At 47.7% G+C, this 130,666-nt stretch overlaps 1 protein-coding gene across 8 annotated transcripts; it reads left to right on the top strand.

Moving 5' to 3' along the window:
• Nucleotides 1-33,074: 33,074 nt before the first annotated feature.
• Nucleotides 33,075-129,734, top strand: PAX7 (paired box 7). 8 transcript variants are annotated; one of them, XM_065038098.1, is made up of 11 exons: nt 33,075-33,212; nt 33,336-33,584; nt 35,450-35,685; nt 36,335-36,461; nt 37,451-37,579; nt 80,117-80,316; nt 93,598-93,763; nt 94,331-94,530; nt 118,433-118,498; nt 125,344-125,590; nt 129,100-129,734. In XM_065038098.1, the coding sequence occupies exons 2-11, from the start codon at nt 33,500-33,502 to the stop codon at nt 129,213-129,215; spliced, it is 1,572 nt and encodes a 523-aa protein (XP_064894170.1). In that variant the 5' UTR covers nt 33,075-33,212; nt 33,336-33,499; the 3' UTR covers nt 129,216-129,734. The 8 variants fall into 8 exon arrangements, with proteins under 8 accessions (XP_064894170.1, XP_064894173.1, XP_064894171.1 ...); XM_065038101.1 differs by lacking the exon at nt 118,433-118,498; XM_065038099.1 differs by lacking the exon at nt 118,433-118,498 and having other exon boundaries at nt 37,445-37,579.
• Nucleotides 129,735-130,666: the final 932 nt, after the last annotated feature.

Raw genomic sequence — 130,666 nt, 5'->3', positions numbered from 1 at the left:
ATGCTGCAACACATTTCCGCTTCTCCCCCAGCAAAACCCAGGTACCGGCTGCCTCACCGGAGCAGCTCAGCCCCTTTTACAACCTGCAAAAAAGCCTCTTGTCCCTGCCAGCATCTCAGTTTCGTGCCCTTCGGCATCCCCACCATGGCCAGCTGGCTGCTGGGGAGCAGAGGACGTGCTGGCCGGCTGTGAACCGGGCAGCTGGAGCCCTTCCAGGTACCAGTTTTATTTCTCTATTTCTTCCCCAGAAAAGCTTTCCTGCCGTCCTGCCCTTCCCACGGCGCCTCTTTGCTTCCACTTCATATTCCACCTTTAACTCCTCGCTGCCAGGCTGCAAAACTCCAAACCCAGCAGCTTTTCCTCATTCCCCCAGCGTGATGGCGAGCGATGAATAACAAGGACGGCGGGTGGGCAGCTCTCCCCGCCGCTCCTGCACTCTCCAATATTAACAGCAATTCGCCTGGGGAGGCAATTTTGGAGATTAAAAGCACCAGGGACATCCCGTGCTGGAGCACGGCTTGTTCTGCAGGGAAGGACAAGCAGGTTTGGAGCAAAAAGCTTGTGGTGATCCCGTGGTTGACGGCAAAATGACTTTTGGCTGCAGTGAAAGAAAAACAAAGAGGAAAGGACAAATGCAAACTGATACTCAGACCTGGATGATTTTTTTTTGCTTCCAAATACCATCACATAGGAGGAGCTTTGGGAGGGCTGGCAGGCACGGTGGCAACGGCCAACTCCTGCCATCACCACCAGATCCCAACCACTTATTCCCATCACCAGATCCCAAACACCAATTGCCAGCATTGCCAGATACCCACCTCTGTGTTTCTGCTGATGGGCAGCACCAAACCATGGGCTTGCAGCTCTCGGGATAACCGTAAAACCATTGAGCAGTTTCAGTGGAGCTTGTGGCATTTGCTGATCAGATCGGCAAAGCTGCCACAGTTTACAGGGAAATGGGTTGGGAGGCGCAGCGCATCCTAATAAAACTCCATTGTGTGCCTTATGGAGCTACAAACCACCCCAAGCAAGTTTCAATAATGATAAATATCAACAAACCCAGGGGGTTACCTGGAAGGTCCTGCTCTTGGAAGCCCCTTCCCTTCCTGCAAGACCTTTGCTGGCTCAGGGACCACCAGGACTGGGTGCTGGAAGAGAAAATACAACCACCATTAGGCTCGGGAGAGCTGGGAAACCAGTTTCCACCATCCGCTAGCAGTTTTTCCATCCCTCAAGGGTACCACCAAGGATGCTCTCCAGCTCCTTCATCACCAGCACCTGGACCCATCGCTGCCCCCTGAGCCCCCTGCCTGGTCCACCCCCCCATAAGAAAGGTGCAGACCTCTAAACCACTCTGCTTTGCAACCAAGTCTACCCTTTGCATTAAAGTCTGTATTTTTTTTTTTCTAATCAGGAAGACCCATTATCTACCCCCGACACGTTTATTTAGGCAATTACATAGTTTAATGTACATTGATTCAGATTCTTAATTTTTACATTTTTGATTATGGTAAAAAAAGGGCGAGTGACGCATTTCTTATTTGCTGGGTGCTCGTTTTTCCTTCACGATGTACCAGGCTGCATGCGAATGGAAATTGGAAGTCAATTAAAGAAGTGCAAAACCAGCATTTTAAAAATCTGTTTTATTAGTTAAACACAGCTACCTTCAATGTGTCAGCTACAGCAGGATGGGAAAAAAAAGGCAAAAAAAGTGAGCTTATCCAAGACATGTTTTGCATTTAAAACCGACGCGATACATGAAAGAAATATTAAGCGTAGCGAACTGACAAATTAAGTATCTTGTTCCTGACAAACGGGAGCAAAGTCGTGTCAGTGGTTGAGCTGCCGGCTGGGAATTTAAAGCCAGGGGAAGGGCAAGACCCATCGCAGCAGCTCTGGGGTGGAACAGCTAGACTTCCAGCTGTGGTTTCCCCTAAACCCTATGGGGAGTTGCCTATAATAACATCTAGGCTACTATGGGCTGTGTTGCCATCGGAAGAGCCTCCCTGAGATGTTTAAAGGCAAGGAGAGAGCTCCTGTCTGCTTCCACTCATTTCTTCAGCTCTCTGCACCCAGTCATGGAATAGTTTGTGTTGAAGGGACCTTTCCAGCTCCCCCAGTGCCCCCCCTGCCATGAGCAGGGACATCTTCACCAGCTCAGGTTGCTCAGAGCCCCGTCCAGCCTGGCCTGGGATGTCTCCAGGGATGGTTCATCCACCACCTCTCTGGCCAACCTGGGCCAGGCTCTCACCACCCTCAGGGCCAACAATTTCTTCCTCATGTCCAGCCTGAATCTCCTTCCTTTAGTTTAAAACCATCACCCCTTGTCCTACCACAACAGGCCCTTCTGTAAAGTCTGTCCCCATCTTTCTTATGGGCCCTTTTAAGTCCAGAAAGGCCGCACTAAGGTCTCCCCGGAGCTTCTCTTCTCCAGCTGAACACCCCAACTCCCTCAGCCTGTCCCCCAGCAGAGCTGTTCCAGCCTCGGATCCTTTCCGTGGCTCCTCTGGCCCCTCTCCAGCAGGTCCATGTCTTTACTTTCCAAGCCAACCACCCACACACAACCACCAGCAACCCCTTGGTAGAACAAATCCTGGAGGCACCTACCTCAGCTTCGCTTTGCAACCAGGACCAACCCAGTTGCGTAGACAGGGAGCGGCACCCAAGCTTCATAACCTCATTTGCAAGCAGATTCTAACGAACACCAACACGACCCCATCGCTTACAAGACCCAGACCCACTTGCACAGGACCAAAGGGACACTTCTTGGTGACAACCACCAGGCACCGCTCCGGGAACGTCAGCCAGCTCCTTGCAAGCACCGAGAGGTCAGCGCTAATGAAAGATCCTATCGGAGAGCCGGCAGCCGGCCAGACGAACGTAATTAGCGGTATTTGCGGAAGACGAACTTTGGCGAGGACGAGGGGGATGGGAACACATCCCCTTGTGATAGTTTTGGGGGAAAAACAGGGCCATTTGGAGGCCTTCCAAGCTAGAATAACAGCCTTGCCAATGACTATTTAATTAAAACCCGCACGGCGTTCGAAGGGAGAAGGGCTGCGAGTGAATAAGCACAGTGATAAAATATGCATCAACTCCAGCATAAGTTCTCCCTCCCCGGCACAAGCCTTTGCTTAAACCCTTGATGCTTTTTGATTCACAAGCTCCAGCGAGGAAGGAACATTTGCCAGCCACTATTTCGATCCCGCCGGGAGTTTTTCCGGAGGTTATAGCCGTGCGGTAGTTTAGGATGTGTCAGCGCTGGCATCGTAAACACAGATCAGAAACACTATAAAAAAAGGAGACAAAAAAAAGCCAAACCCACGCTGGATGGAGTTTAGCATCCTGTGAGCTCGGGCCAAAGGCGAATTATTTTTCCGTTACTGAAATAAAATCAATAAAGCTCATTTTTATTTACAGAAGAGCCCAAGAGGGGGAGAAGGGAAAACTCCTCAAGTCGCAGAAGGAGGATTGGGGTGTTTATGGTTTTCAGCTGATTTTCAACCAAAACCACAAGGCGCTGGGCAGTGATTTCAAGGAAAAAACAACAGTAATTGGGTTCTTCTCAGCTGCTTTTCATGGACCTCGTTGAAAATATCCCCAAGTCCCCTAGAGGTACCAACCCTGGGGTGAAAGCCCTTGCCCCAACCTCTCGAGAAGCTGCCATCTAGCCAAATAAAACCTCATTTATTGTTATATCAGCTATTTTGGTTCATCTCCTTAACCCACCACCAGCCAGCCCGTAGAAGCCAGATCCACAATGTGGCTGCCATTGCTGCAGATGCTGGGTTTAATCCCAGCTTAAGGGTTTTGCAGACGTTGTCACTAGTTAGGAAGCACCAGCAGCAAGAAACCCTCCCTCTAAGCTGCACCAACAGCCCCTAAATACAGCTCATGCACAAATACGATGCGGGAAAATTTGCTGGTGAGCTGTGCGAGGTCACTGCGATGTTTGCAACAGAAAAGCTCCCAGTCCTGTGCTTCTAGGTCCTGCTCAGACCCAGTTTAAAGCCCAGGGATCACAGTTGGAGCCCCTTTGGCTCCAACTTCTCCACCTCCCGTGGAGATTTTGGACCTTTCCATGCTGTACCTGCTGTTTAAACCCTCAGCTCTGGGCACAGGAGGATTTTTCACCCCTTTTCATCCCATTCTCATGCTTTATTTATAGGCAGGAGGTGACAAAGCAGCCAGTGACACAGCCCAGTTTAAAGGCGACCGGACCGCCCACAGCTGATAAAGGGCTTAGGGCCAGTGCCAAGAGCCAGCGAGGCCCTGGGAAGGGTCCCAGGAGGGGGACTCTGGCTCCATCCCATGGAAAAGCCAAGTCTAGAGCAGCTCAGGACCAACAGTGAGGACTTAGGGACCTCCTCTTCCTCGCCTTGGGGTAAGAAGATGATGCTGGAGGATGAAGATGCTGGAGGATGCAGCAGCAGAGTTCCACTTATCACAAGAGCATCAGTCCCCACATCAATCTTACCAATACCCAACAGCTGCCAAGAAAGCTGCTGGAAAGCCAAAAAAATATAAAATGTGTATAATTATTAATTGGTAGAGATGCTTCCCATGTTGGGAAGGAACTGAGCGACTGGATGCTGCGGGGAATTAACACCCCAGTGCGGCTCGAGAGCTAAAAGCCAACAGAGGTGGATGCAGGAGCATTTCAGGAGCTGCATTTTGGGGGCGAGGGGGTTAATTTGCCACGGCAATGGATTTTCGGTGCTGCCGTCGATAAACAGGGCAGCAATTATGTTACATTTCTCTGATGGCTGCGGATCTTTAGAAAAATCAACACGAGAGCAGTTTGCTGCGTCTCGGTGACACACAAATTCGATCCATCACGTTGCTCACGGCTGAGGCGTCTCAGCTCCGCTGCCAGTTTGGGTTTGTTGGGGGTTTTTAAACCTTCAATAAAAAGGTTTACATCGGTTTCACGCCACCGCCACCTCCTCAGTTTCAGTGGGAGGTATCCAGGTTTACACCCCCCTCTCTAAGGATAAAATACCTGCAACGTGGCTTTTTTTACAGCACGCAGTAAATCAAAATCAAAATATTCACAGGGAGAATTAAAAAGCGCAGACTGGAAACAGGTTTGCACTTGGTTTGGTAACAATAAAGACTCTTCTCTTCTTTTTTTCCCTCCCCAAAACTTTAGCAAAAGACCTTTTCCGTCACAAAGCAGCACTGTTTTCACTCATAATGGGCACTGTTACCATTGCAAACAGTCCTAAAACATCCACAGGTCTAACTTTGCATCAAACCAGGTGAAAAAATAATTCTCCTTTTTTCCTCTTTTCAAGTTCCCAGACAGCAAATCAACCCAAAATCCAAGAAGTCTGCAAGGTATAAGGGAAACCCTCCTGATTTTCCATCGGTTGCGTTTGCAGTGGATTAATCCCATTTCATTTGAAGCTGAAACTTTCTGTCAGCCCCAGCTATTGATTTGCAGCTGCAAAGCTTCTGGCCCAGCCTTTCCAGATGCAGAGCATCTTGAAGGATTTATTATACGTGGATAATAAATACACTAAGGGTGGAGGATGCTTGGGATGACCAGCACCACCACAGCTGCCTCCATCCCTGCCAGTGTGGTACCCAGTGCCCCCATCCCTGCATCCCCAGTAGCCATCACACACAATGCTTACCCTTCGTTTCCCTTCGCCTGCACTGCAAACTCACTAATTGGCACACCCTCATTAAAAATAGTTTCAGACACAGGCAAGAAGCACACATAGAGAGTATCCTGGATGCCCAGAACATCAAACCAGAGCTGCCAGCTCCATCTAGAAACCAGATTTGTGCAAATAACAGTTAAATTTTAGGGGGTTTGACTCCCTGCTACTCTAGATTGCAATATTTTTTGGCGGGATCTAAAAATCCAGGCTTGCCCAGAGTGGAAAGGGCACATTTGCATGCTCTGTCTTGGGAAAATCATTGAATAGTTTGGGTTGAAGGGACCTTCAAAGGTCACCCAGTACATGAGCAGGGACATCTTCAGCAGCTCAGGTTGCTCAGAGCCCCGTCCAGCCTGGCCTGGGATGTCTCCAGGGATGGTTCATCCACCACCTCTCTGGGAAACCTGGGCCAGGCTCTCACCACCCTGAGGGCCAACAATTCCTTCCTCACGTCCAGCCTGAATCTCCCCTCCTTTAGTTTAAAACTGATACAAGCCCCAGCTCTACAGGAGCATCCCACCTGTTGCACCCAGTTTTGGTACCCAGAACTAGAAGGATGCAGCTTTCCCAGCACAGCAGCATCTCTCCAACACCCAGCCACTCACATCACTTGATTTTCATTGCACAGGGTGAATCCCACTGCCCCACCAGGGGCTCGGCCCCAGGAGCAAGGGAGATGCAGCTGGGGTTCAGACCCCCAAGCTCCCACTAAAGCATTAGCTTTAACCCCTTAATTTGCACCCCCAGAGCCCCCAGCCTGACATCCAGCCGAGGATACGGCCACGCCAGCACCAGATGTGCTGCGAGGAGATCTCCCGGGTTGCTGCACAGCTGCTCTCACCCCTTGTTCTTCGCGATCGAATAAACAGAGATGAAGCCGTAACAGCCATTTGCACAAAGAAAAGCATCTGCACCAAGCCAAGCATCCGAAATTTTTTATTTCTGCATGATAGGCCTATTTGGAGAGCTTTTTATTTGTAATTAAAATGCAGCCATTACAAGTATTTTGTTTCCAGCTAATTGTTTTCTTTTTTTCCCCCTCCTTCCCTTGTTTGGGATGATAGACGAGGGCTGAAATAGCAGGTCGGGATGGCTGGGAAAAAGCACCCATAACAAAACCAACTCTTAATAAAAAAGAATCATGTCTTGATGATGCATGGCTGTGCTTTCTGACATGTTTTTTTTCCTCTCTCCTCTTTCCCCAGCCTGTAAACACAAGCTCGTTAGGGCAGGGTGGCTCATTAGCGAGGGCCTGTCTGCCTTGATGTTTCCATCAGCAACACGAGGGCACCGGGCTGTTTCAGCCAGTCTATCATCACCAGGCGCTGCAAATACCTTAATCCACATCAGGCAAGAAACGCAGCTCTCCAGAGCATTGGCTTTAAAGATAATAAACAGGAGTAACTTTGGAACCAGCCGCCCAACAGCCCAGCTCCCCGCAAGCTGTTTGTGGCCATCCTGAGCCCTTCGAGCCACCAGCCCTTTGGTCCCTATGGAGCAGGGGACGTTTTCCACTTTCCCCACATTTTTCCCCAAAATATCCAGCTCGGAAAAGGGGAGAGCGAGCTAAAAAAATGATGCATTGCAGCATCCAGCTGCTAGCAAGGGTGATTTGGATGGGTAAAGCATGGCAGCAGACGGGTAATTCACCACCAGGATGGGCAGGGAGAAGCTTGCAGCCAGCAGCCACTTCCATAAACAGAGATTTTGGGCCAAGATTTGGGGTGAGCATATGCAGGGAAATGAGATACAGGAGAATTCGGAGCAAGTCAGGCAGATGGCAAAGAGCAATGGGCCCTGTTTTCTTCCAGCATCCTCAGTAAATCCCGGCACCTCACTGTGGTTTATCAGCCAGTCGGGGAGCAAAGCCCAGGTTGGGATCAGGACAACGGAGCCATGAGGTCACTGCCCTTTTTGCTTAAATATGTCACTGCAGACTCGCGACGCCAACCCCGGCGCTGACTGGATTAACTGACTGTGTAACTGCATCACCTGGGGATATAGTCCTTGTTTTTTTGTGGCTCAGCAGCATCAGAACAAAGCTACTGCAGGGGATGGAAAAATAGAGACTTGGCACTTTCAAGGAGTGCCCCTGCTCCAGAGAAAGCCCATCCAAATTCAGGCCACTGCGTCCCAAAGGAAAACGCCAGAAACAGCCACTGAGATGCAGGAGAGCAAAAGGTATGAGGCTTAGCATCTCAGGAGCCCCAAAAGATGGAGAATGTCCCATACATTAAATAGGAGCTGGAAACCTCATCTCATCCTCCAGGGGCTCACGGGCTGCTCCCTAACCCTTTGCCTGCTGGGCTGGGGGAGGCTGCTAGACTTCCAAAAGCTGGGAATGCCAGGAATTGCCTGCATTCCCCAGTGGAGTTAGCGCTGGGACCAAGAGAAGTCAATTTTGGCCGAGGCAGAGCCCTGTCCGAACGCATTACGTGCTTCTACCCCTTAAACAGCAGCAAGACGCGCTCAGAGCCACCTCAGCACTCCAGTCACTTCTGCTTTACAGACTTTTTTGTTTCCATTTTGCTTTCTCGGCACCAACCCTTCCGCTTTATTTTTCCCTTGCTCTGCTGTGAGGAAGGGGCAAAGCTGCCTCTTGGGGAATTGTCAGCAGAACCGAAACCCGAGGAGCGGAAGAAAAGCTGAGCTGGCTCCAGGTTTGCCTGGAAAGTTTTGCAGGGGAAGGAAGCAGCTCTGCATCCTCACTGCTTGGGAAAAAGGTCTGGGTGGATGCTCAGGAGTTTTTGGGGTACCTGGTCGCTGCTACATCCCCGTCTCATCCATTGCTGGCTCCAAAGCAGCAGTTTGCAGCAAGAGCCAGCCTTGGAGGGTCATTATCTTTCTTTGTAAACAAGCTACTGGAATCAGAAGGGAAAGGTGAATAGGTGAGATATTTCCAGGATGTAAGACACAAATTCTCATCTCTACCCTAACAGGCAAACATGTATCCCCTGGAAATCTACCAAGTGCTGAAAGAGCTTTGCAAGGGGAGCTGGACACGGGCAAAACCACCTCTGACACTTTCTCCCACCACTAAGGCACTGTGGAATGGCCATGTCTCTATATGAAGGACCAAGTCTGGAGATATTTATTCATTTCCTATTCTGAGATGTGGCCTTCAGGGTTTCACTTATTCAAAAAGAAGGAAAACTCCTTCTGTGCTGCTGCCAACCATCACACACGAGCCCAGCTCAAGGACGGATGCCACAGCAGGATGACGCTTGCTCCAAACCAGCCCCAGGTTCTGTGCCTGAGCCCCATGAAAGGGACTCAGACTGAGCTCCTAAACATCAGCCCCTTGCACAAACACCCAGCAAGGGCAAGAGGAGCATGCGGAGCAGCAAATCCCAGGGGTGTTTTATCAACAGAGGCTGCAAACACCTGATCTGCATCTTCCCAGAGGCATCGTCCGTTTGTTCGCACACACACCCCCATCCCCATCATCTGCTGCAGCCTCCTGCTCTCAGCACAGTTCACTGATTAATTACAAATTAGCAACTGGTTTGTGTCACTTCCCTGCCCTCGTCAGCCAGCACCGGTGCGAAGGTCTGGCATGGTCCAAGCCATCTGTTCAGGCCCTAAACCCAGAATCACTGCATCCCATTTCTAAAAAGAAAGATTTTGTGCTTTTGTGCCTTTGTGCTCAACCTTTGCAGAAGGACAGACAGACTGCAGACAGATGGGAGACCTCTGTCTGTCTCTCCCAGCCCTCTCCTTCTCTGGCTCCTGGATGCTCTGGTGTTGGAGATTTGCATCCTAAAGCCATTCAAAACTTGCTAGAGCTTGGCAGGGGGGAGCACGCATCCAGGGCAGGCAGCACCACAAGGAGATTCATCTAGGGCAGCTGATTCCCCAGTAATTAGTAATTAACAGTGCCAGTGTCACAGCCACAACCCTAGAAAGCAGTGATGTTTTGAAACCTATACAATAAGTAGTATGGCAGTAATATCTGCCAGCAGCAGAGCATCCTTATCATCAACCTACCCCACACCACCTCTGCTATTAATTAACATCTTTGCCCATCATTGAATTATTTCATCACAGTGACAAAGGGATGCGGGATCTTCCCAGGGAAAGCTGATATTCCTTGTCTTAACCATCCTAACAGGTACCAGTGTGGTCCCCAAGGCCACTGCCCCGTGTTTTGCACTGCTGAGGTTGGTACAAGCGATGCTCTGATGCTCCGTGGTCCTTCTCCTGGTCCCTCGCCCGGGCATCCCTCACCTGCTCCCCTCCCAATCCTTGGGCTGTGCTGACCCCTCCTGGGCTGCATCCTGCACAAGCACCATCTCTTGCTCCTTCCCACTCTTAGAAACTGGAGAATGAGTCCCAGCCCGTTCCCAAAAATACTTCCCTTTGCTGCAGAGAGCATCCCAGAGCTGCCTTCAGCCAAAGCACCCATGACACTCAGCCCTGATGCTCCCAGCTTGCTGATGGCATCCCAGGGGTGGATGGAACACCCTTTGCCCACCAAAAGACCACAAAATGGGTGAGATCAAGATTTCCAGTTCCCCCTTCCCAAAGCAATGATAAAATGAATAGGGAAATAGCATCCATTCATAACAGCCCAGGACCACATCCTGTAGAAGCCACCCACAGGCGCTGGGCAGTCTGGGGTGAATAAGGACCCTTTTGGTTGGAAGAGACCCTTAAGGTCATCAAGTCCAACCCATAACCTAAGTCTAGCACTAAGCCATGTCCCTAAAAGCCTTCTATACATCTGTCCAACCCGCCAGGGATGGTGACTCCACCACTGCCCTGGGCAGCCTGTTCCAATGCCCCACAGCCCTTTGGGGAAGAAATTGCTCCCAAGATCAAACCTGAGCATCAATTCGAGGGGGACTGTGACCTCAACAGCATGAAGCAGACAACTTCAACATCCTCATACCATCTAACAGGCACACACAGAGTTTCCACGCCCCCAGACCCCCCACTGCTGACTCCCTCATCTCAGTCAGTGCCCCTGAGGGAGATAATGAACTCCTGAGAGTAGCGCTGAGAGAAGCAGAGACTCCAACGAGAGCTTTAACAGTGGCTGCCGAAGAAATCATTAAAAAGCAAGTACAGGACTTCAGAGCTCAGCTGCAGAAGTCTAGATCCATACCTGCAGCTTTTCTGCGCTCGGCAGTGAGCCGCAGCTTGCAGAGGTAATTTAGCATCAGTTGGATGCCCAGCAGCTAAGCATCAGGGTGGAAAACCCCTGATGGATGAATGCCAGATGAGGGCAGATCTCTCACACATTGCACAGGGATTCCCAAAGCCCCAGGTCGCTCACCATGGGTACCACAACCCCCCTCTCAGCTCCAGAGCCCCCCAAATTATTTTGCTTCCCTCCTCCCAACCCTGGTGAACTCCCACAAGTTCTGCAATGTCCTTGTTTCTTTCTCTTGCAGAGGACACAGGATTGCAAAGCAGTTCAGCAGCACAGATTTTGTCACCTCCATGCAGAGCAACTTGTTTCCTTCTCCACATGCCCCCAATTCAAGTTCCAGCCCTCAGAGGTGACTCCCAGTTGCCATTTATTAACATTTGACCAAAGTCACTTTAAGCCAACACCTGTATTTCCGTTGCTTGGAAATGCAGAAAAAGCCACAGACCAAAAGTCGGTGAAAAACGTGTTTTAAGGGTTGTAAAAGGGAACGGCCACCTGTCCGCTTATGGTGCAATAAAGTATTGCAGTAGCAGGAATTTATGGCCAATAAAAAGCATGGAGGACTGATGGGAGATGTCTTCAGTAGTTTATAAATACATAAACCTGTACCATCCCCTTCCACGCACCAGCGCTTGCCCTCGGTGGAAAATAAATGCGCCTTGAAGAGGAGAAGCCTCAAAATTCAATTGCTCTCACCAGTCCTGGGAAGGAAGAGCAAACTGAGCATCCCTGTGTTTCCCTGGGGACATAAAGGGATGCAGAAGAGGGACACAACTTGGGGTGCACCCTCAGGACAGGCTGCTGAGCACCCCCTGCAAGGGATATTAAGAAAAATGAAGCCACAGAGGGAAGCAGATATGGTTCACTATATGCTTGAGATCCTGTCCTCAGAGTAACAGAGGTCCTGGATTAAAAAAATAAAGGCCTGAGGTCAAGGTATCTTTATGAAGTCCTAGATAAAAAGAATACCAAGGCCAAGGTATCTTTTAACCAAACTTCAGGTACTTTTGTACCTCTCAGCCCTGGGTTGAAGCTTTTGGAGCCAGCAGACGAGGCTGGAAGACCTGGAATGATGTTGTTTTCCTCCTCTCAGGGGAATTAGACCTTATCAACAGGGTACAGAGCTGGAAAATCCAGCTCAGTCAGGAGGTTTCCTGCAGATGGTCAGGACTCTGGAGGTGTTTAAACTGAGACTGGACATGGCACTTAGTGCCATGATCTAGTCAATGGACTGGAGTTGGACCAAGGGTTGGACTGGATGATCTCTGAGGTCTTTTCCAACCCAGTCCATTCTGTGATTCTGTGACCCTAAAGCAGAGCTGGGCATTTCTTTGACCTATATCTTGTCCCAGATGTTCCTAAAGCCATTATCAGGGCTTTATCAGATCCATTAGCAGTATGGTATCTGCAATTTAAATGGAGAATCTTCCCCAAAACAGAAAAAACAGGGAAAGGAAGAAAGAAGAAATAAACAGGCAGCCCAAGAATACGCACAAAAAGAGCTCCTGATGAGATGAAGATTTCTCCCTACCCAGGTAAATATTATTTGATTGAGCAGAGAAGTTAAAAAGCTGCTTTGCCCCAGCCCTCCCATGCACATGGTACAGACCCTAAAATACAACAGCTCTAAGGTGAATGTTGCAGCAAAATGCTGGAGGGGAAGAGGCGTCCAAACAGCAAATGTGGCTCAGGATGCCCCAAAAATAAATTAAAAAGAAAATAAAATCATAGTCACCATCCTAAGCATCCTCACATTGCAGCCAGGTGCCAAATCCTGGCAGGGTGCTCTTGCCATCTAGTGGCTACTTGCTTGAGTGCAAACATATATACATATATATTTCATCCCCCCGTTTCCATCTTTAAGCAACACAAAAACATAGGACATCCAGCTGTTTCTTTGCTCTTCCATCCATATTTTCTCCCATTTTATTTACATCTTGCATCCTTCAGAGAGTTTCTTCTTTCACTCTCACTATAGTCAATGTGTATTTCTGAGGTTTCTTACAGCCCCAGCAAAGGATTGTGTGTTTCTGCAGGAAAACGCTTGAAGGTACAAAGGGACACCCTTGAGGCTCAGTCTGGGCAATAAAACTACAATGTCAAAAACATCTTTTAAGCCACACAGTAATTTTTGTGACACACCACAGCTCCCAAAGCCCTTGGTCACACCGAGACCCTTATTCCCTCTTCCACTCTATGATGGAGAAGGACACTGATTTATTAACATTATTCAGCCCGTATGCAAAGGAAAGGACAGAGTACAGCTATAATATATATATATATGTGTGTGTGTGTGTCATATATATATGTGTATATATATATATATATAACATTAGGGGATTTTGGCCAATTTCTGATCTCACCCTTGGCTCTAGCATGGTAAGGCTGATTTAGAGGACCATGAGACACCCCATACATACTGTGTTATAGGATTTCATCCCTCCCAAGAGCCCCATTCAGCCCAGAAGTTGTCAGAAAGATCACTTTGCAGCATCCTAATAACCCTTTTCACAGGCAATAGCTCACCGTCATGTCCCATCCCGTAGCTTGTATTGGAAATCACTATCTGACAAGGCTCAGCGCTTACTCAGTGACATATTCTTCCTATCAACCCACTCAAAAACCTGCATTTAGGAATGAGATAATACTTGCTGCTAAGTGAGCATGCAGAATACTCCTCCTCAGTGTGATGTATCTCACTGCTAATTTCTTGATGTATGTTCATTTTTAAGGAAGCAGAAAAAAGTTAACTCCTCATATCTTCCAAAGCTGTTGTATGAGGGGGTGGAAATCGGGTGCATTTTTGCTACAGATGTTCGATGGAAGGAAGAGCACTAAAATAAATAGGAAAGATGGAGTCTTAGAGAAAAATGCAGGTTAGCGAATTGATGAGATGCAACCAGATAGATGAGAATATCAAAGGGCAACATGAGAGGTGGTGTCACCTGGGGTAGCCTGGGAAGGAATAAAAATGAAAGTTACACAGTATTCTAGGGAAGGCAAGAGCAGGAATAATCCCTCCAGCCAGTCTTGTCTGGAGATTTCTAAAGGCCATCTCTCTCCACATGTTTTCTCTTTTTAATTGCCAGGGCTCAGAATTGGCCCAAATATCAAGTTATTGAGCATCTCAAAAGCAGTGGTCACGTTGGCTCTTCTTTCCTGGCTTGATGGGAACTTCCAGTGGAAATGAAGCCTTGAAAGAGCCCCCGGCCCAGCAGCAGGTCAGGGCAGGTACGTGACATTCTCTGGCATTTCTCTGTGCTCATAGTCTCCAGTGCAGAGGAGATCACCAAGGAGAAGCAGAAAACTTTCCAACGCAGCCAAGAGACCTCAAATAAGCCATGACAGACAAGATCAAGCCAAGGCCAGGTAGGCCTGTCGACCCCAGCTAGGACGCACTGATAGAAAAAGCATCTTGGTTTGCTGCAGGAGGAACAGTGACTGTAACTTAAAGAGGACCAGGAGACAGAAGCCTGTAAGCCCCATTTACACTCCCTTTCTGTGTCTATGCAACATACTTGACTCCTAGTTTCAGAAGAAACCCTGGAGAAGGCAATAGCTCTTCTCAAAACTGCAATAACACGGTTTATTTAAATCAAGCCAAGTCAATGCTTTTGAAAGCAAAGAATTCATCAAATCACAGATGATTTGTGTTGAAGAGCCCTTCCCAGCTCCCCCAGTGCCCCCCCTGCCATGAGCAGGGACATCTTCAGCAGCTCAGGTTGCTCAGAGCCCCGTCCAGCCTGGCCTGGGATGTCTCCAGGGACGGTTCATCCACCACCTCTCTGGCCAACCTGGGCCAGGCTCTCACCACCCTCAGCACAAACAATTTCTTCCTCACGTCCAGCCTGAACCTCCCTCCTTTAGTTTAAAACCATCACCCCTTGTCCTATCACAACAGGCCCTGCTAAAAAGTCTCTCCCCATGGGCCTGTGCCCCAAGTGACATGGTCTGTGTCACCCCTCCACATCCCATCATGTGCATCCCTACACACGTCAGTCTAATAACCCACCTCAACACCCAAAGCCCCCTGTGTTTGTATTTTGTTTCTTTTTTTCTACTACACTATTTTATCTAATGACCGGGCGTCTTTCTAATTTCTCTTGCCCATTTAAGGCTTCCCTGCTGCTGACCCAAATTTATTTTAAGCCAGCCCAAAGGGTGCAGACAAGGGTTCCCTGTGACAAGGCAGCTTTGATGGCATCCCTCACATCTTTCCATCACACATCAGCAGCATCTGCCGTGACCAAGGCACTACAAGAACAAGTCTATCCAACACAGAGCCGGGGTCACATGAGTGGCTGCAGGGAGAGGAGATGAAGATCAAAGTCATTATAAATATCTTCAGATTGCCAATTATTCCTTTTCCTTCCACTATGGACATGCAAGCTCCATTTAGTCAAGCCAGGCACCAGACCAGAGGCTACATGCGACGAAAAACCTGGGTCAGGGCAATTTTAATAGCTTTAACCTTCTCCTGCAGAGCTATTTCTCCCGATCACGTGGTGACTCCTCATGACATTAATGATCCGTAACCCGTAAGTGGCATGAAGTTTTTGTCACCAGCTGGCCCATGCAAGTCTGTCCCATGGGACATGCAGCAATACAAGATTATTTTCTTCAGAATCTGACTGCTGAAACACACATAGCAACAAGCACTTATGCAAAGAACAAATCTTGTGACACTAATAAGACTATGTGAATATAAATATCTACACCACAGGCTTTGAGTATTGGTCTTGTGTTTGTTGTCAGCTAGTGACAAAGTGCCCAAGCACAAATCACCATTGTCACATTATTGCAGTGGGTTTTAGACACGTTTTCTACTCCAAACCTGCAAATACTTTGTTACACACACAAGCAGGGCTGCTTACTCAGAGCTAAGCACATGTTGTCTGTTACCGAATCATGGCTTGAAGAAATTGGAGTCGGACAATGACTCAAGTTATTCTCATTTGTGTGTATGACTAACACAGATAAATCAGCTTATTTCCACAGCGCAACTGCAGAGCAGATATGAACACAGCTACTGCTCCTCCTCTTCGTGCTACTGGTGTTCATGGGCGCGAAATAAATTCACACACAATCCCAGAGGCCCTCGTTGACAGTTTTCAAGTGACATCGACGCTTCGCTGTGATGGACTGCTCCATTTCAACATCCTTGTGCCTGCCAAGCATCCCTGGCCATGACTTGGAGCCCATCACAGTGACCTCCAAGACTGAAATCAAAATCATTTCATTGGGTAGGTGTTCATCTCGCACACCCTGAGCCCGACCCCCCTGGCTCCAAGCTCCTTTCAGGCAGTTCAGAGATCAGAAGGTCTCCCCTCAGCTCCTGTTCTCCAGCTGAACCCCCCAGGTCCCTCAGCCGCTCCATCACACTTGTGCTCCAGCCCCTTCCCCAGTTTCACCACCCTTCTAATCACAACCAAAAACTCAAATCACAGCCCAGCACTCAGCGTTCATAAGCTGCCGTGGAGCCGCTCCAAACCTTCTGCAAACAGACAGCGTGACAGTGCCTATTCCTTATGTCTGCACCTTATTTTTCTCCCCCCTCCTTGTGTTTCCCAGCTCAATATCCATTCACACTGATCTCTACGCCTTGACACTAACATGACATAGCAGGTGAGACATTTGTCTTCCAAATTCGCCTGCTCCCCTGCCTCCCTTTTGACATAATCTTGGCATGGGAGACCTACCAAAAAAAAAAATCCTATTGGAGAAACAAATGACTCTACCCAGGAACAGGAGCTACGAGGAGGAATGAAGGGCATTTCTCACAGCAGCTGACAAACCCCCCCAGCCCTTCTTTTCGTGGGCTGGAGGTGTTGCAGGTGCTAAGCAGAGGATTGAGTGGAGAAATGCGTGTGGTGAGCAGGGGGCGACGTGTTCGGTGGGATTTCACTTGTCATTACTCACTCCTGTCTCACAGCTACTGAGCAGGGCTGTCAGCTGGCTTTGCCCATCTCCCACGCGGTGATAAATGGGATGGGAGTGCTCTTACCAGCATCGCTATTTCATGCCCCTAACCAAATCCACATGAACCTCCCAGCGACACGTCCTCAGAGACCCCCGTGCTGCGCTTTGCTGCCTCTGTGCATTTCTGACAGCAAGAACCAGAGATGATGAACACAGCTCCCCATCCTGCACCCAGTGCCACTCTCTGCAAGTCCTTTTTCCTCCATCACCCCCCTGAGGATTTTTATTTTACCTATTTAGACCACCAGCACTTACATTGAATCATTTTGGTTGGAAAAGCCCCTCAAGATTGAGTCCAACCATAACCCAGCCCTGACACTGCCCCATGTCCCTGAGAACTTCATCCCCATGTGTTCAACCCTCCAGGGATGGTGGCTCCACCACTACCCTGGGCCCAAAACTGAACACTTCCAAATATGCAACCTAGAGATTTTTTTCTCCATTTTAAGCCCTTGGATGCTGCTAACAGCAACAAACATGGATCAGTTGAGTGAAGAACGCCAACACTGACTCATATGATTGAAGTTCTGTGTGCGTCTCGTTGGCAGTAAACATCCCCAGGCTGGCTATAAATACACTTGCAGTTATTCAGAAGGACCACAAAGGACTTTGCCAGCTCCCCTGTGGGATCTGAGCTGCAGACAGGAACCCTCTGCCCTGCAGCAGAAACACAACTGCCCTGGCAGCTCCGTGTTTCCCCTACTCCATCCTGCAGAGATGCTTCAAGGAGGATGCAACAAACAGCAGGAGCAACACAAGGAGGACCATTCCCGTCCCAGCAGATAAAGTCCTTGCAGATGTTTTTCCCTGACAGCACAGAAGCTCACAAAGCACCCACCCCACACAAAAGCCCAGCTCTGGAGGTGGCCAGCTTCCCACCGCCTGCTGGTGCTTTGATGCTGCTGAGCATCGCAGCAGATCCAAGCCCACGAGGACTTTGTGTGTTGCAGTGATTTGGGGCCACCTAGTATGAAGACACAAGACTCTCTGGGTTTCCTCCAAAGCCAGCAGCACCTTGATACGTGCTGTTTCATGGAGCTGCCCAAGGTGACAAGTTCTGCATCTCCAGCAACATCTATCCCAGAAGTCTCTCTCTCTGCAGTTGGTTGATGGTAAGTGGTGGAAGTAACGCACCTGTGAGACATCTCCTGGTCCACGGCAAAGGGAGCTCATCCCAGGACAGGTGGATCACTCCTAGTCACTCCAGTCTTGGCTCAAAGCCCTCAATCCTTGTCTTGCCTGGCAGAGGAGCTGCCCCTTCTCCAACCCTTTTACTTCAGATCCACCATCACCCATGCCCTCATATCTCCTCCCTCCTTTACTCCTTCCTTTACCTGTATATCCACACGCATGGTTTATGACAAGATTTGAAGGGCTTTTTCCACCTCAAGACCTTTTCAATTTCTTCACTGCACACAGGGCCACCCATCTGAAAAAGCAACAGAAACACACTGAAGGACACAGCTCCCAAATGCATGAGGTCAAACATCTCAAATGCAAAGTTGCTGAAATTCAGCCTTTTAGAAAGCAAAATGCACACAATTTCCTGCACTAGAGCACTTGTGTTGGTTCACAAGCATGTCATAGGGACTCATGCTTTGGCTTTTGCTGAAAGGTCAAGTGGGAGTGAAGGGTTTAAAATCAATTATCATCTTGTGACCGTCAATGAGCAGTGTTTGAAGCCAGTCTGGGGAAGGGCTGTAGGGTGAAACTTCAGCCTTTGCCATCTCTCTCCAGGACCTGAAAAGCCAAAAATCATAATTCAAATGCACAGCACCAACTCTGAAGGGGGTTTTCTAGCAATACCAGGTAGAAGAGACGCACATACAGACATCATTGGAAAGGGGGTTTTGCCCTTTGAAGTCAGTCCCATTTCATTACTATTTCTTACCTTTTTTTCCCCAAACTGCTCCCTTGAGCAGAGCACTCACACAAACCAGCCTTCAGAGAAGTGCCCAGATTATAGCTTTTAGCCCACAGTGCAAGTGGTAAATGGACATTTATTCCATTTCCATTCTTAACATTTACCCACCATGAGAGACTTTCCACTCTGCCAATAACACTGGGAGCTTAGGCAAAAGATTTTACTCCTTTAATTCTTTTTCTTATACCTTAATACAAGAAATAGTCTGCCCAGCTGAGGTAGATTCCCCTTTTTCTATGTAGTATGAAATAATATACCTCTAAAATAACTGGAAATCCTTAAGGGGCATTTTCTCTGCCTTTTCATGTCCCAAGACCTTCCGAAGTCAGGCGACAGTCCCCAGAACTTGGATGATGGAGATGCAGTAGGTATGACTTGCTGTCATAGCACCAGAATCTTGCAGAGACTTTAAAGCCATTTCCAAAGATTTCTTTCCCTTTCCTGAGAGCACTGAAAAAAAATCACTATCAATAGCAGAAAAAAAAAAAAAAAAAATCTATATATATATCACCCCCTTTTCATTCTCCAAAATTAACACGAGCTGCTCTAAATGCTCATTGTACTGTTCTGATTTTTCACACACCCTGGAGTCTCACCACAACAAGGGGAGACACAGCAGCGGTTACGACCCAACTTTCTGGCTAATTAAGAAGCTCGTCAAAGAGCAGCTTCTCTTCCCCAGAGGAGCCCAGGGCAGAAAATAAGTGACTTCCCACAGCACGTGAGCCAAAATTGTGGTTTATCTGTGGATTTATTACTCTCCCAGCTCCTGATTTACAAGCTAAGGCAGAGGGAGAGGCAACCACAACAACCACAGAGAGCCCCCCTAAGGTGCTTTTTGGGGTGTCTGGAGAAGCATCAGGACCAGGGGAAGGTCCTGGCCCTGCCACCCCCTCTTCTGAACCACAGTGCTTAGTTTGTCTCATCAAACTGCCAGAAGCGGAAAAAGCACCAATATTTTCTTCTGTCAAATACAAGTCAAAATGTAATTTAGCAACACATAAGCACCTACTTCAAAAGCAAAACTAGGAGCCAACACGTGCTGAATTACCCCCCCAAAAAACACCATAGAAATGGACTCAAACCAAAACCCTACAATCCACAGGTAGTCAGCTTGAATTCCCTTTCCTTCAAAATTGCTTGTGGGGGCAGTTGACCCTGTTGCCCCCCAAGGACCCTGTTAAATACATGGAAAGACCCCAGACTGCAAGTGGAGGAGACAAACCAGAGATAGAAGGAAAAGCTTAGATACTCAAAAAACCCAGCACAGCCCAGAGCTCTATGGCCCAGGGATGGTCCATAGTTAAGCCAGGTCCAGCCTGGAGCTGCCCAGGAGGGCGAGGATGGCTGGGATGAAGGCAGGAAGGCTCAGGGATGGTCCATAATTGAGCCAGGTCCAGGCTGGAGCTGCCCAGGAGGATGAGGATGGCTGGGAGGAAGGTAGGAGGGGTGAGGAATGGCCCATCATTGAGCCAGGTCCAGCTTGAAACTGCCCAGGAGGATGAGGATGACTGGGATGAAGGCAGCAGGAACCATCGCTCCCCGAAACTTCTCGGAGGAGACCACAGGGTGGCAGCAGGGATCTGCTGATGTAGAGGTGGGCACCCAGGGACCGGCCCATAGACTCGTTTCGGTTGGAAGAGACCCTTAAGGTCATCGAGTCCAACCACAACCTAAACTGAGCCCTAAAAATTAAAATATTCGCAACATAAGATTTGTGAAGTGAAAGAAAATGAAACAGTCGAGAAAATTACTGTGTTCTAACAGCTTCCAAGTGTCTGAAAAACTAAACTCCTCTGAGTTAAGCATTTTCCTGTAAGACACTTTTACTCTTAATGCTACAGAGGGACTCATACTGGAGCCCCATCTTCACTACTCAATGACCAGTGGCAAGAACATAGCAGCCTACAGTCATGTCAGGCTCTGCAAGGCCTGGCCTTGGGGGCAGGAGGCTCAAGGAGGCTCTGAAACCCTCCTCCATCCCTTGATAGAATGTTGTCCAAGGGCACAGCTCTTGGACCGCGTGTTGGTCGTACACGAGCTGCAGCTCCAGGGTTGCATCCCTCAGGTCCTGCATGAGCTGCAGCTCCAGGTATGTGCACCCCTCAAGTAGCAATACAGCATGTCACAAGGACATCGTGCTGGAGATGTGTGCAGTTACATTAAATAGCAAGCAGTATGGTTCAGTGATGCATCATGTCTCATATGCATGTTGTTTTCCATAACAGTTTTAATGAATGGTTGGACTTGATGATCTTAAAGGTCTTTTCCAACCAAAATGATTCCACAGTGAGGAGCTACAAACCTTTGACAAGTTCAGTGGGTGTACTCAGAGCCATCAGCAGTTGGGTTGGCACAGAGGTGGATGGATCAACAAATTCCATCCCAGGCCCCACATGGCTCATCCCACTCCCCTTCTTCTCCAGGATACTGGTGAGGTTGGGACCCCAGAACCCAGCAGCGGGAGGGGAGCTGCCAGTCCTTCCCCTCCACACGCTTCCCAGCAGGACCACGCCAGTCCCGCCTGCCCGCACCAGCGAGCCTGCTGCTCGCCACAATGCCGGGTTTGTTGCACAACAGAGACCTTTAAACATCAAGGCAACATGACATTTTGGAAAGGAGAGATCTTAATAAGACATCTGAGCTTAATCATTCCACCCCTGTCAGAAATGCACTGTGATTTATCACCCAGAGCAAGTGTGGGGACAACACGGTGCAACGCCATTGAAGTCAATAAAAACGGATGCCAGGCTCTATTTCCATTCCCATTCACCCAGCATCTCCTAGAGTTTTTATTAGCAATTTATTTCTATTCCACTCACAATGCTTTGGTTATAGCAATGTCTTTCGGCTTCACTGAAGCTGGACAACTGCTGCTGTGGGGGAAAGGAGCATCACAGCAACTCCCGTGCTGATACCAGCTCTATCCCAAGAACTCTTCGCAATTACAATATGCTAAATATATTTCCAATTTACAGGGAGCAACTGCCCCAATCTGCCTATATGGCTGTCTCCTCCCAGCAACACCCTTTTATTCACACCCCACAGCCACAAAACACTCAAATACCTCCTCAAAATTGTTTTAAGCACAGCTTAAATCCCCCTGAATTTCAGAGGAGACCCTGGAGACATCCACAACTGCTGACCAAGCCGGGATGGAGAAACCAGCACCCCTGGCAGAGGTCTCTAGTGCCCATGCAAGGTCTCACCAAAGTCCAGGAGCCAGTTTTAGAAGGCTGAGCTTAAAGCTGTGCTATGTTTTCAGCTCTACCAGCTTCCAAGACAAATGCAGCAAGGTGCTGGGTGCTTTTTGCATTGACATGGCCCAACAAGGGCAGCCCAAAGACACGTTCCAAAGCAGCCGGGGGTTGGGATAGAGTTTTGCATCATATTGCCCTTCTCACCTCCAAGTTTCCAGGGCCTGATCAATCAGATCTACTGCACAAAACCTTTATGTCTTTGGGCAGAAAAAAATTGGCCAACCTCAGGCTTCCAACTCCCCAGGAACAGAGCAAGACCGAGCACGAGCCTGATTTTAATTCCATATGGATCCCAAACCCCCCTGCTCCTCTGAGAATTTCCACCCTTTAGAAGTTAATTCCCCAGCAACTTTATTTTAGAGCAATTTCCAGTTTCCATTACGCCCGCTGCGCTGGGCGATAAGTGTGCGGCTCGGCTCCTATCTAAGCCTCTCCAGCCTGGGAAGATAGCTCTACCTCTCCCCAGAAAAGCAGAGGTGATGTTAGGAAAGTGGGTTTATGGATTATGATAAGGGAACGGGTGGTTTTATATGCAGACTTGCTAACTTCCCTCTCTTTACCTGGCCTTGCGCAGGCTATTTTCCATGCTGCTCTATCTCCTATCAATAGGAAACAGTCAAGTGCAGCCGGCGCGTTAGAGCAAAAGACCCTTCTTTGACAGATACTGCATCATCCAAGGCTAATGGAACCATGGGCTTAAAAAATTATATAGGTAATGGCTTTAAAAAAAAATCCAAAAACCAAAAAAAATGCATTTTGAAGACAGAAAGATTTTAGTTTTAAGGGATGAGGGGAAAAAAGGCAATTTTACTGTTCTAGGAGAAGGAATCCTTTTGGAAACTCATTCATTTGTTTTTCCTAATGCTGAGAAGTAACTTGCAAATGTTAAATATCTGCTTTTAGGGGAGGGCCCCCAACCCTGCTCTCCATTAACCGGGCATCCCTCTAGCCGGAGGAACTGCACTGGAGTCAATGGGTTACATGGGATTTTGGCCAGAATAATTCAGATCAAAATCTCCTCCCATGTTTGTGTTATGGGGACCAGATTCTGCACCACCAAAGTCCAAGAAATCAGGTATTACCACGTCCTGTATGATTTCTCCCAGCGCAGGGATGGACATCTCCATGGTGCCAAAAAATAGGAGGTCACTCTGCAAAGATTTCAGTATATCAAAAGGAAAACAATTAAATTGCCTGCTGTCAACAGTTTGTCACTTATGTCAAATATTAAAGCAAAACAATTGATTATGGAGAGGAACTGAGGGGAACGAAGAAAACCTCTCCTCCCCTTTCTAATGAAAATTCAGGAAATTAGAATTGACTCTTGGAAAAAACACCCTCCTGCCTTATTTACTGGGGTTTTCAGTGGATTTTTTCCCCCCTCAACTTTACAACATATTAGTGACCAGATTGTCTTTCATCTCAGGCCCCTGAGCTGGTCTCAACTAGAAGAAATTACATTTAAGAGTCAGTGCCAAACTAAAGCAAACCCCCACAACTGCACAGCAAGGGGCTCTTCAGAGCCAACACCGACCCTTTGCTTCCTTCATGTTAAATATAACATCATGTTCCTTCTGTTGCTTTTTTCAAACACTTTTTCAGACTTAAAGCCAGTCTGCGGAGGATCTCACGGATTCGTACACAGCCAACATCTCAGCACCAGGCTCAACTAAGCCAAGAACATCTTCAACACACTGCGGTTGATTCAGGCTCAGCTACATGCAAGAAAACCACAAATAGGAGAAGAGGAGACTGAGGGGTGACCTCATTAATGTTTACAGATATCTAAAGGGGGAGTGTCAGGAGGATGGAGCCAGGCTCTTCTCGGTGACAACCAGTGACAGGACAAGGGGCAATGGGTTCAAGCTGGAACACGAAAGGTTCCACTTAAATCTGAGAAGAAACTTTCTCCCGCTGAGGGTGGCAGAGCCTGGCCCAGGCTGCCCAGGGAGGTTGTGGAGTCTCCTTCTCTGCAGACATTCCAACCTGCCTGGACACCTTCCTGTGTAACCTCATCTGGGTGTACCTGCTCCATGGGGGGATTGCACTGGATGAGCTTTCGAGGTCCCTTCCAACCCCTCACATTCTGGGATTCTGTGTTTTATCCTACAGATTTGCTCCTATGGACTTTACAACTACAACGCCAACCCCACCGCCAACTCTCCAACTCCAAATCCAGGTGGTTGCACCAAGGATGGGGAAAACCCACCCAGGGAAAACTCCCCTTGACTTCTGTCCCCCAGAGAGCGGTTCAGATGCTGATCACCCAGGGTTCCTATTAGATTTCAGTGACAGCCCATTGCAATTTTAATATCTGTTTAATTATTCTCCTGCCAACCCAAGCAGCAGCGATTATTGCGTGAGATTAAGTGCTACGCGGCTGAGCCGCGTGCAAATTTCTTTCTGTGTTTCTGAAGATTTATCTCCTTCAGACAAAAAATTATGCATTTCTTAGACCGGGATTTCTTTTCCCCCTTTAATGTTTTGACTCACTGTGAATCGGTGCAATCACTGTTATAGGACAAGAAAGGAAAAAGGCTCAAAAAATACATTTTAAAAAGAAAACAAAACAGTAAGTCACACACTAGGAAAGCAAACAACTTCATCGCAAATTTAGCAAGGGTTTACAATAGCACTCAGAGAAAGCATCTTATGGAAGCAGGACGCACTGCATGGGAAGAAAATAATCCCTCATCCCAAGGACTCCTGGGCAGAGATAGAGACAGAGGCATGATTTTCAGGCTCCACGTGCACCATTAATGCAACCAAACGCAGCTCAAAAGCGGAGAGCGACGCTCTTCTCTGTGCAATAACAGCGTTGCATTAATTTAAACTGATATGGAATCACACCCCGGCATCAAAGTTACATAAAACCAACCAAGAGAGGGGCTTTTTTTCCACTTAAAAAAGAAAATACTTGGTCAAAGGTATCACCTACAAGAAATAGCTCAACATTGCTGAGAGATTTAAACGTGTATAAAGTAGCAGGGTGCAGGGGGATGCCTGAGCAGAGGGTGGGAGCCCTTAACTTAGTAGCTAATAAAACATTTTCCTCCCTATTGTAGCAGCCTCCTCCCACCTCCTGACCTTTTTCCTCTTGGAGTAATTAGAAGCTACCTGGTGGGAATGAAAGAGGGGAGTTGGAGGGGTTGCTTGGTGGGATTTAACCTTTTCTTCCCCTGGGTTCGTTGTTTCTCTTCCTTAGCACTGGAAACATCCCAAATTTAAACTGGCAAGAGCTTAAATTTAAACTGACTTCCATGAACAGATCCATAGCCAGATCATAACAGGGAAACTGCAGAATTACAACTCTTTGGAAGCTCGGGAGGGGACTTGAGGAAGATCCGCAAACCATTAACATCCTATAGAGCTCACGCACAAGACAACAAGGAGATAACAAAACTATTACCCTTCTTTTACTCAAAGGTCCTGCTAACGTTCAACAAAGAAAACTACCGCAAAAGTAAGAATCAAATCACTTATTTTAAGCATGAAGCCAAGTCCCTCAACCAGAAAAACTTCATGTCCACTTCTACAAGTTTGCAAACCCTTAGAAGTAAATCACATTCAGCAACAGCAGCTTGTTTCAGACTCACCATGTGATTTTTAGCTGAATATTAACTTAGCTAAACATTAACAACATGTAAGAAATATCCCCATGGAGCTCAGTCTCTTCTTGCATCTTTACCCACATTTCTGATGCTCAGAACCACCCACCCAGCACAGGGCTCAAACCAAAAAATCCCTTCTAGTCGGTCCAAAACCACCTGTAGAGACCAGACCCTACTTACTACTACTTTACTCACTGTATTTCTTCATCCAAGCTGCCCTCCCAGCACCAACCAACAGCTTCCCACCTCAGAAACCCCTGCAAGGGGAAAAACAAGAGTCAGGTCACCCATGTAAAAAGAAGAATAAGAAAAAGAAAATACATTTCTTTTAAAAGAAACACTAAACTTTTTTTAAACTACTTTAATAGACTTGTAATACATGGTTTACCTTGAGCTCAGAGACCAAACACACTAATAATAAAACTACAGAATTATCAGCTTTTAAAATAAAAAGGCACTTACCCAACACTTACCTGATCGTAGAAAAAAATCCATTAAAAAAAATTAAGCTTTCCAAAACTTACACCCCCTAATCACTACTACTGCGTCACATTTACCTTCTCTAAACTCTTCAGTAGCCTTAAAAATAGGTTTTAAAATAACATGAAGCACTTTTGAAGAGGTTTCCTCACCTACCTGTGCTCCTCTTAAGCCCCAAAGCAACTGAGTCAAACCCTGAGCGCTCCCCAGTCAATCAGCCCCACAAATGGAGCTCACACAGCCCAGGTGTGCTGGGCCCTCCCTATATCCCAGATTTCAGAGGGTTCCAATGCTATGAAAGTCAACAATTCCCCAAATTCCCTTCTTTATGTTCAGGCAGCATCCTGGTTTCCAGCCCTTGGTATGTACTTTGCTTTATAGCATGAGTTATTTAAGAAAAATAACATTTTTGTGTTGTTTTGTTATGTATAATCCTGAGGTTTGTTGGTTATAGCTTATTCATGAAGGTATATTGTAGGATTTTTAATTCTTAATGCTGTAATTAAGTGCTAGAAGAGGCTTTCCAGCTATATTATTTTCTCTTTGTTATTGCTGTAGCAATGCACTTATGCAATGTTGTCACTAATAACAAAGCAGCTCCACTTATATGATATAAGAGCTAAATGTCTGACCCTACCTGAAATGGGGAAAAAATGCAGGTTTTATACTGAGATGCCAAATGACTTTAAATGAGGAGGTTCTAAGTCTGAATTACATTGGTTACAACAGCAAGCATGATACAGCCATGTAATTTTTCTAGAAGACTGATATGGTCTGTATGAGGTTTTATTATTATTATTATTGCTATCGCTTGGCTTGTATTGATACATTGGTTATCTAAGTTATTTTTGCTGGATTTCCATCCAGTGTGGTGTAAAGATGTGCTGGTTTCATGGTTCTTATGGCTGCAGTCACTTCATTTTTAACTGGTGTCTCTGAGAGCAGGTCTGATGTTACTAAAATCTGTGTGTTCCTTCAGTGAAGTTTTTCCTTAAATCTATTTCCTTGCCTTTATCCTCTTCTTTATGGAAATCCTGGGTTTTGCTGTTGTCTTTTTTCCAGCTCAATAGGGACTGGGTCTTAATTATCCCTCACCTGGTAAAACAGGTAACCTGTATCTACAGCTGGTATCAATAATTAATTTGATTAATCTCAGGCTGAAATAGCCCAGCTGTGAACTGTTGGAGGAGTTAAAAACAAGTCTTTTTATGTCCATCTTTTTCTCCTTGCACTGAGAGTGGTGAATAGTTCTATGACTTCAAATTTGAGCCTTTTCAGGACACAGGTGAGCTGAAAACTATATAAGGGAGAAGAGGAAGAAACCTCTGCAAATGCACTTTTTGATCTGCCTTAACAACTGCTATAGAGAATTAAATGGAATTCATTTCTGTGATGAAGGAATTAATGGCAATACGGAGAATCAGGCTCAGGTAGGAGACTTGAATCCAAAGAAGGGAATAAAGCCTTGAAATTCAAATGAAAAAAATTATTATATAAGCATAAAGGGAAGCTATTTTACACCTGTAAGACTAAATGTATAAATATGAAGCAACTGCTCCCTCTGGGAAGAGAGGATTGTGCTTTTAATTCACCCAGACAAATATGCAGCTTGGCTCCATCTGATTCCTTACGCTTCAGGAAAGACCAAACCGAGCCCTTTGTGGTTTTTGTCCTCTCCATGCTCACAACTTCTTCCAGGCCTCTATTTCCTTTCTTGGGCTGGAGCTGCAGTAGATTCAGCTCCCAAAAAATTCCAACAGCTGGGGAAGCACCACGAGTTGTCCCATCCAGGCAGCTGGGGGTATTTTCTTTACCCCTTGGTGTAAGGAAGGAGGAGTGATGTCTTTATGGGGGTGAGAAATGGCTCTGGCTCCGAGTGCCGGAGTGGGACTAATCTGGGAAGAGGTGAGTTATGAGGCAGATAATGAGGGATTTGGATGTATATCCAGTGTGGAGGCAGCTTTGAATTATTTGAGGGCAGGTGCTCTTGTGTTTCTTAGCAAATCCAGCTTTTGCGTGCCTGAAGCTGGGCGTCTCGAAGAAAAACACCTTCAAATCACCATCCTCCTTGCTCCTAGTCTGTCCTCACTCTTCTTAAAATGGTCCTGAGGTGCTCATCATCCCTGTTTTCCCCCCAGGACCAACTGTCTCCCTTGTCACCTTCTCCAGCAGCCCGTTCCCTTGAAATATATAATTTGCTGAACCTCAGGAAGGTACTAATTAGGAAAATCCTTGATTTCTTGCACCCTTATTCTGCTCCAGCAACATCTCTCAATGCGGTCGCTCTCCAGGTCCTGTTTCGGGGGGTTATTTCTCATGTATAGCACTGAACAAATCAAACACACACAGTGTTCTCCCTATCTTGAAAAGCCGCATGAAATGAGAAGCGAGACTGGTAGCAGGAGTACAGGGATCCTGTTGTATGGGGGGAAAACCCAATTAGTCTGTGCACCCTGACAAAAGTAGAACTGAGCCTTTTAGCAAGGAGTACTTAATCTTCTTTAGAAAAACTAAGCGGGGACTACCAGTGGAATAGAAGTTGGTGTGGTACTGTTGAATATCTCTAAAGCCACTTACAGGTTCAAAGGAGGAACAAGGCCATTGCCAGCCTTATTATTTTGATTTGTTTAATGAAAATACTTTGCTCATTCCATAGATGTTATGCTTTGATAAGGTAATTGTTCAAGGGCGCAGCTTACATCCTATTAATACTGCACTCTGGGCAAATTAAGCCTGACCCAGTGGAGAGGCAGATCCAAGGAGCCTGGTGGTGTTGTGACACTCTGGCTTTTGTTCGGCATCCTAATGGGGAACAGAGTTGGAGGAGTTTTGATCTTGGGTTTGGGGCTTGCCTTCCCTGGGAAAATAAAAAATAATAATTAAAATGTTAAAATAATAATTAAAATATTCCCGTTACATGCAAAAATTCACAGCGCGGCTCACCCGGCGCCTTGCGGAGCTGTGGGGTGTGCAGTGGTGGGGATGGAACACGCTGTGTTTAAAAAATACATCAATAATGTGCAAACTACTTCTTTAGAAATAGTCCTGGAAGTGGAAACTGGTTTGTTCCCGCTTTAGGGCTTCAAAAACCCCATGGTCTCATTGCATGGAACTTCTTGCTTTCTTCAGCAATAAATTTAAGAGCATCTCTGGCAAATAAGCAGAGCTTTGTTCCCCTTAGAAAGGGTAAGGAGGAGAATTGAGGACCAGCATAATGCTCTCCACACAACCTAAGGGCCACACTCTAGAGCTGGGGAACTAAGCAAAGAGCTTAAATTTCCCTTGTCTACCTGGTTTTGCTGCTTCTAGCCCACCTGCAACCAACAGCAGATTTGAGCAGTAAATGCAGGTTATTTTTTTGCCTGGGGGAGCTGCCTTGCCCAAGGATCTCCCGTAGCTTGGGGACACTTGGGGTCTTCTGGGACAGGGGCGGGCACCAAATCTCTGCACTTCAATCCCATCCCCTTCCTTTGGCAGCTTCTGGGCTTTAATGCAAATAAGAAAAATGAATATTTTAGTATGTGACATGCAGGATAGGTGGACTTGGCTTTCCTGGAGCTGCTTTTCCACCTTTTTAACCAAGCAGCTCATTTTTTCCAGAGTCTGTTTGCTGCAAATATTTCTTTTCTCCTTCCTGGGTCTTCTGAAGGAAAAACACCCAAACACTCCAGGTTGAATGTGTTCCTCTTCCCCCCACGATCTTTTCAATGGTCATTTTAAAAAATGCGGAAGTCCCTTCGAAATATTTTTTTAAATCCCCAGTTTTCAAGGTGGATTTATCGCCCTTTAAAGGGAGATTTATTGGATAATCGCTTAAAAAAATAATGCTTATTACTCCGGGATCTCAAATGGAAAACCTTCCCACATTAGTAATCTTCTTGTAATTGCAGAAGGTAGCAACTTTTCATTAAATAATTCATCCCCAGGCAGTTTGAGAGGGTTTTTTTGCATCTTACTGGGGGTGGGGGAGCAACTCGTGATCAAATTCTTCAGGTTTTAGTTGACCAGATGAGACTCATCTGACTTGTTGTCTAAGGAGGTTTCTCATTTTAGGTTTGCGTTGCTCTAGAGAAAAGAGAGAGAGAGAAAAATAGGACTTTCTTTAGAGAAGAATCATAATTAATAATAATTGGTGATTTGGGCTGCTCACCTCTGGCGCAGTGCTCACACTACAGTGATTTTTCTGGGCAGGTTTAGCTGACCTGTGTGCATCTTTTTCAAGTTGAAAATTGGATTTATGTCCCTTTTCCCCCCCCAACATGATGGTATTAGCCCCCCGCAAGGAGATACCAACACCTCACACTTGAAAAACCTGCGAAGAATGCAGGAGATGATGCTGGGGGCGAGAGATGCTCCCAAAAAAATAGTGATAATAATTTCTATAAAGCAAACCCTATTTCCTTCTGCTTATGAGTTGGCTTTCAGCGCTGATTTACAAGCCGTTTCTCCAAAGGGAATAGCGAATATACGGCATTTATCAACCAGAAACATACCTTAGGAAACCATGGAGATGCGCAGGGAAAGGGGGAAGCGAGGAGGAATTCTGCCCCTGCTCCTTTAAGCACTTACTTGCTCCTTTCCTGATTGATGCTTGTTTTAATCTATTGCTGGCTGCTCTCAGGAGAGAAAAGAAGGGGTCTGTCTTTTGTGAACGTGGCTAATGAAGCAATGCCCTAGTCCAAAAAAAAGGGGGAAAATTAAAAACGTAATAATAACAATAAAAAGGGGTTCCCCGTTTCTCAGCTGGGTGCGCAGGTAACACCCCCCGGCCCGCGGATCTGCATGTGAAATCGCCATTTCACCCCTGCACACTCCTTAATTGTTAGAAAAATGATTTGTGAAATTGCTTTCCAGCAGGAGTGTGTGTCGTGTGTGTGTGTGTCCCCTCCCCAGGCTGTGACAGTCCCTTGTCACCCCCTTAGCCACCCCCGAAACAGAATAAGGGTCTGCTGCCACATGCCACCGCATCGCTTGAATACAAATAAATACCCCCAAAATTCACATCGCTCCTCTCTTAGTGCTTGCCCGAAGCTGGCAGCGAGTGCTGGAGAAGAAAGTGAAGTTTGGGGTTTTTTGTTGTTATTTCCCCCCCGAAAGTGTCAAATCTTACCCCAATTCGAAGCGGGGAGGGGGAGTGAAAACAACTACTGTGTTTGATGTGAGATATTTTTCTCCCGGCGAGGTAACCCTAGAGCGGCGGGGAAGGGAGGACTCGGGGCTCGGCTTCTTTAGTTTAATCTTCCCCTGGTGCTGGGAGAGCAGAAACATTTAATTTTCAACTTTATTCCCAGGCTCGTGTCCCACCACCCCCCCCACCCTTCCCCATCTAAGCAAATGAAAGGCAAATAATTGAATTACTGCCGCGCTGGAGGAATGCGGTGGAAAAGGGGCTGCGAGCTGGTCCCGCTCAGTTCCGCCCGTTATTTTTCTGCCTAAAACTTGGGGAATTGGCATTTTTGGGGCGGAGGGAAGGAGAGAGTCTTTATTTTCGTTTGCTGGACCCCCAAACTCGGGGCTGCGCCGGAATGAGGAGACTTTAGGAACAACTTGACACCTTGGAAAGAATTTCAATATTGCCTTTTTTTTTTTTTTTTCTTGTCCCATGGTTTTGGGGAGTTTGGGTGAATTTTAGGAGTGGAAACGTGGGAAAAACCAAGTGCACAGGGAGGCGGGTGCGGGTTTAGGCTGAGCTTTGTGGATGCAGGTTTAGGCTGAGCTTTGCGGCTGCGGAGGAAGAGGGTAAGGGATGAAGATGTGGCCGGACTGGGAGGGGTTCGGCCAGGGCTTTAATTTCAAAGGGAGAAGGGGAGGGGGGATTAGGGGTGATGCCCCCGGGGGTGGGGGACAAGGAGGAGATTTAGGGACCACAATTTGGGTGCAGACGGGTCAGAAGCGTCTCTGGCAGCTTTATTCCCCCTCCGCTCCTCCCCGGGATGCTTTTAAGGGAGGGGGAAGAGAAGTTTCCAGCGGTTTTGCACGGCAAAAGTCCTTTTACAGCTTCAAACAAAAGGGTTCGTGAGCCCTGGCGTCATGCCCCGCTGCGAGGAGGATTCCTGCCCCGCTCCTATTTTGAGGGGAAAACATTGACTATTTGTTCAGTCCGTCCCGGGTCAGCGAGCGAGCGAGAGAACGGAGGGGGAAGCACCGGAGTCACACACACACCCTTCCCCCCCCCCCCCCAAAAAAAAAAAAAGGTACCATCTGGGCAGCTCGGAACCCGTCTGTTAATTAAAGATGTGCTGTTAATGAGGGAGAAGCGCAGGGAGGTACCTGGGGTGATGCTGCTAGGGGAGGATGAGCCGCCTCCCATCAAGGGAAGGGGGGGAAAATGGTTCCGGCCCCCTCCTGGGGGAGCGGGCAGGCAGCTGGGAGGGTTATTATATTTATTTTATTTATTTTAAAAATTTATTTAATTTATATTTTAATCCATACTGCAGTCCCTAGGCCGAGATCAGCCCCCCCGGGCCGGCCGTTACCTATCCGGGCCCCCCACGGATGTTCCCAAATTTCTTAGGCAAAATTAAAAGAAACCACACAACACACCTTTCCTAAACTTTCTCCTCGCACCTTTCACCCCAATATATTTTCAAACCGGGAGAGGGGGACCCCGGCTTTCCATCACAAGGAAGCCAAGCCTAGTGATGAATAATAAGATCTTTAAAAAAAAAAGGCGAGCCCACAGCTTTGGGGGAAGCTGCTGCCTCTTATTGGTCCCTCAGCCCCGCCGTGGTACCCCCTTCCCCGGCCGGGAATAAAAGAAAGGAGCCGGAGCCTATCACAGCTCGTTCGTCCTCCCCACGGCCCCAACTTCGGCGCTTTAACAACTTCCAAACCCTCCATCTGACCCCCCCCATCTGACATCCCCCCCACGCCTTCTCCTCCTCCCACCCCCCCCGCCCCCCCATCACCAGCATCCCTTCAGCGCCAGGCACTTTAAAAAAAAAAGGCAACAACAAAATAAGGGGGGAACTCGGCTCTCCCCCCCCCGCCAAGCCCCCCCCAGCACTAAGCCCAGCCCAGCACCGAGACAACTTTGGCTGCGGCTGCTTCCCCCGGCAGTCCGGGCTACATTCCTCCGGAGCGCCCGCTCAGGCCGGTTCTAACATAGCCCTAAAACTTTACCAGTGATTTCTGGTGGGTGATTCCCCCCCCCCTTTTTCCCCCCTTCCCACCCTTCCTTATTATTCTATTTATTTTTATTTATTTTGAATTTTTTCCCCCTCGGAGCAAAGATTTCTCCCTTGTCTTTTTTTGCAGCCGAGGGCTGGAAGAGAAGAAGCGCTTCGGCTCCGAGGAGTCCCCGCATCACCCCCCCAACCCCCCGGCCCGGTTCTCTCGGTTCTCCCGGGGCTAAGGGGGTGCCCCCCCCGGTTTGGACCGGACCCGCTCCGCCACCCCGAGCCCCCTTTTCTTTCCCGACCATGGCAGCTCTGCCCGGGACGGTGCCTCGGATGATGCGCCCGGCTCCGGGGCAAAACTACCCTCGCACAGGCTTCCCCTTGGAAGGTAGGTCTGGGAAAACACCTCTTTAAAGCGCTCTACCCGCTCGGAATAACCCGGGGGGGTGCTGCTCCGGGTGGGGATACAGCTGAACTTTGCAGCCGGGGGGGTTCCCGACCTGAGCATCCAACTTCTCGCCGCTATTTAACTCCCTTTCCCGGTGTAGCTGCTCCGTCCCCGCGAAATTACCGGGCTTTGCTTTGATTTTTATTTTCCCTTCCTATTTCAAGTAGTTTCGCGCATCCTGGACATTTTTTAGGGTAGGTTCTCATGGTTTGGGTTTTGTTTTCTTCCTTTTTATTTTTTTTTAAACCCGCAAATATCTCCACGATTTGATCTCCCTGAATAGGTGGGGAAAAGCAACCAAATTAATTGTTTTCAACTTTTCCGGGGGAAATTAAGAACAAAACCTCTAAGCTAAGAGCATCCACTGGCAGCCGAGATGTCCTTGGCCGGGGCTGGCGAGGGGAAAAGGGGGGGTTGGGGACACTTTGTAGCTGTCACCTCGCTAAGTGTCATCCCCACCTCGCAGCGCATCAACTTTCCCCATCAGCTGCTTTTTTCTTTGTGTTACAGGATTATTATTTCTATGTAGGGGGGAAAAAAAATGGGGAAAAAAAGGCAAAATCAGAGCGGGACCCCTCTCCTTGCATTTATTAAACAGGAAAATTTTATCCCGATCGTGATCAAGTGGCAAAACTCAAACCTGTGGAAAACCACGCAGGCTGCAAAACATACAAGCTGGGGGGATTTGTTGAAGTGCTTTTCTGTAGCAAATGAAGTAAAACAGACGGCAAGGGAAAGGATCAAAGGATTACAACAATATTTGCACAACATGACTGGGAATAATGAAAAGAGAGAGCGGCCGGCGGTTTTAGTACCTCTTGAATGTAAAATTGGCCACTCGAGTGTTATCTGTCGATAATGATATATCCAGGGAGTGCTGGCCAAGTGACTTGGAATTAGTGGTGCATGATTCTTGTTAAATCGCGAGGCAATTTCTGGAATCGACTTTTTCTTTGTATAAAGAGAAAAAACAAATCCCCCCCCTCGCTTTCCGTGTCCCTCGCCCCCTTTCTGCAAATTACCCAGCTGAGTTCTCCCCCTCGCTTTTTGCTCTTTTTTTTTTTTTTTTAATTTCCAGCCTGTGAAATCGTATTAATCTGCAAGATCGACATAGCGAGATATTAAACAAATTGGGGAGGGGGATTAAGGAGCCGCGGATGCTCTGCGCAAGGTGTCGGGAAGCGACGCGGCCGCGGGAGCTCCGCGCTTATTTCGCGTCTCCCCAAACCGCTTGACATAACCCAAAACCACAGAAAATAAGAAGGGGGGAAAAAAGTGCAAGGGAGGGGAAAAGAAACAAAAAAAGGAGGGGGGGGGGCGGCCGAGGATATTAAAGGGGTTATTTCCAAAAGTTTGTTTGAAAGCGGATAGCCCCGTAATTTGAAGCAAGAAGTGGACGGCGATTTTTTTTTGGGGGGGAGAAAGGGAAGTTTTGGGGGATTTACTTACCGTACGGTTTTAAATCTTTCTCTATAAAAACGTCGGCTGTGATTTAAAAAAGAAAAAGGTGTAAAATGCCAAATATACATACACATAGACACAAACAGCTGCCACCTCGGAGTGCGGGCGAGGGGTGTGCGGGTCACGGACTATATTTTTCCCTCTATCGATGGGAAAAATCTTCCCTGTGATGCAATGACAAATACCGAGGCCAGGGCTTGGGTGAGAGGCTTCTCCTTTCTTTTAAAAAACCCAAATACATGGCGAGAAGCTGAAGGTGTGGGGAGGGATGCTCTCCGTTTTGGTGGGTTTTTAACTTTTTTCCCTTCTTTTGTTTGGCGCTTTTTCCCTCCGCTCCTCTCCAGTTTCCACCCCGTTGGGTCAGGGCAGGGTGAACCAGCTCGGTGGGGTTTTTATCAACGGCCGACCGCTGCCCAACCACATCCGTCATAAAATCGTGGAGATGGCTCATCACGGGATCCGGCCCTGCGTGATTTCCCGACAGTTGCGGGTCTCCCACGGTTGCGTCTCCAAAATCCTCTGCAGGTATCAAGAAACCGGCTCCATCCGTCCCGGAGCCATCGGAGGCAGCAAACCCAGGGTGAGTGCAATGCCGGGGACCAGCTAAACCGCCCTCTTTACATTCAAAAAATTCAGATTGTTATTTAGGGGGTGGAAGTTTTCCCAGGTGAACACGCAGGGAAAAGGGAGAGGAGGGGAAGGGGCTTTAATAAAGCTGCAGTTTGCCGGCTCGGGGTAGAAACCGGTGCCGAGATGGACGTTATGAATAAATTAAAGTTGTGGGGTGTTTTTTTCCCCACACACACGGTGTGCAACAAGTGGTGCCGCGTTCAGGCATTTGCTTCGGCCCCAGTTTGTGGGGAGGAGGCGAACCACCGTGTTTTGGGGAATAATAAATGACTGGGTGTATATAACCCCCCCCCAAAAAAAAACATCCCCTTCACCGCATCCCTGCCTGGGACTCAGGGTAAATACATCCTGGCTGATGGGCTTGGTCCCCAGAGATTCTGCTTTTAGGATAGCAAATATTTGGAAGAGCCTTTCCCCAGCTTTATCTTTTTTCTCCCTTTCCCCCTTCAAATCCCTATTCTTGACCCCCAAACTAGCAGCCAGGGCAAGGCAGGTTGAACCGAACAGCTTCTCTTTTCAATTAAAAGCGTTTTCTCTCTTCCCCTTCCCTCCCTCCACACACGCTGGCACACACCGGTGTCCCTTGATCACAAAAGCAGGTTGCGACTCCCGACGTGGAGAAGAAAATCGAGGAATACAAACGGGAAAACCCCGGGATGTTTAGCTGGGAGATCCGAGACCGGCTGCTGAAGGATGGGCACTGCGACCGGAGCACCGTGCCCTCAGGTGAGGAGACAACTTGGCAAGAAGGACACCCCAATACCCCCATAAAGATGGAGAAAAATAATTATCACCACTAAAAATAATTCCAGGGGAATAAGCATCTTCTTGGACTTTGCTTTGATAGGGGAGCAGGGCAAAAAAATCACTTCAAGTGAACCCACAGCAGCAAATAAACACCAGGCGATGGGGCTTGTGCCCCGGCTGTGCTGCGGTCTGCTGGAAAAACAAACACAAACAAACCGATTTTCCTGATTTATTCCAACTGCTTTGAAAGCCAAGGAGCTCCTGCTGTGGAGGGAGACCCCAAATCCAGGATTAAAGGAGACCCTGGTTGTTCTATTGGGATTTGCCTGTTCTGTGGGGGCTGCAGAGCAGTGTTTCCATCAGCCAGGGATCCCCACCACCTCTGGAAAGTGGCCCCGTACCTCAGTATTGGGTTTGCAGGGATGTGTGAGCTCTTTAGGTCCTGGCTGAGAGTTCCTCTCTGTTTTGGGGGCTGAGCCTTCTCTGCAGGACATGTCCCCTAAAGCAGGACAGGGCCTAGGGCTGAATCCAGGCTGTGGGGTCCCATTTGGGGCTGGGGTAAAAGCTGGATACTGGGGGGCTTTTTGCTGTTACAAAGCAGTTGGTGACCCTGGGGGTGCGCACCCCAGGGTGCTGCACCAGCTGTGGTGCTCTGTGGGGTGTCATACACAAGCCGGTGCCGCCCGTGCCGGGTGTCTCAGGGGGACAGTGATGAGTGTGTCCAACTTTGGGTGTCCAGCTTGACAACTCAGTGTGATGGTGGGGATGAACCCAGGGCTGTTTTGGGGTACACAGAGGATCGGGCAGGTGTGTACCCCTGGGAAAAGGGGGTGTGGGTGCCCTTTGTGTGTGCGCAAGGCCTCCTGCCCAAGTTCTGCAGAAAACCTTGGGTTTTCTCGGCTGGCTCCCACTTTACCTTCCCAGGCAGCTTATACTTGCCTTTTTGTCTTTGACTGTCTGAGGTTTAGTGAGTTCGATTAGCCGTGTGCTACGCATCAAATTCGGGAAGAAAGAAGAAGAGGAGGACTGCGACAAAAAGGAGGAAGATGGAGAGAAGAAGGCCAAGCACAGCATAGACGGCATCCTGGGCGACAAAGGTAAAGGTGACCGTGCGTGTCCCTGGGGCTGGGTTGGAGGGGACATTTGGGAGAGGGGACATGTCCCTCCCTACCAAGAATAAGACAGGGGTTGACTTCAGAGTTTCATGTGTTCGTCCTTTCCAAAAAATGATTGGTGGCAGAGTCGTGGGTGTGATGCAGGGCCCGGCGAAGGGAATGTGGTACCAGCCTCGGGCTGAGGATGCTTTCCCTGGAGGAAGAGTTGTTGGTGTTTTGCTCCGGATCAATTATTTATAAAAGGGGAAAAGGAGATGGCGGGGGGGGAGAAAGCATCTCTGATTCCTTAAATGAATTTGTTAAACAGATTTTTCTCCTGCTCTCTAAGTGGTCCCCTGAAACTCTGGCTGACAGTTGACCAATTTGGCCAATCAATATCAATTAGAGAAGCCGGGATCGGTGCTGCGCTGGGGCTGCAGCGGAGCCGCCGGTGCCGGGGAAGCGCCGAGGGGAGAATGGGGGTCCCCAGACTGTAGGAAATGGGGGGCTGTACCCCCAAATAAAATCAGAAAAAATAAACCTTGGCGTTTCTGATGGAGGGCTGGAGGCCAGGCCCGTGGTGGGGGCAAGCAGGGGTCCCTGTTATCGTCTCCCGTGGTTGGTGCTTTCTTCTTTTGGGAGGCAAAAAGGAACTTCTTAAAGCTCCTGTGCTGTATATATGGGGTGGGGGATAAGGCACGGCTGGAGCGGTGCTTGTAATTTGGTTTTTTTTGCAAGCTTGGGAGGGATGATGATTTCTCTTCACCCCAAAAAGGGGGGCAAGATATTGCATTTTTAGGGAGCATAATTGAGGTTTATCTATGAGTGTGTTTGCAAAGACGCGGGGAAGTTTTAAGCCACGGGAGGGGGGAGATGCTATGATGGTTTAGGCAGAAAATGATTTCCTTGTGTCGCCGAGCTCAGCGCCTTTGCGGTGGGGGGGGGACGGACACACAGCAATTAAACAAATCTTGGGGATGTGCTTCAGGAAATCGAGGTTTGCTATTTTTTTTCTAAATTGATGTTAAAATGGCGATGGCCATTGGGGTTGGGTTGGTCGGGGTTTTTGGGAATTTGCGATATGATCGGTGTCAGGCCCAGAGGGAGAGCGGCGAGAGGTATTTTATGTATGAGGAGGGAATCGTTTCCAGAGTTTCTCACTAGCTCCGAAGTTTTCCCCATTTCGGGACAATGCGAGTGAATGGGGAGATATTAAAGTGGGGGGAATTTGGGGTAGGAAAAAAAAGCTTCTCCGTGTCACCATCAAACATTAGTGGGAGTTTTAAATGAAGGTGCATAAAAGGGGTTTCTTTAAGGATCCGATCCTTTTTCTTTATTTTCCCCCCAACCTTGAAGATGAACTTCACTTACAAAGACCTTCAAGTCTATTGAAGCTTTATAAGCAAAAGATTCCTGCCTACAAAAGCAAACAGGAGCTAAAAAAAAAGAAGAAAGGGGGGGCAAAAAAGGGGGAAAAAACCTTAGGCTGCCTTAAAAATGGAGTAAAGGGATGGGGGAGGGAGGGCTTGTCTATTCTCATTCAAAATTCTGCAAGGAGGAAAAAAAGTTGGGACAAAGGGCCAAGGAAGGGAAGAAAGGGAGATAAATTATTCAAAACTCCCTGCTGTTAGATAGTTTTGTAATATTATAGGACCGTCTGTTGGAAAAAGGATGGCCGTTGGACGGTGCAAAATGTTGCTTGTGATTTGGAAACAGGCGATGCTCATTTGCAAATCGGGGCTATTGTGTCCGCGAAACCTCCCCCCCCACATCACTTTGGGGTGTTTTTAATTTTATTGGGGAGCGGGGAGATTGGGGGGGGGGTAAGATTTATTTTATTCGAGCCTCATCACTTTGAAAAAAAATATATTAGAATTTTTAGACCGCTGATATTTTTTCTCTTGTCCATGTTTTCTCCATCACCCCCCTCCCAAAAGCAAAATAAAAAGCGAAGGAGCTGGAGGCTTTTTATTCCTTAATAACATGCAGGAGTGCGTGTCAATAAGCAAAACAAAACACCCTCTTCTTCCTTCATGGGTAATATCGCGGACAAATCAACCACGAGCCCCTGTTTCTTTATGAAACCAGCCCGGTTTGAATCGAGGGCTAATTTGGGCAAATTCCTGATCGCGGAGCCCGCGGAGCGGCGCGTTACCCCCGAGCGCTCCCTCTTCCATCCCCGGAGAGAAATCCCCATTTATCAGGAATTTAGGTTTAGTTTGGATTTTTCCTTCCCCGCAATCGCGCCCCGGGTCTGTAGATTTGTGGAGGAATCGCCCCAAAAAGGTTTTGATTTGAGGTTTTATTTGCGGGGGGGGGGGGAACATCAAGCGCAGAAGCGGCGATTTGGCAGCGTCGGAGCCGGCGCTGCCGCGACCACCGCAATTAAAAAATTAAGAATAATTTTTAAAAAATTAGCACCGTCAATGTGTATTTTCACGTCTGGAAAAGTTTTAATGTCCCCAATTAAGGTAATTGATGATTCAACTTGTAAAGCACTCGGAGGTGGTGAGTGCGCGCTGTATATTTTTGCGTTGTTTTTTTAAATCAGAAATAACAATCTTTAAAGATTTCTCCCCACGCACCCCCTATCAATTTTCCATGAGAGGTTTGCAACGAAATAAAACTACTACGGCCCTCCTGACACTTGTTCTCCAGCTCTGCTTTTACTGCGTGGGTTTGAGTTTTGCTTTTATTTAAATAATGGGGGGGGGGGTTTATTATTGCAGATGGGGGGAAAAAACAACTTTGTTTTGGCCTTTTTTTCCTCTTGACAAACGCCTTTGCTCCATTTGCGGGTTCTCCTTGCGGGGAGCCGGAGGAAGACAGCCCTAAATGCTCTCTCTTTTTAAGTGTTAAAGAAAGCTTCCACCCTGCGCCTGTTTCTTTCTATCGTCTGCTTGGCATTTAATAATGTTAAGACTTATTAGAGCTGGTAATGAAAACTGTGGCTGTTGAATAGGGAGCTGTGTTGGAGAAGGGTGTAATAGCTCCAAGGCATGCTAAGAAATGTATTTATCCCCAATCAGTACTCACTCTCTGAGTTCCCAGCACAAACGTTAAGTTGAAGGGTTTTAAGGCAGATTAAATTGAGCCTTTATTTCTTTGCACTTTCATCTTTAAACGGCTCACTCCAGCTAGCCCTGGGCATATATTCATGAGGCTTCACTTTTTTATATATTTTTTATTTTTTTTATCCTTGTTAAGACCGAGTTATTATTATTTGGGGTTGTTGTTATTTATTATGACTGGTGGGGTTTATTAGGGAGGGTCACGGGTGGGTGATGCGCGGTTCTGCCGCACCTCTGAGGTGTTTGATGGGGATGGAGAAGGACAAGGAGGGGGTGTCATTTGGGCAACCCCCCAAAATTTAAGGGGGTGCTGTGGAACCTCATCCTGGCAGGGTATTAATTGCAACCAGACGCGGGTGGAAGTGTTGGGGTTATGGGCGATGTGCGTGCCCTGGAGGAGAGGGGACAGTTCAGAGGCTCCGTGTCACCCCACGGTCACGGGTGGGAGCACGTACCGTCCCAGGATGCAGGATCCCTGCAGAGGATGCTCCCATCGCCTCCCATCTGGGGTGAAAACACCGATTTTTAATTAACTTTCCCACCCCTTCTTTATTTCTCTGAACTCCCCTTTATCGCACGGAGTTTCTTCCACCGCTCGATTATTTTTTCCTTCGCCCCTCACCCGCGTCTCGTGGAAATATTGCGTGGGATGGGGAAACCCAAGTGGGAAAGGCGGGGATAACAGAAGGGGGTGTTTTTATCAGAGGTGGGAAATGCATACAGGTGTGAACAGTGTGTGCGAGGGGGGTATTTGGACACTCGGAGGTGATAACAGATTAATTTGTTAGTGGGCACTGCCGCTTGTGTCGGGTTTTTTGGGGAGGCTGGAGACAGGAGAAAGGTGTTTGGACTGGGTGTAGAAGGTCCTGCCAAATTTAATTAGGCTCAGGGGGAGGGAAGGGATAGGGAAAAAGAGGGGGGACGCCCCCACAGCTGGGAAAGGGCTTTGTTTCCCAAGCTGGGGGGTGAAAAGAGGGGCTATGGAGTCAATTTATCAGCAAAAAATCTGCATCGATTTAAAACCAACAAGCGCTTTCTCTGTAAATGTATGTTTAGAAGGGAGTTGGGGGGGGACAAGCGAGGCGGGGGGGGAAGAGACACTTCATCAAATCAAGGGATTACGAAAGGTTGGCAATCTAATCAAACAGAGACCAGGCGGGATTTGTGAGTGTTGCGAGTGGGATCAGCTCTAATAATGGGGGGCAGGAAAGAGATAGGGTAGTGTCAAGCAATTCATTGGCTTTAGGCTGAGTTATTCTGTGCATATTTCAGGGAGAAAGAGGAGGGAAAAAGGAGGAAAAAAAAAAAAGGAGAGGGAGAAGGAAGGGGGGCTGGATGTGAGCACACACGGAGCTTACATGTCACAAAAAAAGCTGAGACAAATGAGGTACAACAATAAACACAGATAACAATTACAAAGGCAAACAGTGGCTTTTGGGAACAAGTAGCTGCAGAACCTGGTCTACATAAACAAAGTAGGCAAATGTTTGCAAGATAAACTCCTTCCTAAATCAAGTGTGACGGGAAGGAGAGAAGAGAGGAGGAGAGATAAGGTTGGAAGGGGGAATAAACGAGTATAATCTAATACAAGACGTTTTAAAAAACAAACTTAAGACAAGGATGCGGGGAGAGAGGTTCAATTATACAGCAGGAAGTGAAATAATATAAGGGAGATGTTTGTGATCCAGGGTTTGTTTGTGGTTTTTCTTTTTCTACATCATCCCCCTCCCCTCTCTTTCGGGGAGAAGAATAGGTTCAGTTATAGACCGGGGAAAATATAAGGCAAATATTGATATCAGGAGCACTGGCTGGCAGGTGGGGTGCCCGGGGTTCAGCTCAGAAGGGAAAGGAAATCCACTGTAGACGTTATAATCTATAATTTGAAGGTGGATGGTAGATTACATGAGACTGGGGGGGGGGTTAGGAAGTAGATATTGGGCGATGGGGGGAGATGGATGCTGATAGAGCAGAAGAGGAAGGAAACTGCGAGGTCTAGTTCTAATCCGAGGTTTCGCCCATAATTGGGGTAAGAGAGAGGAGGCAGAGATTGAATTAAGCGGCAGGAAGGCGGTGAAATGTGCGATCCAGGTGTGTGCAGGGGTTGTTTGGAAACAAACAGATTCCCCCCGCCAAAAAACACCCCTTTTAACCCTCAAATAATTCAAAGAAGTAGTTTAAGGCTGTGTCGGGGCTTATTCTCTTTTATAGAGGCATGTATATATGGATATTTCCAAATGAGAATTGTATATAAGAGAGGAGAGACGTGTCTGCAGTGTGGTTAAAGGAATTAGATATTTACCAGTTTGAAATAAGCCTGGTTATAAAAAAAAGGGAGAGAGAGAGAGAGACACTGAAAAGATGAGACGGGAGAACACTTCAAACGAATTCATCATCTGGAGTGGTGAAGGGGAGATTTAGAGACAGTATTGGGAAGTTATTTAGATATTAATAACATATTTTCCTGAGGCGTCAGGAGTGCCTCCATACGCACTTTTTTCTCGCAGCTATTTGGCTGGGTGAAATATGGGAGACCCAAATGTTGGGAAGAGATAACACAATCAGCCTAGCCCTGGTCCTGTGACTGCATCATAGCATTAAACCCGGATTAACCTCCCCTTTCTCCCCCTCTCCCAGTTCCCCCCCCCCCCAAAGCCCCCCCGAGAAGCTTTCCAAATTTTTCAGGGGAATTTACATGGCAGGATTTTAAAGCACATATAACACTAGCCTTAAAGCTGTAAGGTACTTACTCGAGCATTAGGGTAAGGCGGAGGGGGGAAGTATCTTTCTGAAAATTACGTTTGCTACAAAAGAAATAAGCAAATAAGGGACCCTCTTAAGACCTGAGCTTTGGAGATATTATATATTTATAGAGACTGTTCTTAAAAAAAAAAAAGCCCATTTCAATCAGCTGCCACATTACTGTTCTCTCTTCTCCACTGGGGTTTGCTGCTTTTTTTTAATCTGAACTTCAGTCCGATTTGGGCTCTTTTTTAGGGGATAGGAAGATGTTGGGGGGGTCCCAAGTGGGAAAACAGCAGAGGGCTCTGAGCTGGGGAGGGGGAACCCCCATGTTTCCCGGCTGGGAGCTGCTCCTGCCCAACCCTGGAACAACCAGAGCCCCCGGGAGTTGGGTTTTTGGGGGGATCCTTGTCCCCTCCTCTTCAATCAGCCCCCAAACAAGCCGAAATTAAGGATTTGGGAAGCGCAGGTGCAGCTCACTGGTGGAGGAGAGGCTGGGATAGGCATGCGGCTTTGCCGGCGTGCCCGGGGGTGGGAGGTTTAACATCACCCCCCAGTCTGTCGGCATCTCCCTCTCCCCAAAAACACTTGCTCATCCTGCCCCGGGGATGGTCCCCGCTCGCTCGGGCCCTCCCGTGCGCTCGCACTTCGCAGGATCTCGCCACAAAAGAAATTAGATGTCAGCTAATGCCTGTTTATAAAGACATTTGTCATCCGGAATTGGGGAGAACTGGGGAAGAGATGAGGAGGTGCGGGGGAGGGAGAGAACCAGAATCGGAGCTTTTAGTATTATTATTATTTTTTTTGGTAAAGGCAGAATACGAAGGTGGAAGTGATGATGATATTGGGGGGACACAGTCTGGCACTGACCCTTGCACTTGAGAGGACTTCAGGTCTGCCGGGTTGTGGCTCCTTGGAGGGGGTTTGCATCTCCTTGGAGGGGCTGGGGAGGGGAGGGGGGGGGTGAGAAAAATATAAAAAAGTAGGTGAGGAAAAGTAGAGGCAGCTTGAGGAAATTGAGAAGCTTATAGTCTTTGATCCTTGGATGCTTTTCCTTATCAGAAACATTTGTGGTGACACCGGTACAAAGGAAGTTCATCATATTACAGACTGCTCGGGCTGCTTGCAGGAATCACTGTCTATTAATTAGCAGGCGCTCTGTCTTGTGGGACATACGAGATCTGAGGCAACATATTACTTGCTTGGATGGCTCTGGGTCCTGTGATGAATTGTTGTAAAGGGCCGTTTGCTGTTTATAGGCTCTGCAGGGATAGCCAAGGCAGGGGGGAGGACCCTCGGCTCATTCATGAAATATATCTATATCTATCAATCTATAGCCGGAGATGAGGAGGGAGAGGAGAAGGGGGTCGCTCATTCATGAAGTCTGGAGCGGGGGAGACATCTTGGCTCATCCATTTTGTGCGGAGCTCTGGGGCTCCTGGAGAGTTTTGGGGCTCAAGGTGAAGAAGACAAGGAAAAAAAGTGCTTGTTTATAATTGTTTTAAAATTGAAAAATAGCTTAAAAAGGCGAGCCAAGTGTCCCTGCAAAGAGGGCAAGGGAGATGAAGGGGCCGCGCTAGAAATGGAGGGTTTCCCTGCCCTCAACGGCATCCCACCCGGGGGATGCTCCGCTTGCGCCTCCACCTGCAAATGGGGGGGAAAAAAAGATTAAAAAGGTATTTGGGGGCGGCAAAAAGCTGGAGTTCAAAGGAGGAGCTGCCTTTCCTGTAGCTGGTCGGATCCCTGCTGCCCGGCCCTGCCGGGGGTGGGCTGGGGGGGAGACGGGGAGGGATGTCCCGTGTCCCCACGGAGGGATGTCCCGTGTCCCCACGGGATGTTTCGGGGGGGCTCGGAGGAAGCACAAACTACAGCCCTTCAAGTTTCTGTCCCCTGCCCCCGGGCTCGCTCGTTCTCTCGGTAAGGGGGGGACACACCAAACCCCAGCGTTCTTGGTTTTCACTCTTACTGGTCTTTTTTTGTTGTTGTTGTTGCTAAAATTGGAAGGCAGCACTCTGGCTGACCCTGGGGAGCGCGGCTCCCCCCGGGCAGCTGCGGGGGGGACACCCGGCAGCCTTGAGCCTTCAGTGCTGCCTTTGTCCGGAGACCCTAAAGACCGCGGATCAAAGTGACCTGGTGGCATCTTTAAAAGGACGGAGAGGGAAGGGAGGGGGAAAGCCAGTTATGAAACTGCGGTCCCCAAACCCAGGGGAAGGAAGGGGAAAGGTCCGAGGGAAAACAAAAGTATAGATATATACATACATATATATATTGGGTAAAATCTGCCCCAATCATTTGCATCCAAATCTGGAGTATAGGGGAAAGTCCGGAGCGACCGCAATTCTGTTTGGGTTATTTTTTCCCCCATTATGGGGACGAATTGATTTGCATTTTTATTGGGAATTAAAGGAGAGGGAGGAAAGTTCACTCGAAGGGATCGCTCAACGAGAAGCTGCTTTTGAGCAACTTCCCTCCAAGCGGAGTTAAAAATACTCGGGTGATTTTCGCCTTGCTTAAAGTTACAAGAAGCGTCTTTAAATCGTCCGTGAAACTTCCCACTGTTAAATAACTTCGTAAAGATTATTATTATTTTTTTCCTTGTGAAAAATCAATCCAAACAGCGCATCATCTTGCGCCGTAATAAAGATCCACTGGCTGCATTATTTTGCATTTTTAAACGTATAAACGTCTTCAAAAGGAGAGGTTGAAGGTACAAAAGGACACTTCGATGTCGAGGGATATTCAGGGGACAGTCATGTTTAAATTCGCTACAATTGTCTCTGGCACATTTGATTGCTCGGAAAAAGAAAGAAACACTGACATGAATAGGAATGGGGGCTGGGGGGGGGACGGGATTAATAGCCCCCAACCTTTGTATGGTGTAAATTATCCAAGAGAGGACAGATAGCTGGAGCTGCTGGTGATTTTAAAGGAATATATAGATATATGCACCCGCACGCATAGACTCGTGTATTTAGTAAAAAAACGGTGTTTTCCAGACGCATTCGTTATTTCTGCGCAGTAACGAAATTCTTTTTAAATTCTTTCCCCACTTCTCGAGAAGATGCCTGTTTGATGCTAAATGGCAGCAAATTGAGCTATTTGAAGCTGCTGCTTTTTTGTTGTTGTTGTTGAGAATGTGAATATTTGGTTTGTACCTTGTTGCTCTGCTTCTTTTTCCTGGAGTTTTCCCCTTAATCTCCTTCACGCCACAAACCCTCCCTTGTGCGTTGGGCTGAATATGCTCGCAGCGGGTCAACTGCAATTTCCATTCCCGAAACTCCGGCAAAAGGAGGAGAAAAGTTTGGGGGGGCGTTTAACAAATGTTGTTTTTTAAACAAACAAAATAACCCAGTTCTGGCCACCCCTTGCTCACTGGATGGGGGCTGTGTAAAGAGGGAGAGACGGTGCAGTCACAGATTAAGACACATCTTAAGGACGAGGGGATCCAAGAGGGTTAAATCAAAATGATGGTTGGGGGAAATATATATATATATATATATATATGTCCAAATCTCCATACTTCTTAAGGGAAAATGTTCAAAGGTTAATAGTGTGGAGATGGACAATCTCCCCCTTTTCTGCTTGGCAAGAGCGTCTCAGCAAATCTCCGTCAAGGAGAAAAACCGAGTGGTGGTTGTGATCAGTTGCTAAAGAATAAAGTAACTTCAGAGCAGAGAGCTGGTTGGGTTTAGAGTTCAGTTGCAAAGAGTCAAGTGTCCCCCGTGGAGAAGAAAATATCCCAGTCACCCCCCCCCTGCGCAGCTCATCACGCAGGAGGGAAATCTAAATATTGACATTATTTTTTTCCTTGCGAGGCAGGAAAGGGCAAAAGCGGAGCCGAAACCCCCGCTCCTCTCCCGGCCGCTGTGACTTCGTGACTTTTCTCTCCGATTTTAAACTTTACCCAGGCTGAATTTGATCTTTTTAACTCTTTTGCCACCCCCTCCCCTCCTTTCTCCCCCTTCCTTTTCTGACGGTATTTTTTCTCACTCTGTTTTCTCCCCTTAACCTCCTTTTCTTTTTCTTTTTTTGTCCGCCTTTCATTTGAAGCGAGGCTTTACAGCTTGCTACACTTTCTAAGTGCATCAATAGCCACTTTAGAAATACAAACAACTTTTAAAGATAAAATAACCAAACCAGAATGGGACTTTCAATGGGGGAATAGTTGTTGTCCTTTACCATGGAGTGTGCAGCCGCCTCTGCCTAATCCAGCTTTCATTTTCACCGACAAATGCCAAGAATCTATATCTGTCTCCCAACCCCTCGGGAGCTTGATTACACGACAAAAGGCTGCCATTATCCGCAGGAGAAAACAGGGAGGGGACACGGGGGCTCGGGCCTCTGAGGATGAGGGCATCTCCAAACTATTGACTTAGTGGATGAAGTCAAGAGCAAACACGCTGAGATCTAAAAAGGGGGAAGGCGCTGGGGAGGGGGGGTGGGATGCTCAGGGAAGGAGAGGAGGAAAAGCACCAGCAGAAAGTCCTTGAAAGTAGCGCGGATTGGGAAGGAGAGAGTTTTGGGGGGAATGGATCCAACTGTGGAAAGGTTTTTCTCCCTCCCCAGCCAAGAGCAGGTTGATCGGGGAAAGCTCCCACTCGCTTGGTGTTTTTTTCCTCCCCGTATGTCTTCCATCGTGGTGAGATTTAATTTTTGCAAAGCTCTTCTCCACCTTCCCCATGGGGAATTTGGGTCTTTCACCACGTTGACAGAGGGGAAAAAGGAGGAAAAACGCAAGTCCTGCTTCGTGGTGACAGGGCCACGATGGTGCGGGGTCCCCATCCCGCCGACCTGCGCATCCTCCCCGAGCTGGGCGCAGGATTCTCTCCCCAGGCTGGAGCTACCCCCAAAATAGGCTCCCCCCAAAGTTTTTGGGGCACAAGACCTGGGGAGATTCCCCTCCTCCTTTTCTGCAGCACGGAGACGGGGCAAAAGCCCGACGGCCGGACTCGGTTTTTCTCCCCAAACTGGGAATAAACTGGGTCAAGGTCTCGGCTGCGCGTTTGTCCGAGGAGCCGCGCTTGTTCCCCGCCGAAGGGCTGTGAATTAGGGGCTGCGAGTGATGGCGAATTGGAGGGGGGGGGGGTGGCAAACCTGCCTGCGAAGCCCCCGGGGGTCTGGCAGGGAGGAGAAGTCACCCCACGCCGCTGCTTTTCAGGTTTAACTGGCTGCGTTTTGCATGACTGCCTCATTAGCCACTGCTGAGCTGGGATTTGCGGTCCAGGCTCATCCCGGCCCGTCGTGGACAAAAGTTATTTCAGCCCTATCTGTAATTTATCTGGGTCACCTAGGGAGAAATCCGCCGGGTACGGAGAGTCCTAGAAGCGGTACCAAAGGAGTCCTACCGCCCTTAATTATTCTTTAATCAACCTAGCGCAGTGGTCCCTTTTAAAGAGCTGCTTTTGGTGCAAGAGCTGCGTTTAAGCATCTGGTTCCCGGCCGAGGCTGGGGAGCCAAAAACCTGCTCCAGCTTAAGGGATTTAAAGGTGTGGAGCGTGTGTTTCGGGCTGGGCCCGGCGAGCATCTCTTTTGCTGTAATCACAAAAGTATTAAACAAAGGAAGAGGGTGGCAGGGAGGTGGGAAGAACCTGGAGGATCCGATTTAAACTACAAAGGCACAAAAGGAGCCTAAATTCAGCTTTTAAGCGAAATTTATTTTTGCGGAGAGCGGGTTGGCTATGCACGGCTGAGAGGCTGGTTGGACTTTTCCTCTTTGCAATAAGTTTATTTTTTGTTATTTTTTTTTTTTTTTTTCCGCCTACATGATATATATAGAAAAAGGCGGGGAACCTGCTGTTCGCAGCGGGATCCTGACCTAGGACCGGCATGGATAGGTTTCCTCGCCGGAATTTTGCTTTGCTTTGGGGAAGCTTCGCGGCATACCCCGGCTTTGCGGTCCTACGGACAGTTCAGTGTCTGGCAGGGAAAGAACAGCTGATGTGAGAGAGAATAAGTACGAGAAAAAAGAATCATCGTAATCTTGGGACGTATATAATCTACGTCTCCCTGAATCCCAAAAGGCAGCGGGCCCGTCTCTCTGATTTATTTTTACGCTAGCCTAGTTTGCATCCCAAAGAAGTAAACTGCTATTTTTAACCGCTGGTTTAAAGCTTAATTAAAAGCCCCTAAACTGATTGTTTTGAAAATTGATTTAGAGGAATTGCCCCAGGGCTGAGACGCTATCTAAGCCAAGTTGCAGTCCCAGAGCTCGCAGTGGTGTCGGAATCGTTAACCCCGCAGAGGCAGGAGTGGCCGGGGATGGATGACACATGGGCCAGCGGGGTCCCTACACCCTCTGGAAAGAAAGGTCCTTTGTTACTCCCGGCTACTGGCTTGCTCGGGTGGATCTCCGCTGGTTTCCTGGAGTTACGAGGTTTAATTGAATTAAGTGAAGCTCTGAGATGCTTGTGATGGGAGAGCTCTTCTTTTCATCTGCACATCTTGGGGACCGGAGCCCCTCGGTGGGGGGGATCTCCGTGAGATGGATGCAGGAGAGAAGGGCCGCTCCATCTCCAAATGTGGGGGGACAGGTTTTTTCGGTCCCAAACCTTTTTCTCTCCCCAGCCAACCTCCTTTTTTCCCAGCCATCTGCACCCGGCAGAGCTGCCCGAGATGCTGCTGTAATTACCGGCAATTGCTTCCCCGGGAGAAGGGGCTTTACCTGCTTAAATGAAAGTTGGTTTGAAGGCTTGGAGGGAGGGGGGAGGTTGGGAAGGGAAGTGGCATTTCAGCCCCGTAATTAGATGTAAACAAGAATAGAGACGGGGCTCCATGGTCAGACAACTTGATTGTTAAGGGATTAACACCTAAGTAAACCAATAAAGGCTTCGCGTTGCTGGTGAGAGGGCTGCGGGCCAGGCAGGGCTGTGTAAGACTATCAAGGCCCTAATGGGCTCCCCCCGGCAGAGCCAGGGCAGAATATTAATAAACCCCCGAGAAAACGGAGGTTTAGTCCCGGCCTGGACACGTGTGGGGCCACCCCAGCAATTTTAGGAGTCTGGTTTTTAAAGGCTCTTAGCAAAGGTTGGAGTTGTTGGAGCTGTTTCTGCTGCCTGGGAAGCGAGGGGCGATTCCCTTCTCCCCTTCGGGATGCACCCAGCATCACCCGGCACCCATCACCCTGTTTATTAGGGAAATAAAGGAATTAAAAGGGGATTTCGTCCCCAGCCGTATGGGGCAGGGCACTCCCGTGTATCACCACCTCTGCGCATGTAAGTAGGACGGTTTCTTTTGCACAAAGGAAACTGCAGGTTCCTTCAACCCTTTAGTTCCTCCATCTCTTCTTAATAATAGCTTAAAAAAACAACCCTTCAGAGCCAGCTTGAGCAAAACCCTCCTGGGCGTAGCTGTCCAGGTTTGCCTCCAACTGGGCTTTTGTGGTCGTTTCTTTTTCCTCCCAGCTCGCCCTCGGTTGGTATTTCCCCCCCTTCCTCTCCTGCTTTGGTCAGACTTTGAGTGGACGGAGGAGTTTAACCTTTAGGAAAAGAAAAAAAAAAATCAGATCTGGCCTTAAGTGATGTGGTGGTACCTGTAAGCCTGATTTCCATGGCAATTTGGGATTGAGAGGTACCTGAAAGGCTCAGAGTCAAACTGAGTTCAATAACTGGGGTCTGTTTTGTTTTCCTCCGTCTCCCCAGCTTCCAGTGGTCTCTTGACTCGGCTGGCAGGGCTAATATCGGAGCACTCTAGGGTGTGGGTATTTCTTCCTCCTGATTGCAAATAACCGAAAGATTAGCACCAGCAGCTGTTTGGAATTGGAACAATGGAGAGACCTAGGAAGTGGAGAAATTGAAAAAGGAGAACCCCCCCTCTCCTAATCACCCAGCTCAAAGTTCACCAAGTCAGACTGCATTGACTTAACGTGACCTCCACCTCGGCTTCACGGGGCTGTTTGCTTATATGAAGGTTGGGGGGGAGACAGAAAGAGGGAAGCGGGGGGAAGATATTGGGGCGTTTAATGAAATTTCCTACAGAACTACGAGGTTATTGCGTGGCTGGAGGGTCCCCTTTGGCCGCCGGGTCCTTTCGGTCCTGCCCTGTAGGTTTAGGGGGTTTCCTACCCATCCCGGGCGGGGGGTTAAACCCCCTCCATCCTCTCGCCCCCTCCCCTGGAGTGGGGCCTGATCCTTCACCCCGGGATTCGAGAACGGGCTTTTCCCTCCGGGCAGTGACACCCCCGGTTTGTGGGGGGTGTGCGGTGGGGTTGGGGTCCTCGCTGTGGGTCAGGGTGGGAGGGGTCCCTGCTATGGAGCAGGGGGATCATGTTCACACCCCAGCCCGGTCCTGCGCTGGCTGGTGAAGTGTGAGAGCGGCTGAGCTGTCAGGAGGGGTTTGAATGGGATCTCCTAATGGATTTGACTCGGAAATCTCGACTTGACCAGTTTTTTCCTCTTTAAAACAAACTCATTAAACTTGTCAACACTCATTAGGGCCTTAAAACGTTGAACTGGAGTCACTGGGGAGAGCGGTTGGTGGGGGGCTGCCTGGGGAAGGAGAGATGGGGAAGGGGGGCAGCCGAGCATCGGCTCCGTGCCGGGCTGCAGCCTCCATTTGCGGGGAGGGAGAAAAGGGGCTGCCAGGAGAATAAACGTCTTAAAAGAGAAATCAAGGGAGGAGAGATAGAGCCGGCACAGGGAGGGGGCTGTGCCTTAGAAATAAGGGGATCTCCGCACCCCCCCTTCGCCTCCGGGTACCGCCGGCGGGGCCGGGCTGGGCGAGTGACTTGGTTTGGGGACGTTCCGTGTGATTTGAGAGTGTGTGTGGGGAAATAAATCTGCTAGGCTGTGATTTCTGCAATTGCCGGGGGAAGGGGGAATGGGGGGGAACGGAGGGTGAAACGTTAGAGGCAGCTTTCAGCCCTAAATCCCCTGGAAATGAGCCTGGTCTCTGAAATTCCTTCCCAATCCCCCTACCCAAAATACTTTGAGAGCTGTAAAATTAGTCGGAGATCGTCTTAATTCTGTCGGCAGGACGAAAATTGCGTCGGGGGGCTGGGGGGCAATTAAATGTTGCACATTTCTCCGTCTTTTTTGAATAGAGGTTTTGTTTGGGGTTGATTCAGATTTTTTTTTTTTTTTTTAAGGGTTTATTCTGATGCTTTTCAAGCCTCGGTTCCCCTTTAAGGACGAAAAAACCCACCCCCACCCCTATTAAAAAAAAAAAGCAAAAAAACCTTCGAGACCTTCTGTTATTCCCCTCTCTGAGAATGAGAACATCAGCTATTCAAGCGTATTGATGAACTCCCCCAAAAAGTTTATTAAGAGAAGCGAAAACAAAAGGACTAAAGGCCGCAGGCAACTGGACAGACAGTTTATAAACTAAGGTCCCATTGTCCCCCTGAGGCAGATGCATGAATACCTCTGAATGGGTCCCTTTGGAGTGACAAGATCAAGCCAGACAACAGCATGTTAAAAGGAAGGAGCGCTGTTTCTCTTTCTCCAACCCAAAGATCTGCTCCCCCTACTCCTCCTGCATTAATGTACATCTGCAGGGGGAGGAATAAATAGCTCCTTAGGATCTGCGGCCTTCGGGGTTTTTTATTCTTCCACCCCCAGCACTGGCTCTTTGCACCATATGCTGCAGATCAACTCTCCTTTCTCCGCAGCCTCCAGCCTGGCAGTCGCCTAAAATGATCCCCAGCAATCGCAAACTTTCCTCCTTCTCTCTCTCTTTCCTCCCCACTCCTCCTCTTTCCTTCCCTTCTGCCGCTGTTAAAAATCGCGATTTATGGCCTGCTTGTCTAGGAGATCCCTCGTGGTCAATTAGGTTTGCACAGAGCAATTTAACTAATAGGCTTTGACGGATTTATTTTATTTTATTTTTTCTCTTTCGCTGGGCTATCGGCCTTGCGCTGCCAGGACATAGTGGTGGGGAGAAGCATCTCGAGCATCCCATGGAAAGGGGTAGGGGACAGCAAACCCAGCAATGGGTGCCCAGAGAAGTCCAAAATTGATGCCCAAACCTGCTGCTCAGGGTCCCCTGGCTCCAGACTCCTGTTGTGGCTGGAGGAGATGGGGTCAAGCAGCATTTGGGTAAATTTGAGTAATACTGAGCAGCTTTTATTTCTCCCATAAAACGGTGATGATCTGTATGACCGCCCGGTTCCCCCCCTTTGCCTCTTTCAGACATTTTCCACCCTCGCTAAGGTTAATTCAGAAAAGTGATTAAAAGCCTTGGAAGGGGAGAGGGGGTATTAATGTGTGTTTGAAGTTGACGGCATTTTAGATTTATGATCTTGGAGTACTTTGTTGCCCGGACAGTGGAAAAATATAGGGAAGGAGGGAGTTTCTCATCACTTTGTCCCTCCAAATAACTTCTAGAGGTGCAGACTGCATGAAATAGCCCAGACGGGGTTTAAATTCAAATGCAGAGATTTTCCAGCCTTGGTCCTCACCCTCACACCCCAGCCCTGGGTGTTTGGGGGTCCCCTCCATCCCTGTTGTCACATCGAGGGGATCCCTCTGAGGTGGGAGCATCTCAACCCGGCTGCGAGGGTGCTTTTGGGGCTGAAAACTCGCGTGATGGAACAGTCCAGCGGGTCTCTGGTGCTCACAGAGCCTGTTTGCACACTCCTTAACAAGAGACAGCTCTGAGCGCTGGGTTGGGAGGTCAAGCGATGATAATAATAATAAAATTACCCCCCTTTTCCCCAGCCTCACCTTCCCCTTTGCAGCGGAAGAGTTGCCATTTCATGGCTGGCTAAAGCCAAACTTCCCTCAAGGGGGTTATGCGACTTCTGACCCTCCTAACCTGTTCTTAGTGCTTTCCAAAGGAGACGCGCTCCTGGAGAGGTGACCCGAATGGAGAAAGAGCCACAAGGGCAAAACTAATATATTAAAAAAGAAAAAAATCCAAAACAGCAACAGGGAGGAGGAGGAACACTGAGAAAAAGTTAAAGAAAATAACAACCGAAGCAGAAGTGTTTCCAAATTAGGAAAATACTTGCTTAATTAGCTAGGGTTTGATTTTATGGATACGAGTAAATGGACCAACTGATGGGCCCAGTTCTTTGCTTGCAGGACCCTTTGCAGCCCTTCATGTGCAGGGATATTTTTATTCTTTCCCTTTGGGGTTTCCATGAGGTCCGTTTGCCTGAAAGCATCGCAAATGGGGCTGGGGAGAGGCAAAAAAGAAACAGATGAGGAGCTGATGTGATGAAAGACCGACAGATTTTGGGTCATTCCTGTTCCCATAGCAGCTCCCCGAGGCATTTCAAAAGCGAAAAAAAAAAAGAAATGGGAAAACACAAACACATAATCAAACCAAGGAGCCAGTTAACCAGGCCAATACCCGCAATCCCAAAGTCCCATTTAGCTGCTCGCAGGATTATCACTTGTTGCCGATTCAAAACCAGCAGGTGTTGTCAGCTATTTATGATTGCTGTTATTTATACGGTGCCACTGGCGTGCCTGGCGCTCGGCAGCCACGTACGGACAAGAGCCAACCTCTCCCCTGAGAAGATACCAAACTAAATTAGACTTCACACAGTGGCAGACGGTAACCCTCAGCATATGGGGGTGAGGGGGAAAAAAGAGAGGTTCCAATGTACAAAAATCGTGCAATCTCCAGGCATTAAATCCTGCGCCCGTCAACTTGTTAGTTCTTGTTTGATAGGAAAAGAGAAATAAATAGATCTGTGTTTATGCGTGGGAAGGTAAGGACTGAGGTAGGGCATCACGCCTTGCTTTGCGGATGGAACAGATGAATATTATTTGCTTTCTGGGCCGGGATTGAGATTTGCAGCCGTTGTGTGAGGCGGCGGATGGATGCGCGGCCAGAGCCAGCTTGCGGCATAGAAAAGAGCCGGGGGATAAGTGAAGCGAAGCTGCTTGCCCAGGTTCACATGGAGTATCAGCAGCAAAGCCAAGACTGGAACCTTGTGTAAAAATCACTAAGCAGAGCCCCATGCGCAGCTTGCTTTTTCCTCAAAACCTGCTGGTTTTATGCAGGAAAATTCCCGTGGTATGTGCAGTTTTACCCAAAGATTGAATATGGACCTGGAGGTTTGGCTTTTAATTTTTCTCTTTAGAGGCAAATCAGCTCACGGAGCAAACAACTAGATGCTGTTTGGATATAAAACACATTTCCAGCTTAGACCTGCAAAGGCTTACGTTCATGGGTGACTTTATCCAAATGAGTCATCCCAACCCATGTCTGTGAGAGGATTCCCCATGTAAGCAAAATTGAGCAATACGACATTTCTAGGGATTGGGCCAGGCATCGGTAAGAAGCATTTCCCAGCCAAAGGATGCTGCACGGGGAGAAAAATCAGCTCTGCAAAACTTCAACAGCCTCCTCCTGTCTTTGGCTTGAAAGACAAGAGTCCTGAACCGAGGAACTGGTCATGGCTTTGCTGGCCGTGGTGTAAAATGCAAAGTGACCCCCCGTAGTTGTTTGAAGAAGGCTGGACCTTGCTGTAAAGCTCCGTAAACTGGGCTCCCCCGCCAGCTCCTTCCCCACATCCCCTCCTTCCCGGCATGTTTTAAATGATTTTTGGATTTTAAAGCAGGGCCTGGAGCTCATTCCTTCGTATTCATGGCATCAAACAAGAGGCTGCTGCCTCCAGCTGGGTTCCTTGAACTTAGAAGCAAAGTTCTACTCAATATTACCCTAATTAATTAACTAAAGAGACAATGGCTTTTCAGGTCTCACCTCTGTTTCCAGGGAGGGGGCCCTTTTGACAGAGCCCTACCATAAACTAATTCTGAGTTCCAGCAAGGAGTCATAGGGGGAAGAGTTAAGTGACACTATTTACTTGTTTACCAAGACAATTTATGTCATATTTGTTTTTCCCCACCTTCTGTCTGCAGCACTGAAAACTCTGTTGGGGGTGCAGGGGGAAGGAGGAGGAGGAGAGAGTATTATTTGCATTACCCACTGGAATCAAAGCATATTCCCCTATGAAAAATACAACTTCATAGCTTTTGGTATCTTCTTTTTAAAAAAATTCTAATTTACAAAAACTTTTTGAAGCTTTCCAGGTTCAATATAACAAATCTGAGCTTTGATGCTTTAAAAGTGCCATAAAGAGCTACAGGCAACATCACAGTTAACCAAAATATATATATATTTCAAGGCTCCTACGAGCACTTGTATCTCTTCTGAATGTTGTGGGTGGTGGTTTTCTTTTTCATTTGCAAGCAAGCACTGAATAGATGTTCGCTGGTTTATTCCACTCAGAAACAGGCATTTCGTATTTTGTAGCAGCACGAAAACCATTTCAAAAGGTCACAGCGAAATGTGACCAGCTGGAAAATCTATCTGGGAACACACATGTCATATACTCACCAGCGCATCGTTATTGGGTTTTGGGTCACCGTAGCCCAGAAGAAGGGCAATATGATCGGTATTTTTGTAGGTAAGGAAATTAAAGAACAGGCTAGATAGGTATGTCACTTCGTGTCCCATTGGGAGCTGAGAGTTAAAGGAACTGAATTTGTGTCTCCTGGAATTCCCCCTGTCCATCGCAGCCTCCTCCATCTTCACAAATCACCTCCGTGCTCAGGCTCAACCCACTCACTGGGTCATATTCTCAAATAACCTAAAACGGCTTCACTTCATGGAGTTTCTTAAATTGGATCGGCAATTGTAGATTTGAGGAGGGGATTTTGGTATTTGGGGTCTGTGATCCACAAGCTCTGCATCTCCTATTTTTTAATTCACTTCTAGGTGTAGCATTTTGATTATTTCTCCTCTCTGCTCCGTTGTGTTAGCAAGAGTTGTCCAGGCAGATCCATCGAAGAAATCTCATGAGGACCAATCTAGAAATGTTCCTTATGTGCAAGGAAAACAGTGTATTTCATAAGAGATTCTTCCTTTGGGTCAGAAAAGGGATCAGTTACTTCCCCCCCATATCCATACGTTTTTGGTCTGGGTTTCATTGCTCAGAACATAGGTTGGTGCATGCGAAATACATTTGTGTGTGTGTTTCAGAGCTCTGGGGCATATGAGAATGTGATCATTCATAACCACTTCTCCCAGTTTAAGGCGTGCAGTTTTGGAGGCCTAGATTTAGCCACTGAAAATTCAGTCCTTGTTGTCTCTTGTCCCAAACCTGCAATTACTTATGTCCATATTTAACTTTATACATGTGAGTAGCCTCATGGTATGTGAAACACAGATGCGGTTAAGAAGATACTTCCACTCCCACCTCCTATAAAAGTGAATAGCTGAAAAGGGATCATTAGCAATAAGCATTCCCCAGGGCGCAGGATCTTCTTATATACTCATTAAAGCAGAGTTGTGCTCACACACAAGGTTTAAGGGAGAGATTCTGCCATAAACCAGTGCATTTGATGGACCTACTTTAGCATAATGGGGAAGCAAAATGACAAAGCTCTCTCATTGCTGCAATAATACCACATACCATTGTTGCTCTGCTTTAGTTAAACCTCTCCTGAAGCTGGAGGATGGCTAAGAAATATCCAAGTGCTGCAAGAGCTGTTGTTAATAATTCAGGAGGTGAACGTGAACCAACTCTGGACTAGCAATTCTTCACCACATCTAAGAAATAGCAAAGCTGTTGTACCTCTCAGGCTCAAAGGAGATTGCTGTTAATAATTATTGGTCCCTTAACTACTTGGTAGACATGAGGCTGTTGTCATTTTGGGTATTTAAGGGTCTGCCCTGTCGCAGTCAGGCTTCTTTTCTTGCTTTTTGTGTCCCACCCCAGTACTAGTTCCACATCAGTCAGGATCTTCAGGCAACTCTTGCTACAACTTGCACGGCCTTTGCAGTCACCAGCGATGTGCAAGGAGCACATCGATACTAATTGTGAAGCGGCATCGTTACCGTTTCATGATCAAGGTCAAGTGTCATCGTGAGAAGTGCCGCACTTGTGGTGACTAATGACAAACGGTGATATCAAGGGAAAACTCAGGCTCTCGGTGATTTGCACGGGGCTTGGCTGCCTTTGATTCCAACATTCCCTCCAGTTGCCTGTGTGTTCTTGCCATTCGAGCCTCTTATCTTTGCGGGGGGCTCGGTGGGTTGGGCAGGATCATCTACTTGAAATGTGTTAGAACACATAGTGACATCGGTGGTGCTGGTGTCACTTTGTCCCTCCTCTCTCTGGGAACTATAAGCCACAATTAGAATTGTGCGACAGTTTTAATTTCCATACTTCCCAGTTGCAAAATACAACAGAGCTAGTGACGGCAATTCTTTGCAACAGAGGGAGAAAACACCTCTGGGGCTGTTTGCCAAGTTGGTCTGGATCACTGTTCCCCCTGAAAATGCCACGGCACTTGCTAATGGAGCTGCAGTAAAAATTGGTGTATTCCTACCCAATTTCTTTGGCACCTTTGATCTCGATTAGGGCTGAGCTGCTTCCCAAACCAGACAAATTACAGCTTATTCTCCCCACTACAGGGACTGAAAAATTGAAATTGCTCAGCCATCTGGGTTTGGGACATGAGGAGGGTGGAAAGGATGTCCTGGTGAAGCCACCTGGGTCCCTTCACTCATCCAACACTGCATCTGATGTACCTTTCAGAGGGCAAGGGGACTGGAAACGCTTCAGAAATGGAAATGCTGTCCATTTGTTTATAATTTTATACCCCAACATGTAACCTGAACCTGATGGAGTCAGTAAAGAATTAAACCTCTGCATGTTTCCTACCTCAAAAATACTGGAGCGAATCCAGGGCTCTTGAAGGCAAATTATTCCAAAGAGCTGGAAGAAAAAGAAAAAAAAGAAGCCTGACTTTTTGTATTCTTTTACTTTTTTTTTTTTTTGAAAGAGTGCCCTTGTTCTCCAACATCAATGGGCGACCGATGCATTTTCGGGAGCACAGCCAGCTAGCTGTGAAGCAAGCCCCGCGATTTACAAGTAATTACATTTGTTCAGAGGAGTTTTGAGGACAGAAACTAATTCCAAGGGAATGAAATGTCTCAGTCTGAGCAGGAGTCTCAGCGAGGACTTTTAATTTTCCATTCTTTTTTCAGAGAGAAGAGTTTTCTGCTTATAAAATGTAAGTTAAGCATCTCGGGATGAGCTTACTTGTTGCAGCTATGCAGTTTGGGTTATTAAATAAGGTGTGAATGTATTTTGCCATTAGCACTCTTGCACAGTGAGGTGTTTCTGTTGTTTGTCTAGTTCAGTTTTGTTTTTAAATCTAGGGTATAAACAGTTTACATAGGGTAAAGCTGACCTAGCTGTAAATCTAGTATCTGGATTTCGCATGCCACAAATTGAAGGGGTCTGTGGAGACAGAGGTGTTGATTTGGCCGATTAAAGCAAATTAAAACCAGGGATCATGTAGGACTGTGATGCTGCTCTGTCCATCTCTCCCAGCTCAATATTCTCTAGCGGTGAGCTGTTTATTTCGAGATGTTGCAAATGTCTAATTTCTCTCTCTTCTCCTGGAGTGCACTGGTTTGGACTGGGGAAAAAATACACCAACAAAATTGTGTGCTCAAATTTTAAGATTTTAATGCAGACACCATGCTTTTGTGCAGGATTTGTACTCCTCTCGCTGCACTGGGCAGTGAGGGAGAGGACGCTTGGGAACTTAATACATATATATTTATTTTGTAAAGTAACCAAACTACAGCCTGTGGGACTGTAAACCTATGGGATAGATAAGGAACTGTAAATTTAAGCTACCTCAAAGTGAGATTTTTCTACATACGGGCTATGCGTGAGCAAAGCATATGTAGAATATAAATTATAACTGATAAATATAATACAAAAAGATAGATCTGGGAGTAGGGAATTAGCAGCTTGATTGCTCCTGCCCCCCGTTACGATGTTACACTGGGGCAAAGCCATTGGAAGAGAAGTGGTTGCCAGCTCAGGGCAAAGAGGTGGCTGCAGGGCAATGGAATTCCAAAATCTGGACCAGCAGAGGAAGGAAGGGACTGTCCTCTCCCTCTGTCCCAGTGCCAGAGGTTTCTCTGCACCTGCCCTACCCTATGGATGTAAAGGTAAAGCGGAGTGTGAGCCCTCTGCACTCGTTTTTGGGGGGCCAGCCTTGCCTTTTCACAGCGCCAGCCGTGACCCCCAAGTAACATGCTTTAAAAACAGCCTCTCAGAATGGTAAGAGTTTGTGGTTGGTTTCTTTCTTTTTTTTGGCTAACTTTATCAGTGCCCGAGCATGCCTTGAAGTGTCAGCTTGACATAATATGTAACAGTAATTAAGAAATAAGCCTCTTGCCCGGTTTCACAGCAATCATTTAGCTAAGTAACTACCATGGTCCAGTGCCTCAAAAATCACCATTAGCCCACGCCACTTATGGCCATAAAATTTCTTGTTTTCTGCTTTTCATCGGACTCACCCTGGAATCTTCGTTTTGCTTTATTTATACATTTGCACTCAAACAATGGCAATAAACCCATTCCCAGAGTGTTGCAAATCAGAAATTTGTCCACATTTTTTCCACCACCTTCCTGGGTGAAGCTGCTTTTTGCTTGGGAACGGCGGTGGCTGGAGGCAGCTGGGAGCAGGGGGGGCGACCAGGGTGTCGCTTGGAGATTGATCGGTTGCTGTTGGAAGTCGCTGGGATGGGGCAGAGAGGGGGAGCAGGAGGAATCTGGCATGAAAAGACAGTTTGTGGTGACAGGAGTTTCTTTTGAAAGACCTGATTGAATCAGACCTGAGGCGGGAAGAAACGGCTGTTGCCTTCATTGAGTTTTCGCTAACTTTTCCCCCCCTCCTACCATCGAGGTTTTCGGTTCGGGCTTTTTTGCTTTGTTCTTTTTTTTAACGTGTCCTATACTGTTTAAGCTGGAAGAAATAAGCACGAGGTCCTGCCCGCAGAGTGAAAGAAAACCAAAAAAAAAGATCAAGGACATCTCACTCAGTTCCTAGCAGCCCGTGAGACTTATTTTTAACCATTCTAAACCAGTGGACCGCTCATTTCAGCAGAGCCTGCGACTTTTAAACCAACGCACTATTAGGCACTTAGCCTCCATAAATTATGCTTAAAGCCCTCTGCAGATCACTCGATGGACCAGATTGGGATGTTGTGACATGAACTGTGTTGTCTTATTTGATACAATTTATGGATGAAGCTGCTTGCCTGGCCTTATTACCAGAATACCTGCAAACGGCTTTTCTCTGGGGACCGTGCTGTGATCCACGCTTGCAAACAGACGGCAAACAGCTCGTCTTTAATTAAATAAATGTCTGTGGTGCTCTGAACCCCATTTTCCCCAATATCGGGCTCGTCCCTTTGCCACTTCTCCTCCTCCAGGCCTGGTTCAGGTTTTACTAGGCGGTCGACTTAGCAAGTAATGACTGCTCACTCAAGCAAGCGCCAGCTGGCATTATGGAGATTTACCCCCAGTGACATCTGAATTGAGCTTTGAGCAAATGCCCTCGTATTTGGTCCACTCAACTTCAGAGGGAGTTTTGTCTGAATCAAAAGAAATAGGGACAGGGGAAGGAAAAAAAAAAAGAAAGATTTTAGGACTCAGCGGTTAGCGAAGTCGGACTGCCCGGATTTCCCTCTCTTGTGGCATTTGGACACTAGAAAAAGCGCTGGGACTTAAACTGAACTATCAACTTTTGGAGGAAAAATTCTTACTGGCAAGAACAGCCTTGTGCTGCCTGACATGTGCAGAAGATGACCTACTAAGTCTATTTTTTATTGCCGTTGAGTTTCTTCCTCCCCAGCTTCTGGGTTATTCAAAGTTATTCTATTAAAATCCATCAAACATCTCTCTCTGTCCAGAGAGACACCAAAATCCTGCTCTTTCTGCACAAGGGCCTGTGCAAGCTACCACAATTATAACCTATAACCGCCTGTCCTTGCTCCCTGCACCCCCAGCCTCTCCACGTCCCAGATCTCAGAGATAAATCTTTTAGTCTGTGTATGGGGATATAGCGGAAGATTTGGTGAGGAGGTTAGTTAAATGTAAATACCCTCAAGTGAGTTGCACCTGTTGGTAGAAAAAGCACATACATCACACTAATTGTTTTACTGACCTTGTGTGCTTGATGAGTAGAACCTCTGTGTTGGGTAACATAGGCCTGTGAGAAACTCTAGGCACCTTATTACTATGTCTGAGATTCCTGCTTTGTTGTGAGAAAGAGCGGGAGGCTGTGCCAGCCTGAAGCCTTGAAATACAGGCGAGCTCAGCAGTTCCGGTGATCTTCCAGCAGGGTGAACTGAGCAGCGCCTGCGTCCCCGCTTCTGTCACCTCTGCCTGGGAGCTCTGGTGTGGCTTCGGAGATCCCCCAGTAGAAAGGGAACTAAAATAAAACTTGCTCTTTGCAAATGCATTTGTGGCCTCTGGCTCTTCTTGTGACGTGCCTGCGTATGTGTACAGTCTGCCATTTCTCCAGGTCAGGTACAGCAAGGGGTGTGCATGCACAGCTCCCCTCTGCTCCCTCACAGCAAATGGATGCCACAGGCACTCCTGCCCCTTTTTTGCCTTCAGGCTGGACGGGAGGCAAGGCCAGGCCCTGTCTTCTTTTGGGTAAGGGAAAACGGCCTTTTTTTCTACTCCCCCAGCCCGTCTCCAGGCCACCGCGGGCACTGAGTGCCTGCGGGAACAGCCATCGCTTCCCCACAGTAATGGCCGGCGGGCACATGAACCACCTCCCGCTTCTGGAATCTTCCACCACAGCCGGGCGTCTGCCCAGCCCTGATTGGCTGAGCTACCCGCAGGGGGCGGGCCTGCGGGGCAGGGAGCCAATGGGAGCGCAGTTCCTCACCTGAGGTGAGCCGGGCGGCGCACAAAGGGCAGTCGGGGCCAGGTCTCGGTCTGTGTGTTGGAGTGGCTGTGACACGGTCAGCCAGCCCCGATTTGGCAATTAATCAGGCAAGACAGCCCTAATAATGTGGACATTAAGCTGGGCAGGGCCGCCCTGTTGTGGGCAGTTGCTCAGAGTGGCCGTGGCAACCGTGGGGACCCGAGGTTAGTGCCCTTCTTGCAGTCGGTGCTGGAAGTGCCATCTGCCCACAGGCAGCACTCCCTGAGACATCTGAGTTTGCTGGTGAGTTGGTTTAGCCCTTTCTGGGCTTTTCTTTGTGTGCTGCTGTGCTCAGGGGTCTGTACAGCCCTGGGCGCTACCACAGCCCAAACGTCTGTGCTTTGCAATAAAAGCAGCGCACAGAAAATACTGTGTTAGGTTCAGCCTTGGCTTTTTCCCTAAAGCACATCACAGGGGCTGGGTTTGGTTTTTAATGCTCTCCAAGGGCATTCCTCACCGAGTGCTAATCATAGAATCATTTCAATTAGAAGAGACTTTCAGGATCATAAAGTCCAACCATAACCTAACCTAACACTAAACCATGTCCCTAAGAACCTTGTCTAAATGCCTTTTAGACCCCTCCAGGGATGGTGACTCCACCACTTCCTGGGCAGCCTGTTCCAATGCCTGACAGCTGTTTCCATGAATTTTTTTCATGTGCTCTTCTATGCTGCTTCTTTTATTCCTATTCCCACCATTGGTGGTGAAGCACAGGGCAGTTGCTACTGTGTTCTCCAGCACCAGCATCCAGGTACTGCCGTGTTCCTGCCTGCCCTTGCTGGGTCTTTTGTCCAGGGAAAACAACCACCGTGCAAGCTGGCTCCTGGTCTCACCAGAAAATTTGGCAGGTGTACAACAAACTTACACGACTCTTATTAGCAGCAGATCCGCGGGGAGGGAGGGGCTGGCAGAGACTCTCCAACAAAAATAATAGAGGAAGACCAGCTGAGTTGTTGTTGGGTTTGTTTCAGAGGAAGCTGAAGGGATAGGAAAAAAAATCTCCGTGCTTTCTTAGTGAGTTACAGCGAGCTCTGTAACTTCGTTATCTCTGAGTTAGGGAGGGAGCAATGATGAGCAGAAGGAGCCATAGCAGGCACTTTTTACCGAGTGAAGGCTCTGCCTGCAAACAAGTTTTCATCCAGATGGACGTGTGGATCAATGTCACTGACTTGTAGTCACCCCTGCAGACAGTCCAGACTATTTATTTATTTTATGACAGCTCTGCTGGACTGTGGTGACAGATGATCTCATCCCAAGGGCTTCTAGACTTCTCTCTCTTTTTTTTTTTTCATTTTTTTTTTTTCTCCTGTTTTATTTTGAGTTACTAGCATATTGGTGGAAGTACACTTCTTGTCTTCAGTCATTCCCACTTTTTTTTTCCATCTAGTGACAATTTTTAGGTTAAGAAACAAACGTACCTATCATTTGTCAACCCACTGGGCATGCGTTCCCCTGTATCTCTCTGCCTGTGTTCACTGCACACCTGATCAGTGACATCTACCTTGGAGCAAGGCTTTCAAACTCCTAACTCCAGGATATTTATTAGGATAAATCCCACTTCTCTGTTACAAGACATCAGCACGGAGCCTGCTGACTCAGCACTCTAACAGGACACAATATACGTGCTGTAAATGCCTCTTAAAATTCACAAAGAACCTCGGAGGCGCAATTTCATTCACATACCTGTTATTTGTATTTATGCCTTTTGTTACTTACCCCAGTACTGTTTCTGTTCTCCATGTCTGTCCAGTTCTTTAGGTATTGTGCACAGAATATGTAGGCGTATAAGTTGTAATATTATTGGTATATAGTTTGTCAGCCTTTACTGTGCTTTTCACCATCTTTATTTAGGTGTGTACCTTTGCTAGTAAGTCAAATGTGTTGCTCTGTTTAAATTTACCTGGCCACTTGAACCCAGTAAGTATCACATGAACGCATTTTTGTGTAATTCCCATCTCAAATTAACGCTTGTGGAACAGGGCTTAGGAAGTGCTAAGAGACCCGTGTTAGGTCAGTGCTTTTTAAACACAAACTGTTAGAAAAATTAAGTGAATAAGTCTGCATAGTGAGCTGAGACCAGCAAGAGGACTCAGGACTTGTCTTGTGAATATAAAAGCTTTTCTAATAAAGAGTAGTTATTCATGACCTTATTTAGATAGTCTCAAACTCCTCTCAGGCTTTCAGTTGTCGTAGCAGAATGTTGCTGACAAGTAATGAAACGTTTGTGGGTTTTGATTCCCTCTTCGTTTATGTAAAAGTCTTCCAAATGTTGATTTCTCTGCGGTTCTTGGGAGACTTTTTCCAGCCTGGGCCTTCAGGCTCAAGTTGTCCTGGAGCAGCTGAACTTCTGGGTACTTCCCCAGTTTGATCCCATGTATCGAATAACTATTTTTAATGGAAAAAAGCACAAGATTTTTGCACCATGAATTAGTGGGCATTGGGAAGATTACCCTTCACTTAACAGAAGTAACGGTGCAGGAGATATTTATGGAGTAGCCTGTTTCCATCGGGAAGTATCCAGCATTGGGAGCTGCTAGGGGTAGGATACTGGATTAAATTGACCGTTTATCTCTTTTTTTTTTTATAAAAAGTTCTTTTTGAATGCGTCAGCAGAGGGTGACATTGTGCAGGTTTGGGAAATATCTCGAGTACCATCAACAAAAACTTGGAAGTCCTAGTGTTTAGAATGGATTAAAATTTAAAGAAAGCCAGTTAGGTGTTGTAAAAATTGATAACAAATTGTAAGGAGTTATTTTAATGTAGCATTATTATGGCCTAAGAAAATATTTGAAATCTAAATATCATTATTCCTGTGACTAAAAATTCTCATTTTTATAAATACTGCTACTTTTTAAATCTAAAAATACGTGACTTTTAAGTTAGTGTATGCTTTTGATGGGAACTCCAGTTCTTGGAAAAGAAACTCTTCCATCCTCTGGGAATGAAATTGATCCGAGTGAAATTCTGCAAGGATATAAAATAAATATTAGATTGTGCTTCTAGTAAAGAAAAATCTGTGCCATTCCCACCGGTTTTCTAAGACTGGTTATGGACGGTTGTTATGAACTTAACTAAAACTGAGTGTGAATGTTTTTGACCCAGCTGTTGAAATGTATTTACGCTGTTTTTTGCTGGTATTTGCTTGTGGAGCAGGTACTACCACGTGCTTTCAGGGCTTTGTACAGCACCTACCACGACAAAGCTCCCGTGGAGTCAACGTGAGGCAAAATCCTTAATAATCTAAGCGAGGGGAAGATTGCTTGTAGGTACAAAGGGGCTGCTCATCTCCACTGCTTTGAGATGGGTCCCTCCATCTAATACTAAGTAGTTGTGGGGCATGCGCCGCACTTTAAAAGTTTGGGTTTTTCTTTTTCCCAGAAATATCAGCATCTCGCGCAGATCGCAGAGACACAGTGTGCAAAGCGCGCCTTCAAAAGACCCCGTCGTGGCCTGCACGACGAGGTTCAAGGCTTGCTGGAAGTTCTTGAGTTGTGTCTGTGCATGTCAGCTGTCCCCAAGCCCCATACCAATCGGGGGACAATACAGACAGATAAGATAATGGATGAGAAGGGAGTGGAAAATCTCTCCTGTATTCTGGTGGCATTTCTAATAGCGATAGCGCTGGCAGCATTGGACCGAAAAGCGTATCCATCACAAAGGGCTGGTAAGTCCTCTCCAGCTCCCACTGTGACGCTAAAGCCGGTTGCAAATATCCAGCGCTGGGGCCCCTCGCAGTGGGGAGTGGAACGGTGGCTACGTGACACGGGGCAGCCCTGCCATTCCCAGAAGGGGCTCAGCTCCCGCTGCTGCCAAGTGGAGCCCAAGGCTTGAATATCCCCGTGGGGTTTCTCCCCACAGCACACCCGGGGTTTAAATTAATATCCAGGGAGTAAGGTCCTGCTCTTTGGTTTGTGTTTTATTGAGGCTTCAAGTCTAGGTCTGCTGCTTAATCTTCAGACTCTCCTCATGCATAGTTTATTTTGCATTGTGGACAAAGTTATTCCAATATTGGCTTGTCTTGCTGTTCAGAAAACATCCATTAAAACAAAAACCACTCTAGTTTGCAAAGGGTGCCTTCCATTTCAAACCTGTGCTGACCTGTTGGATTTGCTAGATGGTATCTGAATGCTCCGCTTGGTAGCAGGGTCTTCCTTGTCACTGCTGCTGACAGCTCCGGGGCTGACCAGCAAACTCGTGTGACCCAAGAGCTTGTTCTCTCTGGGATTTTCGAAGCATGAAATGGGAATCTTTAGGCACGGAGGAAAGTGTTGAAGTAAGAAGGGCAGGCTAATCACTTACTTGAATAATGTGTTAGAGCTGCAGGTGATATTCAGCAGAATGATGTCTCGCAAAAAGTTATGCTGTCACCTAACTGTGAGCTTGGGACTTACAGAGCAGTTAAGCAGAAAAGTGCAAGGGATAAGATCAAGTAATGAATTTTTTTTGGCATTAAAGTCTGAAAAGGATCAGCCAGGGACCCAGGAGTCAGGACATCCAAATTTTATTTCCTGTATTGACTCAGACATGTAAAAAATGAATTTCCACCATCCAGTTCCTTTGTCTTGTCCACGTTTGCATTGTTACAGTGCAAAACCCCTGCCTAACCTTAGTTACGGGCTATAGGAACTCCAGAAACACAAATAACAGTTAATAGTGTTTCACACTCTGAAACACAGAGAATCTGGACAATTCAGACAACTGCATTTCTGAAGTGTTTCAAATTTCAGGGAGAGGTAATTTCTTAATTTAGCTGAGCGAACTTACCCTACCCCAAGAGGAAAACCTCCATGCTTGCACCCTGAATGTCCTCAGCGTGCAGAATGAAATTATTTACCAGCTGAAGAAGTATGAATATCAAAAGGTTCATTAAACATTCCAGCTAATTTTCTCTGGTCTGTAAAATTTGGTTGGGAAGAAGGGGTGGATGAAAGGGGTTTGGTTTTTACATGGTCAGTGCTCAGTTTCAAAACTACATGGCGTGGAACTAACTTCCATGTTACCGAGCCCCTTGAAGGGCGAGTGATTCTCACGTGGGCTCATCAGTAGCTGGAAAACTATTTTCCCTGTGACACTTGTGCACTTGCTCCGTCTGTTCAAGCTGAGGGTGAGAATTTGCTTCTTGTAGCACTTGGGTTTCTGACCTTTTTTTTGAGTGAGAGTTGCTAGTACTGATTTTATTTGCTGGTTTTGTTAGCTACTAGTGTCAGTCCTATATATGATATATATAGATATATATACTTTTTTTCACCTTGCTTACCTGACTGCCAGAAATCAGCTCATGCCACAGAAGTCTGTGTGTGTCTGTGCAGGTCACAGAGAGCCATGCACAGAAATCCTCTCCCTTTGGCACAATAGTCGTCTCGGGAAACCCAAAAGTTTGATTTTTAGACACATCGCATCTCTGAACAACACAGCACCAGCTCGGGGTTGTCTTGCTTTTGATTTCTGTGACTGGCAAAGGGCACATGGTCAAAACTGAGCTAAACCAAGACCAGAGGCCTCTGCAAAGATTCCAGAGCTATTGGCCACATGTGGGAGGGGAATGAAAAAATACAAGAGGTTTTTCAGTGTCTTCTCAAATTGCAGCTTCATGTTGAAATGAAGCTACTTCTAATTAAAAAACAACTAATCAAATAATTTGAAAACAAATCAAGGCTTTTCATTTCATGTCAGCTGAAATGTTTCTACTACCTTAGATGAAGATCTGTTGATTCTTTAGTTAAATGAACAAGCAGTCCCATCAAACAGAAGGTATTTCAGATTATCCTGAAACACTCTCACCTCTCTGCATTTGGGGGATTTGACTGTCAAACTGGAAAACTCAAGAACTGCACAGTTCTAACCAAAATATATCTAGTCGCAGAAATACCTGTTTCCATCTGTGACTGAGAGGTTAAAACATTATTCTGCACGTATTCAGTCTCCCCACCTGGCAGGAGCAGAGCTCCTTCTGCTTTAATGATGGTGGGAAATGGTTTTGACTTTGCTTCTTGCCTTGAATTCCTAAGCAAGAAGTAGTTGTGAGAGGTTTCAGCTTTTGCTGGGTGTTTCTTAGGGCACAGTTGCCTCCTAGGATCACAATCCAAGAGAGACAAATGGTTGCAAGCTCCTGAAAGACCCTTTGTTATATTTTAAAATACCTAAAGACTGAAGTTGTGTATCCTGAGAAATATTTGGCAGATGAAACCTACAGAAGATGATGCATGTATCTGCCTACCTGCTGAAAAAAACTGCTCTATAGGGCCAGAGACCTGGAAACTACTTCTGTCTTGGTCGTGGCCTCGTGTGACAGTTGTGTCCTGCCTTCGCTGGGCTAAAGGACACGCTCAGCGCAGCTCTGTGCTGGTGATGGGTTTGGCCTCCCCCACCCCTTTAGAGGAACTGGCATCTGAGACTCCAGGTATTTGATGGGAGCAAAATATACTCTAACCTTTACTGCAAAAATAAAACTTCAAAGCTGTGATCTGAGTGAAAACGGAGGCTGTGGACATTATGCAGTCTTCAGAGAGCCTGGTGTGGCTCTGAGTTTAACACAGTCCAGTTGTCATGGAGCGAGCAGCCTCCTATTTCAGCTAGGTGTGTTCACTCTGGAACCTAATGATGGAAAGTGTCTGCAGAGGAAGATGTTTTCTAGCTGGGCTAACAGCCATGCAAAAGCACCAGTACTTCTATCGCTGTTCACCATTATAGAATAAGCAGCAGTACGTGAAGAGGTAGTATGTTTTCTCACTTGTGCATACGCTGTGCCTGCCCTGAAGCAAATGCCAAGCAGCAGGTAGGATGTAATATCGAGCAGTTGTGCGCAGGTTTTGGTTTGGCTGTTGTGTTCCTGTCTAGTTTGGTTCTTAAAGAGAATCCTTGTCCCAGGACCTGGTGTGGAAGCCATTGTACAGGCCTCTACGCTTCTTGTCCTCGCTGGTGGTCAGGAATAAAACTGAAAAAAGACAAGGCACAGTGACTGAGACAGCAGGTAGCAGATCCGGAATGGTGTCTCTTGTTTTGGCTGCCTTGCCCCTAGCTTGTGCTAGTGCAGCCCCCTCGCTCATCGACCTTGTCTTGCTCTGAGCCACCTCCTCCCCCCCTCTCCACCCCAAGCTTATTTCCCGGCCGCTGGAGATTTTAATATTCAAGCCGTACCTTCCACATGAGCTGTGCTGAAGAGTTGACGTGTCGGAGTTTATTGATATCACATCGGGTTGCGCCGGGCTGTCAGCTGCACATTCAGCCTTTAGCGACCCCCTAAGGTGCGGGCTCTGGCAGCTCTAAAGGAATCTGCACAAAAACGCCTTTTTGTTTTGTCCAAGGTGAGACAATGCGAACAGGGCCCTGCACCAGATGACAGGGCTGATAAAGGACCAAGCGGCGCAGGGATATCTTTCTTTCTTTTCACTCCTTCATTCAATCCTTCTTTCTGTCACTTGCATTCTCTCCTCCCGATACTTTTCTTTCTTCTCTTTCTTCTCCCGGCTCGGCTAGCGGAGAGCAGCAGAGACAAGCAGAGGGGTTCAATTGCAGGCGAATGTCACAGTCCAGCTTCTCAACACATTTTCAGCGGCAGCCGGAGTTGCTGTTGGCCAACTTGACGAGGGACACGCTCTGCTTTGCGGGCCCTTTTCACCCAGAGCTCTTTTACAGTCACGTACTTTGGTGTTTTCTCCGTGGGCTGAAATGAATGTAAAGCTGTGAGTGTTTGTGTGTGTTGGGAGAAAAGTAGGGAGGGGAGGGGTGTAAATATGGAAAGATGGAGTTGGCAGAAGTGCAGTAGAGAGAGCAGGAAAGCAAGTGGACGTAGCAGTGAAGCGGGAGAGGACGTGTGTATATATACACGCATATGCATATATATATATCGTGTGTATATATATAAATAAAAAAGCATAAGGACACAGGAAAAGGAAGGAAGCGAAAGACAGGAAAAAGAATCAGATGCTCTCCAAGGACAACTGCCTTAATAACTTTTGCTGCATGCCCCTGTTTTCACAGACACGGTAGAGGACAAAGTCAAGGAAGCGAAGTGGCCGCTCGTGCCTCTTCTCGCACACCTCTTGGCTTCAGGCAGCCGGTCTGACATTCAGATAAATGAAGCAAGGCTTGCAAACAGCAGGAGGAATGTGTTTCTCATGTGTGGTTAAGTGGTCTCTGGTGCCTCATTCTCACAGGCTGGTTTTTCAGGATTGGGAAAGGTTTATGAGGTTAAATTTGTTGATCTTTCCTGAAAGAGTCTTATATTGAAAGGTCTTTAACTTGATGTATCCAGGCAGGGAGGCCCAGGGCTGGAACGGCAGAGGAACTACAGGACAAGATTAAGGGCCGTTGGCAGAGCTATATAGGGGTTTAGGATGAAAATAAAAGAGGGTGTTGCAAATTGGGATGGAGGAGCAATGGTGGAGCTGTGCAGGGACCCCAGGGTAAGAATAGCAAGGCAGCTATCAGCCAAGATTGAGATGTGCTGGCAGAGTGTGTGGGGCTCAGAACTGGAACAGAAGGGGTGGCAGAACTTCAAGTACACAAGCAGAGCCATGCTGGGACAAAGCCAGGAGGAGCAGAGGTTGTCACAGCCGAGAAACTGGGAAACCTGGGTTTGCGTGCCTCGCTAGGATGCCAGACGTCGGAGATAGCATGTCTGTGCATATGTGATGTGCTGATGAACATGTTACACCAAGTGGGTTCCAGCCCAGATCTGGAGAAAGGAAACTTTTGCTTAGGGATCAGCAGCACCTGAGACACAGCCACGATGCTTCTGCTCAGTCAGTTTTGAGACAACTACTACATTAAAAGTGCTGGAATAGATTAAGCGTGGGGGATTTGGTCTGGGATAGAAGCACACACATTTCTCAAGGTGAGAATGGAGGTATAAGGGCAAAACTCTCCAGAAATGCCTGTCGTCTGGCTGGGGTCAGTTCTGAGTCTTTCTCCTGTGGATCTGAGTGTTATTTTCACAAAGGTGTTTGAATAGTACAGTGTCTTTTCTATTACGGTATTTGTACCTCCAGGCACCCTCGGAGGGTGGTCGTAACGCATGTGGGGAGCAGTTAGATATTGTATTGTGCTCAGAATGAGGAGGCAAACTGGTGTAACGGGCTCCTGGAGGTTCACCCCCTTGCTCTGTTGGCTGTGGTGTTATGTATGCTTGCTGGTGGGGGAACATGGGCACAGCTGGGGCACAAAGGTGGGATTGCAGCAAGTTTGGCATTACGGGGAATTCCTTGCATGTCCTTGGTTTCCAGCATAAGGTTCAACCTGGTGGAGGCAAGGCATGAATTTAGGGGGTGAGAGTCAGGGCCTCAAGCCGAGCACACAGGACAGAGGCTGCGTGCTGACTTGAGCTTGAAACAAAACACAGAGTCCCAAGCTAAAAATGTACATTTAATTATCTGCTTAAATCAGTCACCTACTGTGTTTTTAACCCCAGATACCATATCTACACCAATCCTTGCCTGGATCAAGGGCCTGGCTTTGTACACTGCAGGCCAGGTGATCTGTCTTGGGTCTACCTGCTGCTTTAATTGGTAAATCAAGGTGGTTATCAAAGGATCAGATCTCCCATCCATAATTCTAGCAGGCTTCGAGCATCCTGGATACCTGTGCCAAATTCTCCTGTGTGGCTCAGACCCACGAGTGGGACGTGTTTGTGCTGCTCTGTCAACTTCCCCATGTCTATAAGAAATTTATTTAAGGGAACTGGGGAAATGAAGCTGAAAAAGGAAGAAAGCAAAAAAGGGAAAACTCCAGAGAAAGTGAGCAGACCTTTTCTTCTCCTTGCCTCTTTATTCCCCCCGTATCCCAGCTGGTCTCCCTTTGCTTCCCAATTTTGGGAGCGCTATTGATGCCTCTCTAACGACATCGTTTCAATGCGAGTAAAGGAGCCAGCCAGCCCCTGCGGTCCCTCTCGTGCAGCCCTCCGCTGGATCCTGCGCCTGCCACAAGCACGCGGCTATGAATATTGAAGTGAAAAAGGGGCCTTTTATGGACTTCACAGATGTGCTGGGGAGTTGGGGCAGGCCTCATTACCTCGGGGTTCTTTAAAAGGCCAAACAAAAGCCAGAAGAAAGAGTGTTAGGGGTGGAGGGGGCAGGGAGGCGAGAACTAGAAAAAAGTTGAAAGAAAAGAAAAGACGACTGGAGTTGATGGATATTCCATCTGTTTATGTTCAGGCCAGTGCTGGGAATTAACAAAGGCTGTTGGAGACATAGGCTGTCTTTTGCCCTCCCTCCCTCCCCATCTTCCTCCAAATGTTCTGGATGATTTGGTTTTGTTCGCTCCTCGCAAGGAACAGAATATGTTGGGTTTTTTGTGACCATGTGTCTTTGCATGGGGGCACTGCAGCTGGTACCTCCACTGCCAGACCTGATTTGCGGCAGGATTTGCTGGGGCCCTCATGTCTCTTACAACTTTCACATGCAGAGTAGATGGAGCCTTCGGGGCCAGATCCCTCCACCGAGATAAATGAGTACAGCTTTTTGGCTTTTGCCAGAACTGCAAAGGAGTTTGCTTGGTCTATATGCATGGCATGGATTATGAAGGAGCATCTGGTTAGGGATGCAATTCCTTCTTTGTGGGCTTGGAAAAGCCTTCATCTAATTTAGCTTCCAGCTTCAAGGCAAAGGTACGTTCCCAACCTGAATGGAGTTACCGGAATGGCTGCAATTGATAGAGGAATGCGGAGAGCTGTTGGATGTGTCTTCACCCAGTGCAAGTCCTTGTATCGGCAAGAGGCTTTTGGTGGTAGATGACAGTTCCAAGGAAGAGAGTTTGTGTAGCTTATTCTTTCCAAAATCATGTAGTGCTCCACTTGTAGTTGTGCCCATGAACCCAGCTAGCACTGAGCCAAGGAGGGGAAGGTACCTGTTCAAGGAGATGTAGGGTGAGATACTCCTGTATAAGAGTTTTCTTAAAATCACGGAGCCAATCCATGAGTTAAGGGGCAAATTCTGGCAGAGCTGGGAGGAAAGTAAGTTTGGGGTGAATGCTCAGGACAGCCAGAACCAGGGAAAACTGAAGACGTTGCACCACCTTTGAGTCTTCAAGCTCAGCATGTGAACGTGGGGCTCATCCTGGTGAATCTTTGGGATTCAGATGTGGAGAAATTGTTGGATACCATGTCCCAAGCTGGAACAGGTTGTGTGGTTCTCACTGTGGTCATTCGGCTGACAGGCTGTGTCCTGTCACCCGTGCGTGGGGATGTGCATACGCTTGGACACCTTTTGCATGTGCTCCCTTTTCATCCATGAAACCTCCAGTTTTCCTTTCTCCCTCCTTCCTACAGCTTCTCCTTCCACATATGATCTCTCTTATTCAGTAGAGATCTTGACGTGATGAGGGAATTATCCAGCTGTGAAATACTTTTCTCTTTGACCCCCCTGCACTTTTCCGTATTCCCTCCAGACAGACACACGCTGTCTCTCCCTCCCTGTTCAAGAGCATCAGCTCCACTGTGAGTATTATTTCCAAGTTGTAAAGCCCATAATGGACATTACCTCAGTCTGGTTTGGTTACAGCTGGCCAGTTCAGTGCCTGAATTAGGAAAAAAGAATAGAAAAATACCCAAACCTTGATCTCCGAAGGCCCCCACGCTAATGCTTTGCTGAACACTGCAGTCCCCAGCTGAGCTGTAAATGACTTTTTCATTTTCCTAGGCCTGCTACCCAGTCTGTTTGGTATTCAAGGGCACCCCACCAACAGGCACTATCATTCTGCTTGGGCCGAATTACTTGATTAAAACGCATATCAACTATTATGTGATTCGTTTTCTGCTGCTGCTCCACACCACAGCCCTCTAAACTATGTTAAACTGTAATACAGCTGCGCACGCACGAGCAAATGCTGGAGAATGGGGAGTTTACAGGTTGGAAAGGGTAGGGAGGGGGAAGCCCAAGCTTTATTGTATGTGCTGTCGATTATTGGTTTTTTATGTCTGGGAATGTGCTTGGACAGGGGAAGGGGGGCGAGAGATGAATTTGAAACACCCCTGTCCCCCTTTGCAGTCCCACCTGCTGCTGAATAGGTTTGGAGGTGAGTGTGCACACATGTGCACCTCTCGTTGTGAACTCAGGGCTTCATCATTTTCTGAAAAGAGAGAGAAAAACGTGTTGTGGATTTTGCGTTGGAGAGAAAAATCAAAGCGATACAATTCTGTGCCTGCAATGCTGTTACTGCGTCGCCCTTCTCTCTGGCTTTTCATGGGCTTGTTTGCATTTTGATGGGTTTTGTTTGCTTTCTGCCAGAGGGGAAGGCAGATGCTAAGAAATCAGGGAGAGTTTCAGCTCTTGCTTCTGAAGCTGTTGACTGCAGGGTCCGGCGCAGGGGACATGCTCTGTGAATAAATGGCTGCATCTTGGTGATCCTTGTTCATCCTGCATCCTTTTGTGGGAGTAGAACGTGCGAGATGTGCAGTGTCACCCTTCCTGCTCTGCGTATGTGCTGTAGCTGAGGTCCACAGCAAGGATCTCAGCTATAATATATCTTATTATTTCAGGGTTTCTTGACAATGTACCCACGATCAGGAGACATTTCATCTATGGGACGGGTACCTCCTCACTGTCCCATGGCAGTGGGGCTCTATTTATTAAGGTGATGTCAGGCAGCAAAAGCATCATGCAGCAGGTGAAACCTGCTCTTTTCAAGGTCATTGAGAGACTCTTTAATTGTCCTCCAGCATAAAATAACTTGAAGTTATACGGGACTGGAAAAATATGTACACATTCATATAGGGGTAGCCGTTGGGGCCACCAAACACAAGAGCTTTGGATGAAGAGCGTTGTGAAAAGTGGGGAGACTTGGTATGGGGCTGTAACGTGGGGATGCTCAGATCTTGCTGGCATCTTCAAAGTGAGATTTTTCTTATTTCTTTCATGCCATTAAATCCAAGTTCCCCTGTGGCTGCATTGGCGTGCCAGCCAGTCACCCCCCGACCCAGTTTTGTGGAGCATCGCCGTTGCTCCAGCAGCATCTGGGTGAGTTTGCTAACGCCAGTTGCAGCACAAAAGGTGCAGTTGTAGCAAAGCTCTTCACAAAACCATTCCCTTCCCCCTCTCCATATCTGCCTTCCAGCGTATATTTAATTTTTAGGATGGTGCAGCTGGAAGCGGGATAGAAAAAGAGACGGGAAATGAGATGAGAAATACTGAAGGAGAGAACGTGCAGCTCCCCTTTACCCTCTCACAAAATCCGATCCCCACTTTAATGAATGCGTTTTCATGTCTGTTCCTGTCTGCCAATCCTTCCAGACGGCACCAAGGTGCTTCAAGACAAGGCAGCAGGTCCTTGTAGAGCATCAAGGGCTCAGTTGGAGCCTGGAGGGTCTTGTTGTGGCCGATTCCACCTAATCCTATTGATTAATTTAACTCCAGGGCTAAGAGACGCCTAGAAGCAGTGAATGGAGATGCAAAGGAGAAAGGTGGAGGGGGAGGAAGGGATATGGAGGAGTGTAGGGAATGGGAAGAGGGAGGATGTATCCAGACCATAATTTTGGGGGGTGTTTCTTGTTCCTTTCCTCAAGGTCCAGTCCACTTCTGTTCCTTTAAACCCCTGCAGGGAGCTCTGCCCAGCTTTTGCTAATTGTACCCCAACCTGAGCTGTCAGTGCTACTCCGGACTATGAGTGTGTGGGCCATAATTTACACATTTCCTCATGCCAGAATGGGTCCCATGACAAGCCCAGGCTTATATTTGTCACCTTGCCTGTGCCATCCTGCGCACACACCTGTGCACGTGCTCTGGCTGCACTTATTTCCGTGGGGAGAAACAACCGTTTTGGTTTGTTCAGTTTTTCCCCAGCTCATCCTCCCCGAGATGTGGGACTTGACATTGGTCCACGCAGACCTTCGAGTCCCTTCCCGCAGTCGTCTCTACCCCTTGCACGAGCCGCGTTGTATCTCTGCTCCAAGAAGGTGCTGGTACATTTGAATATCCCCCCCGAGCAGAGGGAAGGTCTTATGAATTTTTACACTGGCAAACTTGCTTTCATTCCCATAATGAAGCCTATGTCTCTTTATTTCTAATAGTATTGCAATGCAGAGAGATATGAGCAGTTTGGGTTTTTTGTTTCTGAGCTGTGGAGCAGTTATGCTAAATAATAAAGATGGAATTGCTCTTAAAATAAAAATAGCAGGGTCAGTGTGTGTGTGTCCTGTAATACACACACTTTTCTCTCAGTTTTGCCCTCCCGTGAGATTTTTTTTCCTCCGTTCTCCTCTCCATTCTGTTCTTTTCTGTCAATCTTTAGCTGGTCTGATGTCCTAGGGGAGCTGCGTACCGGACAGCTAGCTGTTTCCCATCCTTCATCACAACTAGTGATTGGTAAGCCACACAAGAAGCTGCTGCTACATATTTCTCCACCTTCATATTTACAGGGTGTTCGGTGCTGTCCGTGCTAAGTGTAAAATGCTACCAGCAAACGCTAACCATTATTTCTATGGCAATAACCCCATTGTGCTGGAGGCTGCAAACTGGGGTTTTCCCTCTGCTCATGCATTCATTTTTAACACAGGGTTGTGTGGTTAGAAATGTAGTGTTCAAGTTTTGGGTGAATTCCCTGGACTTGCCTAGTGAGGGAGTCTCCTTGAGTTACTCTTGCAGCTTTGTGAAAGCTTCTCATTGCGCAGAAACCTTGCAGAGATTATGGTAGAGTTTGTTCCAGCAGGTTTCAGCTGTTAGGAGTGGAAAAGACCTGTTAGATCCTCGAGTTGCGTCTTAGGCAGGTAAGGGAGCCTGCCACTGATAATATGGGATGCATTAGATAATAAGCTCATACCGCAGTCTGTCTCAGCTCAAAGACTTTCTATATTATTTAATGAATCTGTGTCTGACAGCAGCAGCTGCATCCTACTAAGACCAGCTGGTTCCAGACATGCCCTGGGATTTTTCTTGCTCTCTTGGTTTCATCTTTGTAGTCGGGTAGTTGGAGCCTCACACTTGGCACGAGGAGCTGTGGCTTCTTTTCCCAGCCTTGCTCCTGACTCACAGGGTGACCGTAGGTGGGTGACTCCCGCCATCCCTGCCACGGTTGTAAAATGGAGATAATGCCGGTTGGGAGTTGTTTGGAGACTCGCAGATATGAAGTGTTATGTCAGTTTGTATTGCAAGGTTTGGCTCTGCACCTTTTTATCCCTGTAGCCAACATGATGGGCAGCGCGGTCGCCAGCACTGCTGTGAGTAGGACAGATTCTTACTCATGACAATCAGTCATCCTCTCCCAAAACTTTGTAGCCAAATCAGGGATTTGGAGCATAAAGCTCCAAATTAGGAGCGTTAGGCTGTTGAAGACAGCATGGCTGGTTTTTCCATTCCAGACTTCCGCAGGAAAAGAAAAAAAAGTGAGCAAAGTATGGGAGACGAAACGCATTACAGATCCTTTTCTAAACATTTTTTCCTCACTTGGGGAGTTACTGAATTCCAGATTTGGTTTATACCATGTAAGCGGTTGGACCAAGTATATGGATGAGCTGTAGTTACATGTTTCATTGTTGTAATCAAGTGACCAAGAGTTAGATCTTAAAGTCATGTTGATGTTGCTGCCACCATAGTACTTGCCAAGTGTGCTGGAGCTTTGTTACATGAGGTGTGAAACATGCCACAAATGACAATCCCTGTGCTGAAAGTTGCTACTAAGCATTTGTACTAACTATGCAGAAATGTGTATTTACTGTAAAGAAATATGCACAGCTGCAGAGTTAAATGCCATTTAGCTTGGCGTGTTTTCCTTCCCTTTCCTCTCACAGTGGCCCTCTCGCATCCTGGACCCAAACACACCCCTGCCCTTGCTTTGTTCATGTTTCCAGAAAACATGCTAATTAATTAAACCAAAAATAGTGAGTTAAGTGATTAACTTTAAGAAATCTACTGTATGCTATAGGTTTCCAGATGTGCTTTTGTGCAGCATGGTGCTCCAAGGTCCAGATGTGCTTCTACCTGCCCCAAATCATCTGGGACCCAGATGTGGAGGGCTGTTATTTTCAAGTACAGATGTTCCTTTTATACCATTTGAGACTCTAGACCTTCCCTGAAAATGGACATAACCCAAAAGCTAGTTTGGTAACAGATTTCTTTGTACAGTAAAACTGGCTTTAAAATGTAGGACAGATGCTGCTCCTCTGAAGTCAAAAGGTCAATTTCTCACTGACTTCAGTGAGAAATAAATGGTTCCTGATTTAAAAAGGTGAACATATGTAAAGACTCAGTGTATTGGTAAGCCAGGCCTAGAGAAGGGAAAAGCTCTGAAGGTGATGCATTTGCCCCCCAAACAAGCCATCCACTCCCCTGTAGCAGAGTTTCTGTGACCCTAAGACATAAAAGCATTTTTGTTTTGCAGCGAGCTGAACGCAATGGCATTTTGTGGTCATCTCAGTATAAACAAGTGAACTCCGATGGGATATTTGCCCCGTACTCCTCAAACTGCCGCCGTGCTTGAGCAGCTGTTGGGGAAATCACAGCTGCTGTTCTCAGCCCTGGAAAGAAAAGGCGGATTTTTGGGTGATGATAGTATGGAGCAAAAAGAGAGAACTGAAAAACACTATTGGAACTTCAGGAAACTTTATTGTCAAGTTGAGCAAAACTGGGCTTATGTACTCCAAGCTCTACTTATTTGGGTTTGATAAGCGCCTCAGGTGTGGTGCAGGGAGAGGGGAAAGGCAGAGGTGCAGGGCAAGTGAAGGTGGAGGAAATAAGTGACCAAATTAGACATTGGTAAAGGAATTTTATGGCATCTTAATGCTGTGGGAATCTGGCCTTGTGCAAAACTCCTGCTGAAATTTGGGAATTTAGGAGAAGAGGAACTGTATCCTATGGGAAACTCAACCTACAGGTGAAGTGGAGCTGGAAATGTTTTTCTTTGTTTCTTCCTAAGGTGGTTTAAGAACATTGAAATCTTAAACATTGATACTACACAAAACCCAAGAGGAAGTTAGACTGCACAAGTCAAAGCAATATGTATTGATATCTTTATGCATGCGTTTCAGCTTCTACATTTTAGCTGTTCCCTCTCTGGCTTCTCACCATGCAAGCCTCACCTCCCCTTTGCTTCCCTTCCCACCCCAGGTAACAGGCTGGACGAAGGCTCCGACGTCGAATCTGAACCAGACCTGCCTTTGAAGCGCAAGCAGCGCCGCAGTCGAACCACCTTCACTGCCGAGCAGCTGGAGGAGCTGGAGAAAGCCTTCGAGAGAACCCACTACCCAGACATCTACACACGAGAGGAGCTCGCTCAGCGAACCAAGCTCACGGAGGCCCGAGTTCAGGTAAGGACTAAATCTGGTGTGGGGCAGGTCAGCCTGGTGGTGCAGCTTCTTGTTCACTGTGGGGAAGGAGGTGGCAGTGCTGGGGATGAGGGTGCTGAAAAGCTGTAATGTGGATGCTCGTTGTCTTTGGGGTCACGTTCACAAGGCTCCGAGACTTCAGTTCTGCACATTCCCACGGGTTTGCAGATGTGCCGTTTGGATTTGGCCCGTCGCAGAGGTACCAGCTGGAGGGTTTCCATCCAGGTTGGGACCAGGAGCCAGACTTTGCCGAACTTGGCAAAGCATTTAGTGCTCTGTTTTCTGTTGGAGGAAATTCCTTCATTTGCCTGGGAGGAAGCAGTGTGTGTGTACATGTTTGTATTTGGTGTTTCAGGAGAAATCGCACCATTTACCAACCTTGCCCAGGGGAGCAGCTCATATTTTGCAAAGTTTGCAAGTTCTATATGTGAATTTTCATAAAACTTCTTCTCCCCTCGATCTCTAGAGAGCACAAAAAGGGCGGGGGGAGGGAAGAAGAGGGGAGGAGCAGGAAGGGAGGGTTCGGAGCCGGAGGACTCTGACATCTACACGATTAATAGCCCTTGTGGGAACTCCACACAGAGACCCTTATGTCTTCCAGATAAAGGCTGGGTCAGCAGTGTGTGCAAACATGCAGAGGGATAAGGAGTGTGAACAGATCGGGGGGTATAATAGAGTCCCCTGGGGAACGGGAAGGAAAGGGGGAGGGATTTGGGATTGTGCTGGGTTAAAGAAGTGAAATGGAGACCCCAGCAGTCCATCCTCCGTGTGACCAGCGCGATTGGGTTTCAGACTGAGCACAGAGTCCCTGCGAGCGGCTCTGAGAGAAGAGGGCAAGGGTACTGCAGGCTTGTGACAGGGGAACAGTCAATTAACCAGCTCCTCTGAAACAAAACAGGGTTGTGGGGTTTTTTTGTTCTGCAGTTCTCAGGATAATGAGCTTGATGTGCTTACTCAGGAGCCAAAAGTTTTTGCTGTTCTCCCCTGGCTGTCTGGGAATGGATGTTTCCCCCACACCTGGGACATTCACTAAATCATTAAGGACTTTTCCCACTAGTCTTTTTTCCCAAAGAAGTGCTAAGCCAGTTGCAGCACTGCAGCAGGTGCCTCCTCACCTCCCTCCAGCTTTCTCTTGAGAGGTGCTGGGTTTTCCCGAATCCATCATCCCTCGAGATTTGGCTATGGACACTGCAGAAAGGAAATCTAGCGAACTTTCAACTGATCCTAGTTTTGATTTAACCAAAAGACCGTGCCAGAGCGTTCAGCAGTAATAGTGTTAATCTGCTACCTGTGTAGGTTCACAGACAGATGGAGATTGGGAAAGCGGCTAATTTAGACGACTAAGTTACCAAGAGTTGGAAAGTGTAAATTCCCACATTTTTGGTTTGCATATTCTGTTTCTAATTGGTCTTGCTTGTTGTAGATGGGCATAAGATGTTAAGAAAGACATAAAAAGAAATGTTTCTGTGGCAAACAGATTAAAAAAAGGAGTTTCGGGGGAGAACAGACTTTAGGTAGCGCTTTTTTATGGTGTGAAAGAAAGTTGTTTTGTGTGAGCTGTGATATGGGCATGTTGGGGAGGAAGGGAAGAGCCCTGAAACTCCAGGGAGTGCAGAAACCAGAGGCAGGTTCTCTCTTCTCCACGGCGCTCTGACCTCACTGTGACAAGGCCGGGAGAAAGGAGGGAGGTGAAAACAGAAAGGGAAAGCTAAATAAATAACTAAAGAGAACCTTTCCCTTGTCTCAAGCTGTGATCTCCCTACTTGCTCCCAGGCAGCTTGTGCGGAGGTTCCTGCCAGGGCTCTAGTAGCAGCTGTTCTCCGAGGCGCATTCCTGATGGCTTTCTCATTCCGACATCCTGGCAGAGTCAGCTTCTTCCCACCACTTTTAAGCCTGCCGCCCCTTGTAAAATTTTCTGGATATCAGAGCAGATCTTTTCCTGGCTCTTGGGACCTACAAACATTAGTCAATCAAGTTGTTGTGGAAAAAAAAAAAGCCACACACACATATCCACACACATGCCCATCCAGCAGGGAACCTTCTACACCCTTATAGCCCTACTCCTGTCTCAGAGTTTTTAAGGCCAAGAGATGTGCTTTGGATTAAAGATGGCTGTAATAACAGCAGGGCCAGCTGAGATCAGGGTTTCTGGGTGTTACAGGCCATGCCAACATCTACTTGTCCCCAAAAGCTTATTGTATTCACATGTAAAATGGGAGGCGGATGTATGAAAATTATGTTGTGACCCATAGTCACAAAAGAGACTGGAGAGCAGCTCCTTAGTGTCTGGTCGTCGATTCAGCCGTTGTCTGGATCTCGGTGCATCCATGGCTGGTCAATCCCTGGATCACACCCGAGTCTCTGAATCACAGCTTGGGTGTTGCTGTCAGGCTTGCTTTATTGTGTATACACAACATCCCATTTTGCTAATCACTGGACTTCTCCATCTCTTTGCTGCTTCTCCTCACCTCCCTTTACCTTTGAACTTAGCCAGGTCTCATTTGTTCTCTCTGCTACCTGAGCATTCACGTACCGTAATCTCTTCCATGTGAAAAGCTGATAGCTCTGTTAAATTTTATTGGCAGGCCTCAGTCTGGCTGGTCACGCAGCTGCCCGGCTAAGTGGAAGTTTGACACGTTGACAGCTAATAAAATTCACAAGCTGAACAACAAGGGGGAGGGGGTGGTGGGGAGCAGCTCCAAGCTCCGGTTTCTCATCTGCTAGGAAGATCACAGGAGGGTGAGCAAGATTTTTGCAAGGTCACTGCAGTGTCTGTGTGGTTGAGACGCGGGATTCCGGCCTTCCGACTTCCAACACATCCAAAGGTCCGAGCCATTCAAAGGTTAATCCCAAATTGAGCATAGCCAGGGAGAAAACTGCCATGGATTTCCGCAAGGATCAGGATTTCGGTGCCAATTCTACCCAGCGAGGCCACTGATGGAAATTCCCACTGACTTGTTTGTGTGCGAGACGATGTCTTGACTCATGTGTCCACACTAATTGTCCAGGACTGAACAAATTCTTGCCCATCTGCGAGCTCCGATTTCCACCCTTCCAGAAAACAAGCTTTGGAAGGCCAAGTGTTCATGGATTTAAAAATTAAGTCTAACAGCTAAGCAATTCGCTTAGCTCATTAATGGAAACTTTGATTTAGATCTTAAATGTATTTTGGGTTTTTACACCAGTTTTTGCAATTATCTAACTGATGATGTCAAAGTTTTTATATGGAAAAAAAAAAAGACAAATGGGATTCTGTGATAATTTTGAAACTTTTCTCCCTGGCATTTCTAGAGAAGGGACGTGTTTCAGAGCAACCCTTTTCTCACAAACAGTTTAGCTTTGTCAGGACGGTGGTTTTGAATAGGAAAATAGTTTTGTCAGGAAATCTTGTCCAGGTGTAGAAATGACTTGTCAAAGCAATGCTAATGTCAAAAGAGACACCAGGTACATCCGTCAGGGGAGCTGAAACTAATCCTTCTCCTAGTTGATTCCATTTGTACATCTGTTTGCCCAAATATATTGCATTTTTAAGGCTATTTACCAACAAACCTGAATGCTTACTTCTGTTTTTTACTTGAAAAATACCAACAGAAAGCAATCTAAGGTAAAACAAAGCAGTGCGTGTGCCCACATTGCCCTCAGGTCAGCACCACAATCCCAAGTCGCTTAGAAATTTGAGCGCTGAGAATGTTCTTCATGAATAAACTTTGTGTAGGTTCCCATGTGAGCGACCCATCTCCATTAATCCTGCTGCTGTAATGACTCAGATGTGTCAGGCTCCAAAGTATTCTCTCAAAAGGCTTTCCAAGAAATCTACCAAAATTGTTCCCAAAAAATAGATGGCAGCTTTTGCTTCTCAGCGTCTCCTGCGGATGGTTCAGATGGTCATTCCACAGCCAGCTGGGTGCGAGCACGTGTGCCGCGAGCAAGGACGGTAATCTGAGTTCCTATGGTTTGGGCAGTGTGTGCTTTCTGGAAATAAATAAGAAGCGTGAAAGGGTGGGTGCGTTGTGATGCTGATGTCTGTTATTAATCCCCAGGAAATTCCATGCACTGAGAAACCGTTATTTCAATAACAAAATTAAACTAGACAGCAGGAGTCGCAACCCAGTGCTTTATTGATCATTTTTATGATGGATACTGTTGTGATTTCTGCCTGGGAGAAAATGGATGTTTCATTTAATAAAAAGGCTCAGAGCAATTCTGCCTCTGAAATCTCAGTGCATTTCTAGGCTACTCACATAATATGTATTTTATGACACAGTTTCAAACTGTAGTAAACAAACAGCCATATTCTAGATCATGCTGCAGCAGCTCAGACCTGCCAAATGGAGCACCAGAAAAGAAATTCCATTCAATTTTGCTTGAAATATTTCACAAAGCAATTCTGTTCTCAGTGCGAGGAAGCTGAAAACCACTATTTACCAGCAGTGTGCTGCAGTCCAATTTCTAGAAAAGACCTGACTTTTTCAGGAACTTCTCAAACCCTGTGGGTAGTGGGGACCCCAGTGCTCTGTCACCAGCTGTCGCTGTTCCTGGAGATGGCGCTTTTTGAAACTGAAGGTATTATGGGAAGGGTGGTAAGCAGGGCTCCCCCAGCTCCCAGCATTAACGTGAGACATGCAAAGCTGCTGGAGCCTAAAGCTGTTTGCCTGGTGTTTTGCTTCCCAGACTCTTTGAGATGTGTCCAAACTGGCTTTTCTGAGGCAATCCCCCCTCCCTTAAAGGTCAGCTGAGAATGTTTTCTTTCTTCCTGAGGCTCCGGCTAGTTTACATTTCTCGTGAAGAGGGCTGCGATGAGGTTATGACACAACAGCTGCCCTGTGTTTTTGGCAGCGGCCGGGGCTGCGCGAAGGAGCCGGCAGTTGGGGCTCTGCTTGGCAGCGGCTCCTTTGGCACGCTGGTTTTCCGTGGCACGGGGCCAGCCGTGCTCTCGCACGCCGGGGCGGCCAGATCCACCATCCACAGCCAGAACAACCCCTGGCATCGTGAGAACCGCGGCCGTACCGCCGCTGCGTGTGCCCGGGCACGTCCGGAGAGCAGCGGTGCCGAAACGGAGAAATAAACTTAATGGCAGAGTCAATAATACCATTAAGCGGCGTTCTTTATTTTATCAAGCGCTGGGGAACACTGGGGATCATCCTCCATCAGTGCTCCCGAGACTGGATGCTCTTGTGTTGCTTATATTCACATAATTATTACATATGCATTACAATTTTTGAAAATTTTGATGTACAGTACATGTATACTAAGAAATAATTGATGTTAGTTATAATTGTTTAGTTTCTTACTTACAATGCATCTATTAGTCAAATCTGCTTCTAAACAGTGTATTACTTAATCTTCTGTCTCCTCTTGTCGTGCAGAAGGATCTAAAACTTGAAAAATGTCCCCTCGTTTTGCAGGTGGTCAGAAAACATTTATCATGTCCATTGGTTAACGATGGGTACGTCTTTCATAACTTAATCACGGTATACATGAATTTAGCAGCTTGTCTTCAATGCGATGCCAAGCGGCATCCAGCTCCCCGGAGAGGTCAGGGTGAGGGTAGCGTGCTGTTCCAGCCGGCTTTAAGGGACCGATTTGGTTCTGCAAGGTAAAGCCAGGCTTAAATGCAGCTGAGGTGGGTCCAGATGCTTCCCCCTTGTGTCTTGTGGAGATGTCGCTGCAGGATATTGCTGGTGAGAGCGTGAGGTCGGCTGCAGTCTTGTAACGTTACTTTTTGTTTTAGTGAATCAATGCTTGACTTCTCATGGTATTGCTACTGTTCTTTCATATCTCTCCAGCCTGAGTTAGAAACAGAAATGCAGTTGGATTCAAGAGGGGCCCGTTGCATACTTAGCCCAGCTAATATGCTCCATAATAAGTCCTCAGTCCACCTACTTATTGCATGAAAAATAAACTGTAAATTATCAGGTATGCAAACTGCAGGGGCAAGTCTCTTTTCACCTGAGCTTTGGAAAAGCCAGAGTTGATCTCTTAAAATTGCAAGCATTGTATCTAAGGGTTTGCTTGGAAAAGCATCAGCACTTTTAATAGTCATAGTACAATTGCAGTAACCAGCCCTCTTGGAAATAGAAATGTCCCACTGGCAGAGGACATAGTGCCAGCTCTGTAAGCCTGAGGGCATTGTGCTGCAGAGTCAGCGCTATTTCGTTAAGTATATGATACTTTACTGATGATGAAAATGATAAGCCGAATCCTGTAGTCCTTCTGGTAAGGCATTGGTTGAAAACAACAGGAATGAGCATAAACGTCAGGATTTGCAGCGTAATTTGACAAAACCAGCTTGTTTTGTATGTGCGGGGCGGGACGTCTGTATGAAACAAATGGAGCAATTTATGACAGAGAGCGCTCCTTTAAACTTGCTGGCGTCTGCAGATGGAATCCATTCTGTTCAGTAAATCAGGAGTTTTAGGTAAAATTTGTGTTGAGATGCAAAACCTGGAACTGACCTTTTCCTTGTCCTGTTCTCCTTTTCTCGGTCTGCTTTGGACCGAGGACATCAGAACTGCCGGCCTCACGGGCACAAGCTGGAAAAGGGATCCCCTAAACAATGTGGTAATGATTTGATTTCCTTACAAAGGAGTGAGGGCCCAGAGGCCAAAGCAATGACCGAGCTCGCGGTTCCCTGGCTGAAGCGGTTGTGTCTGACACCGCGCGCTCAGCTGCTCTAAATGGAACTCAGTGAAGTTGCACTGATTTATAGCAGCGGAGTGTCTGTCCCATTGTATTAAAAACAAATAGGGCCTCCCAGAGGTTTTATGAGAAGAACCTTTATCACAAAATTTCCAGTCCGACGAGGCCGTGGACCAAAATATTTCTCATACACTTTGCTCGATGCTGAATCTCCAGCGGAGCCACCACCCAGTGAGCAGGTGCGTTGTTGCTTTGAGTCGCCAGCACGTGTGACTCGTCTGTTCTCAGTCTTTCTGTTTACTGGGACACCAATTAAATAGATTCAGTTTGGTCAGCAATGCAAAATGTTTATCATAATCAGGAGGAGGGTTTGTCAGGGTGTTTGAGTCTTTGAGTGCTTAAGCTATTTTTAAAAGCTCATTGCTTTTTATTTTGCAAAGAAAATCTTGATAGTGGGAATCAACGTGCTGCTGGTTTGCTGTTAAAGCCCAGCCTATCTTCACCCAAACAACAGCAGCAGGTGATCTACTCCCCCACATCTCATTCACCTCCATGATGTATGAACATCAAAGCCTGTTTCAAAGTGTTTAAATGCAACTCTAACACCGTTAAGACTTGGCTGTCTGAGAAGCAAGTGTTCAAGTGGAGAGAAAGCACTTCATAAAATCCACTGCCTTGCAGCTGCTTTCTGACAGCAGTGAGCTCATCCCCAAGTCTCTCAGCTTCCGTGAGCCCCAGTCATCCTCAGACACCGGATTTATAAAAAGATCAACAGATAAGTAACCCAGAGGTTTTATATTTTAGTTTAACGGAATTTCCTCTGGCAACTGAAATAGTCACTGAAAGGCACAGTTTGTAGAGCTGGAAAGCACCACATTTGCAAACGACCTTTCAGTATCCAATAGCTACTTCATTCAATGATAATTGTTTTTAAATTGTGTAAGTATTATTAGCTTTTATGACAGTAAGTGGTAAAGCTGCGTCACTGGGCGGGGTTGGATTTGGAGCTGTGGAACCACAAGTCTAAACCTGGGCTTAGGATGTCCTAGTGTGCAGGTGGGCAGATTTATCCCATTTCTGCTGCCTCCTGCTTCCCTGTCTGAATACAAACCCATTAGCGGTCATGAGATGTTCGTACTGTGATGATCATTTAAAGGTAGAGATGACCTTTTGGTTGAGGAAGCGTTTGTGACATGATTGATTCAAAGATTACTTTACTCTTGCGATATTTTTTCTAATCAAATATTTCACAGATAACAATGTTTTTTTTTTGTTTGGTGTTGTGTGGTTTATTTTTTGTTGTTTTTCTGGGGTTTTTTAAGTGGTCTGCAAAAAAATCCCCATACCTCAAACTGTTTGAAATTCTTCAACACATTGTTATAAATAGCTGGCACCTTCAGGAATGTGGATATGCCGGGAGAAATATAGGCTGAATTCATTGGATAATCTCATTTGTGAAGAGTCATTTGTTCTGCTCCACTAACCTTGTTTAATATTTATCTTAACCATATCACCCACAAGTGACAGAGGCTCTGCGTTTTAGGCACTGAAGTGTCACTAGATCCAGCCATGTCCCCCCACGTGCCGCTAAAAATCCGTGTGCCTGAAATCCGTGCTTTTTATTTTGCGTAAAGAATTCCCTCAATAGCCACAGTGATGCTTGTACGTCTCCGATGTCTGTTTTTAACCCTCAGAACCTGGCAGAGAGAGCTCGATCGTTCACTAAACTGTTGTAGGGACTTACAGGATCCCAAGCTGCTGTAACATCTCCATCTGGGAGGGCAGAAGAAGGTGTTTGGATGGAGCAATAACTGTTCCTTGTCTCTCATTGCTGCTGCTGCTAGAGTTCCCTTCTCAAGACGTTCTGCATCACTGCAGGGATCTGCCCTGGTTTAAAGGAGAGCCTGGAGAGGACCTGATCTGGTAGAGTCGCCTTTATGCGACCTGGGGAGGGACCTCATCTGACTTCAGTGGAATTTTTCTGGTGTGCTTGGGCCATAAATGCCCGTATGATTCCATTCCACCTGGTTTCTGCAGCCTCTCAGGCCTGCGAAAGCAAACACATGTTGCATCTCTTCCGTTCTGCTTGAAAGCAAAAGCACCACTTGGCTTTTCCATCCCTGTTTCCATTTATGAGCTCTTTTATCCCATCTATCTTTCCCAACATCAAGTCCTGATTAGGCTGAGCAGGAACACACCAGGCTTTCTTTCCCACAGGAGGCTCTTTTTGACCTTCCTTTCCTCTCCTTGTCTGACAAATTGTGGGAGCTGACCCATATCTCGGCGGCTGCGGGGATAATTCAGTCCAGCCCCATCCTGGCAGGCAGCTGTCTCTGCCGGTGGAGAACAAGTGCCTGGGACATCTCAGGCCGGCCGTTGGCAGGGTTGGGTGCAGGCGTTGGGGTTAAATAAGAACCACTGCTAACCTTTGCCCCAAACCCAGCCCGAGCAGGAGGACGGGCTCTTCTGAACTCAGCTGGTTCTGCGAGGCAGACGGTGATGAATTGGAGGGCTTTCTTCGTCTCCGATCCGTGGAGGGGACAGTGAAGGTAACGGATCGAGTGTTACTCTGTGGTGAACATCTCGCATTCAGCATCCCTCTAGCAGTATGTTCACTTACAGAGCAAGGTGCACATGGCACAGTGAGGGGCTCTGCTCTTCCCCGGACCCTGGGTATGCCTAGAACATCAAGAATATCTTCTTTAAAATTATATTCCGTGTGGGCATTCCTGTACCTATCTACTTCCCCTCAGCTAAGCTGTGCAGTTTCTGTAACGCATCTCCTGTCTACATGATACATTCTTTGGAAGAAAATTCACAGGGACAAAAGCCCCAAATGTCTTCAGCATGTATGAATTTTAGTCTTCAGTGACCTATGTTATATACCCATACCCTTGGAAAGCAACACATTTACTCTGTGTAGAATCTCTTTGCTGTGCACAGACAAATCACAAAGTACTCGTCTTTTTAATAACAACCAGCTTTCTGACATGCTCTTGGGTTCTTCGCACAGCCCTTTTCCCAAGCGCCCTCTTGGTTTTTCCCAGCAGAAAGCCCCAGTTGTCCAGTCCAGCCTGTAGAGCGACATCTCCACAGGCAGACCAGCAGCTTCAAAACTTCCTCCTCTTCCTCATCTTCTTCCCACCAGGCTGGTTTTAGCAGCCGTAGCCTTCACCCCGAGCTTAACATGGTGTAACAGGATCCTCTGGCAGGGGGAATCTTTAGTGGCTGATAAAACCTTAACTGTTGTGAAATGAAAGCAGGTTCCCTTTGAAGTGCGCCTCGCATTACAGTTAGATGCTCTAGCCTCTATATTTTAACTACCAATAAAATGATTTATAAGCATAAAGGCCTGAGCCACCTTTAAGGCGGGGGAAGGGAAAGAATTGCTAACGTCATTAGCTGGAATGTATCTTCTTTTTTTCTGTGGGTTATAAATAAGGGGCAGAATCAACCTGTTTGGGCCATGAAATGTCCCTTCCTCTGCACGGGAAGATAAATCCTATCAGTTTCTTTGTGGCAGCTTCCAGTGTATTTGTGGCTGGGTTCTCCAGCCAGGCTCCGTTAGGAAGCACTCCATTTAAGCATGTAGTTGTGAATTTGATGCATGTGTATTTACTATTCTTATCATTTATTGCTTGTTTTGCTGTGATGCTTCAGCCAGGACAGAGATCTCGCTGTGCTGCGTATGGTGCTTGCTGGCAGTTAAGGGGAGCTTCTGTTTCAGATGGCTGATTATTGAAATAAACTACAATACAAGAAAATGTGGGGTTTATCCTCAATTTAGAGGTGGCGATCTGATGCGTGGGTTGTATAAGGGCCAAAATTTGTTGAAGGCAGTGATGTTTCCCCTGACTTCAAATCAGCAAAGCAATAGCTTTCCTGTAGTCACAGGAGGAGCCTGTAGCATAATGAAGAACTGTATTTCTCTCCTGATAGTCATGACAATTAGCTTTCCTGTCTTCCAAACCCCTGCACATTCTAGACCAAAGCAGGTAAGACACCCCAGGAATGGCCCCTGCACAGGCCTTTTTGGTCAACTTTACCTAGCTGTAAAAGGATTCAGAGCATCCTTCTATCTCCCTTAACAAATAAAGGAAGGGATATTGTTGGACAAACATGTTCTGCACTCGACCGTCTCGCTCCACGTGTTTCTTCGGAACTTCTCATCCCAAGTGGATTTGCCAGCATCTGGCTCCTAGTTATAAAAAAGGAGCTTTCCCACCCTTTGTAACGTCAGGAAAGCGTCAGAAATCACTGGTGTGGCTTTTACGTCCTGGGAGTTCAATTTCTCTTTCCCTCTTGACTCTGGATTCATAGCTGCTCGGTTATACCCTTCAGGTATAGGAATTTTATATGTTATTCCCTGCATTGAGATCTTAGTTTTTTGGAAGCTCTTCCAGCCTGGGACTAGGCCTTTTTCTCTGAAGAGCAAAGGTTTTTTTACCTCCTTATGTTCACCTCACAGAAATATTGAGACAGTTTTTATGTCCTTAACTATGAAAGTGGAAACAAATGTATTTTATTCTAAGTGACATGAGAGGAGCCAAGTTCTGTATCCCTAATGAGCATGAATTCCACATACATGTATGTGTGAGAAAAGGATGGGACCATCCTCTTTGCATGACCAGGGCAAACAAAAGGTTACTAATTTGTGTTGCTCACTGCTCCTAGAAACTGTGCCACGAATTGGACTGTGTAAAAGCATTGTAAAGTGTTACAGACCTTTAAGGTTCATTCATTTCTCTCTCCTTAACTCTGTCCTAGATTTTGCTAGCGACTTTTGGTGCCAAAAATGGACCCAGAGCTTCTGACCTGCATGGCCTTTGTTGGGCAATGCAGATCGGATGTGAGCTGACCTATTTCTGTCACGCTTTTGGAAGGTGCTGAGAGGTTATGCTGCTTCAGCCACTAGTGCAGTGCCGTAGGAACAGGTCTGTAAAAAGAGGCGTCTGGTGCCAAGGACCTGACATCAGCCCTGGATACATTTCAAGGGGTTTAACTTAGACCGTCTCTTCCAAAGAAAACCAGGGCTTTTTTTGTTTTCACTCTACGTGGATGTAAATAACAGCAGGACCGCCCAGGACTAGGTCTTTCCTAACCATCACCAGCAGGTCACACGCAAATATCATTAGCAGGTTTGAATCTGTTTCCACAGCACGCTGGATGAGTAACACAGAGAAAGAGCGAGAAAAGACTGTGATCCAGAGAACCTCACAGAAATTGGTGTGTGTTACTCAGTGTGTGCTTGTTTTTGCAGCAAGAACCGCTGTAGCATGTGGACTGAGAGGCAGTGCTCAATTAAACAGCTCGCGGTGAAAACATGTTGCCTTGTCATGCCGGGTGACCCATAGGTGCCAATCAGACAAAGGCAAACCAGCAAGTGACCATTTGCAGCGTGACTCAATCCGAAGGGCAGAGAAAAATACCCGCTTTGAGATTTGGATCGTGGCTGAAGTACCAGGTGCGGTCAGACTAAGGTTCTGCTGTATCTAGGGAAGAAATTTTAGTTTCAGTTCACAAGCTGTGGGGACAGTTTAGGCTGCAGTGCCTCAAACCCTTGTAACCCCAGCTTCTGATCTGACGTTGAGCAGCTTCGAAGCCTGATGGAAGATTTTTTTTCGCCCCAAATGCTTTACACTCTTGATTTTTGCTTCATTTTTTCTTGTTGCTGTGAAATTTAATCGTGTTTTCTAGCCCTTTAGGCCTCACAAGAGTCCAGCAGCTGCATTCTCATCTGGCTTGAAAGCTTATCCGCATACTTCTGAACCCCAAACAGGGGTCGGGCCTGAGAGCCTCTCTGATTAAATGAAGTAAACCAAGCCCAAGAGACAGCTTGAGAAGCCTTTTCCACTATGCAGAAAGGAGATTGCCCATGATAAAACACATCAGGGCAGACAAATGCATTTAGAAAAATTTCCCTTTGCGTCTTACAGGTAAACTAGCACTGCAGGAAACGTGAGCCCAGCTTTGCACGTGCATTAGTACTGGGTTTATTTTAATGCACAGAGATTTAAATTGGCTGCAGTACAATTCTAGTGCATACTGCAGTGCCTCTTGCAAGGAGGGCATGTCTTAGCATACAGACAACAGTGATTTGCTGCAGTCCAGAGAAGCTGAGAAAACCCTGTATTCCCTCCGGTCTGGTTCTATCTATTTAGCTTGTCTAACATAGAAACCATGATGCTAATCTCTCTATTTATCCCTCCTAACAGTGCAGCCGTGTTGCTATTATGGTACTTAATCCTTCAGCATAATTCACATAGTTGTCAGATAACAAGGCAGAATGGCCAGGTGGTAGCAATGCATTTATTTGGAATGGACTCTCTTGGAATACACAAGTTAAATTATTCCTCTTCGTCTCGCCCTACTGCTGATACACCCTCCCATGTTCTTAATAGCATCTTTAACAATTTTAAATGAATATATCTTCACCCAAGAGCCAGGGCAGTACTAGTGTTGTCATTGGGAGAAGGGAAACTGAGGAACAGAGACAAATACAAAGGCAGCGACTCGAAGCAGCTTTTGGCCAGTGCTGTAGCTCAGGATGCGTTTCCACCAGCAGTGCAGGTGAGGTGGGACAGCAGCTCCGAGTCACATGTGGATTTTTCCTCTCCCCATCAGGTGTGGTTCAGCAACCGAAGGGCGAGATGGCGCAAACAGGCGGGGGCGAACCAGCTTGCGGCTTTCAACCACCTGCTGCCCGGGGGCTTCCCGCCCACAGGGATGCCGACTCTGCCCCCGTACCAGCTGCCGGACTCCACCTACCCAACCACCACCATCTCCCAAGGTGAGTGCCCCTGCGCCTGCACTGCTCCTCCTCTCCTGCCCTACGTCACCCCATCGTCCCTTCCCTTTCTGATTCGTGACATCCCACAAGGCCCTTGTAATACATAGGTGGTTTTCCTTTACTTGGGAAGACCGGGTTTTTCCTCAAGTCAATGGAAACTCCACAGTTTTCTCCTCTGTCTCATGGTCCTTTCATGACTATAGTTCTGCTCAGCTTTTAAATGATGAGCACATCGCTATAAAGTGAGTATCATATTAGGCGATCCCTCGTTCTGGATAAAACTCCATACTGGGGTTCAGTAGGAGGAGTATTGCTAATCTTAGTTAGTCTTGGTCTTCACAAAGGAATTTATAGCTTCTGTCTGGGGAAAAATTAAGAGACAATTCAGAGATTTCGTCCCAAGTTTGCATATTTTGTACTGTCACGTGATATGCTCATGTTCCTATGGGGCACAGAGATAGTGGGACCCAGAAGCTGAGATTGGAATAGCCAAACCATCAATAAATGCTCTGCAGAGCCCCAGCTCTAACACCCGCCAACGTTCCCCCCTGCCCGTTCTCTCCGCAGACGGCGGAAGCACCGTGCACAGGCCCCAGCCCCTGCCGCCGTCCACCATGCACCAGGGAGGGCTCGCTGCCGCCGCCGCCGCCGACACCGGCTCTGCCTACGGGGCCCGGCACAGCTTCTCCAGCTACTCAGACAGCTTCATGAACGCCGCAGCTCCTGCCAACCACATGAATCCTGTTAGCAATGGCCTCTCTCCGCAGGTATGTGACCCGCTTCCATTCTCTTTCTTTGCCTGACACTATTTGTTTGGTCCAGATTCTCCGAGAGCAGGGCAAACTTCAGGCTATCACAATGTGTTATGGTAACTCCCTTGAGTTATTGTTATTGTCACCAATTCCTGGAAGCAGCCTGGTTTAAGCAATTAGTTAATTTGTTTATCGGCAGTATGTCTGTCCTGAGCTCAGCATTGTGCTGCCAGAGCGTTTGTATCCTGTTAGTTCCCATATTCAGGTTAACCCACTCTAAGTGCAAACACCAGGACTGGAACATTGGTTTTCATCTTCTCAGCCCTCCAAAAAAAAACTCCGGTGCAGATGTGGGCCTTTTGATTGTGCATTTTAGCCTAATGACAGCACGCTTGATTTTTTTAGTTACTTCTTGCAGGCTTTCTTTAGAATAGTCCATGGATTATGGGCGACTGGTCTAGAGATGAGCTGAAGCCAACTTGTCCAAGTCCAGTTGGAACATGGAGAGCCCTGCGAGTGCTGTGGATCTGAGCTTCCTCAGGACACAGGGATGTAGATCTGGGATCTAGTTTTGACAAGGTGTCGTGTAAACAATTCCACTAACGCTTTCCACGAGGTCAGAATGAGAGGTGTAGCTGAGCTTTAAAGGAGAAAAGGTACATTTCATCTCATTTAAGCTTCTCTTTGGTTTACTTGATGTGATCTGTTTTCCAAATGCACATTTACTTTTAAATGGAACAAGGCACATATTGTACACTGAAAATTAACAGCAAGGACTTGTATCCATGTGGTGCCTGCCATCCTGGAGGAGCACCAAATATGTCTTACTTTTTCTCTCAGTCCCTTGTGAAATACGGACACATACGAAGTGCACTACGGCAGTTGTTTCAGAGTGGCCAGTGTCACTATTTAAGACAGGAAGTAAAAAGAATTTGAAACTACAAGGATAAATTAGGTAGGCATCTGAAATGAAAAGGCTACAACTGTTTAGAGAGGAGTGCAATGAACGGAGACATCAGAGAGGCATATAGAATTTAAGGTCCAATAGCTTGTGATCTCTCGAGTGTGAAAACAAACATTGAGTGTCAATGGAAAGAGGGAAATTTTGCAGCTTCTCTGAAATGGTATAAAAAGCCCACTTCTAGCTTTGAATGGTCATGAGATGGAAAATGTCAAAGTGTGACTGGTGTGAGGCTGAATATTGGCTCCAACAGTGTAATTTATGGGGGAAATAGGGCAACATCTTTCTGACAAGGGATCTCTAATAGCACTGGGCTTGGGAGATGAGGATACCAGGTGGAATTCAAAGGCAGACTGCAGGTTAGGTGGTCCAGGGCATGTGATTAATTCTGATTATCACAAGTGCAATTTAGCACCGCAGGATAAGTTAAAGATGCAATCCACGTGATAAAGCTGCTAGATGTGTACAAGTCCATCATGCAATTTCCATTTCTGTAGCTTCATCGTTTAGTTACTAGTCCCACTCACTGAATCAGAGGCTCAATGATCAGACCAATGCTTTTTCTGTGCTTATCCCTATCCCAAATTACCCTGCCCCCAGGCTCGGGCTGGGGGAAGATAGTCCTGAGCCAATAAGCCCTTTGTATGGCAAAGAGAGCCTACATTATCTGGCAGTCCTGAAGAAAAGAGAGCTTTGCACCCCCAAAAAAGGGAGATTCCCATTTTTCTGATGCATTTAATCATGTGAGGGCCAAGCTATCAGCATATAAATTCTTCTATTTCTTTTGTGCATAGAAAGGCTAACCCAGGTGATTTTATGACTGCTTCATATTTACTTGTCTTGCTGTATTCCTCTCCTGTTCCTAGTGGAAGGATGCAAGAAATAACTCCTACCAGCATGAATGAGACCTCCTAGAAGTGTCCTTTACATAGCAGGGTGGGTAAAAGTTTTGTGAGGTCTCAATATGGGATGCTCTATATAGCCTATTTGCACGTAATTCAGCTATTCCATGGCATTACAGGTAAAACTCATTGCACCTCAGCCCTCTTGTTCAGATATCTGCGGTATCTGGTTGCACTCTGCAGGGGTGAATACCAACTACAGCGAAGGAGAGAGTCCAGGAGATGGAAAAAAAAATACTGAGAACTTAAAATGATGGCAGTTTATCTGAGCTGCAAACAGACAGTTCTCTGGTTTCGTCCCTTAGCAAGCAGCAGGAGGGAAACTTCTTTGCAGTTTAGACAAGGAGGTGGGGGCCAGCCTGGCTGAGAGCTCCAGCATTTGCTGCCGCTCGGCACCGCTATCCAGTTACCCCGGGATTGGGTGTCCCGGCCACAATCCACCAGACGGGCTCGGTGCTGGCAGCTGAAATTCTAGAGGAGAAGCATGGCATTTCCATTCTCACAACAGAGAAAAGGGGATTACGTTTGGCCTCCGCGGGCTCAGTCCCCACGCATGCACGCACTTTAGTCCTCCCCCTCCTGACGGAAAGAGCAGACACTGCTGAAGTTTTCCCCAACCTTCACGTGGGAAATGGCCACGTTTCTCGCTTGTTTTCCAGCCTGTGGCACACAAAGTCTTGTGCCCATCCCTGAAACATTTCCCATATGTTTTCCTCGGTATAGAGGCCATTGGGCCTCTGTTTGAGACCTGAGACCGCTGAGGAGTGAGAGCTCAACTGGGAAATATTATCTTCAGCTACTTCATCCCATTATAATGTTTTTTTGTGACACTTTATCCAAGGACACCAACTTGGTCATGCGAAGGATGGTTCTATGTAATTAAACCACTACGTAGTATGATCTCTCATGCCGTACTCCATCCTAGACCTCAGTGACAGACCTCAGGGCAACCCGAGCGGTGATTTGTGATGGTGTTGTGCCTTTGTAGGAGAGAGACCTTGCTCTGAGTGTCGCCTCTTGGAGAAAGAGGACTTCACAGGTTGCCCAGCTGCAGACAGATGTGTCACCTCACATCTGGCAGGATGCGCTGGGTGGTGCAGCAGTCACGGGTGATCAGGAACATGCAGCAGCGAGGTCCCTGTTGCTCCCCGGAGGTCGCGTGGGTCGGCAGCAGCTGTTCCAGATTCACCTGGGTGACTCAGTGGCCTCTGGGTTGGCATTGATTCCTATGCCTAAACTTAGTGAAGAGACAAGAGACCCGAAGCAAAGCATGAGTAAGCAGAGTTAGCAGTCACAGAGTATAATTTCTGGCCCTGGAGCTTCTGTCTCATAATTTCTTCCAAGAGTGGGTTGTAAACCAAGTGAACGCGTGGATGAGTGGGTTTTCATAAATGCATCGTAAATATTTCCAACTAATTTTCATCCCGCAGAGGAATCATCTCCCATTTAACCAGAACAAGGCCGAGCACCGAGACATCCTTCACCAGGTCCCTGCTTCACACTGCAGTGAGGACAGACTTTGTATTCACTTGTTCTCAAGTTCATCCCTGTGCTGGCTCAGTATTGCCCCTCACCGTGGCTGTGATAAGGCTTATGACAGATAGCTCAGTATAATGGTAAACTCAGTATTAAGTCCATTTGTGTCCTGCTCAGCATCTGCCAGTCCTTTAAGAAAGGTGTCTGCTGCAGGGTGGGCTGAGGTGGGAGGAAATTAAGTGAATTCATTACAAGTCAACATAAAAAGTGAGGGCCACATTTCACTGTGCCTCCACCATTTGTGAAGACTGGAGATTCCCTGCGTGCTTTTCAAACAGTAAAAAGTAGGGTCATGTTGTATTCTGGGCTGCTTTCATCTCTGGCACATCTCTTCTGCCTTTCAAAATGTCTTCATAGGTTTCTTAGGAGGATTTTACCCACTGCTTTGCCTCCTAAAATTCTGCTGCCCTTTTAAATCCGGGCTCGTATCTTAAATGTGTCTGACTGTTCACTGTAGCATGTTGGAGTTATTCAAAAGCAAAAGATCGTTAGTTTGTTGCAGATGGCCCCTGTCTAGCTGCAGAACATATTAGGGTATAGTTCAGAGTCAAGCACTTTCTGTACTTTCATAACATGTTCTTTCTGAGACCTTTGAATCTTGTAACAAACCCACAGGCTCACCCAGAGATTAAGACAATTCCAGAAAGACGAAGAGCCAAGAGAAACTTGTTCACCATCTCATATTTATTGCTTTAATTTTCTCAGGGCTTTTGGTGGCTTTTTTTTTTGTTCCGTGACCACATTCATTCCCAGTGTTACTGCAGTATCTGAAGGTTGGAGTCGGATTTTAAGATTTCTGGTTTATCACTGTTTCTCGATAGTGTTTCTGGAGGGACACTTGAGGCATAGGTCAGGCTTTAAACTCAAGGTCAGGCTCTAAACTCAAGGACCCTCTTAGTCCAGAGCACAGTCGTGTTTTTGCTGATGTTGTCCCAGGGCTCCAGTCTCTTCCTCCATCCCGGGTGGATCAGGGATTGTGTGAATCCTGGGGAGACCACACCTGGAATATTGTGTCCAGTTGTGGCCCCTCAGCTCCAGCAGGACAGGGAACTGCTGGAGAGAGTCCAGCGCAGCCACCAAGATGCTGAAGGGAGTGGAGCATCTCCCGTGTGAGGAAAGGCTGAGGGAGCTGGGGCTCTGGAGCTGGACAAGAGGAGACTGAGGGGGGACTCATTCATGTTTACAGATATATAAAGGGTGAGTGTCAGGAGGATGGAGCCAGGCTCTTCTCAGTGACAACCAGTGATAGGACAAGGGGTGATGGATGCAAACTGGAACACAAGAGGTTCCACTTAAGTATGAGAAGAAACTTGTTCCTGGTGAGGGTGGCAGAGCCTGGCCCAGGCTGCCCAGGGGGTTGTGGAGTCTCCTTCTCTGCAGACATTCCAACCCGCCTGGACACCTTCCTGTGTAACCTCATCTGGGTGTTCCTGCTCCATGGGGGGATTGCACTGGATGAGCTTTCCAGGGCCCTTCCAGCCCTTGACACTCTTCTGTGATTCTGTAAATCCCCACCAGGAGCACACAGATCCCAGCAGAAGTGTGAGCAGAGCTGAGTGCTTTTTTTGGGGGTGGAAAACCTGGCAACTGGGAAGGACGTGATGTTAACTGGCGAGCAGGGAGCAGGCATGGCAGGGCTGGCTCCAGCGCTCTTCCCTTCACTGACATGGATCCCTTCTGTCTGCTTCCTTTTCTCTTTTTTTTTTCCTTTTTTTTTTGTCGGAGACACTGTGCCTATAATAAGCATTCAAAATGAGTCTTGCTGGGCCAGGAGAAGGGGAGGGGAAGAAAGAGGGGGAGGAGAGGGTGAGATTTGGGGGGGGAGGGAGAAAGGGAGGAGGGGGTTTAAATAGCAAAGAATTAGAAAAAAAAAATCTGATGCAAATCACTAGTAGAGAGAAAATTATGTGCAATTACCCAAGCGATACTGGGCAGCCGTGCCCACCCCAACCAACAAGATCTCATTAACAAGCAGAAAATAAGATTGAAATGGTGTGTAAAAGAGCTGAAAAATGAATTTGAATGCTGCATTTGTCCACAATTACCCCCTCGTTCACACATATTTTATTGCAATTTTTTTATTATTCTTAATCTTTCCATCCCTCAAAGCAGATTGGGAACATCCTGGCATTACAGTTGCTGAGGGAGGAAGCATTAAGGATTCCCCGTTTCCCTGAAAGGAGACCCTTCTCTCGCTCGAATTTTAAAGGGTTGGTTTTGGACGGATAAGGATTCATTTCTCCGGCTTATCTTAGTGTAGGAACATGTTCTTCTCCTATTCTTTAACCTCAGACGCTCTTGGGTGCCACCTCACACGAGGGTTTTTCTTTAGCCTTGCCTCCTGGCTTCCTCTTCCTCTCTTTTCCGCCTCTCCTTCCCCTTTCTCCCACCTTCCTTTTCCACTCCTGTTTTATTTCCGCGTGGTCTCTGCCCTGTTCCCCCCACGCCGCCTCCTTTGCGTTCCCCTTGCAGCACCATCTCTCCAGGACCGCGATTCCCCCAAATGAAGCATCTGCCCTTCACAAAGTCCTTGCTGTCCCAATTATCCCTCGCACCCCGTTTCTTTCTTGGTGAGCGCTCTTCAGCCTCCCCACGACCTTTGTTGCAGATTGCACATGGGATTTTTGGAGAAGGAGGTGAACACGTGCTAAAATCCCTGTCCTTTTTTAGTGGGAGTGTGGAAAGGAGACATGGGAGCTCCAGGTTTCTCTCTGGGAGAAGCTAGCTCTGCTGAGACTGCGTTGGCGTTTTCTCTCGCTCGGTGTCGAATGCGGCTCCGTCTCTAAACTTTTAACCTACGTGTCCCAGGAAAGCTGGTAGTTTTTCCACTAAAGTTTCTTTTTTTTTTAATTTATTTAACCAAACAAAGCCATCTGCTCTTGTCAATTAGACGCCTCTGCTCCCAGCAATGGGAAAACAGGAGAATGGAACATTTTTCTCGTGTGAAAATGGATACGTATTTATTTGCCTTGTTCCTAATGACTGTTTCTGCGAGTGAAGGAGTAGGGTGGGAAGGGGGAAATTCATATCTGAGGGGCCAAAATGCTTTCTGTCAATCTGGAGGTTTCTTGAGTTTCCTTGATTCATTTGGATGTTCAGATCCCATTGAAAACTGATTAGAAACAGGCAGCACCTTATTACCTTAATAACTCTGGGTGCCACTGATCATGTTTATTCCTATGTGTTTTCCACTCCAGACGTTGTTCTCTGTGGGTATTACTGTGATATTAAAATATTAGAAACACTGAAGGATTTCAGAGCAAACAGTTGTTTCCTGAGCCTTGAATTCAACTTTGCCATTACCTTTGGTGGATCCAGGTGGATCCAGGACCAGCCCCTGTGGCACTGAACTCTTTGTCAACACAAGTATCAGAAGCAGACAAATTGGGGAATAAGGAGTAAATAGGAGAAGAAATACAGGGAAAGCAACCTGAGGAGAATGATGAGACCAATGTCAGCAGGAGGAAATGCAGGGAGGTATGAAAGTGTCTGATAAGCCCCCAGACGTCAGAGCGGGGAGCACTTATTTAAGAAACACAGGGCTAAGACACTTAAATCTGTACCCAAAAATCTTTAAATATCCCTTCCCACCCAGACCCCACTACCCATTTATGGGGTGGTGGCAGCAAAGCTGATTCTGGGTGGGTGGAAGAGGTGATGTGGGGGCTGTAATTCCTGCTGAAACCCCTCTGGGTCCTGTCTCTTTTCCACACCGGGGAGGGTAAGAGGGGCTTGGCTGGGAGACACAGACTCGGAGAATTCAAATGTAGGATTTGCCCTGCTTTATGATTAATAAGGGAACTTGAGACAAGGCAGGCAGCACAGATAGAGAAAAATGAGAGATTAGCAATTAATACAGCATCCAGCCTGGCGACGGGCATTTCGGAGCGACCTCTGGCACTCGGAAGCGAGTGTGGCTGGAAGAGCTGCAATAACCAAGGGACCAGGGAGCTGGTGCTGAGCCGCCAGAGGAACCAAGGGAAAGCAGCCCTGGAATGAGGGACGCAGGACAGAGGGGAAGCTTAAAAGGGAGGAAAGGCAGTAAAAGGAATAATCAGGATTCAGAGGCAGGGGCATGCGTGCGTGCTCTTGCACGCCTGCGTGCACAAGGGCATCGATGTCCTGCGTGCACATTCTGTGCGTACACGCCGCTGTGTGTGCTCATGCGTCGTGTGTGCCTGTTAAAATCTAGCAACGGTGTAACAGCTGTGCTCCAGCTGTGCCCTGGCTGTGAAAAGCCATCTATGATAGGAAAAATGTACGGCAGTGTACTTTGCAGTGGATCAGGCGCTGACCTCAACCTGCCCCTCTCTTTTTTTTTCCACAAAGAGGGGTTGTGGAAAGCGTAACGACACCAGTGGGCGCGCAGAAGGGCAGAGATGCGCTGGGAGAGGAGGTGGGACGGTGTATTGCAGGTACGGGCAGGTCAGCGCTCTTCTTGTGAACATCAACCCTGCCCCAGCTCAGGAAACGCTCCGCTGAAGACAGACGCAGGATTGTGCGTTGCTCACATGGTTCCATGTTAGGGTGATATGCCATGACCTCCGGCTTTCCCAGAGCTGATGGATGCATTTTGAAACGGGTTGTTACTCAGTACGGTTTATTTTCAGTTCGCTTCACCATCGACATGTGCTAACGATGCAGGAAACCTGCGTTCGCTCCCGTCTCAAAGCCAGCCAGCTGCTGGGATCGCTGATGGGTGGGTTGCAGCGTCTTAGAGCAAAGGTTGCGAGCAGAACGTTGGAGGCTGAGAGGACAGGGAAGACTGTAGGGGTTGTGTCCGTCTCTGGAGCATCCTGGAGGGCTGCTCAGAAGAGCTACAGGGCCCTGTGAAGCATCATGAGGGGTTTATGGGGGAGATGTACCCTGAAGGGATGCTGTGCTGGTCTTTTGTGTGAGATGAAGGGCATTTCGGTATTGTGGCAGCTTGCAGTGCGTTTGTCTCGACGCACTGTGTGCGGAGGGAGGAGGAGCAGTAGACGGCTGTGCAATACGTGATTTAGCAGCTTGGGGTGACAGAGCTTCTGTGGTGTGCAGGGAGGTGCAAAGGAGAGGAGATACAGCTGTATGTGGAACAGATAAACATCGGGGCGTGTGGGGTGCGTGCCACGCGGGGGTTTGCACCTCGCACAGCGACGGACACGGGCGAAAATGGCTTGGGTGCAGCAGGGCCTCCCGCTGCAAGACGCTGCTGCTTGCCTCCACCAGACAGGCGTGCACGAGATCAATTTGCAGCGGGGACTGAAGATGAGAAATCCCGGCAGGGTCTGGGGTGCGTGAGCAGTAAATTGATCAAAGGTGCGGAGGGTCTTAGCTCGCCGCAGTAAGCTGGAGTCAGCCCTTAAGCCTCTATCCAGTTTGGAGATGAGGGGGATCTTATTTCAGGGAATAAGTACCTGAAAGGGAATCGTGAGTCACATCGGGGAAAGGGTGGGGAGCCGCTTGCCAAGCAGATATAGGAAAATCACAGCGACTGATCTGAGAGATGGAAGGGGCAACGCTGACACCCGGGGGGTTGTTTTGGGGTAGGAATTCACCCACAAGGCCAGCGCAGAGCTGATGGGGAACGGGGAAGAGAGAAAGCAAAAGCTGCTGTTGTCTGTTTCTCCCCTGAGATCGGAAGCGGCAGAGCGAGCTCCTCACAGCCTCCTCTCTCTGTCTCTCCCAGCTTTTCTTCTCCCTCTCCCTTCCCTTCTTCCTCCCTCTCCTCTCTCCTTCCATTTGATGTGGAGGAGAGCTGTCTGCCACTCGCGCGTCTCTACCGAGAAGGGATCAGAAGTTTCAGCGAGCGCTCGGCGCCTCTCCTTTGATCCATGTCCTGAGGCCTGCTTGACAGCGAAAAAAAGCATGGAGACAAAACGACTCAGTCAAAGTGATTCCTGACAACTGTCTCCATGAGATAAGGAAGCTCTCTGTGTCTTGGTTTTTTTTTTTAATACCGCCTCTCCGTTTCCATGAGAAGTGGAGTCACTTTAAACCAGAAGAGCCAGCCAACAGCCAAGCTGCACAGAGAACAGCCGAGCAGAGAGCGCCTGGCTGAGCCTTATCATGTTTCCTGTCTCCTTTTCCATTCCTTTCCCCCTCTTTTTTTCCTTTTTTAATATATAAAAACCCCCTCTTTTTCCCATTTTTCTTTTCTACATGCTGCGTTATCCTGCTGCCTTGCCCCAATGCCGCCTCTAATTATGCAGTTGCAGAGAAAGCCCAGCGCGTTTGCAGGTGGCCGGGACATTATTCAGCTCAATCCCAAGCACAGGGAGATGCCTGCCTTCCCCACGAGGGGCTGGGGGGCACAGAGAAAGCCCCGTACGTTATCTGACAATAACCAACCCTTTTAGGGATCAGCAGCAGGCCTCATTAATAGCAAGGCATTAGGCACCGCTGGCCACTTAAGTGGTCCTTAGAGCTGTTCCCCTGCTGCTGAGCCCCAGATTTTATTATTATTGTTTTATTTTTCTTGCCTAGTTCATGTCACGCAGGGAGGCGTGTTCCCCTTCTCCCTTCTCGCCTCCGGGTTCCTTGCAGGAATGAGTTTGCGAGGGCTCAGCGCCGCTAATCCTGACTGGAGGACGCAGGACTTGGCGTGTGTGGTGGCACATGGAGGAGCGGGATACACGCTGTGGAAGGTGCTTGCAAACGGGGTCCCTAAACACACAGGCTCCCTGTGGGACAAAGATGACACAAAAGGGACAGGGAGGTGGCTTCATAGATTCAGATGCTGAGGACAACCTGGCTCAGACACGTGAGACAGGAGTGTTTAATCCCAATGAGGAGCTGGAGGAAAGCAGATGAGGCGTGGCTCACCATGCACTGTGCTTCCCCATCCTAAAGCTGGAAGGCACCTGGGATCCACCAGAGGTGGCAAAGCCTGGCTTAGGAGTGGGTCTAGAGAGCGGTAGGTGGCTTAGTGATCCCTGGCAGGACGAGGGACCAGCCCAGTGCTCCGCTGGCTCTGGTGATGGGGACAGGGATCAGAGTTCGTCCCTGCGATGCCGAGACTCTTTGCCAGGGAGTTTCTCTTCCCTCCGCTCTCGCCGTAATTAGGCTATTGTTGTAGCGTCTGCTCCCAAGTCCAACTCCATTAGCATGCAGGATGAGGGGAGCGAGGGGGGACACATGGAGGGAGAGATTCCCTTCCCCCCAGAACTGCGCTGTGCTGCGCTGATAAACAGTAAATATCGGGGAACAGGATTTCCACATTATCTGAGTGCGGCAGAAAATCAAAATTTCAGTCTAAATCCAAGGAGACGAGGCTCATAAGCTCCTCCAGCTGATACAGACGCCGAGCGCAGCCGGCAAGGCTCAGGAGGCACAAAATAACATTCTTTTTCATTCAAAAAAAAAAAAAGGAAGAAAAGAAAGAAAAAAAGGATGAATGAGAGGAGAAAAACAAGCAATATTTGGGGGCTGACTGCAAGAAGGGGAGAAGAAGAGGTGATGCAAAGCAGAGCATTGTCTGATATTGCAGCCCTTTTTTTCTGATGAGGAAATAAATCCCCGGGTGTATTGGGGAGGGGGTTGGAAACTGCCCATCCAATGAAGTTTCCGATCGGCGGTTCTGGCTCAGCAGAGTGTTGCTTGGGGATCGACCTGTAGGACACTAACAGCTGCCGGAGGATGATGGCAAACCTTTAATTAGCGATTAGAGTGCGCAGCTGAGCACAAATCCAGCCCCGAATTAGGAGCCACATGGGGTCTCCCCGACCCTAAAAGCCACCACCGGATTCAGCGGCTCTGTTGGGAGCGTTGGGTCCACCAGCTCTAACGGAGCTCAGGGCCGGGCATGCTGCTAATTGCACCTCTGTGCCCTGCTCCAGCCTGGCAGACGGGGCAGGAGGGACCCTGGCTGGGCTCCGGCTCCTGCCGCGGGACTCGTGTGCTGCAGTGGGAGGAGATGCCGAGACTGCCTGGAAAACACTTCCCAATGGGGCCTGGGGCTCCCGAAAAATGAGCAGCAGTGGGGAGAGCAGGTCAGCCATGCAGGAGGGCTGCTCGCTGGTTTTGCAGTGAAAAAGGGACGCGGTTCTGTCTGCTTCTAAAGGGATTTGCTCCCTCGGAGTTTGTGGCGTGGGTTTCACGGTGCTTTCTGCTCTCCCAGGGGAGCAAGGTGATTTCAGCACCAGATAGGGCTGGTGTTCCCGGAGCGTTCGGTTTAGCTGCTTGCTGCTTCCCAGACAGTTTTGCATCCTTGCCCGGCTCTGTGCTCTGTTTGGTGAGACTCCAGCAAAGCATTGCTTGCTTTAGAATCTGTAGCTCCAGGTTTTTAGCCCGAGGAAAAGCACATTTCTGTACAACATCAGAGGCTTGGAGCTCTCCCTGGAGCTTTTAGTCATTGCTGCTTGGAGCAATGGAGAAGAAAAAGCAGGGACCAGGTGCAGAAAATGTTTTCTTGGCTTCTGTAGCAGCCACTTGTGTCCTCCTGCTCTCATCACTAGACCACAAGCCCAGTATAACTCAGAAAGCAAATGAATTCTTCACTCTGAGCTTCTTCCTTAGCGCTTGGTCTCTGACCAGCTCCTGTGAACATCTGTTCCCCATTTCTATGTCCATCTATAAGGTGGCATCTTTCCTGCAAAGAATTTTAAGGTCTATGTTCCAGCTCCAGCTGGTTTCTAGTATAAACTCCGTCCATACTGTATAGATCCAGGGAACATCAGTGGAACTGAACTTCCAGTATTTAGATTTCTACCAGGCAAGACTTAAGGCTTTCAATAACTTCAGTGCTTGAGTAACTTCTGCCAAGGAAAGGAGGAGTTTTTATTTCAGATGAGGAGGAAGCAGGTCTAACAGATGCCTGTTGGAAACATCAGAGGCTTTAGGACTGGCACACCTACTTGCGCTTGCTAAAGTATGGGAACTTGTAGGATGCTGGCATAGAATGTCCCAACCCCTTTGCACTGTTGGCTCAGATCTTGTTCTGTGCTGTTCTCTCTTCTCTTCAGTATTAAGGCAGGCGGAAAGAGGTTTTCCTGAAGTATTTGTCCTTTCTCCTCTCCTGGGTGTTTGCACAGACACCCCAGAAGTCTGAAAATCTGAATGTCAGAGCAAGGGTAGCGTCTTTCTGCTCACATCATCTGGGTCTGAGGTCAATGCTACCAGAGTGGCTGAGCCATTTTACATCAGCTAGAATCTGTTCATGCATTTTAAAGACCAAGTGCCCCACATCTCTTTAAAAATTAAGATCTTAATCCCATACCTTAAGATTGGGGTTTCAGAATCCCTTGGCATGCACGCAGGGCTTGCTTCTTCTGTTTCGCACAGTTAGCATTGCCTTAGGTTTCACTGTGTGAACGATTGTCAGCGCAGAGTTTTGGCCTCCATTAACTACAAGAAAGGCTGATTTAACACTCAAACGTGCCGGACTGCTAATCAGCACGCACTGATGTCACCCAACACAAACCCCATCCAGGGGATATATAGAAGGTCTTGGAGATATTTGTCTCTAACTCTCCAGTCTCTTTTACCTACAGGGCTGAGCCTCAGACAGCTCTTGCTCTTGGCTCGTTGTCCAACCCATTGTGTGCTCTGGTCTTTCCCATTGCATCCACATCGTCACACCAGCTATCCAGCTACGTTCTCCCAGCCGTGCCAAAAGATTGCCAGTCCCCCCACCGGCCTCTTCCTCCTTCCCCTGCTGCTCGTAACCCAGCTCCTGTGTTTCTCCTCGCCTGCTCCCCTTGCTTTATTTCACCCGGGGTCTCAAAGCCACGATCCCTGCAAGAGGGTTTCTCAAACCGCTCAAGAGCCGCAGGCTTGTCTGGAGGGCGAGAGGTCAAGCACTAGCAAGTGTTTCTGTTTAGTTCCAGATACCAGCCTGACAGGTGGGTGCCTCTTGATTAATTCCCAGCTCCCCTAAATGTTCCTGTCGTCATGTGCTGTGGTCCCATGCAAGCCCAGGCAAATTGGTGGGGGGGAAGAGGAGAATGTTGGAATGCGTCAGGTTCTCTCCATTCAGGCTCTTGCGATGGGACCGTGGCCTGGGACAGTTGCAGATCTTCACCTCCAGCGCTCGTTGTGCTGACAGTACTTCCAAGTAATGATCCGTGCTTAGAAAGTACAGCTAGAAACCTTCAAAGACCCCAGTTCTCCCAGCTTGACTGCTATGGTGTGGTTCTGAACTAGCTGTGTCTTCTTGCTAATCTACGGCGATGCAGATATCCAGCTGAGGTGCATACGGTCCAGGAAAACAAGGATTTGGGATCAAGGGAGCATCCTCATCACCTGAGCTGGCTGGAGCCTTGGGGGTGGGCTCTGAAGAGGCTGGTGAGCTCTGTGTGGGGCAAAGTCTGGCAGCTGCCAAGTGCGTCAGTCAGCTCCTGTTGGTTCCTCACCGGTAACAGCTACGGTAGCGCGATTTTGGTAATCTTGAAGGCAGCAATAATCACGCTGTGCTGATTCTCCCTTTCAGACCATCATAGTTTAAAGGTAACAAAGAGACAGTATCACTCACAGTCATTCCTCTTAACTGACATGCTTCCATTAGGGGCTCAGTCATCTTAGGTGCTCTAGATGATGAGTACAGAGAGCCAGGATCTTCAGAAAATGAGTCAGACCTCAGAAAAGCTGAATCACTCTTCACTGATGCCACAGACTATGGAGTTATTTATTTTGTCTTATTGGAACAAGTCTTTTGCAAGAGTCCAAGTCCAAGGAGTTCTCTTCCCTCTTTCTCTGTCTCATTCCACCTTTCACATAACTGGGTTTATAACTGTCCAGAGATGTCAGAATATCTCTGCACAGATCCCTGCTGGAGAAATTCCCAAGGTTTCCCTAGCTGAGGGAATTCCAGGGAGTAGATAAATCCCATTTACCCAGTTAATGCTCTGCAAGGTCCTTCCGAAGGTTTGGGTGGAAGAGCTCGGGAGAGGGAAGGTGGTTTAACGTTTGTGCCAGCAAAGAATTGGAAATAATGAGGTTTTGTGTTCCTTACTACTAACTTGGTTGCCCAACCCTGGCAAGCTACTTACTCTTGTCTGCAGTGGTTTCCCCATCCGTGTAACAGGGAGAGTTAGTGTGGATCTGCCATGTGGGAATGTGGAGGGGCTAAATCACAATGGGCTACAAACCACAATGAAGAGCAGGGAAGGACAAATCCAGCATCCTATAGGTGTTACCCCTCCTGAGCAGCAAAGCGTCCAGCAGCGCTGGGGTCCTGGGGAAGAAACCAATGCCTGAGCACTATTTTCTTTTTTTTTTTTTTAATTAAAAAAAACCCCAACAACATATTAAAATTTTTCCCGGCTGCATCTCTTGCTTATTCAAATAGTGCCAATTTCCGTGGCTCTCATATCAGCTCCCAGCATCTCCCAGCCTCGGTGCTTGGGTTAGATGGGAAGAGAGGGAGAGAGAGAGAGAGGAAGAAAAAACTGCAAGCAAAAGAAAAGCTGCTATCTGACAGAATCTCTCCTGGGGATCTCAGTTATTAAAAAAAAGCAAAAAAAGGACTCATTTTTCTCTTAGCTGGTGTTTGTTGAATGTGCAGGAGCCATAGGCAAATTTTTGCTAATTTTGTGCATGCTTTTATCATACTGGTGATTCACTGGCAGCTTTATCCTCCGATAAGTGGATTAGTTGTTGAGCTAAACAAAAAGGTGTTTGACAACCAGGAAGCTCTAAAGAACATATTTGTTTTCCAAAGAATGGAGCTGTGTTTGTTGCTCGGTGCAGTGTGGGGTGTTGTTGTGAATCTCATTAGCCGAAAGGAAAGGCCTCAAAGCTTTTCTCCCTTGCACAAGGCTGCGGTTCGGTAGGAACATCTCCCTCCTATCAGTGGCAGGTTATTTTTTTCATTTGCTTTACTCCAGTAGTTTGGCCCCTGAGTAATTGCTAATTAGGGAGTGGCTAATGAGCTGTCGGCATGAAAATACGGCATCTTTTGGCAGTGGGGCTGGGCACACGCCGGCTTCATTCGGGACTAAGCATCACAGGTCTGCTAGTTGGTTAGTAGAGCCCTATGGCTCACAATTAGGCCTGGACTTTGTAGGGCTGGAGCTAAACTGAAGGCACAGAGAGATCAGTTGACCGAGCGGAAGCGAGTAGGGCTGAAATAATGAGCTTAACTTTATCTAAGACTTTCATCATAATATCTGAGCATCTCATCATCCCGCGATGTGTTTCTCCTCACGGTACTGTGGGGAGGGTTTGTATCCCCAAGGCCAAGAATGGAGGCGCAGAGTTTTTATCCTGCTTAAATGCAAGGTAGGAACCTGAGGCTTTGTCAAGACCCTTTGCTAGCTCAGAAGGCTTTTTTTGTAAAAGTGCTTCCGTATTTTATAATTCTATATTTCCATGCAGTTGTAGCTTTATTTTCAGGCCTTTGGAGTCCTCCCTCCCCGCTCAGGTGCCCACGGCCCGTTGGCTTTAGTGCCTGGGAGACGCTGGGAAGTTTTTTTCCCTGGAGCTGCCAAGAGCTTGGTGACAGTCACAGCTCTGCCCGGCCCAGCAGGTCCTCTCCGATAGCGACCATGAGCAGATTCCTCGTGAGGATCAAGAACAGGGCGCTCTCCTGGCCTCCCACTATTTCCAGCTCAGGGGATTTCCTTAAAAAAAAGGTAGTTTGCCTGTTAATCCTCAGTGAACCTTCCTTCCAGGTACTTATCCCGTCTCCTCTTCAATCCACACGGCTTCGCATCTTGTGGTGAGGAGTCCCATGTGTTGATGCTCCACCAAGTGAAGCTTCTTTTGCTTTGAATTTCCCCCTTACTGCCTCCATTGAAGGGCTCGTTCTGGAAGTGACAGTGAATAGTCAATTAATATTCACCCTCTCCGTGTCATTTGTGATTTCTTAAGCTGCCATCACAGCCTGGGGAACCAGGAAAGGTGCTGATTGATTCCACCCAGCGATGCTGATGGCTCAGTGGCTTTTTTCCCCCGGTCCTTGCTTGGGCCGTGGCAGTTTTGCCGTGACGCCCTTGGAAGGAACGAGGCGGGTTTGCAGAAGTGCATTTTGTGCTTGGGCAAAGCTTGGAGACACCGGCTCAGGCTTATAAATCTCTGTGGATGCTTCTGATAGCAGTGGGAGACGCGTCTCCTGTGGAAACGAAGCATCTTTTTGCATCCTGCTGCCAAACTGTATGTTCTCCAGTGTCCTTTTGAAATACAGGCAACCTCGGTGATAAGAAGAACATAATCCCAGTGCTTGAAACAGATAGCTCCATCCCTCCTGACATCTTTAGGAGCCCACAGAGATGGAAGGATAGGCAGCCACGCCGTTCCCGTCCCCTCGGCTTTACTCACGCCATGGCCAGACGTGAAGCCAGTAAAGCTTGTTTTCCCCTGGCAAGGGGCTAAAAGCGACCGTACCTTTCCCCTGACAGCGAGAGCAGCCCCTGGCCGGGAGGGTGATATGAAGAGGGAGCGAACGCGGTGCCATGGGAAAGGGGGGAGGACTGCGCACAGATTTTGCAGTCGCCAGCAATTGCTCTCTTAGCTCTGGCATAGATGAAACAGGGGGGGGAGGGAGGGAAGAAAAGGGGGAAAGCAGCAGTCGAAGAGCGAAAGGTCCCCAGCTGGCTGTTAGTGGCATCTGCACTCAGAGTACAGACTCCAGCTGAGAGCTATTTCACTATTTATTTACATGTAATTATTGCTATGAGGTGCAGATATTAACACTGTCAAGAGCAATTTGCCCTGACATTTTTCACTTGCTCTGTTCCCTGACGTTTTGGGTTTGGTGGGATTTTTTTTTCCCTCTCTCTCTCTCTCTTCATCTCGCTGCTTCAGTTTTGGCAGCGCGGAGCCCAGGCTTTTTCATCCAGCGCCCTTCGCAACTCATTAAACTTTGAAATTTAATTTTGCCCAGCGAAGAGCTGGGGCGCGGGGAGCGTCTCCCACCCCCCTCTCCCCACTCTGGCGCACCCGCCGCCCATCTACAGCAGTTCAAGCATTTCCACTCTAAACAAACCAAATTTACCGGTTGCCGCGTTTTCAATTGGAATGCAATCTCCAGCATTAACCTTTGCTTTCGACGCTGCATTTGAAACACACAGAAAGGTGCCCAACCGTTTATTAGGGAGAGAGTTGGAAAGTGCACGTAGAGAAAGCAAACGCAGAGCAAATGTTTTTTTGAACCAGTGCCCAGACCAGCATAGAAATCACAACCCGTTTCTAAAGGTGGGTTAGGACCAGTGACTGTTTCCTACTCCTTTAGTCCCCATTTTTTCCCCCCCCTTCACTCCGCTCCTGCCTCAACCATCTGATTTCAATAGCTGGTGACACTTTAAATTAAGACTTCTGCCCTATGCTCAAGCCCTGATTTAATGAGACAGTTGTTGTATGTCATCTAATAAATACCAATTGTGCATTAGAACTTATTTGCCAAGCAGGAGCGGTGACGTGACAGGCACAGCTCACCGCAGCTTGCTCTCTTCCGCAGCCAATATGGTGCTTGTAATCATTTAGCATTTGTTTAATACCCACTAGAGCATCTTCCTCCCCATCAGAGCCCAGCGATACACACTCTTGTTTTATAAACCAGAAGGACAAAAAGGTGTGTGGGATTAATAGTTTTACCTGCAGCACCTTGGGCCCTTTCTTTCCTTCTTAGAGTTGCAACTGAGTTGGCTTCTACTCTTTTGACTTTGCTGGGGAGTAGATTCAAAGAGACCAAACTTGCAACTGGGTATTTTATTTTCAATATCTTTTTGTTACGAATTTCAGTGTTTTACTGCATTTCGATCTTTCCATCCAAAGTTTGTATTTGCCCTCAAATCCCTCACCCATTTCCTTTCCATTTTCATTGTTGCTATTTAAAAGGCTTTTTTCATCTAAAAGAGAACATTGGTTTTTTCATTACATTTATATTTATTTGTACATCTGTCAACCCTTTGTAAGCCATTTGTAGAGGGACCTGTAGTAATGTCACAAAAACTTAGTAGTATTTTCATTACTGCGTGTTTAAATGTGATCAGAGCCCAGCATGGAAACTCAACATTTTCTGTTCTTAGCTCTTTCTCCTCATACCTCTCCATCCATCACCGTTCTTGTGTGTGGCAATGAAAACAGAGCTGGTAGAACTCTTCCCACCTTTGGAAAACTTCTATCTTCCACGGAAAGGCTTATATACATACACTAAATGTCATCGTATGGCACTAATGTTTTGAAGTTCCCCTCATTTCTGTGCTGAGCTCATTACAAGGCTGGAATGAGGACACCAGCCTTGGCTTTGGGGGGTTCACATTCCTTCTCCCCCATAAACGTCTGTGCCGGCTCGACTTGGAGCCTTTATTGGGCTCGTTTTTCCCCTTGTAAGGTGAGAGTGCTGGTGATAAAATACATTAAAGTAGGTCGCAGAAATCTTTGGAAAATAAGAAGAATGTTGCAGAAATAAGACACTTTTCTGCTTTTTACATAGGTGGGACTTTGGATAACACGTGCTCTGTGCTGCTGCTTTCTGGGGGTGTCTGAAGGGTCGGGATGCTCAGCTCCCTGATACAGAAAGCTCTGGATTGCTGGGTCTTTTTTGCATGGACAGGAGGTTTTTTCTCTCCACATAATGACCAGGGGAGAGTTAATCAGATGGGGACTTTATTATCGGTGACCCAAATGCACCCACAAAGCTCAGGCACCAGCTGGTACATACATTAACTCCAGTTTTGCTTAATCTCGTGGTTTTTAAGACAGTGGGGAGGAGCCAGGACACACAGATTTTCTGAGCATCTCTTAGGTGTGAATGGTGCGAACCCTGGGCAAGGCTTAGGGCAAGTAAAACCCAGGTTTGGTTTGGGGCTTTGGTCTATGTGCTTTGCCTCAATTCTGCCCCTTCCCTGGGGTCCCCAACTTTGTGCCAAGGTCCCGATTCCTCTCTAAGCCGGAGGGTGCAAACCAAACGGGGAAAACTCACACCCAGGGGTGCAGGGGGTGCAGTGGGAGGATGGGAGAGAATCATTGACGTTGTCAACGCTGCCAGGACTTAACGTATTGTGAGATATGGCAGCTTGTTTGCACGGGTGTTAACCAGCCTCTCCTGTCCCCTTCTTGTCACTGCCCAGTCCCTGCCACCGCCAATCTGTGTCCTAATCTCCATCAATTAACAAGAAACACTTTCGCCCCCTCACTCTCCCCCCCACACCGATACAGGCACCCACCCCGAAGCCTCGGATAAAGAGGAAAGAGCCCCCCCAGCCTCGACCCTCTCCCCCTTTACTTTCCACTAACTCAGCGCAACCAATTAGGCATCTGACACCCGTACTGGCTGACAAATTGTTTCTGTCATCTGCTTTCTGTCTTTCATTAAACGAGAGGCGGAGGGGGGAATGGAGAAGGGGAGGGGGGGCTGGGAGATGTGATCTCCCATGCTTAGCGAGGCCAGATACATTAATTACAAAACGGCCATTTGCAGCATGAAAATGCATTAATTAAATTTATGCAATCATTATCTTTAAATAGTCATATCTTTAAAATAATCAGCCCTTCCTGAGTCTTCCCTCTCCTCCGCTAAGTATCTCTAATCCCTTTTCCACCAGTTATCTCTGGATCAGCAGTGACTTGTACGCTTTGAAACTTCGACATGCAGGAGATGCCTTAGAAACTCTGCTTGAGTAACACAAGTGGGTGAGACCTTCACTGCTCCCCTTGGCCCCAGCGAGGAGGACAGGTGAAGCACAACCATACACAGCAAATCAGAGGATTTGCCAGTTTTTGGAGGCTTTTCATCAAGATATTTTCATAAAAGAGAGTTTGCGGCTCAGCCAGGAGTTGTGCGGTTAATATATAAAGTTCTTTGGTTGCGTTTGAGAGCAAGCTGTGTTGGTTTACATACCCACCTAGTAAATGTATTGCTGGTTTTGTTTGGGAGAGGTTTAATTTTAATGAGGTAACGATTCTATGATTCTATTCTATGACCCTTTGCTTTGGTGCAGATGTAGCTTTGCCAGCAAACAGTTACCTTTCATTAGGTTATCTTTTTATTTTCAGAAATCACTTAGTTCAAGGCAGTAAATGATGTTCGCGAGAAAGGCAAGCTTTTAACAACAGGCATTTTGCTGCTCTGGTGCTTGAGATCACTTCTTAGTGGCTTCAGAGTGTAATTCTAAAAAAAGACTTTATTTTAGAGTACCATCAGATGTAGCCAAACCAAATTGTGGCAGACAGATAAGAAGGAAGCGCAGTTAACGACGTGTTAGTCCAGGAGCTTCGACTTTTACACTTTGTTGTTCAGAGACTTCACCTGTTTGCGATGGCTACTCAAATAATCACTGCGAACTTCTCAAGGTTTGTGCTGCCCCTCGGCAGGTGCCAAAATACCCAGGGAAGAACTAATGTCATCCCCTGCACCTCTAACACCGCAGGACAACTCCCATCCAAACAGCTTTTAAAGAGCTGGAGGACTCCAAGAGGGATACTTATCTAAACTCAAATCCTTTAGGGCTTTCTTATTGCTTCTGGTTAAAGATTTTGTTCTGTTCTTTGTGCGTCTGCATTGCTTTTAATAAATCCTAAATGTTTTTATCCCTATAGTGCCTGGTGAGCCAATGTCCAGTTAGAGGGGAGCTTCTGCAGTGGCATTTGGACCCAAACCTCATGTGGTGTTCAGCTGGAGTTATAAATTTGGGATTAAAACCAGGTAGAATTTGAGGGAGGGATTTGATGGTGACCAAATTGTACCAGATCTTTCACATGTGAGGGGCAGAAATTCAGCAATGGAAGCAGACAGCAGCTTGCCCTGCACAGGAAAGTCCCCTCAACAGTCCAAGTGTCCCCAGCCTCCTCTTGAAGTGCTTTACGACACCATAAGCTGTTTGGATCCAGCACAGCATGAACTTGGTGTAAAGGTGATTACAAACAATGAACACAAAAGGCTCGTTCTTCCCTGGACCGTCTCTGAGAAGGGACATTTCTGGAGAGAAAGGAAAAGCCTTACTATGGAGCAAAATGGGGAAAGCAGTTGTTGAGCTAGAACATCCTAGCTGTAAGGGTAATCCTCTCTTAAAGCCAGTGTTTTCAGCAAGGATTCCCACCTTTCTCGTTCCCTCCTTCTCCCTCCTTCTCCCTCCTTCTCCCTCCTTCTCCCTCCTTCTCCCTCCTTCTCCCTCCTTCTCCCTCCTTCTCCCTCCTTCTCCCTCCTTCTCCCTCCTTCTCCCTCCTTCTCGCTCCTTCTCGCTCCTTCTCGCTCCTTCTCCCTCCTTCTCCCTCCTTCTCCCTCCTTCTCCCTCCTTCTCCCTCCTTCTCCCTCCTTCTCCTCTTCCCTGTCTTTGGAAATACCCCAGTGCTCCCTAGCAGCAGGGAGAAGTCCGAGGGAAGAGCACGTGGCACTACGTAGGGCTGCAAAAGGTATTTCCTTGGATTTAGGAGCTGTGATTTTCCTACGGGCGAGGGGAAAAAGAAGTCCTGCCTTTAAAAATTCATCCCTGTGGCAGCCTCAGAAAATCCCAAATAATCTTGAGGCGCTTGCAGACAGGACCAGGGTCCGTTCATTCATTAGGTTGAGCTGCAAAGAGAAACCCTCACCTTAAAAAATTCACCCTGCCCAGGAAATCAGGGGAACCGAGAGCGCAAATGAACAAGCAGCAGAGGAGCTGGCAATAGGAAATGCTTCTGATTTTCCCTTTCTTCCATTCTTTTGCCAGCTCAAGTTATTAAGTGTTGGGTGCGTGCCTGGCTAGCCCTGCACTTGCTGAACTTATCAGGGTTATTTCATCTCCCCATGACCTCTCTGTATTTACCATGGGAACCCTGGAGGCATTGGCTTTGCTTAACTGGTGTATCTTACACTGCAGTTAAGCTGGACCTTAACTGATTACAGCCCTCGATTGATCAGAGGGAGAGGGAGGGGAAGAGAAAGAGGAGTCCTAGAGCAGATACGGGTCTATCAGTGCACCGAGCAGCTTCGCCCGGGGCTGGGATATGGCACTCGGGGGATTCTTTGTAGTGCGGCTCTTTTCACATTTATAGAGGCTCCCCTCCACTCTCCAAAAAGGGAAAGACGGGGAGAGAAAAGCAGGCGGGGGGGTGGGCCATGGAGTGGACTCAAAGGATCTCAGGAAATCTTGTTTCGAAGCAGTAAGTCAGCACCCGCACTCCATTACCAGTGTCCGCGGGGGTTCTGATAGTGAGCGAGCACAGAGCAGCTTAGCCGAGAAATGGGAAAGAAAAAAAGTAATAAAAGGAAGGAGAGAAATGGAAAGGGAGGAGGGGACGAGGAGACCTTTCTGTGAATTTTGGGTTGTCTTTGTTAGGCTCTGCTGGCATAGGGGTGCTGAAGAGAGGAACGACAGGAGTTTATCAAACGCTTTTAATTTGCTGGGACTTAGTTGTGCTGCATGATCTCCCCACCCTGCCATTATTCACATCAGGCAGATGCACAGCAGTAGATTTAGGGCTGATTTAGCAGGAAACCTTTGTTTATTTCTTGGTATTAGGTATCTTATACCAAGCCCTTTTTGTTCCTCACCTGCCATCAGCATGTCTGAGGAATGACGAATAGGTGCAGAATAAAAACCACAAGTGATCTCCAGCCTATTTCCAAAGCCAGACCTAACCTGAGTGCTTCTGTCTGTTTGGAAACGTCGAGGAATTCCAGTTTGCCATGGTTGTGCCTTTCTGCTTTCTCCTCCCAGATGATTTTGTGAGTTCCAAAACGCCACAAGCAAGATTCATCTTCCTGCAATCAGTACCCTGCGTAAAGCTGCCCAGGGATGCTCCCTATCTCAGCAAAGGGATTTTTCCCTGGAAACTTCCCTTTCCCATGTATTCACTTGGCTTTTACAGGGAAAACAGCCATCAGGGTAGAGTTTGCTTGCGGTGGTTTCTGTTAATGCAGTTTAGTGCCTGGAAATACGGAGTGCAGGGTGGCTCAGTTTGCCAGCCAGCACGTTTGGGAAGCATTGGCCTTCTTTCAGTTATCCTGTGTAAAATGTCTTAGCAATTCCAATTTAATCAGGAAAAAAACTTCCCGCTGAGGTAACACAAGGTGGTGATGTTGATGGTTAGTAAAGCACAAAGTGCCCATATTCAGAGGGGGGATACTGAGCAGCACAGGAAAATCAGGCTCCTCTGACACTCAACATGGCCAGGCACTATTTAGCCTTTTGGCTCCAGTCTCTCCCATTTCTGGAAGGGGTGAGTCCATGTCTTTTGCTTTTGCTTGTTAGTGAAATTAGTGCGCGTAGAACCTCCCTGTATATTAAAGAGCCCCCACTAGCACGGCATGTCTTTTTATTTCCTCTCTGATTATCCAGACTACTGAAAGCTTTGCCATCTCCTTTTATCTAGGTGATAGTAGAGTTTGGTGCCCTAAAACCAGGGACAGTGACTCGTGTTTCAAGGTGAAGAAGTTTTTAATGTAATTCCCGTTCACAGTGATGCCTCCCTGCACTCCCCTCCCAACTACGGGTGTAGAATCCTGCGGTGCTTCCCATTTCCTTACGGTATTTCCATTGCGAGAAGAGCCCGCTCCTCTTTCCCATACCATCAAGACTTAAGCAATTTCTCTTATCCTTACAGTTAAGACCTTCCCCTTCTTTTGTATAGCTTAGAAACTTTTCTTTAGACCTTCTCCATAATTTGTACATCTCTACAGAAGCAGGGTGCCCAAAACAAGATGCAGTGCTCCAGGTGGAACCTCACCATAGCCTTGAACAATCAGGTAATAACTTCCCATCGCCTTTTTTGTTTTGTTTCTCCTAATCCTCCCCTTGCGCAGCCTGCACTGGTCTGCTTTGCTGCAGCTCTCCATCGCACCCCCAGCTCCATCCCACCCCCGGCATCTCCCCGAGCCCTCTCCATCATGAGTGTGTAGCAGTTTTTCCATCCGTCAAGTGAACAGGGTCATTTTAGGACACAAACCGTTCATCTCCATTTCACCCGCTGTGTCCTAGACTGCTCCCCTACGGTACTGAAACATCCTTCAGATGTTTTAAGTCACCGAAAGGCATTGATGATATTTCTGGGTTTATTGTTCGCTGCCAAACGCTACCACTGGTCAAGCACAGGCCCACAGTAACCGTTTTTGACCACTTTGAAGGGATCTGGTGACGTCTGTCCCGTATGCTCCAGAAATTATTCAGGCACGTCGTGTTCTGTTCCCGGCTCTGCTTCTGACACACTTTGCGTGGCCTTGGGAAGGGCATTTCCCTGGCCTCCGTGTGTTTTCCTATGGAGTGGGGAAGGTTACAAAGATGAGACTTTACTGCTACTGTCAGCCCGGATCCCTCTGTAGCAGGAAGAGTGGTTGTGTGAGGTTGTGTTAGCTCATAGTCACAATACTCTTTAGCACTAGTAACGTGTGGATGGATGGATTATAAATACCTGGCTAGACGAGGCAGCGGAGCATCAGGTTTCTAAAACTTAAACTTCTTAAAACCCACAACAAAATAGAGTTAAGTCACCTGCTCATTTACCCCAGTGTTAATCAGGACTGTGCTTGAAGTCAGTAAAGTTATGATTAAGGCAGGCTAATGTGAAGTTTGCTCCAAAATTTACTTAGAAGCAACTGCAATTACCCCAATCAGATATTTTCTAGGTGCGAGAAGTGTGAAGCACTGTCTAGATCCTTGGCCTGATTGCAAAATCAAATGTGATGGGTGTACTTACTGGATTGGTATGGCATATTGGGATACAACTAAGCTGGGTCTGGTGATTTGGAAAATATTCAAAATTAATTGCTTGGTTTTGTGAGTGCAGTGTTAGCGATTGCTACATAAGTCATTTTAGTCCTACCTAGGGGCATATTTGCATATATTTATCCTCCTTTCAAGTGAAGATCTTTGGAGAAACTGTATTTATCTCCTCACAACTCTTTCTTCGGCTTTCAGTAGTCCTACAGTCACCTCTTCATTTTGTTTCCATTTAATGTATGTATAGAATAATCGACTCTTCCTCTTCTCACCAAGTGAAAATGAATCCACAGAGATCAAAAAGCATTAAGATGAGGAAGGGTTGCCTTCCGCAAGAGAGAAGGAAAAGATTAGCCGAACAGGCTGCAAAATAAAGATGGAAAAGATTAAGCTGAGTCCCCACCAAGTAGCTGAGAACAGTCTTGGAGGCCAGAGCAGGAGCTGGATCAACCCACGTGGCAGAGAGACCAGCCCCTCGTGGAGAACACGGAGCGGATCGTTAGGTTGGGCCGTGTCCTTAGTAAACCTGTCAGGTCCTGCAGTTTTCCCAAGGAAGTGGTGTAAATGTTCACACCACAGAACCTGAAACAAGGAGGGATTTCAGCCCACCAACACTCTTCTACAACACAGAATTTCCAAGTGCGTTTTCCTGATGTATCAAATATTCCAACTGATCACATTTCCAGCCTTTCCCAAAAAGAGAGGATTTCTCCCCGTTCCTAGGGAAGCCCCCAGTGCCAGGAGAGACCCTTCCTCTGGTTTTCCCTTTTCCACTTCTGCCTGGTGTCCAGTTTGCATCCCTTTGGGACCACCCGGCAGCTTCTCTGGAGTTAACACCCTTCAGCTAGTTGCAGATCATTACGTGTTCCCTTTATTCAGAACTTAGCCAGGCTCAGCAGTTTCTAAACGCAGCATTTTTCGAAGGCAGCCTCTGATTTTGGACGCTTTGCGCTGTGTCAAATCAGATGCCCAGAAATGGAGACACCACAGAATCCAGGGTCACTCTGGAAAACGCTGTCCGCAGGCTCCTGCCTCCCCATCACTTTGTTGCCTTGGGTTTGATCTCCGTGTGGCTCCTCGGTGTCATCATAGAATCATTTTGGTTGGAAAAGCCCCTCAAGATCATGGAGTTCAACCGTTCCCCAGCCCTGTCCCTGCCCCATGTCCTGAGAACCTCATGTCCGTCTGTCCAGCCCTCCAGGGATGGTGACTCCAGCACTGCCCTGGGCAGCCTGTTCCAGTGCCCCACAGCCCTTTGGGGAAGAGATTGTTCCCCAGATCCAATTTAAACCCCGCCTGGTGCAACTCGAGGCGGTTTCCTTGTCTGCTCACGGAGCTGCGCAGCATCGCTGAATGTGGATATAAAGCCTGCTGTGTCCAGGGCCTGATATCTCCTCGGCTGATTATCTTAGGAAGCCTAAAGCAAACTGATAACGCAGGGCAGGAGGTGTAGGGACTCGGAGGATGTATAGCCTGTCCTGGGCTGCCCTGGTATTTGTCATATAGCTTTTGACAGCAGAGAGCAGCGAGGTGCAGCGGCCAGGTTCTGGGGCAAGGTTGTGTCGTGAAACTTGGTTGCTCCCCTCCCTGGTGCTCTCACCCCCTTCTCTATCGAAGCGGTATCTCTGTTATCACTTCTCTACCCACCCAACTGTGTCCCCCCCCAGCCCCCCAACCTAAAATCCGAAGGCCTGATGGCACAGATTGAAGGCCCTAATTGCACTTCCCTTTCCAAAGCCGCCTTCGTTTATCATAAAGGGTGCACATTTCCCCTGCTACAGTTTCCACGGCCAGAGGCCCTGAGGGCCAGCTCAGAAATGGAGGGAATTAATTGCATTTTTTTAACTCCCCTTCTTTTAAAGTATGGGAGAGAGTGATGAAACGTCCCGGGGGGGGGACAGGGAACAGGGGGGAGCACAGAGATGAGGGTGAGGAGGGAGGCGGCAGCAGGAGGCAAGGGGGGGTGGCTCTTTCATCCAGGAGGATCTTTGTGCATTAACCTTGGTCTCCCCAACACATGGACACCCCTACCTCCTCTCCCCCACACCAAATGACCTTTGGAAAGGGTGGAAACAAGATCGAAGACTCCTCACACCGTGGCTTTTATTGACTTAGCCCAAAGTGCGAGCCCACGCCACACCTGTGACTGATTTGGGACAGCGAGCAAAGGGAAAGGAGATGGAGAAAGGCAGAGAGACAGCCGGTGAGAGGGAGGGGAAAGGGAAGGCTGTCAGTCACTGTGATGGACAGGGAGCAGATTTCCCTCCAGATAAAACCTTACAGATGTGAAGTGAGTATTGATTTTTAGTTAGTGATGATAATGCACCAAGAAGTAATAAATTATAAGAAAGCAAGGTCAAAAAGAAAAGGTAAAAGGACTTTGCATTCTTGAGGAGGGGATTTCTCCAGCTGCCCCAGACTTTCCGAAGTTCAAAAGTTGCCTGGAAAATGAGTTTATCCAGCTGAAACAAGAAGGCAGATAACGTGGGGCTGGTGAGGCTGGGGGGCTTGTGTAGGGCTATCTGTGCTGGGTGGCTGCATAGCAGAGAGGGAATAGAAACCTCTGGTTTGCCCTTGTTATTCCTGACACCTCCATGTGTCCTGGGGTGGGGAAGATGGGATGCTGTCCTCTGATAAACCTGTGCAAACAGAGTTTTGGGGGAGCCCAGCCCCAGATTGCTCTCAGCATGCCTGGAAAGGCAGAGCCTTCCCACAATCAGCGTTGCTGAAGAGGGAACAGAGACTTTTGGGGTTCAGCTGAGCCCCAAACCTCTCTCAGGGTTCATCTGGCAGCCACCCAGGAGCCTCCAGCGTCTCCAGCCTCCATACGGTTCCGTATCCATTCACCCCCCTGGCATCGTCCTGATGAAATCCCGGTATCCTGATGCTTCGTTACGGATTTCCAGAGGGAAATTCAGCCCGTCTTTTTCAGAAAGGGGTCTTAGGATGGGATGAATTGTCCTTCAGAAGTGTCACTTTCTCTGTAGAGGGATTCTAAAGGATTAGCAGAGACTAGAAACTTAACTTTGCATGGCTAAGGTTAGTTGAGTCCTAGCTTAAGTGACTTGCACAAGCCCTTGTGAGTCAGTAGCAGAGCTGGGATTAGAAATCAGTCCTGATTCTGACTGATTAAAGCCAATTACTGTCTTTAGTGGGATTTGTGCAAGTGTCTTCTCCGGTCTCAGCTCCTCTGAATCTGAAGAGTGTGAATCTGGGTTTCATTTACCAACGTTGCTTTACATCCCCTTTTCTTTTTAAAAGGGCCTTAGCGGAAGTGTTAATATGACTTCTGCTTGCTTTAAGAGCCTTTTATTTTCTCTGAGTAATATAAAGCAGCTGACTCTTTTGGGGAGATGGCCAGGAGGGAGAGCACTAGAAAACCTTCTGCTCCATGAGTGGTTCCAGTTGCCCTTCGTTTTGTAGCTCACAGTTTCTTTTCTGCACCTGCAGGCAGCACTACCAGACCCAGACAGCTCAGGAAGGGAGAGACCAAACGGCCCAGCTTTGCGCTGCCCGAACTGGTGTGGTTTTTGCGCCTGCAAGAAGGATATTTATTGTTCTAACCATCCGATTCTGCTTGCAAATGAAATTCAATGACGTCTCGTGGCTGCTGTATACGCGAGTGTCCTGGAGATCCGCCAGGGCACGGAGGTGCAGGGTGTAACACCTACAGATAAAGTGATGTTGAAGCTGTGAGGTCTGAATGCAGCCGGCGGGATCGAGGGGCATAGAAGGAGAATTCGGAGCTGAGCCAGAGCAAAGTTCGTGACCCGGCTTAGTGGAAGGTTACAAATAACTTTGCAGCTGGAAAACCAGGCTGCAGCCCTGTGATTTCCCCACTGCATAAGCCTTGAGGCAGAGAGGTTTACGTTACATCCACACAGAAAAGCATGACAACCCTATTCTCATATTAATCCACTCTGTCTTGCATATTTAAATGCAATTTCCTTTCTTCATCCCCCTGTCTTTCAGTCTTTGGGCTGTCAATGGGACAGGGAGTTCCACGGGCACATTTTGCACAGCGTTATGAAACAACTTCATCTAGATACCTTGGGGCTTAATCGCTGTGGTTAAGCTGTGCCTGGAGGGTCTGGAGAGCTGGAGGTGGTTTAGGCTCTGTCTGGAGCACCGCCTGTCCTGCAGTGTAGAAACAGCTAAGCTGGGTTTAACTTTCGGGGGCTAGTAGCAAACTCCAAGCTCAGTGCAGTAGGAGGGGGTGACCGAACAGTGTCTGAGCTCTGTGCTGCCACCACTGTGCTGCTTGTCCAAAGCTGTTTTAGAGCTGGTTCTTGTGTCTCTGTACTTCATGGCAGACTAAGTGGTCAGGGTTGGATTGATTTTCCAGGCTTTTTAGCTAACTCCCTCCCCAGAGCCTCCCCACAGGCGTCCAGCCACCCTTGCTCCCAAATTCCCCTCCCAGCCAAATCTCAGGCCGGCTGAATCGGGAGGTGGCATCTCATCAAGAGAAAAAGCATCTTTGCAGAGCTCCCGAGTCCTTCCGAGGGGAGGAGAAGCTTTAGAAAGCCAGAGCCTAGCTGGTCATTCAGCCTAAGCCCCCATTCCAGCAGGAAGGTGAAGGAGGAGGGGACGGGGAAGGTATTGGGGTGAGCGGGAAGGGGACACGCCGCTCTATACAACCCCCCTTGTGTCCTTCCAGAGAATGTATCCTCCACACAATAGCTCACCAGGCCGCTGCTGGGGGATAAAGGGCTCATTTTACCACTTGCCAGGCTCCAAATATTTCCAATTTGCCACTTTAATTGATGTCAATAAGGTTATGCTAAATTCAGAGATTTTCAAGCCGCTCGGCATCTGAGCGCTGGCCTGGCCCCCCGAGGTGACTGCCCGTCCCCTCTCCCCCCGCTGTCCCCAGCCTGCGGCGCTGCCGACATCAACCGAGAGGCATCACGAGTTCCCTTCCTTCCTTCCCTCGCCACGGCCCCGCTTCTGCAAACTCTTTACACTCTTCGCTTGGCAGCCCGGGGGTAATTTTGCTGATTGCAGAAGGCAATTGCATTAGAATGCTAGTTTTAGGTCCTTGTGTGAAGGCTTGGGGGCAGTGGTTTACCCCAAGCTCACCCGCAGGAACAAATCTGGCATTTTTGCTGCAAAAGAACTTCAAAAAAAACCACCAAACCCAAAACCCAACAAAGATCATAAGTTCATCTGTTTCAGGTCTCAAAGCAGGAAGATCACTTGTGTGCAAATTTAATTACATTTTTAAACCAAGCACTACACTGAAAGGAGCTGAACCAGGACCTATTATCCTTTAACATTTGAGGGTAAAGAGAACTTTGGCATTTCAGTCCCTAAAGTGGAATCTGTGTCAGAGGCAGAAGGGGATTGTGTCTGCTTTCATTAGGGACCTTTGCAAGCCAAGCCCCACTCAGGCTTCCAAAGAAAGGGGCTGTATTCAGCATCCCTTGTGGAAAATACTGACTTTTGCTCCGTGTCTCATGGGCGAGGGCAGCTCGTATAGGAAGGGAGGGGGTGCTGGTTCACGGCAGTGCATGTCGAGCAGGTTTCTCCTGGGTTTATTCCTCTCTCCAGCATTCATTCGGAACAGCACAGCTGACGTTGTTGGTGGGTCAGCAAAGAAACACCAAAAGTCAAGTGTGCTGTGAAGGAACCTCTCAATTATCCCTATTAAGGTCTTTCAAATAAAGCGTTAGACACCGAGCAGCCCACTGTGGGGGTCTGTTTGTTATTATTTGGTGGAAGCAGGCCTTCATTCTCCAGCCTGTGTTGATATTGTATATTATACATATAGATGAACGATATATGCAGCCTGTTTCTCCCTGGTATGCATGAAGACAGCTGCACGTGTGCCCTTTCTCCTCCAGCCATTGACGTGTGGTCTCCTGTGTTTCTGCAGGTGATGAGCATCCTGAGCAACCCCAGTGGGGTTCCTCCTCAACCCCAGGCTGACTTCTCCATCTCTCCCCTTCACGGTGGTTTGGACACCACCAACTCCATCTCTGCCAGCTGCAGCCAGCGGAGCGACTCCATCAAATCCGTGGACAGCCTCCCGACTTCCCAGTCCTACTGTCCTCCCACCTACAGCACCACCAGTTACAGCGTGGACCCGGTGGCTGGCTACCAGTATGGACAGTACGGACAAAGTAAGTGCGCTGGTTGTATTCCCCTTGCGTAGAAGAGAGGGAGGGGATGGGGAAGGTATGGATTTTGGAAGGGATTCCTATGGAAGTCTGTCCATCTAGAGAGAAAAAGCAGATCTGCTCACCAGACGCAGATGGAGATTGCTCTGCACAGCCTCCCCAGCACCATTGTAGTCTGATTCTGAAGTCCCAATTAAAACATTTTAGTTTACCTATACTTACATTTTTATATAGAAAAGGACAACTTCCAGACCACTCTCCGTCCCCCTTTCCAATTCTCACTTCTCCAAGTGTCCTACAGCTCGTTCATCCTGCTCGGCCAGAGGGAAACTGGGATTTTAGTGCCATCCCTTAGTAGTGCAGAACTATTATAGATGTGTCGTTTCTCCCCTCTGCCAGGTAAGGTCATATTGAGAGATTTTGCTACAAAATATGTTAAACCAATGCCTGTCAACTGGGCCGTGGTTCTGTGAGGGCTGAAGTGAGGCTGGAATTATAATCCCGAACCCAAACCTCAGACCTGAAAGGTGGAAGGACCCTGGGAGGGTCTGTTTCTCCTCCCAAATGGGTCACAGAAACACCAGCGAGCTGGCAACGGGCTCACCTGCCGGTGTTAAACTAATAATAAGTGTGGTGTTGTGAGAGAGTGATCCGTGGAGGGTTAAAGGTGCATCCTCTTCCTCCGGGAGCACTCCTGCTTGCCCACAGCTTGTCCTCAGTGACCTTTCCTTCCATTTGGCTGTGGCTTTTTATTCCCCTCTCCGTCACAGCCCTTTAATGTCTTTAACTTCTCCAGTTAAATGAGAACCGGCTGTGGCGGCAGACGGGATCAATAGCAGCTTCCCCCCACCCCTCCTTTTTTTGTTTTTCGGGAGTTTGATCTGTGACCCCTTGACCTTCCCCTCGCTTCTGGATGTGAGGCTGGACACACGTGCTATTGATAAAAATCTTAAACAAATTCCAATACCATGTATTTCCAATAAAGATTCCCTTGGGCAAGACGTTAGTCACACCCATGTGTGTAAAAAATAAAATCAGGCGGACGAGCTAAGTTTTCTGAGAGAGAGAGACCAGCAAAGGAGGAGGAAAGAGAAAGAAGGGTTTGTATTGGTTTGCTGCAGGAATTTTTACTTGGGCCTCTCCTTAAGCTGATGAAAACCCGCTCACACGGCCCTATTTAGGATGCTTTATTTGCCCCAACTTTCTGATGTCTGTTGCACGGTTCCCTGTTTTCTGCTGGACGCCTATTTAATTTACAAGTCCAGTTTAGAGCCTGCTGGGCTCGGTTTGGAACAGGAGTGTTTTCCTGTTACTAGTCATGAGAGTCCAGGCTGCTTCTTATAATGAGTCCCATTTATAATAATGTCTGTGTGAGGAAACAGTTTTCATTGGTAATTAGTCCTGTTAGAGCAATCACTTACATGAAGTTGACCTTGATAGAACAACATTTTTCCTTGTCTTTCTCAGTGCATTTTGTATTTAGCAGATACTTTTAATTCCTCCTGCTTTTTAATTCTTCACTGTTTCTTTTTAAATGCTGTTTAAATGCTGATTGGTGGGAGGTGACCTCCACAAGATCATTATTGAGTGATATTCAGTTCAAATAATATTTTTCCTCTTTCTATGATGCGGCAAAAAAGTATCAAAACTCTTTCTAGTGAACACTATGATATAATAAAAATGGAGGGTTGCTATGGTGGGGGCAGGCTCTGTGTAACAGGGGATGTAACCAGGGCTTGTAGCTTTGATAGGCTTTGGAGAACCTCCCTCTGCCCACTTGTCTGTTTTAGAAACACAAATCCAGACATACTTTCTCTCGCACATAAACAAATAAACACCCAGAGTACTTTGGGTAAGTTTCTGGTTTTATTTTGACTTCCACTGTATTAAACCAACAAACCCCATCTTGGACTCGGAGCATGGGATGCCCTGATGCCTTTGAACACTTCCCATTGGTACAAAAAGCAATATTGGGAGTTTAGCGTGGTTTTTTTTAGAAGGAAGGGACTGCCATCACTTTTCCATTTCGCTGGGTGCTGCCCAGGGCAGGATGACCAGTCACCCCCGTCCTTTCCCAAACACCCACCTGAGTTCACACAGGTGACAACAGGAACAGAGGCACAACCACACAGAGAGGAGGCAGTCCCCTCGTTACCTCTCAAAGACATTATTTACTGTGGTTCCATGAAATATCAGGGGACCGAGTTGCTAAAGCCTGGACAAAGAACCATAGCGCGGGGTCTCACCCTGTATACACTCCGTTGAAGCTAGAGGCACCACAACACAAGGTGACAGAGCCCAGCACTCAAGTTGAGCTACGGCAGGATTGGCCCCAAGGAGCGCCACACACGTGCCATGTCCACTTGCCTAAAATTGGCTCCTTCCAGGCAGAAGCCCCGTTGCCCCGCAGACCTCGCTCCGGCCCCGTGGAGCTCACCCCGTGCTCATCCTGCTCCTTTCCAGCGCCTGTGCTGGCCCAGCCGGCGAGGAGCAGAGATGCCAGATTAATGTGGTCCTTGCGGTTCCCAAAGGCCGGAGCTGTGTTAATGATGCCGGTGATGGAACGCAGAAGCGTGAAAGGAATTCTAATAGATATGACAAGTCTAATAAGAATTTGTGTCTGGAAGGGACCTCCTCTGGGGCAGACGTCTGACAAGACGTTGATGGCTGAAATTTGTTTACTCATTGGCACCGATTGTAGATCTCCTGCCAGCTCCTTATTAATCTAATTTGAGACATTAAAGCTAGTGAAAGGGAGAGACTTTGACTGAAGCTCAGCTAATGAGCAATGTCACCATCCTGCCCCGCTCCTCTTCCCCCCCAGACCGCGGGGCGGTCAGGCGAGCTGGGATACGGGTTCATGCATCGCTTCAGGAGTTGTGGCTGCGGTTCTCACCCAGATGGAGATCGGTTTCCCCGAGGAAGGGTGGCTGCAGGCAGGCAGCAGAGCTCGCACACATGAGTCAGCGTGCAGCGGATGAGTCAGATTTGAGCCCTGTCCAGACTGGGTGAGCGTCCGCTGAAATCTCTGGGATCGTTTCCACCAGCGTCACTGAGCTCAGGAGTTGACTTTGCCACCGTGAGATGACGATATGGGGAGGTGAGGCTGGAAGGCTTATCCCGCTGCCTTTCTGCTCAGGCTTGTCTTCAGGCAGCTCCCTCAGAAACACCGTTTTCCATGGCAGAAGTAGGATTTTAGCTCTTTGCGGGAGGTTCATGCAGAGATTGGAGGGACTGCAGCAGCACAGGCAGCACGCTGCAGATGTGTTCTCGCAGCAGCAATGTTTTCTCAGGTGTTTCTGGCAAGACCATCGTCGGTTTGAACCCTTTGCTAGGAGCACAGCGGGGCTCTCGTGTCTGTGACAACCACCGCGATACTCTTTGTAAGAGTCAGTCCGTTGGGCCTGTTGGTTGCACGCCCTGTGATGCCGAATGCCTCATTTCCACTGAATGCTAACCCTCATGTTGTGCTGTTTTCTCACCCTCCTGTTTCTTTTCCCCCTCTTCTTCAGCCGCTGTTGATTACTTGGCCAAGAACGTGAGTCTGTCTACACAGCGTAGGATGAAGCTGGGAGAACATTCAGCCGTTCTGGGCCTCCTACCAGTAGAGACGGGCCAAGCTTACTGAAGAGTCCGCCTGTGCCAACAACCCACTCCAGCAACTTGGTACCACTGGAGAAAACACCACCAGCCTTCCAGGGATCCACCTGCACCCGGACCCTACTCCTTCCCGGTTCCCTTCCACCTCGCACCAACTTGAAGGAGATGGGAAAGATGGGGAGGGCTCTCCAAGTGTCCAGCTGCTCCCAGAGCACTCATCTCAGAGGCAAGCTTGGCTTCTGGGACCTGACTTCTCCTCTGGCCAGAGACAATGGGTTGGGTACATTTATTAACCCCAAATTCATGCCCTCCCTCTAACCTACCTGGCCGTGGCATTTCGCCCACACTTAAGGACTTTCCATTGATCTAGGTAGTTGGCATAGTGAAAGCCAAATTGATCTTTTTTCCTCTGTAAAAAAACCATGTTTCGTTTTGTTTCTTTTTCTTTCCATTGCTGTAAATTTGGTGAATGTTGTATAGGAAGGAATAACCAAGCTGATCATTAATGGTGATATAATTCGGGACCACAGAAGACCTATGGACCAAATACAAGAACTTGTTTAAAAAAAAATAACCACAAATACAAACAAAACCAGAAGAACATATGTTAAAGTGACAGCAACTTTCCCCACCCCACTCTCCCCTTCTGTTCTCACTGGTGGCTTCCCAAAGTAGGGCCAAACAGGCCAGACCGCTGCTAAGCAGGGGCAGGATTTAAGTCCGTCCAGCCTGGGACTTCTGGAAAGTGTAAATGTAAATTTGCTGCATGAGGAGTGGAGATGATGGGCACAGGCACAAGCAACATTTACTTTTCCTCGTAGGGACCAATTCAGACCTGATTATCACTGAGAAGACAGGAGATGCAATAGCGAGCGCTGGCCTTGCACACAAAGAGGAAAGGGATCGGGTACACCCCGTTGTGTCGGAGCTTTTGCCCATCTGTTCGAGGAGGGCAAGGACTGTCAGTGGCTCTTCTTTCCTTCTCCTGGAGAGAAGCAAAACTGAGAGAGGGAAGAGTCCGAGGCGTTGGTTAGCGCCTGCTCGAAGGGGTCGGGATTCAAAGCCAGGTTCTTCTGCAAGGAAAGTGCCACCTGAAAGAAAACGGTGCGTGTTCTGAAGGTGCTTTCCCACAGCTGCCTCTCGCCGAGGGACGGATGTGGCTGTGGAGTCAGAGGGGAGGTGACCTGAAGAGTCTTTCTAACAGCAGCTAGGGAGGAAAGGTGCTCTCAGCCACAATATTACAGCTATTTATACTGCAGGAGAAGTTTTACCTTACCCACAGCATCCCTTATCCTTGAGCTTCCAGGAGAAACGCCCCTGTCCATCCTCCCAGCTCTTCCCTCACCCCTCTCATTTCGTGTACAATTCAGTCTCTCAGTCCCTTCCCTCTGCTTTCCATTTTGGGGGTGGATCCCCTTTCTCTCTCTCTCTAAGCCAGATCTTGTTCTCTGGATTTATCACCCCCCTTTCCTGCAGCAA

Source organism: Columba livia, chromosome 21 (genome assembly GCF_036013475.1).
Source record: "Columba livia isolate bColLiv1 breed racing homer chromosome 21, bColLiv1.pat.W.v2, whole genome shotgun sequence".
Taxonomy (NCBI): Eukaryota; Metazoa; Chordata; class Aves; order Columbiformes; family Columbidae; genus Columba; species Columba livia.
The sequence above is the reverse complement of the archived record's forward strand: the minus strand, read 5'-3'. Positions and strand labels throughout refer to the sequence as shown.

Bases quoted from the DNA above. Each gene is read 5' to 3' on its own strand.
- PAX7 (XM_021295245.2), top strand. From the start codon at position 33,500: ATGGCAGCTCTGCCCGGGACGGTGCCTCGGATGATGCGCCCGGCTCCG. The intron at 35,686-36,331 runs GTGAGTGCAATG...TGATCACAAAAG, and splicing joins TCGGAGGCAGCAAACCCAGG to CAGGTTGCGACTCCCGACGT. The intron at 80,317-93,597 runs GTAAGGACTAAA...TCTCCCCATCAG, and splicing joins TCACGGAGGCCCGAGTTCAG to GTGTGGTTCAGCAACCGAAG.